The sequence below is a fragment of the Triturus cristatus genome, chromosome 9 (genome assembly GCF_964204655.1).
Source record: "Triturus cristatus chromosome 9, aTriCri1.1, whole genome shotgun sequence".
Lineage (NCBI taxonomy): Eukaryota > Metazoa > Chordata > Amphibia > Caudata > Salamandridae > Triturus > Triturus cristatus.
In genome coordinates, this window is record NC_140592.1 from 3378864 (window position 1) to 3523042 (window position 144179).

The 144179-nt window shown below is 46.4% G+C and overlaps 1 protein-coding gene and 1 long non-coding RNA gene across 5 annotated transcripts; one reads left to right on the forward strand and one right to left on the reverse strand.

Annotated features, from left to right (window-relative positions):
* Positions 1–876: 876 nt before the first annotated feature.
* LOC146797225 (zinc finger protein 783-like) lies at positions 877–120916 on the reverse strand. 4 transcript variants are annotated; one of them, XM_085624178.1, is made up of 7 exons: positions 120737–120916; positions 93438–93564; positions 62769–62879; positions 46291–46404; positions 21298–21408; positions 16956–17051; positions 877–3907 (listed from the first exon to the last, which is right to left on the reverse strand). In XM_085624178.1, the coding sequence occupies exons 1-7, from the start codon at positions 120758–120760 to the stop codon at positions 3189–3191; spliced, it is 1302 nt and encodes a 433-aa protein (XP_085480304.1). In that variant the 5' UTR covers positions 120761–120916; the 3' UTR covers positions 877–3188. The 4 variants fall into 4 exon arrangements, with proteins under 4 accessions (XP_085480304.1, XP_085480303.1, XP_085480306.1 ...); XM_085624177.1 differs by having other exon boundaries at positions 1847–3907; positions 21298–21426; XM_085624180.1 differs by lacking the exon at positions 16956–17051 and having other exon boundaries at positions 1847–3907.
* On the forward strand, positions 51850–96626 carry LOC146797226 (uncharacterized). Its single transcript, XR_014968450.1, has 4 exons — positions 51850–52091; positions 84229–84294; positions 95294–95412; positions 95824–96626. It is a non-coding gene; the product is annotated as an uncharacterized LOC146797226 (long non-coding RNA).
* Positions 120917–144179: the final 23263 nt, after the last annotated feature.

Consider the following 144179-nt stretch of genomic DNA (forward strand, 5'->3'; position numbering starts at 1 on the left):
GATACCTTACAGAAGCTTAGGGCGACTTGGGAAAGAGATGTGCGACCACTGGAAGTCGCTGATTATGAAGTTGCATTTATCCACCCTAGGTATGTAGTGGTAAAGTCCCTACTAAAAGTGATACAGCTAAAAACCTTACACATAAACTATAACAGAAGCAGACTCAACAGAATGGGAACAGGCTCCCGCATTTGTTAAAAGGAACTCACCTGATGGCACCTTCCTCCAAACAGTCTGAGAATGTCCAAACATAAGTACACACTGTGGAGAAATAATTAAGGAACTGGTGGGAGTCCTGGGGAGAGACATACGTAGCAAGCCTCACTTTGTCATACTGGGTATACCGAGCGCCATTCGCCTCCCCAGGCCTAAGCTGTTGTTCTGTGTGATGAGGTTCATAATAGCCAAGAGAGACATCACACAAGCGTGGAGAAAACAGCAAGACCCAACCGAACAAGTGTGGCAAGCAGACATGAATGTTTGTATGGAAGCAGAGTGAGTGGTTTATCAATCAATCAATCAATCAATCAATCAGGGTCAGTAAAGCGCAGCTACTCATCTGTGAGGGTCTCAAGGGGCTGAGGGGAAAGGTTGCCCAAGACAATTCAGGAGGGTGTCGGGCAGATGGAGAATGGATCATGGACTGGCATGGGAGAAAACAATGTCAGCAGGAGCTATCCACTGAATAAACAGAACAAGGAGAGCTCTGTGCGAGCAGGGCTGGGAGATTTCAAATCACTGCGGGAGGGGGTTTAAGGCAGAAGGAGCTCTTCAGGTTGTACTTTGTGGAGGGCCAGGTTATTTAAAAATTGTGCTAAATGTGTGCACCTCATTACAATTAACAGTGCATATTGTTCGAAGTTGAATAGATACAGGTATAAATAAATAATTTATTGTTAATATGAAACATTTTTTGATGTATTCACTATAGTCTCTTTTATTCAGGAATCTTCCAAGTGTACTAGGATTGTCCATGGTCGAGAGCTTTGTTTGGGAGTTAAAATGGAACTCTGAGGGCCCGAGCTATACTTAAATCTCCTTTAATATCAAGCAAAACAAAATTTCTATTAACTGATGCTACCAGTTCTTTCGCAGAAGGGCCATCTTCTTTATGCTCAGGTATGATTCGTAGGCAAAGGTTGGATCTGCGTGACCTGTTTTCCAGGTCTCCCTGTTTATGCCTAATACCTCCCAATTGTTTCATTAGTAATGAGACTTGTTTTTGCGAGTCGTAGAGGGAATTTTCAAGATCGGACACTATAAAAAAAAATTAAATCGATGATTATGGCTACGGTCACTTACTTGGTAGTTTTCATCTCCTTTATCTCATAGAATCCCTTATTCTGATTTGCTGGCTTTAGCTTGAGAATTGTTAACTTTATAGGATGCTTGTTACCATGACATGCTCACTGCATCCCTTATGTCTCTAAGGTTTCCCATCTCTGTGCCAAACGCTCTAGTGTAGTTTGCTGTGATTTATTCACATTTTGTTAGGTTTGATGAAGGCCGGCTAATTTCTACTATCGAAGAATTTAGGGGACTTGTTTTCTGTGCAGTTTCTTTTTCTCTTGCTGGCGTTTAGGAGGCCTTGTTGGATACGTTTGCGACTGTAGGTTCTCTGCTTGGATATCGTTTGAGTCTAGCCTCTCTCTATTGTGGGTTCTGTGCATGTATTTTGCTTCACATTCTTTTTAAAATGCGTATGTGTTTGCCTAAGATTCCCATCAGCTTCCTCTGCATAACTTGGCTTTAAGCTTAGCTCCTGCAGGTAGATGATGTTGGAATGCAAAACAGAGGGTATTGGCTGGTGGCATTTTCCTGAGGTTTTTGTACCGAAGTATTGATCTTTTTGTCATAGCGATTTCCTGTGCATTTAATTTTGCATCTTCTGCGTCAGTTGCTTCTTCTACTCAAGTGTTAGGTTTCTTTCATTTTTTTCTTTCATGGCTTCTCTCTTAGCCATAGTCTCAGCCATGCGTCACTTCGATACGCCACCCCTTTACCCATTTTTCTGCTTTTCAAATGATATCACTCTCCTATCTTTTCCGTTCTGATTTGTTTTTTAAGTTTTGAGAGTTATTTTGCAAGATAGTGACTTGCAGAGAAGGGCGTCCCAGAAGGGCGTCCAGGGTTTTTGTTTTCTCCTGGCCACTCCTCTCAGGATTTTGCGCCCCCTCGCCCCCTTGAGGATGTGCTATAAGGATCTCATTCAAGAACGTTTGGTGGTGGCTAAGTCTTTACATTTGTTTATGCTCTAAAGCAGAAGAGAGATTTCTCTTCCTCCCCATATCCTTCAATGCCAAGCAGTGGAGTCCACAGAATCAGAGACACTTCAGGATCTGTCTGGATGTGTCCACGTCATCACTTAACAAGTCAGAGAATGTTTTCTTCATATGATCCGGCAGGCTGAACCAGTTCCCACAAGGCACACATAAAAAGAATGTATATTGGAGAGCCAAGGTGCTGACGGCAAAAACAGTGCGACCCAAGGCATCAATCTTCTTGGATTCCCTGCTCGGAGAAGGCGTGAGGAAGGCATTGGGATCTCATATGAGGATGCACTTTGACGGGTAGGAGGACATGAAGTGGGGATCGCCTAGAGTGGGACTGTGGCGTGTTGGGCCCGGAAAGGGTTTCTCCCAGGCAGCTATTATATGGTTCACTGAACGGAAGTAAGGGCGCTGCAGAATCTGTGCGGGATTACGAAATCTCAGTCAGAAAGTTGAACTTCCGCCAAAGGCAAAGTCAATTCTAAAGCCTGCGCCACCTTCCAAACTGCTGTAGTAAAGGATGAAACCTCCTCGGAAGAAGGGCTAGAGAGATAAAAAAAAAAGTCTCCTTCTCCTAGCAATAGTACAGCTCATCTGACAAAGTGACTTTTAAAGGTGCTTCATTAATGAATCCCACAGAACCATTGTTCTAATAATTCTTGCAAATGAACTGAAAAAAGAAACAAGCAACTGATGAAGAAAAGCCTTACTTCTTTATAAAATATATAGCATTGATTTGACCATGTATGCAAAGTGTAGAACTAATAAAAAATTCTACACCACACCAATGTTCAAGAGTAAGTTATTCTTTTTGTACCCTTCTACTCCTGACGGTAAGAGCCAAAAAAGGACCTTGCAGTTCAGGTTGCTGGCAGTGGTATTGGGTTCCCTTAGACCCAGAGACAACAGCAATACTTGTCACAAGGATTGGCCAGATTCCCTTGATTCCAATAGGCCTCGAAGAACGGGCCTTACATGCAGTCTCTGGTGTCCAATAAGGTTGTATTTCCGACTGAAACTTTTTCCACACTGACTGCACTGATGTGGTTTTTCTCCAACATGAACTTTCTGGTGTCTAGCGAGATTGTGCACCTGGCTGAAACTCTTCCCACATTCGGTACACTGATAGGGTCTCTCTCCAGTGTGTGTTCGGAGGTGCACAATGAAATGCTGCTTTCGAGTGAAGCTTTTGTAGCATTCAGTACATTGGTAGGGTCTGTCCACTGAGCTGGGTTTCTGATTATTTAAATAGCCTTCATTGTAAACAGGATTTTGTTCCGATTCAGTACTTAAGAATTCCCTCCAATTCTGTGGCGTGATCTGTGAATACATATTGAGTGTAGCTTCACTCGCATTCACCCGGCAACTCTCTGCATCCTGTCCCTCTGCTACTTGGCTCCCATCATGTAAATCAGAATGCATAATATTTATAAACCCTTGTTCGCATGATATGGTTTCCTCTCCTCTGTCTTCTTGGCCGTTTTCTGCCCACAGCCGGCTTCTAGAGTTTGTTTCCATTTCAAAGCCGTGAAGCACATTTCCTTGAACTGCTCCCACAGCATTGCTGTCTGTTGGCATTTTTTCGGCAGACTGTATCGCACGCTCCACTTTCCATTGTCTTCTTGGAGATCTACCATCTGTGTAATGAAGATTAGGAACATGACATTAGGATTTCACATAGAACAGCATGTTCAGAGGGAGAAAATGACATTCAAAGCTAGAAAGAGGCAATGAAAGAACTGCCGTGCTAGGACTTCATCACATGAAAAAGGAAGAGACATGTGCATAAATCATTTGAGGAATCGGGCCGTTTTCCAACCGCAAAAATACTTTTATGTAAGTACAAATCACAAATTGCAATAAAGTAACACGTTACAGAAACACAATTTGTGTTTACGATTCGGTATTTGGAACGGGGGCGACTCCTCTGTTAGGGCGGAGGAGCGTCACAACCCCCCCCCTGCCCTCCCCCCTCCCCCGCCAGCACCCTCCAAATAATGAAAAATAAAACTGGTTTGAAATCATTTTATTTTCCTTTATCAAGTCTTGGGGGTAGGGCCACCGTGTCAACAGGCACCGAGGGGAGTGGTGTGTGCACTCCCTTCACTGCACATGACGGTCTGGCTGGCCGGGCAAACCATCATATGCAGTGAAAGTTCTCTCCAACCCAGCAATGCTGCTGGCTTGGAGAGAACAGGCACAGACTCAGTCTGCCCTGGAGCGCAAATTGAGGGCTCTCAGGCCAACCCTGAAGCTGCTCTCATGCGAGAACAGCTTCAGGATTGGCCACAGGGCAGGCTGGGAGCCTGTGCCTTCAGACGGAAGAAGAGAGAAGTTGAGCACACGCAATGGAGGGCAGCAGGTAAGTTTATTTTTTACATTGATCCCCCTCGTCCCCTTTTCTACTGCGCTGCCCGCCTCCCTCTTTTCCGTAACACAAGCCGCTCCTGATGTGGAAGGGGCGGGTTTAAGGGCGCCCCTTCCAAATACAGAATCGCAGTGGCACATATGAATGTTTTGCAACCAAATAAAGGTTGCAAAACATTTATTTTTTTACCAACTACTCAAAGGAGATGGCAACCATTTGCAAATGGGAAGGGGTCCCAAGGTGGCCCCTTCTCCTTTGTGAATGTTCAAACAAATATTTTTTAAGAGCAGGCTGTGATTTCATAAACCACTGCCTACTCTTTAAAACAAGCATTGGCAAAGCCAATAATGCCTCACCTTCGAGACTATTGCCTCTGGCTTTTCCTTTTGTTCCTGTGAAGTGAAATTATTTGGTATGGAGTGAAATCATGTGGTTTGGGACTATGTGGTGTGGGGTGCAGTTAAGTGGTGTGGAGTGGAATTGTGTTGCGACAAATTGTGTGGAGTGGAATTGTTGAGTAGGGTGGAATTATGTGGAGTGTAATTATATGGCATAGTGCGGAGTTGAAATCTGTGGGGTGTAATGTGTTTGGGAGCTGAGTGGATATATGTGGAGTGTAATTATGTGACATGGACGGTATTATGTAGAGTGGAGTGTAATTATGTCTAGTGAAATTATCTGGAGTTGGATTGTGTTGTGTGGAGTGTAATTATGTGGATTGGAGTGGAATTATGTTGTATGGAGTGGTATTATGTGAAGTGGAACTGTTTGTCATGGAGCAGAGTGGAAATATGTGACGTTGAGTTTTTTGGACTGTATAATGTGGCATGGAGAGAATGACGTGGAGTGGAATTGTGTGGAGTTAAATTGTGTGGCATGGAATTGTGAGATGTTAAAATGTGTTGTGTGTAGTGGAATTATGCGGTGTAGATTTGTGTGTTGTGGAATTGCCAGGCACTTAATTGTATGGCGTTGAATTATGTGGAATGTAATTATGTGGCATGGAGTGGGGTTGAATTATGTGTAATGGCATTGTGTGGCATGGAGTGGAATTATGTGGAGTGGACATGGAAGGGGTGCTGGGAGGGAGAAGAAGAAAGAGGGATGGGGCAGGAGGGGATGGATTCATATTCAAGCTTCCGAGTGTCAAAATAATTTTTGTCAGCAATGTAAACATGTATATCTGCCATCTGATGTCTGCAACAAAGCAAGCCAAGGGACAGGATGTGGCGTAACAGCCTAAGCTGCCTACTTTGGAGCTAGAAAACCTGGTTCGAGTCTCGGCGCTGGCTCAACATTATCTGACACTGGGCAATTCACTCAATCTTACCTTGTCCACACAAAAGGAAGATCTCAAACAATGTATTCTTTCTTCTTCTCCCAGGCAGCAGCGCCTCTAGGCCCAATGTCAAAGCACTGAAACAGGCATTTGTGACTTATGTGTCGCAAGAGCTTGCATGTGGCTTGTGTTATATTTATCATCTGGCTCCACAGAAAAACTTTAATATTATACAACTAAATTGAACATGCATGCATTTATTTGTTGACATATTTCTCCATAAAACTTTCAGGCATGTGTCAAATGTCAATTATTTTACATAAAAGTTAGTCATCTTGCCTCCCTGTTTGAAGTCCCATAAGACAGCGCTTCCCAGGGCAAACATAAGTGACCAGCGTTTGCACTGGGAGGCTCTGCCTTCAGGGACTTCAAATACGGAAGCTAGATCTGCAATCTGATATCTGCAAGCAGGCCTGCGGGGAGAGGGTATGGCATAACGGCCAAAGCTAACAACTTTGGAGCTGGGGAACGAGGTTTGAGTCTTAGCGCTGGCTCAACATCCTGTGACTCTGGGCAAATCACTTAATTTTTTTGCGCCTACACAAAATAAATGTTCCTGTGTAAAGCTCTTCACCACCTTCGGGTGGAATTTGCTCTATATAAAAGCTGCAACAAAAACATGTAAAAAGACTGTACAAAGGTATCTGACCACCCGGCTCATCTATTGTGCAGGGTGAGGGCATGGCAATGGAAGAAAGGGAATGGGAACAAGCAAACCCAGACAACGGGAAGGAGCAGACAGAGCCAGTTACGAAAGATGCACTCTGTAAGACGCTCACCAAAAAGAAAAGAATAGCTCCCAAAAGCGTGAGCAGCATCAGGACTCAAGTACTAGGGCCATGCTCCAGGGGAGGGCCACACGCAAGAAGCGTCAACCGCAGAGCTGACCAGGAGGAAGCAAGTAATGTGAGGGGCTTTGTACCCAACAAATGTTATGTAATGGGAGGGCTCCAAGCCCACTAACAGTAAACTACAGGTCTCAAAGCAAACTGTAAACAGCATGCGCTCTGTACGCAAGACATAAAGAAACTTACAAGTTTCATTCTCTATTTTTTTAAACGCATCCCATTTCCCTCTAAGGAAAATAGGCTGCATAAAAAAAGATCGCTTTATTAAAATGTTTCCAACACTTTCCAACATTCTGGATTCAGTGGTGACACTGTAATGTAAAAAATCTTTCCAGGAAGACAAGAAGTGACAACCTTACTACGAAGGCCAGCCCTCGACACATGTAGCACTTCTGTAGACCACCAGAATCTGTCCATCTTCTTATTTCTATCAGATCTAGAAATGCAATGAGAGCCCTCTTCAAACCCAAACTATGGACCCTACCCTTCACGTTCAATCGAGCAAAAACAAAGTAGGCAACTGTATAGATGGTTCAACATGAAATTCAGCACCCACCTTAGGAAGGAAAGATGGCTTTGCTCTCAATGTCATTTAGAACTAGGAATATGACTTAGAGAGAGGATTGCATGTCTGAAAGTACACTGACATTCTGAAAGACATTCAACACAGGCTTTCCATGTCTGCAGCCCATTTCTTCCCCAGGTGTGCAGTTCATGCCTTCGCCTGGAGGGCATCCCTTGTTTTTTGAGGTGAGAAGCCCATGTTTTCCCCAGCTGTGTAGCCCAGGTGTTAAACAGCTTTGCTCCCTTTGTTTTGCCCAGATATGATGCCCATGTTTTGCTCATATGTGTGGCCCATGTTTCCTCCCTGCGTGTGCAGCCCGTGTATTCAAAAGGCAGTTGCGGCTGCTACTTAACATATCATGGTGGATGGCGTGTGGGGTGGGGCCAGGGTAGGGAATGAAAATAAAAAATTTAAAACACGTACCTGTGTGCCACTGCAGTCTCCTCCCGGTCATCTTTGACCGCTTTCAGGACTCCAGGACAGGAACAGGAAGCACCCAGCCTTACAGACTCCCCTAGCCAATCACAACGCTTCTGATAGCAGCATCATGACTGGTCAGAGCGCTGTGGTTCGGTGCTCAGAGAGGGATTCGCAGTGGGAGCCTGAGCATGTTCTCCACCCAGGCTGTAATGCAGCCTGAGTGGAGAACATGCAAAGTGTGCATGACTGTTTGGCCAGCACAAGACAGTCGGCCAAACATTCATGCACACTTAGGAGAGTGCGACCACTGCTCGCACTGTTCCTCCGACACATGCCAGCCCCACATCAGCTGAGCAAGGACAGGAAAATAAAATTATAATAACAATGTCTTATCAGTTTATTTTTCCTTTTTCCCCTGCTAACAGAGCAGTGGGGAGACGCTCCTCTGCCTCAGCGGAGGAGTCGTCCCTATCGAAAGGCGTGCAGCCCCTGTCAAAAGGTGTGCAGCCCATGTCTTCCCCAGGTGTGCAGCCCATGTCTTCCCCTGGTGTGCAGCCCATGTCTTCCCCAGGTGTGCAGCCCATGTCTTCCCCAGGTGTGCAGCCCATGTCTTCCCCAGGTGTGCAGCCCATGTCTTCCCCTGGTGTGCAGCCCATATCTTCCCCTGGTGTGCAGCCCATGTCTTCCCCTGGTGTGCAGCCCATGTCTTCCCTTGGTGTGCAGCCCATGTCTTCCCCTGGTGTGCAGCCCATGTCTTCCCCTGGTGTGCAGCCCATGTCTTTCCCAGGTGTGCAGCCCATGTCTTTCCCAGGTGTGCAGCCCATGTCTTTCCCAGGTGTGCAGCCCATGTCTTTCCCAGGTGTGCAGCCCATATCTTCCCCTGGTGTGCAGCCCATGTCTTCCCCTGGTGTGCAGCCCCTGTCAAAAGGTGTGCAGCCCCTGTCAAAAGGTGTGCAGCCCCTGTCAAAAGGTGTGCAGCCCCTGTCAAAAGGTGTGCAGCCCCTGTCAAAAGGTGTGCAGCCCATGTCTTCCCCTGGTGTGCAGCCCATGTCATTTCCAGGTGTGCAGCCCCTGTCAAAAGGTGTGCGCCCCTGTCAAAAGGTGTGCAGTCCATGGTAAAAGGTGTACCGCCCATGTCAAAAGGTGTACAGCCCATGTCTTCCCCAGGTGTGCAGCCCATGTCTTCCCCAGGTGTGCAGCCCATGTCTTCCCCAGGTGTGCAGCCCATGTCTTCCCCAGGTGTGCAGCCCATGTCTTCCCCTGGTGTGCAGCCCATGTCTTCCCCTGGTGTGCAGCCCATGTCTTCCCCTGGTGTGCAGCCCATGTCTTCCCCTGGTGTGCAGCCCATGTCTTCCCCTGGTGTGCAGCCCATGTCTTCCCCTGGTGTGCAGCCCATGTCTTCCCCTGGTGTGCAGCCCATGTCTTCCCCTGGTGTGCAGCTCATGTCTTCCCCTGGTGTGCAGCTCATGTCTTCCCAGGTGTGCAGCCCATGTCTTCCCCTGGTGTGCAGCCCATGTCATTCCCAGGTGTGCAGCCCATGTCTTCCCCTGGTGTGCAGCCCATGTCGTCCCCTGGTGTGCAGCCCATGTCTTCCCCTGGTGTGCAGCCCATGTCATTCCCAGGTGTGCAGCCCATGTTTTCCCCTGGTGTGCAGCCCATGTCTTTCCCAGGTGTGCAGCCCATGTCTTTCCCAGGTGTGCAGCCCATGTCTTCCCATGGTGTGCAGCCCATGTCTTCCCCAGGTGGGCAGCCCATGTCTTCCCCAGGTGGGCAGCCCATGTCTTCCCCTGGTGTGCAGCCCATTTCTTTCCCAGGTGTGCAGCCCATTTCTTTTCCAGGTGTGCAGCCCATGTCTTTCCCAGGTGTGCAGCCCATGTCTTTCCCAGGTGTGCAGCCCATGTCTTTCCCAGGTGTGCAGCCCATGTCTTTCCCAGGTGTGCAGCCCATGTCTTCCCCTGGTGTGCAGCCCATGTCATTCCCAGGTGTGCAGCCCATGTCTTCCCCTGGTGTGCAGCCCATTTCTTTCCCTGGTGTGCAGCCCATGTCTTCCCCTGGTGTGCAGCCCATGTCATTCCCAGGTGGGCAGCCCATGTCTTCCCCTGGTGTGCAGCCCATGTCTTCCCCAGGTGTGCAGCCCATGTCTTCCCCAGGTGTGCAGCCCATTTCTTTCCCAGGTGTGCAGCCCATGTCTTTCCCAGGTGTGCAGCCCATGTCTTTCCCAGGTGTGCAGCCCATCTCTTCCCCTGGTGTGCAGCCCATGTCTTCCCCTGGTGTGCAGCCCATGTCTTCCCCTGGTGTGCAGCCCATGTCTTCCCCTGGTGTGCAGCCCATGTCTTCCCCAGGTGTGCAGCCCATGTCTTCCCCTGGTGTGCAGCCCATGTCTTCCCCTGGTGTGCAGCCCATGTCTTCCCCTGGTGTGCAGCCCATGTCTTCCCCTGGTGTGCAGCCCCTGTCAAAAGGTGTGCAGCCCCTGTCAAAAGGTGTGCAGCCCCTGTCTTTCCCAGGTGTGCAGCCCATGTCTTTCCCAGGTGTGCAGCCCATGTCTTCCCCTGGTGTGCAGCCCATGTCTTCCCCTGGTGTGCAGCCCCTGTCAAAAGGTGTGCAGCCCCTGTCAAAAGGTGTGCAGCCCATGTCTTCCCCTGGTGTGCAGCCCATGTCATTTCCAGGTGTGCAGCCCCTGTCAAAAGGTGTGCAGCCCCTGTCAAAAGGTGTGCAGCCCCTGTCAAAAGGTGTGCAGCCCATGTTAAAAGGTGTGCAGCCCATGTCAAAAGGTGTGCAGCCCATGTCTTCCCCAGGTGTGCAGCCCATGTCTTCCCCAGGTGTGCAGCCCATGTCTTCCCCAGGTGTGCAGCCCATGTCTTCCCCAGGTGTGCAGCCCATGTCTTCCCCAGGTGTGCAGCCCATGTCTTCCCCAGGTGTGCAGCCCATGTCTTCCCCAGGTGTGCAGCCCATGTCTTCCCCTGGTGTGCAGCCCATGTCTTCCCCTGGTGTGCAGCCCATGTCTTCCCCTGGTGTGCAGCTCATGTCTTCCCAGGTGTGCAGCCTATGTCTTCCCCTGGTGTGCAGCCCATGTCATTCCCAGGTGTGCAGCCCATGTCTTCCCCTGGTGTGCAGCCCATGTCGTCCCCTGGTGTGCAGCCCATGTCTTCCCCTGGTGTGCAGCCCATGTCGTCCCCTGGTGTGCAGCCCATGTCTTCCCCTGGTGTGCAGACCATGTCATTCCCAGGTGTGCAGCCCATGTCTTCCCCTGGTGTGCAGCCCATTTCTTCCCCTGGTGTGCAGCCCATGTCTTCCCCTGGTGTGCAGCCCATGTCATTCCCAGGTGGGCAGCCCATGTCTTCCCCTGGTGTGCAGCCCATGTCATTCCCAGGTGTGCAGCCCATCTCTTCCCCTGGTGTGCAGCCCATGTCTTCCCCAGGTGTGCAGCCCATGTCTTCCCCAGGTGTGCAGCCCATGTCTTCCCCAGGTGTGCAGCCCATGTCTTCCCCAGGTGTGCAGCCCATGTCTTCCCCTGGTGTGCAGCCCATGTCTTCCCCTGGTGTGCAGCCCATGTCTTCCCCTGGTGTGCAGCTCATGTCTTCCCAGGTGTGCAGCCTATGTCTTCCCCTGGTGTGCAGCCCATGTCATTCCCAGGTGTGCAGCCCATGTCTTCCCCTGGTGTGCAGCCCATGTCGTCCCCTGGTGTGCAGCCCATGTCTTCCCCTGGTGTGCAGCCCATGTCGTCCCCTGGTGTGCAGCCCATGTCTTCCCCTGGTGTGCAGACCATGTCATTCCCAGGTGTGCAGCCCATGTCTTCCCCTGGTGTGCAGCCCATGTCAAAAGGTGTGCAGCCCATGTCAAAAGGTGTGCAGCCCATGTCTTTCCCAGGTGTGCAGCCCATGTCTTCCCCTGGTGTGCAGCCCCTGTCAAAAGGTGTGCAGCCCCTGTCAAAAGGTGTGCAGCCCATGTCTTCCCCAGGTGTGCAGCCCATGTCTTCCCCTGGTGTGCAGCCCATGTCATTCCCCTGGTGTGCAGCCCATGTCATTCCCCTGGTGTGCAGCCCATGTCATTCCCAGGTGTGCAGCCCATCTCTTCCCCTGGTGTGCAGCCCATGTCTTCCCCTGGTGGGCAGCCCATGTCTTCCCCTGGTGTGCAGCCCATGTCTTCCCCTGGTGTGCAGCCCATGTCTTCCCCTGGTGTGCAGCCCATGTCTTCCCCTGGTGTGCAGCCCCTGTCAAAAGGTGTGCAGCCCCTGTCAAAAGGTGTGCAGCCCCTGTCAAAAGGTGTGCAGCCCCTGTCTTTCCCAGGTGTGCAGCCCATGTCTTCCCCTGGTGTGCAGCCCATGTCATTTCCAGGAGTGCAGCCCCTGTCAAAAGGTGTGCAGCCCCTGTCAAAAGGTGTGCAGCCCATGTCTTCCCCTGGTGTGCAGCCCATGTCATTTCCAGGTGTGCAGCCCCTGTCAAAAGGTGTGCAGCCCATGTCAAAAGGTGTGCAGCCCATGTCTTCCCCAGGTGTGCAGCCCATGTCTTCCCCAGGTGTGCAGCCCATGTCTTCCCCAGGTGTGCAGCCCATGTCTTCCCCAGGTGTGCAGCCCATGTCTTCCCCAGGTGTGCAGCCCATGTCTTCCCCTGGTGTGCAGCCCATGTCTTCCCCTGGTGTGCAGCCCATGTCTTCCCCTGGTGTGCAGCCCATGTCATTCCCAGGTGTGCAGCCCATGTCTTCCCCTGGTGTGCAGCCCATGTCGTCCCCTGGTGTGCAGCCCATGTCTTCCCCTGGTGTGCAGCCCATGTCTTCCCCTGGTGTGCAGCCCATGTCGTCCCCTGGTGTGCAGCCCATGTCGTCCCCTGGTGTGCAGACCATGTCATTCCCAGGTGTGCAGCCCATGTCTTCCCCTGGTGTGCAGCCCATGTCAAAAGGTGTGCAGCCCATGTCAAAAGGTGTGCAGCCCATGTCTTTCCCAGGTGTGCAGCCCATGTCTTCCCCTGGTGTGCAGCCCCTGTCAAAAGGTGTGCAGCCCCTGTCAAAAGGTGTGCAGTCCATGTCTTCCCCAGGTGTGCAGCCCATGTCTTCCCCTGGTGTGCAGCCCATGTCATTCCCCTGGTGTGCAGCCCATGTCATTCCCCTGGTGTGCAGCCCATGTCATTTCCCAGGTGTGCAGCCCATCTCTTCCCCTGGTGTGCAGCCCATGTCTTCCCCTGGTGTGCAGCCCATGTCTTCCCCTGGTGTGCAGCCCATGTCTTCCCCTGGTGTGCAGCCCATGTCTTCCCCTGGTGTGCAGCCCATGTCTTCCCCTGGTGTGCAGCCCATGTCTTCCCCTGGTGTGCAGCCCATGTCTTTCCCTGGTGTGCAGCCCATGTCTTTCCCTGGTGTGCAGCCCATGTCTTCCCCTGGTGTGCAGTCCATGTCATTCCCAGGTGTGCAGCCCCTGTCAAAAGGTGTGCAGCCCCTGACAAAAGGTGTGCAGCCCATGTCAAAAGGTGTGCAGCCCATGTCTTTCCCTGGTGTGCAGCCCATGTCATTCGCAGGTGTGCAGCCCCTGTCAAAAGGTGTGCAGCCCCTGTCAAAAGGTGTGCAGCCCATGTCTTCCCCTGGTGTGCAGCCCATGTCATTTCCAGGTGTGCAGCCCCTGTCATTTCCAGGTGTGCAGCCCCTGTCAAAAGGTGTGCAGCCCATGTCAAAAGGTGTGCAGCCCATGTCAAAAGGTGTGCAGCCCATGTCAAAAGGTGTGCAGCCCATGTCAAAAGGTGTGCAGCCCATGTCTTCCCCAGGTGTGCAGCCCATGTCGTCCCCAGGTCTACAGCCCATGTCTTTCCCAGGTGTGCAGCCCATGTCTTCCCCAGGTGTGCAGCCCATTTCTTCCCCTGGTGTGCAGCCCATGTCTTCCCCTGGTGTGCAGCCCATGTCATTCCCAGGTGGGCAGCCCATGTCTTCCCCTGGTGTGCAGCCCATGTCATTCCCAGGTGTGCAGCCCATGTCTTCCCCTGGTGTGCAGTCCATGTCATTCCCAGGTGTGCAGCCCCTGTCAAAAGGTGTGCAGCCCCTGACAAAAGGTGTGCAGCCCATGTCAAAAGGTGTGCAGCCCATGTCTTTCCCTGGTGTGCAGCCCATGTCATTCGCAGGTGTGCAGCCCCTGTCAAAAGGTGTGCAGCCCCTGTCAAAAGGTGTGCAGCCCATGTCTTCCCCTGGTGTGCAGCCCATGTCATTTCCAGGTGTGCAGCCCCTGTCATTTCCAGGTGTGCAGCCCCTGTCAAAAGGTGTGCAGCCCATGTCAAAAGGTGTGCAGCCCATGTCAAAAGGTGTGCAGCCCATGTCAAAAGGTGTGCAGCCCATGTCAAAAGGTGTGCAGCCCATGTCTTCCCCTGGTGTGCAGCCCATGTCTTCCCCTGGTGTGCAGCCCATGTCTTCCCCTGGTGTGCAGCCCATGTCTTCCCCTGGTGTGCAGCCCATGTCTTCCCCTGGTGTGCAGCCCATGTCTTCCCCTGGTGTGCAGCCCATGTCATTCCCTGGTGTGCAGCCCATGTCTTCCCCTGGTGTGCAGCCCATGTCTTCCCCTGGTGTGCAGTCCATGTCATTCCCAGGTGTGCAGCCCCTGTCAAAAGGTGTGCAGCCCCTGTCAAAAGGTGTGCAGCCCATGTCAAAAGGTGTGCAGCCCATGTCTTTCCCTGGTGTGCAGCCCATGTCATTCGCAGGTGTGCAGCCCCTGTCAAAAGGTGTGCAGCCCCGGTCAAAAGGTGTGCAGCCCATGTCTTCCCCTGGTGTGCAGCCCATGTCATTTCCAGGTGTGCAGCCCCTGTCATTTCCAGGTGTGCAGCCCCTGTCAAAAGGTGTGCAGCCCATGTCAAAAGGTGTGCATCCCATGTCAAAAGGTGTGCATCCCATGTCAAAAGGTGTGCAGCCCATGTCAAAAGGTGTGCAGCCCATGTCTTCCCCAGGTGTGCAGCCCATGTCGTCCCCAGGTCTGCAGCCCATGTCTTTCCCAGGTGTGCAGCCCATGTCTTCCCCAGGTGTGCAGCCCATGTCTTCCCCTGGTGTGCAGCCCATGTCTTCCCCTGGTGTGCAGCCCATGTCTTCCCCTGGTGGGCAGCCCATGTCATTCCCAGGTGGGCAGCCCATGTCTTCCCCTGGTGTGCAGCCCATTTCTTTCCCAGGTGTGCAGCCCATGTCTTTCCCAGGTGTGCAGCCCATGTCTTCCCAGGTGTGCAGCCCATGTCTTCCCCTGGTGTGCAGCCCATGTCTTCCCCTGATGTGCAGCCCATGGATTCACCTGGTGTGCAGCCCCTGTCAAAAGGTGTGCAGCCCCTGTCAAAAGGTGTGCAGCCCATGTCAAAAGGTGTGCAGCCCATGTCAAAAGGTGTGCAGCCCATGTCAAAAGGTGTGCAGCCCATGTCTTCCCCAGGTGTGCAGCCCATGTCTTCCCCAGGTGTGCAGCCCATGTCTTTCCCAAGTGTGCAGCCCATGTCTTTCCCAGGTGTGCAGCCCATGTCTTCCCCAGGTGTGCAGCCCATGTCTTCCCCTGGTGTGCAGCCCATGTCATTCCCCTGGTGTGCAGCCCATGTCATTCCCAGGTGTGCAGCCCATCTCTTCCCCTGGTGTGCAGCCCATGTCTTCCCCTGGTGTGCAGCCCATGTCTTCCCCTGGTGTGCAGCCCATGTCTTCCCCTGGTGTGCAGCCCATGTCTTCCCCTGGTGTGCAGCCCATGTCATTCCCAGGTGGGCAGCCCATGTCTTCCCCTGGTGTGCAGCCCATTTCTTTCCCAGGTGTGCAGCCCATGTCTTTCCCAGGTGTGCAGCCCATGTCTTCCCAGGTGTGCAGCCCATGTCTTCCCCTGGTGTGCAGCCCATGTCTTCCCGTGGTGTGCAGCCCCTGTCAAAAGGTGTGCAGCCCATGTCTTCCCCTGGTGTGCAGCCCATGTCTTCCCCTGGTGTGCAGCCCATGTCTTCCCCTGGTGTGCAGCCATGTCTTCCCCTGGTGTGCAGCCCATGTCTTTCCCAGGTGTGCAGCCCATGTCTTTCCCAGGTGTGCAGCCCATGTCTTTCCCAGGTGTGCAGCCCATGTCTTCCCCAGGTGTGCAGCCCCTGTCAAAAGGTGTGCAGCCCATGTCTTTCCCAGGTGTGCAGCCCATGTCTTCCCCTGGTGTGCAGCCCCTGTCAAAAGGTGTGCAGCCCATGTCTACCCCAGGTGTGCAGCCCATGTCTTCCCCAGGTGTGCAGCCCATGTCTTCCCCTGGTGTGCAGCCCATGTCATTCCCCTGGTGTGCAGCCCATGTCATTCCCCTGGTGTGCAGCCCATGTCATTCCCCAGGTGTGCAGCCCATTTCATTCCCCAGGTGTGCAGCCCATGTCTTCCCCTGGTGTGCAGCCCATGTCTTCCTCAGGTGTGCAGCCCATGTCTTCCCCAGGTGTGCAGCCCATGTCTTCCCCAGGTGTGCAGCCCATGTCTTCCCCTGGTGTGCAGCCCATGTCTTCCCCTGGTGTGCAGCCCATGTCTTCCCCTGGTGTGCAGCCCATGGCATCCCCTAGTGTGCAGCCCATGGCATTCCCAGGTGTGCAGCCCATGTCATTCCCAGGTGTGCAGCCCATGTCTTCCCCTGGTGTGCAGCTCATGTCTTCCCCTGTGCAGCCCATGTCTTCCCTTGGTGTGCAGCCCATGTCTTCCCCTGGTGTGCAGCCCATGTCTTCCCCTGGTGTGCAGCCCATGTCTTCCCCTGGTGTGCAGCCCAGGTCTTTCCCAGGTGTGCAGCCCATGTCTTCCCCTGGTGTGCAGCCCATGTCTTCCCCTGGTGTGCAGCCCATGTCTTCCCCTGGTGTGCAGCCCATGTCTTCCTGAGACTTGCAGCCCATGTCTTCCCCTGGTGTGCAGCCCATGTCTTCCCCTGGTGTGCAGCTCATGTCTTCCTGAGACTTGCAGCCCATGTTTCCCCCAGATGGTTAGTCCATGTTTCCCACAGGTGTGCAGCCCATGTTTCCACCAGTTGTGCATCCCATGACTTCACAAGGTGTGCTGCCAATGTTTTCCCAAAGCGTGCAGCCCCTGTCTTGCTGAGACTTGCAGCCCATGACTTCCTAAGGCGCGCTGCCTATGTTTTCCCTATACATACAGCCTGTGCTTCCAAGTTGCATTAAGATGGTCATTGCAATGAGAATGTGCCAAAGCACAATGTACTCACCCTTGGGGCTGCAGGTGCCTTTTCTGTTCGTGGCTCTACAGTCCACGGAGAAACGCTCATCCTCTTCCTTTATGCGTAATGAAATAACCTCATCTCCTGTCACACAGAGAAGTGGTTCGGATTAGAAACATACACCGTTGAAGGGGAATCTGGAGAAATTTATAAGTCTAATAAATAATTTAAGGACCAGCAGATATGAAGCATCCACTACCGAACATTAGCAAACTAAAACAAGAAACATCGAGGCCAGAAGAATAGGCTTAGAGTAACACGAGGGGTCTGTAGGAACCGTCATTAACTGTTACCTGGGGATATAAACTCTATATTTCGGACTCTTACAGAGCTGGGTGCCTGGCACCCACCTGAAGCTTAACACTACCAAAACATCATTCCTAGAGCTTGCCAGAAACCGTAAGGAACAACTGGTACAAGCCCGACTCAACATGAATCTGAACAGATTCAAACCCCAACCTGAGCCAAGTCCCTCTGATTCACCAAACATCAACCTCACCCTCAAGGACGATGGGCCTGGTTAGAGTTCTGCGGATGGGTTACGCCATCACAACTGTGACGGATATCCCGTCCGTGGTATTACCAGTGCATGAGATCCATTGGCACTTTAAATATGGCGGAAAGGCTATCAGTCGCGTCTCTGAAGGATAACCCTTCCACAAAACTCTAAATCAGGCCCGACATCACCAACACACCTTGGTACCATAGTACAGCCTGATGGCAGCACCAGCTCTCGCTGCTACAGAAAGTACAACCATTCCTACCAGAAGGTGACTTCAGATCAGCTGTTCATGCACTATTGCTCTCGGACGTGGGGCTGGCGTCACTCACAGATAACGGCATCAAGGTTTACCGATATGCCGGTGATTCACAAGTCTACTTGAAACACGACTCCTCTGCTCCAGACATCCAATGCCTTAGGAACAGCCTGCGGCAGATACTGAGCTGTATGACAGCGGCAGCTGCTCCGCAATGGCGGTGGAGAGTCGCCCAACTGGCTCAGAGCCAGCAGCTGAAAAATGAAATAATATATTAGTATCCTTTTATTTTTCAGTTGCTTGCCGAGCCAGCATATGTACGGTGGGGCAAGGGTCACAGGGAGGAGTGGTTACGCACTTCTAAGTGTGCATGTCTGTTTGGCCGGCAGTCTTAGGCTGGCCAAACAGACATGCACAGTTAGGTTTCTCTAATCCGGCTGCATTCCAAAGCCAGGTGGAGAAATGGCAGAGACTCCCTGTACCTGAGCGGAGCGTCAAAGTGGCCCACTCAGGCCAATCCCGGCGCTGCTCTCATAGTATGAGAGCGACGCCTGGATTGGTTGGGGAGTCTGTCCCAGGGACTGTCAGGAGCAGCAGTCAAGAAGGAGAGAAGGAGCACCAAATAGTGAGGCGGCCGCAGGATCAAGTAAGGTTTTTTTCTTAATTCAGCCCCCCTCCTTGCTGTTGCCCTGCTGCCTATCACCCTCCCCTCCCCACCCCATACTGGACATTGGCACCAGCTGCGACTGCTGTATGCCCAACATCCACCAACATAATCATGCTTTTTTGGCAAGAACAAACAAAGTAAGAAATGATACACGTGTGGCTCACTGACAATTCTTGTCAGGGTGAAACACAAGCAGGCACCAAATTAACCTGTGCTTAACCCTCTGGTACCTTGGCACACAGAAGTCAGGCTTAACTTAGAGGCAATATGTAAAGTGTTTATGCAGCACTTCAAGCAGTAATAACGGGAAAACACAACACAAGAACAATTCCACACAAAATTAGAGAAACAGAGTAAAATGTAATAAATATTTAAGGCCAAAACAACAAAAATCCAATTAGTAGAACCAGAGATATGCAATTTTAAAGATTTTGAAGAAAATTACTATTTAGAAGAAAGAAGCAGCAACTGTGGCCATCTGGTGGAGGTGGACCGGGTCTAAGTTCTAACATCAGGCTAACAACAATGGAATGTGGGCCATTACAGGACTGGGTTCAGCCCGCTGTTAAAGTACCTTGCGTCCTGGGCATCCAAATGTGAAGTCCTTGCGTCGGTCTGCGCAGTGCAGGTGTTAAGGAGCCATCAACGGGAGCTTGAGATGCTAGGTCCTGGGTCAAGATGCATCACGATGCATCGGTTCCAATGAAGCCACTGAACAAGAGCTCACAGTGCTGGCTTCGTGATACGTCGCTCTGCCTTGAAGTCGATGAAGCCATTGGGGCTGTGATGTCTAGCTCAAAGAAAAGTTGAGCTGGATCGGTGTTTGCAAAGCTGACAAACAGAGCTGCAATGCACGGTCCTGCATCGAGAGGAGTTGGATGTTGCTTAGAGATGCATTGCGGTGGGTTGGAGCTTGCGAAGCCGTCAAACAGAAGCTGTGATGCGCAGTCCTGCATCCATATGCATTGAGTTGCATTGGCGCAGAGAGGCTTATTTTTTTATGCAGCTCAGGAGGTGAGCTGACTGACCCTTGGAGAAACTCTGGGAATTCTGTGCCCAAACAGGCAGGCTGGTCTCAGCATGGCAGACCACAGCAGCATAAGAGTTCTTGTACAGCATAGCAGGCCTTGCTTGGGCAGTAGAGCAGTCACTGCTCAGCAGGGCAGACTTCACACAGTTGGGCAATCATTAGTCTGTAAAATCCACAGGTCCAGTAGTGATCTGAAGAGTTTGGTCTAAGGGTCCAATATTTATTCCTGAAGGCCACTTTCAAGTGGGAGAAGCTTCTCGAGTCCTGCCCTTACAGATGAGACTAGAATTTTCTTTCTCCCTGCCCTAGCCCCAGATTGTGAGTGTGCTGAAACAGAGTTTTTGAAGTGCAAGTGTAGTAGGTGATAGCTCCTCCCCCCTCATCCTGACCGAGATGGCCTATCCTGCCAATACCTATCCACCTTTTGTGTCACTATCTGGGAGGAATACACAAAGAACAACTGCCAGCTACACCTAGCCATGTGACCCAGGATACAGGCTGCAGGCACCAAATGGTTAGGACAAGAAAATGCCAACTTTCCAAATATAGGATTTTGACTTAAAATCCAACTTTACCATAAAAGAGGGTTTAAAATTATAATTCCTTACAAACCAAACTCGACATTCCTACAATCTCCCAACCAAACGTTATCACTTTTAAGGCAACTTAATATTATCTTACGGGAGAGGTATGCCTTGCAGTGGTGAAAAACAAATGTAAGAATTCACTACCAGAACCTGTAAACCTTTATTCTTTTTCGATAAACAATTTTATTGGGTTTTAACAGCCTCAATATGGCCAACGGGAAACATGGCACAAACTTATCATATAGTATCACATGTACAGGTAGCAAGCAAGCGAGTCAGGGCAAATGCATGAGTAAAACTTAAAAGTACATGTCCAACTTTTAAAATACACTGCACCTGCCCTCTGGGATGTTCAGGGTATACCCTAGGGGTGACCTACATGTATTAAAAATAAAGGCTTGGGCCTAGCAAAAGGTGTATTTTGCCAGGTCGAAAGGACGCAATGGCAGACCTGAGACATGTTTACAGGCTACTTAAGCGAGTAGCACAACCTGTCCTGCAGGCACACTAATAGCATTTAATTTACAGGCCCTGGGATCATGTAGTTCTAATTTACTAGGAACATACAAGCAAATTAAATGGGCCAATTGTGAATAAGCCAATTTCACTGTGTTTAAAGGAGAGAGCACACTGGTTAGCAGTGGTAAAGTGCACAGAGGTCTAAGGCTAAGAAAACAAGATCAGCAAAAGTAGAGGGAGCAAGGCAAAACGTTTGGGGGAAGACCACCATAAGGCTGACAGGTCCAACAGAAACTCACCACTAACTGATACTGACTAGGTAATTTGTAACAGGTTACTAGTAGTAGCTGCCAAACAGACACTCTCAGGAATAGGTGTGTACTTCACAAGAAGGATACCACAGTGACAGCATTTATACTCAGCAGGGATGAGCAAATGTTCTTTCCTACGTAAACTTTTTGTGCATTTCAAAAGCTTAGTAAAGTCCACAAAGTTTGTGAAGTTACAGAAAAACTATAGGGAAAACAATCCTCAAAAATAGGTTTGGCATGAAAAAACATCCCAGCAAAAACATTGTACAGGAAAATTCATTTGCAAAAAATGGTTTTAATAGAAAGTTATTTTGCTGCAAAAGTCGCCCACAGCAAAAGTTTGCAAAGTTAAATTTGCACTTAAGGAAGTGCAAAATGTGTCACTTCCACAAATCTTTGCAGGGAAATTCGAATTTTTTGCAACCTTAATGCTAATGAGTACATTTCACCAGGCGAGAAAAGATCACTCCCTGACCAATGCCCCAAAGTACAATTTGAGATTTATTTTTTTAACTCACCTAACTTGTGGTGGGCGCTGCTTTCTCCAATTTCTTCACTAAAATGGTCCGTGAGAAATGATAGAGGCTCTTCTTTCTTCAAGCAAATGTCAGCACTGAGAATCGAAATACCTGCACGAGAAGATAGGACTGGCAGGAGTTTCAGGAATTAAATCTTTGTAATTTGTAACCATTCAAGATATCACATTATACCAACAGAATTACTCACAAGCCTTCAGCTTTAGCATTTTTGAAGGTCAGTATTTGAGATGCTGCGTCTGGTTTGACCACTATTTCCTCAGCACCACACTCAATAGATTAACCGCTTGAGATGGTCATTTGTACAGTCAAGAAGGTAGGAACACAGGGCTACAAATCTCCTTGCTGTTGTTCGCAACACATGATGTTAGCTTTTTTATTGTTCTAGATGAGCCAACAGCTCCCATCCAGGCATGCACCCCACCAGACATTGCAGAAAATGTTCTTCCACAACTCTGCAAATTCAGTCCACAGGAGAGTCTGGGGATGGAACCAACCGGCATCTGATGCGGCAGCTCAGCCTTTGGGCTCCACGTCAGGCTCCAAAGGCCCCGCGGTGACCTGATCCGGCTGCAAGAAACAGCCCAGTAGACCATGCAGTGGTGTGTGGAATAAGAGATGCACCGACTAGAAACACAGCAGTGTTGCGGTTTCCGGGGAAAACTCTGAGCACTCTTCTTCTCATGTGACTGTCAACATGGAGGTCACAGGCCTCTGAGGCAGGTGTGGGCAATCCTGGCCATGTTCACTCCTACAGTGAGGGGACACGACTGCAATGCTGGGATGACGAGAGGTCGATTGGGTCACTGGATGACCTCCAGAGCGCCCTGGGGCACGGAGAGACTGGCAGGGTGGGGAACTCAGCAGTTTCTTATACCGGCCCGTCATAGAAATCTCCACACGACATGAATGATGGCCATGGGGGTTTCTGACTATGGGGAGGAGGCTTAACACCAATTGTAATTAGAGTTGCCACCTGACCGGTTTTATACCGGCCCCACCGTAATTTTGATGTCCCAGCGGGAACAGAAAGAAGCAAAATCTCCTAAAGCCGGTATTTTTAACCCCTATCTGTAGAAATTTTCAACAGCAAATATAAGTATAAAGTTCTTTTAAATGTGTTCTAGAGCTGCATTAACGATTCCTGACTAATAATTAAAGTAAATAAAGGCAGAAAAGTCATGTTTCAAAGTAATACATGTAACTCTGTTTAAAGTCCTATTTAGTATAAAGTCCTGTCCTTTGCAGACTCTTAAAAAAGACAACAAACTCTTGGTATTTTTCTCTTGGAAAGGTGGCAACTCTAATTGTAATCTCCATCTGAGGTGAAGATCAGGGTGGAAACTATTGACCGAGGCCAGTATTGCAGAGTGACAGTGTTGTCAAAGGAGCATCCATCTTGGAGTAGCGGACGGATTAGAAAGAATCCATAAAGGAAATCTTGAAGCTCGGTCACCCCTGCTTCATAGCAAACAAACACTGGAGCCTCCAATGTGGCTTTGGATGATGTGCAGTTTAGTAGCCCCGCTTAAATCCAAAGTGACATCAATTGAAAATTGAGATGCAACTGGAGAATTGGTCAGAAAAGGTGACTCGTAAACAACAGTCAGTGGGGGGTGCAGAGGTGAAGCTTAGAACCTTGGAACACCACAATATCGATCCGTCCTTGGAGGAATTGAATGACTCAAAGCAATGTGCAGTCAAGACTATGCTGAGATGGAAAGCCAAGGTGGTGGCGATGGACGGCTTGTGGACGGGGACCCAGATGCGAGTTCTGAGTAGCCCAGCTGTGAAGCTCTTCCACAGGCAATACAAGGAGATAAAGTCCATTCTACACTCTTTGGTGAGGCGGGATTTTAGGCTCCCTGCCAGAAACTGAGGCTCAGAAGCCTACCTGTAGGCAGAGGCACAGCAGTGTGGATTCTGGGCTCAATGCAGTTGATGGACAGAGTTTGAGTCTGATAATTTAGAGGCAGAAAGAGTTGTGGGAAAAACCTTTGCCTCGTTTTCCCCACAATTTAGGCCCTGAAATGTTAGCCACAGTGACAGATCTGCAGGCAGTAAACAAGAGCCTAATCCCTCTGGGTGCAGTGGTGACATTAGGCAAACTGGCTAAGCCAAATTCTGAGCATCAAGAGAAAAGGTTTCTCATGGGCCAGGCTCACTCTGGAGGTTGTCAATAGGCAGTGGACCCAGGCCCATCTGTGGAAGGTTGATTTAATTCCGTCCTGGACATGATGTAGTCCAGCAGTTGTGGGGGGGATTTCTTTTTTTGACAGGTTGTTAGTGGTGGGGTGAGGGGGTTACTGAAAGAATTACATCAAGTTAATGTAAGCAGTATATTTATTATACAAACACATTCGGGCATGTACTGTGCTGTAAATGTCTATTATAATATATAACACAGTGGACCATGAGTATGTAGTATAGACACATCAAAAAGCATATTGTAGCAGAGAGCAACAGTGACCAATGCGATCTACATCTGTTCAAGTTAGTAGTTCAGCCAGCGGGTTAGAAAGAAGAGTAATGGCCTCGTGGGTTGAAGGATTCATGTTATGACAAGTGAACCATGGTGATCTCGTTGGCCTGTCCCTCATGAATAGATGAATCTTTTTAGATATGTTGAAAGTATCCGTGGGCCTGGACTTAGGGGGCACAATTCCCCGTACGCATCTAGTTGTTCACTACAGTAGATAAAGTCTTGCAGCCACCCTTTGGTGCTGGGAGGCGGCCCGCCCCCAATGAACAGGCGCAGCCTCCCTTTGGTGCTGGGAGGCGGCCCGCCCGCAATGAACAGGCGCAGCCTCCCTTTGGTGCTGGGAGGCGGCCCGCCCCCAATGAACAGGCGCAGCCTCCCTTTGGTGCTGGGAGGCGGCCCGCCCGCAATGAACAGGCGCAGCCTCCCTTTGGTGCTGGGAGGCGGCCCGCCCCCAATGAACAGGCGCAGCCTCCCTTTGGTGCTGGGAGGCGGCCCGCCCCCAATGAACAGGCGCAGCCTCCCTTTGGTGCTGGGAGGCGGCCCGCCCCCAATGAACAGGCGCAGCCTCCCTTTGGTGCTGGGAGGCGGCCCGCCCCCAATGAACAGGCACAGCCTCCCTTTGGTGCTGGGAGGCGGCCCGCCCCCAATGAACAGGCACAGCCTCCCTTTGGTGCTGGGAGGCGGCCCGCCCCCAATGAACAGGCGCAGCCTCCCTTTGGTGCTGGGAGGCGGCCCGCCCCCAATGAACAGGCACAGCCTCCCTTTGGTGCTGGGAGGCGGCCCGCCCCCAATGAACAGGCGCAGCCGCCCTTTGGTGCTGGGAGGCGGCCCGCCCCCAATGAACAGGCGCAGCCTCCCTTTGGTGCTGGGAGGCGGCCCGCCCCCAATGAACAGGCGCAGCCGCCCTTTGGTGCTGGGAGGCGGCCCGCCCCCAATGAACAGGCGCAGCCTCCCTTTGGTGCTGGGAGGCGGCCCGCCCCCAATGAACAGGCGCAGCCTCCCTTTGGTGCTGGGAGGCGGCCCGCCCCCAATGAACAGGCGCAGCCTCCCTTTGGTGCTGGGAGGCGGCCCGCCCCCAATGAACAGGCGCAGCCTCCCTTTGGTGCTGGGAGGCGGCCCGCCCGCAATGAACAGGCGCAGCCTCCCTTTGGTGCTGGGAGGCGGCCCGCCCGCAATGAACAGGCGCAGCCTCCCTTTGGTGCTGGGAGGCGGCCCGCCCCCAATGAACAGGCACAGCCTCCCTTTGGTGCTGGGAGGCGGCCCGCCCCCAATGAACAGGCGCATGCTTTTAGGCCAGTGAGCCTTCCGCATTCCGCCAGCACATCCTTGATATAACCTCATAGTGCTAGCAGCGGGCGGTGGGGATTTGCTGCCCGGAAATGGCAATGATCACTGAAATTACTATTTGCCAAAAGTCTGATATATCTGGGCATGAGCATGCAAGATGGAGGAACCCGACATTCTGAGCAAGACAGTTCATACTCGACCTGCACTCGTCGCGGACCCTATAGTGTAGAATATGTCTAATGGGGTGCAGTTAGGTATGTTCCGCAAGGGTTCCATTGGAAATAATTTGTCACCCAGAACATGCCCTTTGCCGTAGGCTGGTGGTAGATGTGGATTGTATGCAAGTGGGATCCAAAGCACCGTCACCGTTTCTAGTCTGGCGCGCTTGCGGAGTCTATTCCAAGCCCATACGGTACATTGTGCGGTGTCAAACTCTATTTCGCAGGGGGCGGAGGCCCGGGCCTAGTGTGCAGTGTACTCACTTTACTGAGAACATGCAGAAGAATGTGAAATGGTCAAAGATGTTTTTCAGCTTCAATACCACCTAAACTACCATTCAGAAGTGTAGATTGGTCATATGCGAGTGGGCCTCAGGTGTCTTGTTTTTTGCTTTGATAATATCTAACAATTGCTCTATAGGTAAGAGTTTCTCACTGTGTCTTCTGGCATCATCCTCTGCATATGATACTCTCAGTTTGAGATCCTTGTTCTGATCCCGGTATTTGTCATTGAATCTAGTCTGTCTGAGATAGTATCAATATATAATCTATGGCGGTAGATTGTTTGTCATTACTATCAGAAGCAATTTCAGATCTTGTTCCAGCGTTGCCTCTGAGCTAACTTGCGGATTTGCGAGCCTTGGCAGTTTATTGTAAATGCTTGGTTATCATATAGCAGTTTCGACCGCTTTTGGTCTTCAGCTGTTGGCCCCTGGAGTCAATCACATGGGTGTCCACAATAGTGCACTGAAGTGCAGTGCTAAACTTTGAGGGCCTCTTTTACAGTTTGGTGGACAAGGTACTCTGTCGCAAACGAGACCGAGTACCCTGTCCTCCAAGCCCTCAGTCTGCTTATTTAAAGATGGGGGACGTTAGATATTCAGTCAATGGAGCCTGTTGGCGCCGCCAACGGAAAACTTCCTCTGACAGGCCGATGGTGGAAGGGCCGTTGCAGGTCGGACATTACACCACACACCTATTTAGGGTGGATGGTGTGGTGACTTTCATTCTGCATGCCACCGTGAGGGATAGAAAAAAAATATTGACCCCCCCCACACGCTGGGAGAAAACTCAAAGGGTGCGGACACTCAGTAGTTTTTTGTTTTTTCCGAAACAAACTCATACTTTGGGATTTTTTTCGGGAAAACAAAATAAAATAAGTTTAGTAAATGGCTGTCAAAACTGATGGTGGCCCTCACCAAACGTTTAGTACATTGAAAGGAACTGCCATGATGGACGTTCCTTTCAATGTGTAGAGATGACCGCTGGTCATCTCTAAATTTGACGGATGGTAATCTGCCAAGTTGTGTGGGTCATGTTCTCGGCCACACGGAAGGACAGAGTACCATCTGTCAAATTCTCAAGTACGCCCTGAGTGTCTGGCAGTGTATAAGAACAGGTGTACCGAACACTAGCTTGAGATCAGCCTGTATCACCAATGCAGTTCCTGATGGCACTCTCCACATTTCTACCAACAGTATCTCCCTCTAGTTCCAGAAGTTCCTCATACGAGCAAGTTGCTTTAAGCTGTAGTTGGCATTCACAATTAGAGCTATTGGGCAGTATTTCACCGCCTTTGTGCAGCATCTGGTAGGTAAGTTCTAGCCTGCTTGAGCAGAGTAATGGACACACACCACCAGCACCACAGAGACCGGGTCTGGCCCTGGCGAGTAGCATGCATCAAGTTGCATGCCCCATCTCTCCCCGGTGTCTGGCTACAAAGGAGGGTTGTGGGGAGCACGAGCAGACTGCCTCAGTGCTCCAGATAATGGCAAGGAAGCTTTCAGATTAATTGTGATCTGGGTGTGCTACCCTGAGGGGGCCCTCTGCAGAGCCTGGCATGAGTATCACCCCAGAATCCACTCCTACGCCGACTCGAGAAGAGTAGCAGTGCGGCTGGGCATCCAGAGGTCCCCTGAGGCATCTCATTCTCTCACACCTCGGTCGAGGTGGCACATGGCCCTCATCACTCTGGTCGCTCCTCTCACAAGTAAAGTGCTGGGAGCGGGACTCCTTCCGGACTGTACTTGGCCCCGACCAATGGTGCAGGACAGAGCGATGACAACAGGCAGCAGCCCTTCAGGGTCCAAGCAGGAGACTAGGATGATATATAAGCCGCAACTAAATATCGATGGAAAACTGTACGGGAGATCGATCACGGATCAGGAGCTCAGCAGGGGAGCATCACATAGTTGCGGCCACTTTTATTTTATTATTTTTAGAAACTTTAAGAAATATTATGTAACGTTTAATGCACCTCAAAATCAATTCTGAATTATGCATACATCAGTGCAAAGTATCCCTTTAGTAGTTTAATACTTTATTAATACAAAAAATCGTTCCCGAGCAATAACAAACCAATATTCAGACCGAAGATATCAGTAAATCAAAAAGAAAATCTTCTTTATTGTCTTAGTTGTCAGAGAATCTATTCAAAAATTGTTTGGATAGATTCTTTATTATTATTTTTGTAGCCCTGAGGAAGTCGTTTGGGCCATTTACCCTATGACGAATCACGTGCTGGCTGCAAATAGTTCTTTCTTCATGTCATCATGATCTATCATGTCATATCTACAAGGGGAGATCCTGACAACTAAGACAATAAAGAAGATTTTCTTTTTGATTTACATGGACTGGAATTTGTCTTTGATATACTGATATCTTCGGTCTGAATATTGGTTTGTTATTGCTCGGGAACGATTTTTTGTATTTGCATTTATCTTCTGTGTACCTTCTGTAATGGAGAATTATTGGGACATTGGTGGCTGTTTCCCTTTCTGTTCCCTGGAGCATCCTGCTGTTTTTTCTATGCACTAAAAATTGATTTTGCGCAAGTATAACCTAGCCACGCATCGAAGTTCAATTAATACTTTATTAATCCATATATTTGCAGAGCAACACACTAGCCTAGTACCTTTTTGTTTATTCTCAATAGTAATGCATTATATAACCACCATTCAAAGAGGTCTACATTGTGCAGGGGTTCACAGCTTTCCCCAACATGCTGGCCCAGTCTACCAGATACTCGGTGTACTTCTTGTCTTTGCTTGAGGTCTTCTGCTGGAGCCCTGCCCAGTAACCAAAGCTTACACTGGTGAAGGTTCTGGGTGGTGAGGCTAACCCAAAGTATTCTCATCATTTTTCTTCGCCAAGACTGTGCCAAAAGATGGCTATCTTATTTTCATTGTATAATTTTCCTTTGCAGGGAATCTCTCTAGAAGACATTGTTTGAAACATTGTAAGGGCAGGTATCTGTTCTACATAAAAGCACTACCACTCATTTCAAGGCTTAACCCCAGTCAGAGTCGATCAGTCCTTCCGGGCACACACGTGGCATTATTTTCTCGTGCAATCTATGTATCTCGTTCCCTATGCTGCATCAATGCAGAGTAGGGATTGGAAAGGGATCTTCTGCTACTTGTCCGATTCAGTATCCACAACATTATCTTCATTTCGGGGGCACCACTGGAAATGAGGTGAGGATTTCTCTCGAAGTGGGAGCCAGTCTTGCATAGAGAATATAATGTCCAGGGCCATTTGGAATCTATTGTTTGGGAATTAGTCCCACAGTCTGACAGCCTCCCTCCCTCCATCTAGACATGGAGAGATCTCTGGCTAAGTCCAGCTGCGGCCATCTTGCAGCCCTGCACCCTGGCGCACCCCTTGCAGGGGTGAGGGCATCTCCTGATGTTGGGGATGGTGTCTATCTTGGGAGGAGGGGATTGAGGCACTACGGAACAGGCTTTCAATGGTTAGTTGAGAACTTGGAACGCGCTTGTCGGGCACTTTGTACCGTGCAGACCACTTCATTAGCCGTGAGGGGAACGGCGTTTCAAGTTGGAATTGTGCCTGGGTAGCTGCAGTGCCGTGAGGGGAACGACGGAAGACGCAAAGAACTAAAGCCCCCAGCACTCCCTCTCCCGGGCGCCTGCCTACCACGTCATCAGGCAGCGCCGGGGAGGGCTAAAGCCGCCGAGGAAGACCCGCAGCGCGGGACGCGCGCGGGCCGTGCCCGGGCGAAGCCCGGGCCAAGGGCGGGCCCGTCCTTGCCCGTCAAGGACCGTTCAAGGCCGGGCAGGGCCACCCCTCTGACATCTGCTACAGAACTGTAAGTGTCCCAGCTCCTGTCTGTGTTTCACTTACCCTGCTGGAGATAACGGACGTATCTTGCCTGATTGAGTGTTCGGCATAATCTGATAGGACATATCCTCTGACCCCTTGCCGTCTGTCCCCCTTGGAAGTTGGGTTTACTGCGGTGAATGGTCGTAGAACAATTAAACTATGGTTGGGAGCCAAGAGCATATATTTTCTGGGAAAAATGGGGGTCTGGCTAAGGGCACTCTGGACCATTATTTTAGCAAGTCTAGCACAGATCGAGAAAGGGAGGACTTACTAGCGGAGCGCAGGGTTGAGCGCCGCAAGTCGATTGAGTACCTAAAAAATAGGCTACCAATTGATTTGTCACAACAAGCTACCCTGCCAGCCGAAAATCTTTCTGGTGATGAACTGACCTCCCTAGATGGTGTCCCTGCACTGCTTCGGGAGCTATCCCCTGAACCTTTTGTACCCAATTCGCTGGACTCTATACACTCAATCACAATCTCTAGCTCGTCTGATTTCTTGCCTGACCCAAAAGTGATACCAATTCCTCCCCTGATAAACAAAGAGATCTCCAAAAGAAGGGCTAGAAACCTACTGTTGCACAAGATTCCTGGTCCACCACCTAAAAAAAGGAGAAAGAAGGGGGGTGAGGTACGCAGACCTAGGATTAATCACACTGCTTCGGGGAAAAGTAATAAGACTACTAACCAAAATGCTTCTATCTATAAATCGCCAGTGGTAATTCCTAAGGCTGTTTCTAATATTGTATTAAATCCACTGGAAGCTGGCACTCCCCATCCTAGCCCACCTAAGAAAGTTCACTTAACTGATCCCCTGGAAAGTATTGAACATCTTATAAGGTCTTTCATACTACCTATAATTGAGAGGCTAAAAAGGGTTGAAGAAAGGTTGGAGAATATGGAGTTGGATGTTAGTAATAAACTTGGTCAAATTAGAGATAAAGTGTTGATGGACGGTCCTCCCGCTAAAACCCAACAACCTTCTTGTTATCTTGTCAAGGATGGCCCAGTCATAACGAGTAAGACGACTGCTGCCATTGCAGAGACGACCACTGGCTCTAAAGATTCGGATATACCAACCCCTAGACCTGTAAGATCTGCAAGATTGGTTCCAAATGGAACCCGGAGGAGTGGGGACAAACAAGATATAAAAAACAAAGGCAACAATGAGTGTAAGAGCCCCATTACTGCTAGGGCTTCTAGCGGTGGGGAACCACGGGTCGCATTGCCTCCGGAAGCAGTTCCCTACGTGGTAGTGCTGGCAAGAGGACCTAGATTGCCAGACGGTAAGAGAGAGGGTTTGTTTCAGCTTAAAAATAAGATCGTCCATTGGCGGAGCCAAAACCGTCCACTTCCCCATTACATCAATGGCGAAATACTCCATGTCCGCCGACTTGATTGGCTGGGTAGCAGAGAGAAGGAGATCAATGGGGACTTAGTTGTTGTTAACTTCAGGGATCCAATAGCAGTAAGGTACATCCTTAACTATCCTGCGGAGACCCCAGGTACTGTTATTACTCCCCTGGAACTAACCTTTTTTTACCCTAGAACCCACGTGAGTAGAGACCGACATTTCGGGGCTCCCTTTTTTCCCCTGTCCTTGACTAACTTCCGTGCATCCCGCACATATGAGTATAATATGCCCAAAACTAACCCTCAACAAATGAATGCTGATAAATTCCAAAGGCTGGATACAGTACTCCCACAGAAATATGGAAATTGTAGTAGGAGGCTGGAAGACTCTGTCACTTTTACACCATTGGATGTCTCAAATAGATACCAGGCTCTCTCTAACCTTGATGGCTGTGATTGACAGATGAGGCAAAAGACCCTATTGCCCCCTGACAAAATACAGCCTGGCCCATTAGCGATCCTTGAGCTACCCCATAATGACACATTCAACTTAATGAAAGGACTAAGTCCAATGAAGGGGACCTCGCGCCCAGATTCAATTATCCCCGTCTCTACTTTACGCACTCTCCTTAATTGTGTACCCAACCAAGAGGTGGTAGCTGGACCTTCCGAACTGAGTAGCTGTGCTGGCTTACCAGACTACCGAATCCTTAACCAATCACCTAATGTTAGTGGTATTAAAATTATCTCATGGAATGGGGCCGGCCTTAAAAATAAATCCTCTAACCCGGAGTGGAGCTCATTCATTACCTCATTTGATATCTGCATGCTCCAAGAGACCTGGATGCTTAAAAAGATTGTGGCTCCGGGCTTTGCAATATTTGACATTTTGGCATGCAAGAGTAGTAGGGGAAGGCCCTCGGGAGGGTTGTCCATATGGGTTGGCTCCCACCTGGGTGTAAAAGCAAAGGCTATTTCAATCCACTCACGGGATGTACAATTTGTTCTCCTGGAAGTGGAAAAAGGCCTGGATATTGCCCTGATAAATGTATATTCAAGACCGACTAAGAGGGGCCTTGAATCAGAGGCCATTACTGTATTGTCTAACCTACTGCAGTCGCTTGACACTTCTACTGTGATAATTCTGGGCGGGGATTTCAACTGCCATTTTGAGCCTTTACTGGACCTAAGTTTGGGAGACCGCGATGATGTGGATATATTATGGAATATCCCTGATCCACTTACTCCACCGGTAAAAGCATGGACTCCCCTTGTCTTGCAAATGCAGTCTTTCTCTTTAGCTGCATCATTGCGAGCATGTAATGGTAGGGTAATGCCAGATAGACCTGGGAAAAAGACCTTTAACAAAGCTAGCTACGCCTCAATAATTGACTATATCTTTATTGAAGCTAAGTATTGGGATAGACTCTATGATTTTATGGTCATGGAGAGGTTGGACAGTGATCACAACGCTCTAGTCCTGACACTTAAACCAGGAAGCTTCGGGCTTAAAAACTCAACCCCGGTTGAAAATCCTTTACCCGAACCACTAATAATTAGAAACTGTAGAAGAAGAGTAAAGTGGCCAGTATTCCAAATCTCTAGCAGTAAATTAGCGGAACTGTATGGTATAATAATTCCATTTATTGAAAAGATGGGGGCCGTCGGACCCTTGGTCAGCCCTACCGACATCCATGGGAAATTGGTCATCGCGTTACGGGATATTTTGTACCCAGTAAAAAGGGCCATATATCCTAGGACTGAAACAGCTAGATGGTTTAATAAAACGTGCTGCCTAGCTAAAAAGGACCTGCTGTCTGTAATAAAAACAAAAGATAGAGAAGCAATTAGAATTAATCGTTCTCTATATAAAAAGGCTATTGGTGAAGCAAAGAAAGCAGGGGAAGTTGCACTGTGGGAACAGTTGGGCCATGCGCTCGGTTGTAAGGACATTAAATTATTTTGGTCCATTGTTGCAACTGGAGTAAATGGGTATTCTTCTGCACCTGCCCCAAATATAGCTGCCTCAATTTGGGAAAAACACTTTGGTGACTTGTAAGGCACACATGACCTTGATAGAATTTTTGCAGATACCTTTGATTTTTCTCTTGTCCAAGTGGATCTTGCCTCTATTGAATCCTTTACTTTGGCTGAGGTGGAATCCGCAATTGGGAAAATGCTTTTAAATAAAGCACCAGGTCTTGACAAACTGCCCGGAGATTTATTTAAGTCCCAACCAAAGATTTGGGCACCCTACCTGGTTGTCCTATTTAATAGCATTCTACAGGGGGGTGAAGTGCCCTACACTTGGCTTGGGGCTGAAATTGTACCTGTTTTTAAAAAGGGTTGCCCATTGACTCCCTCCAACTATAGACCTATTAGTTTAATAGACACCTCACAAAAACTAATGGGGAGAGTCCTTTTGGACAGGGTGTGGAAATATGGATTTTTCTGGTCAGTTATGTCCCCTATCTTGGACCCCAACGGTTCTATGTGCATGTCACAAGTACATGTATGTTCCCTCCAGTTCCAGTTATGAAGACGCAAATACATGTGCGTCCACCGTCAACATGTCCTCTGTCAGATCCGCCATGAATAGGCCGGATATTCCATTCCTAAATATGAAAGGCCACCGGCTTTATATGGTTCACTTATGCCATTTTTACAGTCCAGGCAAGTAGGCCCTGATTCTGTCATCAAACTCCTCTTGCCTTCTGCCTCTGAAAGCTCCAGTCTGAGCCTGCATCTGTGACCATGAACTTTGTCTCATTCTCTGCGCGGCTCACGAAGCCTGACATCAGCCTATTCTCTGCCAGGAACTGTATTTCACCTTCGAATTATCTGCTTCACTCCTTAGCCGATGCATTCCTGTCTAGCAGCTTAAGTAAACATTCTTCCAGCTACTGAGCAAAGGCTCGGCCTCTCTGTCCTCATGCAAGTAATTCATAGCCCTGTTACCATGGAATATTCCTACCCCCTCGCATTTAGTGTAGACACTTAGACGCTTGTACACGCACGCACGGTCAGTATAGAATAGATCTTGTCCGAGAGTCCTTCTTTTGTGGATAACATAGTTCTTTAAACATAGGATGTTAGATATGATTTGGGACTAGGTTGACTTGACCCCCCAGACTTTTTGTCTCCACATGTAGAGCTAAATGTCAAGTCCCCTTCACCCCCTAGTTACACGTCAATTACACGTCATGCTGCTGCGCGCGCATCTATGCCAAGTATTATCTTATAGATCCACCTATGTGTGACATCATAACCAATTATGTTCCTTTTTACTCCTTATTACACCCATTTTCGGTTACGCAGGTAAAACGTCAATTTCCTTATCAATTGTTACGCCTACTGCATTCGCTTCATTGTAATGTATGTACTATAAAAGTTACTTCTTGTCAATAAAGTATGTACTTCACTTCCTGAACCCCCGTGGTGATGGAACTTGGAGCATCCGATTATAATCGATCATTGGAATAAAGCCCATTCCGAACCTCTAATATCACGGATTCTGCCTCTCATTTTACTGAGCTATTTTATTATGATTCTGTATCAAATTCAGTCCAGGTAAAGGAATTTTATTTACCACATGATGGCGCCCGAATAGGGACACTTTCTCATCTCACGCGCCGGCGGTGAGTTGCAGGCCCGGTCTCCTGCCACAGCTGGACGGACAATAACGCGTACCAGCAGGATTTCCTGTATCTCCCTCCGGTCAAGCGGGGGCGACTGAGACTGCGATCAACACCCAGACGAGGCGGTGAGAAGTGCGAAGTATCCCGACCAGAGCCTAGCTGAGAGAGCAAGATCCGAGGTATACAGAGACCCACCAGTTTGAAGTCAAGCCCAGTTTCCGACGAGTCGAGTCGAGTCCAGTCCGGTTCAAGTTCAAGTTACCGAGGCCTTCCGTTTCCGAAGCTACCCGGTAAGTACCATTACTGGGGAGGCATTTCTGACGTGCACATAGGTTGTGCCGGTCAAGACGGGTTTGGGTACACAAATCCGGTCTGCACTGTTTTAGCAGTGTATCTGTACTGTTTAGCAGTATATCAAGTATTCCGAAGTATCTAGTTATTGTCAAAGAATTATACTTGGTGATTAGTTATGCAGACGATCATCATTGTTGTTTATTTTAAAGGTTAAAAATGTTTAATGTTCAATGTTTAATGTGTTAAACGTCCTGCATATTGTGGTATGAATGGTTGTTCATTAGTGTGCTTTTGTATTAAGTGTGTTCAAGATTAAGTATCGGATCAGTTGTCAATATGCCGCTCTTTTCGAAATTAAGACAGATCACTACTAGAAAAGGGGTACTCGAAGAAGCCGTCCCTATTCCTCCGAGAGATACTCCAGGGCACTTCATGTATCACAAACATGGCTTAGACGCTATATTATTTCTTGATTTATGGGTAGACTACACCAAGGGATTACCAGAAAGTCAGAGGTGGCCCGCAGCGGGGACCTGGGATGCGGAGTGCATCATGAAAGTCGAGGAAGAGTTATGGAAAAGGAAAGTCAGACAGTCACAGAAAGACGCCGTTGAGTTATGGCGTAAAGAATCTCATAGACGTACGGAAAAAGCACGTAGACAGGAAGAGAAGAGTAAAGAAAGTTCAAACAAAGTTCGAGAAAATCTATTAATTAAGGAAGGTATCCGAGTGAAATCAGAACAAGTAGATAGACAAAGAAATGCCCTTATGAATGGTATGTATCCCCTTCTAGCCGAAGGATTACCTAAGGCTACTCCAGAGATACCGAAAGACTTGCCACCCCCATTATTCCCAATTAAGGTACATCCTAAGGGGCATCCTAGAACCGCAGAAGATGTTTTTCTTTCCTCATATTTAGATGACGTAGCTCCCGAGTATGCTAATTCCGCCCCACATAGACCGCATACCAGGGAGGTCCAACGCCAAGATCCAGCATCCGTATCCCTACAGCAACAAATCGAGTCACAAGTTCCGGCAAGCACATCTGTTTCTGCATCTGTTCCTACAGCTACTTCTATAGCTGTGTCCACACCTATAGTTGCTGTGTCACGTTCGACGAATCCTTTCACACCCGACGCCCCAGATGGGGCCACGGGAGGTGCTACCAATATTTTTTCTACGCCACCCAGAATAAATAAACTTACTTTTCAAGAGTCAGCGCATTCACGTACACCCAAACTCGTAAGTGCCCGTGCGCTTAAGGAACTTCTTATAGATTGTAGATATGACCCGGTGCCCGGTAAAGAGGACGAAATGACCCTGGCATCATTGCGTATCAGACGAGCCGCAGTGTATTTAGGGAAGTTACCAGGAATGACTGCGCATCTAGATAAAATATATCATTTTGTCCAAACAGGGCGAGATCCAGAATGTATTAACAGAGCTATGGAATACCAGAAAGTAGAGATACAGGGGGAACTGTTACGTTTCCTCATAAACTGTGTGATCAGAAATCAAGACCGACCGGGGGTAGACCCGGATGCAATGCAAATTCTTACAAGATGGAGCCAGAATATATCAGAAGGGAGACACGATAAGCAAAATTGTATAATAGCCATGTGCCGAAAGATCCGTAAAGAAATAGAACGCCTACACGAAGAGAGATTAGAGGCAGACGAGTTCGAACAAAGCGAGGAAGAAGGGTCAGGACCGCCCGCGGGACAGTCGGACACCATAGCCTATGTAGGTAGAGGAAGATCTTGTAATAGAAATCAGACTAGATGTCATACTGACTCGATACGTCCGATATGTCCAGATAATAACAGGAATTTCCAAATACCTATAATTAATATAAGGTCTAACGAGCATTCGTTCCAAACCGCCGACATACTACTCCGAGAACGAAGGGGTTATCATTTTCTCGATTCTATGGATGAACAAGATTTAGCCAGGGCGGCTGTCCATTGGGTGGACAGTCCCGGAAAATATAGTGATGATACAGTAGTACGCACATTTTTGAATCTCACCCCAGATGAACAGAGGTTAGCTGGGATTTATATGATTCAACAACTCATTATACTATATCGGAGTCAGCATTCGGACCCTGGTCCCTTACCTGACATATTGACTGAATTGCTTATGAATAAATGGAGAGGTGCAGGTACTAAATTAATTAAAGAAATTCTAGAATCAAGAAAGCAGTATATTCTTTTTGTAAGCTCAGAGCATGTCTCATTGCCCGGCAAGGAAAGAACCACGTATCACATGGATAGACAGAATCCCTTACGAGAAGTGCACCCAATAAAAGGCGAGGACAACGAGTTTAGGCGCGTATTTGTATATACGCCCATATCAAAAATAGAACTGTTACAAATGAAGAAAGTGGTACCCAGTCATGACAAAGATCCAGCGGGTTTTCACCGAGAAATTAAAGACATGTTACTCATGGGAGAGTATACCTATCCCGACATTATGACAATATTAAAGGTGTTGATGCCTGCTGGCATTTATGAAAAACTCAAGGAAAAAGAGTGGGAGGTAGGAGATCAAAAGATAGAATGGTCTGTGTTAGAAGCGGAAGAAAAGGCCCGAACTGCAGGAGCAGGACTTGGGGATAAAACTAAAGCATTACCAGGTTTATTAGTACAGGTACTGCCACGTTTATTAACTACGAAAAAGGAAGATTGGGGTACAATTTCAGCCTGTAAACAGAAGCAAGATGAAGACACTAGTGATTACTATGCCCGATTCGAAAAATGTTTTGGTATAAATAGTGGCATAAAAGCAAGTAGCGAATCATACCCGCATCTGTTTGTAACAAAATTAGTAGAAAATGCCCTGCCCCCAGTAAAGAATAGAGTATTAAAATTCGAGAGTACCTGGCAAGGTAACACCCCATCACAAATGTTACAAATGTTACAGTATCATCACAATAGAATTAGAGAGGAACAAGAACATGAACACAGACGCATGAAAGACACGAAAATGAAAATGCTAGTTTCCCAGACAGTTCCAGCTGAAGGACATAAAAAGGGTATGACACATTCCGATTCAGCGGGACCTGTAAAAGGGACATGCAATTATTGTAAAAAGCCAGGTCATTACGTACACGATTGTCCAGTTTTAAAACATAATATCGCCATAGGTAAAACACAAGAAAGATCACGGCCACTCAGACAAGATCAGAATGAACAAGGAGCTATGCAGCATGCACAGGCCATGCCAGCCGCACAACAGCCAATACAGTTTGTGCCAGCTGCACCACCGTTGCCTGTTGCTGCCACGCAGACAACAACACGACAAATGTACCAGACTGCACAGTATGAATATCCTGAGTATCAGCGTTACGCATGAACCAGCCTAGAGAGGGAAGTTGACTTACCCCTTATCGAGGTCCCTGTAGATCAAGAAGGACCTTATGTACATAGTGAATTATTAGGCCAAGATAGAAAATTTTTACTCGATACAGGGGCAAGTCGAACAACTATAAAACGTAGTGAAGTTCCAGGGGCACCCCTCTCAGGCTCTCAGAATATTTCCCTTGGTTTTTCAGGAAAACCTATTGTTAATGAAGTATCACAGCCTCTTCCACTTACGATAGGACCTCTGACCCGAACTACAGATTTATTGCTTACTAAATCATGTCCAGAAAACTTGTTAGGAATAAAAACTCTGAAAGCCCTAGGAGCCATAATATGTTGTTCTCCGGAAGGAGTAAGGTTGTTTTTACGTGATTTTAAAGGTCACTATGTGTCTAGAGACATGGATCCCCGACTGCAGACTTTACCTACACATCTATGGGCACAAGGCCCTACTGATGTTGGTTGCATGAATATTACACCATATCGAGTCACATTAAAGGCAGGAGTGGTGCTACCACGAATGCGACAATACAAATTACCACCAGATGCTGTAGTGGCTTTACTACAAATCATTGACGAGCTTATTGCCCAAGGAGTAGTTGTAGAAACAGACTCCAATGTATGTAATTCACCGATAATTCCGATTCTTAAACGAACAGATCCTACGGCCCCGCCAGTATATCGATTGGTTATTGATCTGCGCGAGTTAAACAAATGCATTGTGCCACAATTTCCTGTGGTCCCAGATATCTCGTCATTACTGACAGCTATTGATTCCGAAGCAACATTCTTTACTGTAATTGATCTCAAGAATGCCTTTTTCAGCGTCCCAATAGATCCGGAAAGCCAATATTTGTTCGGATTTAGTTTAAATGGGCGTAGCTTTAAATTCTCACGCGCACCTCAAGGATTTACAGAAAGCCCCAGCATCTATAGCCAAGCACTGAAACGAGAACTCGACAGTATCCACATGCCAGTTAACACTGCCTTGCTTCAATACGTCGATGATCTACTGATCACCGCGAGAAGCGAACCGGAATGTGAAAAAGCATCACTGACAGTTTTACAATTTCTAGCCGAAAAGGGGCACAAGGTGTCCCCTTCTAAGCTGCAATTCTGTGTCCAGCGAGTTGTTTATCTTGGACACTCGCTGTCCAAGGAGGGAAGGCAGCTTACACCCGACCGCATTCAGTTAATAGCTAACATGTCAATACCCAAGACACAAAAGGAAGTACGAGCTTTCATAGGCCTCACGTCATATTGCAGGCAGTGGATCCCTCAATACGCATTTCTAGCAAAACCACTCATTCAGTTAACCACACAGGAGGCAGCCACACCGACTGTTCTCCCTTGGACTCAGGAACACACACAAGCTTTTGAAAGCCTAAAGAAAGCTTTATGTCAAGCACCCGTTTTAGCAACGCCATGTTACAGAAAACAGTTTACACTCTTTGTTACAGAACGCGAAGGTACTGCCTTGTCAGTACTCACACAGGAACAAGCAGGAGCACACAAACCATGTGCTTATTTTTCTAGTACATTAGATCCCGTAGCTCAGGCTTTGCCTGCGTGCCTGAAATCAGTAGCAGCGACAGCTTTAGCAATCAGACAAAGCGATGCCATAGTGTTAGGACATCCATTGACAGTTCAAGTACCACATGCAGTAGAGGTTCTTGTGAATAGAACGCAAACACAACACTTGACTATAGCGCGACTTACAGGATACGAACTTACATTGTTTCAGCCACATATAGAAATCAGACGCTGTAACACATTGAATCCTGCCACACTTTTACCTGTAATCGGAACAGATCCACTAGCTCATGACTGTATTGAAGTTATTACGATAACGACGAAACCCAGACAAGACTTAACCGATGTCCCATTGTCAGATCCAGACCTGACCTTGTATGTAGATGGTTCATGTATGAGAACAAGTACAGGAGAGTTAGTAGCCGCTTACGCAGTCACAACAGATACTGAAGTCATTGAAACTAATCGTATAAATACCTTGTCAGCTCAAGCCGCAGAACTCATCGCTCTGACACAAGCCTGTATTCAAGCCACGAATAAAAAAGTCAACATATACACTGACTCACGTTATGCATTCGGAGTTGTACATGACTTCGGCGTGCTGTGGCGAGAGAGAGGTTATTTAACTTCCCACGGTGCCCACATTCAGCACGGACCCCTCATTCATGCCTTATTAGATGCAATACATCTACCCACTGCAATATCAATTATGAAATGTAAGGCTCATACGAAGGTTACTGATATCATTTCCCAAGGCAATGATCTAGCCGACAGAACAGCTAAACAGACTGCTCAAACTCAAACCCCCGACATGACAAAGACAATAGTCCCGACACCGACACATTGTATGACGATTAAAGATCCTACTCTTGACGTAATTGACATACAGTCACATGCCACACCAGACGAAATAAAGAAATGGACTGAATTAGGAGGGATCCAAACGGACCAAGGATGGATGATGAAGGAAAAGTCTGTATGGTTCCTTCCTGATTCAATGGTCCAAGTTATAATTAACACTATACATAGTCCAGCACATCTAGGAGAAAAAGCTATGCTAGACAGCATTCAACACATTTGGTTCAATAAACATTTACGAGCAGCAGCCAAACAAAAGGTCCGTACCTGTATGATCTGTTGTCAGTTTAACCCAGGAAAAAGCGTTCCCGTAGAACAGGGTGGATTTCATCCTCCTAATCACCCTTTTGAAGTACTCCAGATGGACTATATCCAGATGGAACGATGTCGAGGATTCAAATATGTTCTTGTAGTTGTCTGCGCTCTGTCCCGTTGGACAGAGGCATACCCGGTTTCAGATTACACTGCCCCGACTACTGCCAAACAGTTGGTTCGAGAATTCTTCCCACGATACGGTTTACCACGTGTTGTTCACTCAGATAACGGCCAGCCGTTCTCATCCGAATTAATGAAACACGTTTCACTTTTGTTAGGCTATCAGTGGAAATTCCACTGCGTCCGACACCCCGAGGCAGCAGGTCTCGTAGAAAGACATAACCAGATACTGAAAATCAGAATGTCCAAAATATGCAGAGAGAAAGGTGTCGACTGGGTAGTAGCGTTACCCGTTGCACTCTTTTACATGAGAATGGTAGCACACTCTCGAACAGGGCTATCCCCGTATGAGGTGATCTTCGGCAGACCACCAAATATGTGGGGGACGCCCATACCACGCAAAATAACTGATATTGACTGTAATATGCTGACAGATTACTTGGCTTCCTTGATGTCTGCACTACAATCTTGTCGTTCACAGGTAGCTGCAGCCTTTCCCGACAACACTGAGGTGAAACCCCATGACGTTGTTCCGGGTGATTTTGTATTTGTGAGAAATTTCGACCGGAAGACTCAGCTGGAGCCCAGGTGGAAGACACCCAAGTTGGTTCTGCTCACCACAAGGACAGCCGTGAAGATCGAGGGCCGCAAGGGCTGGATTCATTCAAGTCATATCAAGAAATTTCATGGACTATCCTCGGATATAGACATTGTGCCCTGCACTCCCTCACAGACTGATTCAAAACTTCCTTTTGTTGAACAGAATAACTCTGAAAACTACAAACTAAAGCTTAGGCCCAACAAGTCGAGCAATTTGATTGTTTAAGTCCTCTCCAAGGTGAAGCGGTTGAATTGTCTCTGACATGTATCCCTTGGACCTGAGTAGAGAAAATACCCGGAAAATGTTGAAACGACAGGCGTATTGTAAATCACTGCGTAGCCACTGTATAGTGACATTATTAATTTTGTTTTTCTTGAGTCTTTTAATAATTACTGCAAGTATATTGTTGCACATATATTACCCTATTTCTAGACATGTTTATAATGTTACTGCTGAACATTCTTTTAGTGACTTACCTCCGCATGAATTGTCTTATAGACTTGCGCTGCGCAATAACACTTTCATTAGTATGTTACATCATTCCCATCAGACTAGTAATGCTACTAATTGTTGGGTGTGTGGCCGACTCCCTCCCTATCAAAATTATGAAGGAGTCCTGCCTTTCTTTCCACATCCATTTACACATAATGGCTCCTGTGGAGCATGGTTTAGTTTAATTAATTCCATAGACTCAGACACAGCAGTTTACCAAGATCATTGGGTATGGGGAAACCTGAACCTAGTTTTACTCAAGGTCTGTTACCCTGACAAGGAGGGTCGCCCCAAAAGAACAGGAACTGATCTAGAAAATGAAGTATATGGATTAGGTAATTTTACACCTAATCTCATGATTCTAAATGTCGTATCCGAAGTTGAACTAGTCTTACCCACCATGTCAGTATTCCCAGCGAAGGGTGAATTGTGTGTAAGAAAGGTTGGTTCCATACATATGGGCCATAGTAAATGCACTACTATAGTAGAATTCAGTGATCAAGGCAAATCTTCATTTAGAGCTTCTCGCCACTCCTACTTTATATGTGGTCAGACTGCGTATATGCGTCTACCTCTAGATTGGGATGGTACCTGCTACATTGCATTCCTTTTGCCACCTGTTTTCCTAGCTCCTCCTGATTATTACAGAAATATTCATTTAGTACACAACAGAGAGCGGAGAGATCTCCCCATTGTCGATTACACTGAGACGGCATGGGACAAGTATGTAGATTTTAATAAAGGCATCTTTCCCTATATAGGTACTGTCACTAATAGTAAGCTGATACGTAGATTAACTAGAACCCTTGAAGCAGTAGTGAATGAGACTATTTCCGCCTTAGGCAATTTAACGGAAGAGCAGTCTGCTATGCGGATTGTTGTGCTTCAAAATCGTCTTGTCCTTGACGTCTTCTGGCTGATAGGGGCGGAGCTTGTAGGGTCATCGGATCAAGCTGCTGCGTATTCATACCAGAAAATTCGCCATCTGTATATAAAGCCATCACTCGCCTTCATAAGATTGTGAACCAGATACACCAGAACCCAGGCACTTGGACTTGGTCCAGTTGGTTTTGGAGTGTGATATCAGCCTGGGGATGGAGAGTTTTATCCTTCCTAGGTATTGGCCTTCTCATACTATTCAGTTGCTGTCTATGTCTACAATGTGGACCAGCGATCTGTGGTCTGTGTACCACATCGTGTATTCCACCATCAAGATTTCATTCGTCACGGAAGAAGAACAAATGATGCTATCTGAACAGATCAATGGATTGATGAAGATTGATATCTCTTAACGGGCAAGTAGGGGACAAGGAGGGAATGTGGAAATATGGATTTTTCTGGTCAGTTATGTCCCCTATCTTGGACCCCAACGGTTCTATGTGCATGTCACAAGTACATGTATGTTCCCTCCAGTTCCAGTTATGAAGACGCAAATACATGTGCGTCCACCGTCAACATGTCCTCTGTCAGATCCGCCATGAATAGGCCGGATATTCCATTCCTAAATATGAAAGGCCACCGGCTTTATATGGTTCACTTATGCCATTTTTACAGTCCAGGCAAGTAGGCCCTGATTCTGTCATCAAACTCCTCTTGCCTTCTGCCTCTGAAAGCTCCAGTCTGAGCCTGCATCTGTGACCATGAACTTTGTCTCATTCTCTGCGCGGCTCACGAAGCCTGACATCAGCCTATTCTCTGCCAGGAACTGTATTTCACCTTCGAATTATCTGCTTCACTCCTTAGCCGATGCATTCCTGTCTAGCAGCTTAAGTAAACATTCTTCCAGCTACTGAGCAAAGGCTCGGCCTCTCTGTCCTCATGCAAGTAATTCATAGCCCTGTTACCATGGAATATTCCTACCCCCTCGCATTTAGTGTAGACACTTAGACGCTTGTACACGCACGCACGGTCAGTATAGAATAGATCTTGTCCGAGAGTCCTTCTTTTGTGGATAACATAGTTCTTTAAACATAGGATGTTAGATATGATTTGGGACTAGGTTGACTTGACCCCCCAGACTTTTTGTCTCCACATGTAGAGCTAAATGTCAAGTCCCCTTCACCCCCTAGTTACACGTCAATTACACGTCATGCTGCTGCGCGCGCATCTATGCCAAGTATTATCTTATAGATCCACCTATGTGTGACATCATAACCAATTATGTTCCTTTTTACTCCTTATTACACCCATTTTCGGTTACGCAGGTAAAACGTCAATTTCCTTATCAATTGTTACGCCTACTGCATTCGCTTCATTGTAATGTATGTACTATAAAAGTTACTTCTTGTCAATAAAGTATGTACTTCACTTCCTGAACCCCCGTGGTGATGGAACTTGGAGCATCCGATTATAATCGATCATTGGAATAAAGCCCATTCCGAACCTCTAATATCACGGATTCTGCCTCTCATTTTACTGAGCTATTTTATTATGATTCTGTATCAAATTCAGTCCAGGTAAAGGAATTTTATTTACCACAAGGGTCCTTGGCTGGACTGAGGAGAATGAAATCCTGACCACCTTCCAGGGAGGCTTCAGGGCTGGTACTTCCACCTTAGACCAGATCTTTCGTCTGCAGGTCCTGTACTGGAAAACTGCCTTGGTTGAGGGTGGCAGCCTCTACCTGGTGTTTGTGGACCTGCGGGCTGCTTTTGATCTGGTCCCTCGTGCCAAATTATGGCAAGTCTTGGCAGACCTGGGCCTTCCATCTTATCTATTGGCTGTCTTAGTTAGGCTTCATGCCAATAATTATGCCCAAGTAAGATGTGGTAAAAATGGCGAACTCACTGATCGCTTTCCTGTTTCAAAAGGAGTTCGCCAAGGGTGTGTCCTGGCCCCCACACTGTTCAGACTTTACATTAACGGCCTCATTGACCATTTAAACTCTATAAAAAATACTGACACTCCCAGACTAGCTTCAGGACGTGTGCCCGCATTGATGTTCGCGGACGATACTTTGTTATTATCTAGAACGTCGACGGGCATACAAAACACGTTGAATGGTTTCGCCAAATTCTGTGAATTAAGAGGACTCGAAATAAATTTGGAAAAAACCAAATATATGATCTTTAACCCCCCTCGGCGGGTGCGTCCCAATCCAGTCTTATTTGGTATTCCCCTCGAGAGAGTTAAAACCTTTGTATATTTGGGTGTGACTTTAACTGAGAAATTTTCTTGGAACTCCCAGATTGCAAAGTCAACGCTCAAGCTCGCTCAATTGACAGGGGGCTTGAATAAAGTTTTTAAAAGATCGAGTTTTAAGCCAGTCTCTCCCGCACATTGAAATTTACTGTAGACAGGCTAGAGTGGCTGCAACATACGGGGCCGAACTCTGGGGACACAAGCAGTCAGTGTCTCTTTCAAGGGCTGAGCAATCCTTTTTAAGATCTCTCTTGGGGCTTCCTTCCAGCACACTGTTGATCCCCCTTAGGCTTGATCTTGGGTTGGTCCCCATAGAGGAGATCATCAGTGCAAAACCCATCCTGTACTGGAAAAGGCTTTGGTCTGTGCCCGAACTGACCTCATTCAAATTAGAGTTTGCTGAGATCTGGCCTGCACTTAAACCAAAAAAGATCTCTTGGCTTGGGTATATTAATAAAGCTTGTACTTCATTAGGACTTCCGGAAATGTGGGCGAATCCAGAGGAAAGTTGCCCTGCGATATCAAGGAAGGAAATTCTTTCTTTGGTGTCCTTGGAAAACTCTTCTTCACACCAGAGTTCTTTAATTACGGGTAGGTTGACCTTGGAATTCCTCCTGGTTAAACAAGACCCTAAACTCGAGGAATTCATGGACCAAATAGAACCCCCACTTGCCCGCAAATTGTACATCCAGCTAAGGTATGGTACCTTACCGGTTAGGTCTCTTACTTCCAAGTGCTTGTAACTATAAATCTGAGTCTGTTTTACACACTTTGTTCTTTTGCCCCGCGTATCACTTAATCAGGAAAAGTTGGCTGATCCCCATTTGTAGGAATCTGGGTCTTCGCCATTTTAAGCAGGCCTACAGGATTCTAGTTTATGATACCGACCCAAAAATTGTTTTCGCTGTATCCCGCTATCTCTACAGCACGTGGCGAAGGAGACTAACGTTCTTAACTTAACTACCTTCATATTGATGACTTCAGTTTAATCTCTTTTTAAAAAACAGGATTTTTAACTCTGAAATGTTATTTATTGTCTTATTGTGTATATGTAATTGAGGATGTATGTTTGTACGCTTTTATGGTCTTCTGACCGAAATAAAGTTATCAAATGAATGAAATGAAATGAATGTATTAGAACTCAAGCCTTTACTGCTCACCTGTGTCAAGACATATATTGTCGGCGCTGATCTCTGTGTCAGGAGGAGTCTCCAGGTATTCGTCTTCCTCGCCATTAATTCTGAATAAATCTTCAGGATTGGCAATCTCATGACCTGTAGGATAAACACAATAATACATATTGTACAATGGCTCTTATGATGACCCCCTTTTAATCTGATTCCAGGGGCCCTTGTTCCACTATTCACACTCCGCTGGCATCGCTCATCACCTTGATACCCCTGAATAGACTGTGGGTGATAAATAAAGAAGCAGTGATCCTGCTGCGCCCTCAGGGAAATGTAGGCATTAAGGGCCTCATCACGAGGGGGCTGTTAAATCGGAAAGTAAAACCTCACTCTGTAAATATGATTGGAGGAGGTGCTTACTGGGTGCTTTATCATGTACGCATTCTGAGTCCAGCACCTCAAAACAGGCGATAAAGGCTGCAATAACAGAGTTACTTTCCTGGCACTATTTTCGCCGGATTCTATCTGGCCAAATGTTGCGTACAAAAGTGTTGCATTACCAAAATCATTTTAAACATGATCCGTGTGCGAGCCAGTCTCGGAAGGAGCAGTTTAGACGTTTGTAAAGATGATCGTCCTCCTGGGTTTTGTTAACTCACCCCAGCAGATCCCTGTGGTCTACATCAGAGCTGCCCTTTAATACAGTCCCATCTGTCAGCACGCAGGAGCCAATGGGAAGGAACTTCAAGCTCCGTCTACGTGTGCATACAGTGTCTGGGGGTATTGGAATGTTACATCACACACCGCTCAATATTTTACATAAAGCACGTGCACATCCGAGTCACACATATTGGTCTTCCTCTCCTCGGTCAGTTACTTTCTGTTTTCTCTCAATTAATGCTTCTGTGTATGCTTTTCTCACCCCACCCCGCGCCTCCCTCACACTTTCAGGTGACGTTCATTCTTAAGTGAGAGTTTGATGTTGTTAATAACTGTTTGTGACTTCCACGGCCGTTCTTATAGGTGTTGACTATAGCCATTTGTTTGCAACAACAGGCCCTATGAATTCTATTTGCGGCTTCTTGAATCATCGTCTTTGCTGCATTTGGACAACAATCCTGTCCTGTCAAGCTGTCTCATGGTGCATGTCTCATCTTATCTCTAGTTACCTCCAGGCGATGGTGAAGTCATTAGGCTCCCAAATCTGGTTGGGTTTGAATTCTTTAACTCTCTCCTCTCTCCCAACTCTACCACCCTAAGAACTTCACCTGTGGTGTCCTTCAGCCCAACCTTCGTCAACACATACATGACCCCCTGGTGAACATTCTCAAAAGCAACGGACTCAAAATCATATACTGCGCCGACGACACCCAACTCATCCTCTCTATGACTAACAATCCAGGAACCATCAAACACATGTTCCAAAGATGCATGAAGGATGTTGCCGACTGGATGAACAACAACTGTCTCAAACTCAACACAGACAAGACAGAAGTACTCATCTTCAGGAAAGGCAAATACACACACGGGAACGAGAAAATGCTCATCCGGCGGTAGACGCAAATTGGGGCAACACAAGTGTCCTTTTAACGAAACAGGGCTCACAAAGGAATTGAGTTCCTGTGAGACGAGGTGGATAGCTGGTACGAGGGGCCGTGGCTACTACCTGTCACTGTGAGTACGGAACAAGGGTCCAGAAAGGTGGATTAAGACCCCATGCCCTGAAGAAATTGCCTTTAAATCCTTTGGTTACAGATCTATACTTGGTCAGTTGTCAACAAACAAGACTTTTGGAATTCTAGTATAGAATGACCCTAAATTCACCACCGACATAACTTCTTTGTCATTGTTTTTAAGTTGATTTGCCACTATAGGTTTTATTGAAGTTGGAGGCATCGTTTTTTCCCCCAAGCACATTCCCATCCACTGCCTTTTCATCAATCTCCACCACCTCCATGGTATTCCTAATTTCCAATCTTTGCAATTCTCTCATGCACTTTTTGATTCCTCCACAACCTTATCAATCGTGATTGCTTCTTTCAAAGACGGATTACTGGTAGCCCAGAGTCGCTCTTGCCTTTTCTTACTTGAGCATTCTCTCTCCTCAGTTGGTCCTTCATTAGCTCCTCTGTCATAGTTCTAAATTGACATTTTGCAGCAAGCTCACATAATCTGGCCCCTAATTCATTCACGGATTCTTCTGATTTTTGGGTCAGAGCATACACTTAGCTAAGTTTACTGACTTGGCAAATCTTGTTTCCAATTGTAACTTTGCTACTTTGTGCACATCTAAGAACTCATTGCTTTTTTATCATGAGAGCAAGTAGTTGGAGATACGGCGCCCTTCGTTACCAACAGCACTTGACAGCAAGGCCCATTTCCTTACAGAAGGGAAATCTATACGATCCACAGCTTGCTGATCATTTTACCAAATTTCTGTCAATTCTTCCCATTCTATAGGAGGATTTCCAGGAAGCAGGAGGAAACCTGGAGGAGGGACAATTGTTTGTGAAACGTTCATTTTGTTTTAATTTGTGTGGAATATTTGAATTGTTTATTTTCACCAGCGAGGGGGCTGTCTTGTTGAAGACCTAAGTGATGAAGAGGATGTCTTCTAAGGTTTGGCCACCAGAGGCTTCAGGAAAAGAGCGGAGTGTACGCCAGCAAGAGCGGAGTATATGCCAGTAAGAGCGGTGTATATGCCAGTAAGAGCGGAGTATATGCCAGCAGGGGCGGTTTGTAAGCAAATGTTCCTTTTTATCCAGTTTTAAACATTTAACATTTTTAAAAATATTATTTTTTAAGTCTATACATGATGATTTCTGCAAAGAAATAGCAGGTACAGGTCTGAGGAGGATGGTTATTTTGTTTTTAAGTTGTTTAATATATCTCAAAGAAATTGTGGAATGATTACACATCAAACACACACGTGGGTTTTCAGCTTTGCGCTCAAGCTTGCCCCAGCGGGGGTGGCCTTGGTCAAAATCATCACCAAAGATTTTGTATTGATTAAGCCGTCCGAAGTAAACTACGGTGTAACTGGATGACGTATGACTTTGGAAACATTGGATGGCAGAAATACTACTGGATTAAAGTCACAAGTCCCCATAATCCAGTCAGGACTGAATGAAACAATTGGCCATCACAGCTCTGAGGATAATCGAAGAAAGGGTAAACTCGCTGTGTTGTTTCAGATGAAGGAGGCAGGGGTGCACAGCAGCTGAAACCTAGGTGCCAAAGAAAGATCAGTGTCCTGTATGTTGTCCAGGTTACGGGCGATCCTCACTGGTGAAGGGCACTGACCCACAGTATATGGCCAGAGAGTTGGCTCCCATCTATTTATCCTGTTAAAGATCAATAAAATCTCAGTTTTACTATTGTTGAGTTTTCAAAAGTTAATTTCACCCTGCTTTGAGAGAGGTCAAGTGCACGCGAGACATCAGGAATGTTCCCACTTGGATCAGCAATCATGCAACAGATAAACTGCACGTCATCTGTGTAAAAATAAAGTTTTATCTGGTATTCGTGCACCAAGGGTGCATGGGGACTGAGATACAAGTTAAAAGCAGAGAACAACAGTGGCCCCTTGTGGCGTCCCCAAATTAATGTTGGATTGACTGGATCTATCAGGCTGCCTAAAGAGTCTGCATGCAGTGGGCTGATCCTGCCAAAGGTGATAAACAATCATGTTCCTGTTCTGTATGCCAATGAAGTAGTTACAGTGGATCGTACTCCAGTCAGACCGCAGCATCAGTTTAATATCCTATGTCAATATTGAGAACTGAATAAACTTACTCAGACAAAACTCAAACAATGACCTTCAGCAGGCAGAAATTGAATTATAACTAGCGTTTAAAGCATATTAAATTGACGATGGTAAAGATTTGCAATTATTTAGGGGTTGGGTTTTGAGAGGACGCTGTCCTGGTACACCCGCATAGAGAACGCGTCTGCATAGGCTCTAGCAGCAGCGCTGGCTTGGCTAAACTTAATAATATGTTTGGAGGGAAGTCCTCCGGAGCCTTAATATAAGCGTTTGTTCAAATGTTATTATATGGAAATCCAGCCCCTTCCTTCGAAAAGCAGACAGCGCTTAGAAGTATGTATGGCAAGATTCGAAGAAACGAAAGAAAAGGCTTATCAAGACCCCGGCTGTGGGCACAGAAGCCCTTCACATGGAAATGCTGTTATGTTAAACAGATTTATTAAGCGCATGGTCGCCCCAAGGAGCTTCTGAGTGCTTACATTAAAGCTGGGGCATAAGGGCAAATATTTGAATATCCGGGTTTTCAGGAGCTTACGGAACCTCACAAAAGATGTGAAAAGTCTTAGAGAAAGAGGAAGAGAATTCCAAAGTTTGGGACCCAAAGACGCAGAGGGTCGCCCTCCTTCTCTGGCCAGATTAACTTGTGGGACAACTGCTCAATTCTGACTGCCAGAACGTAGATTGCTGCTGGGAGTGTAGGAGTAAAGCATCATCCTCACAACCGGAGGTCCTGCGCGAGACATGGCTTTAAACATGTAGCGCAAAGCTTTCAAATAAACGTGCTGGTCTCTAGCCAGCCAGTGAAGATCACGAAGCCCGGAGGAAACAGAACAATCTGAAGCCTGTAAAGAGGGGAGCGCATTACCACAAATAAGGCGAGAGAGGACTACGGGCTGAACAATCGTCCTCAGGGAAGGGATGGGCAGGAGCCATAAGATGTTTTAAGGCATCTAAGCAGACCACAGCTGGCAGAGGCCTTATTTATTTGATGATCTATAGCAAGTTTGGTGTCCAGCAGAATCCAAGACCCTCAACCACCTGATGGAAACAGGACCATCCATGTCCTTTGGCATAGAAGCTGAAGTCTTAAAAGTTACATTCAATTTAACTTAATTTGTAGCATGAATAAGCATGAAAAACAGCACTCCATAGCAGCTTTGTGGTCGAAAGAGATAATTTTCTCATGTAGTTTCCGAATGCATTAATAAAAATTAAGCGATTTTTAACGGCAGTTTTAAAACAAATAATTAAAAGATTAATTAATAAAGCCGTCTAATTATTTTTTATGTTGGAAACTGATTCTGTAGCTTGGGCTGCTAGACACCTTTTCAAATTGTTATTAAAATGATTAAGTGGATTTTAACGTTTTGTGATGAATGATTTGTTTTTATTATCTAAGTATTCGTTTTATTTTTTGTAAAATAAGTTAATACTTTGATAATGAGATTTTAAAAAGAAAATCACTCAGTAAAGTTATTGAATTGTATTTAATACAGGGACCTATGAAACCACTGCAAGGAAAGGGGCAGGGACTGCGGGCGGAGCAGAGCCCGGCACCCTGCCCAACACTGACAACACCACGGGGCGGAGAGCACCCTGCCTGGCTCGACGATCCCGCACCGCGCACCCCCTGAACCCACCAGCGGAAGAGGGCCAGGCTGTTATTCCCCGTTCCAAGGGCAAAGCGTGTAATTGTTGGATCAGGATGATCAGCGCCCCCTGTGGCTGCACTGAGAGAAGTTGTAAGCAGGGCAGCATGAGGCTAAATACTGCCTTAAGACGCTGCCCTCTAGGGGGCGACAAAGAGCGCAGGCGAGGAGCAGCTTGCTGAGCCCGTGAGCTCCGGCGCAAGAAGTGCCAGGCAGCGCAGCGCGCGGGGCTTCGCTCGCTGCTCCCAACATATAGGAGCAGATTCCGCCGCCCGCTGTCGCCGCATCCAGGAGACCGCCCGACAAGCAGGCGCTGGTCCGACCACCGCCCGCACCACGAGGCGCAGCGCTCCGCGGCGGCCCAGGGAACGGAGCGCTTCCTGCACATCTACGGGCCGTGCGGTGCATGGCACACGGAGGCGAGTGGCGGCCCTACATGTGGCCCACGTGGGATGGGACCCTGGCCCCCAATATTGGTTTCCAGCAGCCAGGACATGGCAGCCATGAGCAGGCTGCCGGAAAGGGAATCCAGACCCCGGCGGCGTTGCCCGGCTGGACGCCGCTTCCACGGAGGGCCGCGACTGACCGCCGCTCCATCGGGTCTGAGATCCCGGCAGAGGCGGCAGCGTGGACCGTACAGGGTCCGACCGCCAGCGTCAGAATGCAGCGGTCGCCCCCAAGGGCTTCCGGTCTGACTGCACGAGCTCTTCAGGAGGCCGGCAGGGGATTTCTTACCAGATTCCTCTGCATGAATGATGTAAGAGAGGAGGGGGTGCAAGCTGTACTCTCACACCTTACTGGCAGCGTCTATGAGGTAACATGGCTCCTCTAACAGGCTGTCAGATTGTTCATAATTTTATCACAAAAAGAGGAGCAGACAATAGCGATGGGTGAGTCAAAAAACAGACAGGGAGAGCCGATGTGAGTCTTAAAAGTATTTGACATGCAAATCGTGAAACAAAGATTATATGAACATTAAAGTGAGTTAAAAAGCAGCAAAGTGATTTTTTTAGCATGTAGAAACGTTTCTCCTTAGCATATCATTGAAAAGTATTTATTAAAATTAGAATTTTTAAACATGAACTGAGAAACATTTCTGGCCCTGCCCGAATGATCATTAGTTATCAGTGAACTAAGAGACGAGCCAGAGGCAATGTGAGCCCTATATTCGAACTCGATGCCTATTATGCACGGAGAAAATGTATAGTCTGTTAAAACGAACAAAAGACAGGTCTTGTACAGCACACATCCCAAACTCATGTATTTGAAGCTACTCTGATGTATGATAATTACCAAAAGGAGGCTCTGTGAAATAAAATATTTGCCTAGGATCATACAATTTGGTCAAGAAAGGAAGCCGAGATTGATCCCAGATTTTACAGTTTTACACTGTGCAATTTAGTTCCTAGCTGGGTGCCTCTTTCATGCTTTGTCCTCAATTCTTGGTGGGTGAGATTATTTTCGGCAGTTTTACGTGGAGCAAACCTTGCACAAGGACATAAGGGCGCTTTAGAAAAGACACGCGCTACATTACATCTTGCATCACAGGGAGGTTTGTTGGGATTCAAAGCTGCTTCCCATGTTGCATGACTGACAGCTGTAGCCACCAGCCCAACACGCCTCCCATGGTTTTAAATATGAACTTAGAAATATTCACCCCTAAGACAATGCAATTAGTGAACGAAAAGGGAAGGTTATTGTAACACGCAGCTCAAACGGCCACATGTGGCCTAGATTCTTATTGCACAGGAAGCAACAGTAAAGGCTGTTATGAGATGTTTGCACAGCACACACCTTGAAGGAGCTTTCATTTGTGATAACGGAAGTAAAGGAGGCGCACTGAAATAAATATTTTTTTAGGGTTTAACAATTTGGTCACGCAGGAAAGCCGAGATTGATGACAGGTTTTCTAGTTTGACATTGTGCAATTCTGCCACTAGATAGTTCTGTCTTACTCCTGTTTTACATCATAGGTTAACACCACGCTTCTTTCATTCTTGGTGCATGAGGTACGAGTGGTTTGGGCGCCACAGTTCAAGAAGACCTCAAGCTGAGCCAGGCATCTGGCCCAAGCCTGCAGTAGCTCACCTACATCTAGATTTTTAAGTCCATGTATGAAATATTTGTGATGTAAAATTCTATATTTAATTCAGATTTTTTTTCCCAAACATTTTTGGGGTAGAGAACGCCCAGATCCCCAAACTCACCAGTGGCGGCTGCTGTGGCATTTAACTGGTGAGGCATCAGGGGAGAGAGTAGCACGGGCGGGGGCAGCGTAGGTGGGGCAGCACGGAAGAAAAGAATCCCAAAACGAATGCTTTACCTGCATTCTGCGGGGTCAGTGCTCTTATGGCCTCTGCTCCTCAACTTCCACTCACGGCGTGCCACCGGATCTCCAACCGCAATCCAGACGCTGAACTCAAGCAGATATTACCCAGCATGACCGCAGCGCCGTGATTGGTGTGAGCGCCATAGTTCGGCGCTCACTAAAGCCCTACGACTCTCTGCTTGTTCTCAACCTGACTGTACAGCAGAGCTCGGGTGGAGAGATCTAAGTGGGCATGGGTGTTTGGCCGGCCAAACCATCATGGGCACTTGAAGCAGTGCCACCACTCCTCATCCATGTGGGAATACATCGCCCCACCCTCGGCTCACCTGCAGGAAGTAAGTTAGGAAAAATACAATCATAATAACCTTTGTTATTATAATTTCATTTTTCATTTTCACTGCTTAAAAGCAGAGGGGTGACGCTCCTCCGCCGTAGTGGAGGTGACGCCGCTGAACCTCACCTGAAGAAGGAATATGCTACTTACCAGTATGCATCTGTTCTTGGCATGTAGAGCTGCAGAGCCACACACTTAGGATAGTAGATCGCCATCTGGTGCTGGGCTCGGATGCTTGCAGGTTGTTGTCGTCTTCGGAAGAAGTCTTTGGTCACGAGATAGGTGACTCCTCCCTTGGACGATAGTGCACCTGGGCATCCACTCCATCCACAGATTGTTTTTCGCCATGATGGGAAATGATGGAGTTTGTAAAAATAAGGAAAGGATGTCCATGTGTAATATCTAAGTAAGACAATGCTGGAACAGATACAGGTCCCGGGGAGGTGGGTGGGCATGTGTGGCTCTGCAGCTCTACATGCCAAGAACAGATGCATACTGGTAAGTAGCATATTCCGTTCGAGGCATATGAGCTGCAGATCACACACTTAGGATAGACTATATAGCAGTGTCTCCCCTAGCGGTGGTCACCTGTATCAGTTGCAGCCGTTTGAAATAGAGTTTTAAGGACAGCCTGACCCACAGAAGCTTGTTGTTTCGCTTGCACGTCAACACAGCAGTGTTTAGTGAAGGTGTGTGTTGTAGACCATGTGGCTGCCTTACAAATATCTTCTAAGGGAATGTTTCCTAAGAATGCCATGGAAGCCCCTATTTTGCATGTGGAATGCGCTCTAGGGGGAACTGTTAGAGTGCGTTTAGCCTTGTGGTAGCATATTTGGATACATTTAACTATCCACCTGGCTATCCCGGATTTGGAAAGGGGGTTGCCTTTATGTGGTGGAGAGAAAGCAACAAACAATTGTTTGGTTTTGCAAAAATATTTGGTTCTATCAATGTAATAAAGCAGGGCTCTTTTAACATCTAAGGTATGAAGAGCTCTTTCAGCTACCGAGTCTGGATTTGGGAAGAACACTGGTAGCTCGACTGATTGGTTAAGATGGAACGGAGAAATGACTTTTGGTAGGAATTTAGGATTTGTTCTAAGAACCACTTTGTTACGGTGTAGCTGTAGGAATGGTTCTTGTATGGTTAAAGCCTGGATCTCACTTACCCTTCTAAGAGATGTGATAGCAATAAGGAACGCTACTTTCCATGTGAGGAACTGTAGTTCGCATTTATGTAGAGGTTCAAATGGGGGACCCATGAGCCTTCTGAGAACAATATTTAGATTCCACACTGGAGAGGGTGGTAATCTGGGAGGAATAATCCTTTTAAGACCTTCCATGAAGGCTTTGATCGCTGGTACTCTAAATAATGACAAGTGTTGTCGATTTTGTAAATAGGCTGCTAATGCTGCTAGGTGGAGACGTATGGATGAATACGCTAAATTACATCTTTGCATGTGTAGTAAGTAGCAAATGATTAAACCAGATTGGTCGCACACTGCTACACCTACCAGGCGTGTTCCCCCAATGAAAATGGTCCCTGAAGGTCAGCGTCGGCGGATACACCTATGCTCGAGTGTGAATGCAAGTATGCGTGGCGTGTGCCATCCCTGGACACGTGTTTCGAGGTAGTTGCCTCTCGTCAGCAGGGAGTAGGAAAATGTGTGGGGTTGCTGTGTAAGCTGCTAAAATCGTAATCAGGTCTAGTACCTCTCGTAGCGCGCAGGTGCGTAACCATGAGTCCGTCGACTCCACCGGCTCAAGGGAGCCTGAATATAAAGTTAAACCAGATTGGTCGCACACTGCTACACCTACCAGGCGTGTTCCCCCAATGAAAATGGTCCCTGAAGGTCAGCGTCGGCGGATACACCTATGCTCGAGTGTGAATGCAAGTATGCGTGGCGTGTGCCATCCCTGGACACGTGTTTCGAGGTAGTTGCCTCTCGTCAGCAGGGAGTAGGAAAATGTGTGGGGTTGCTGTGTAAGCTGCTAAAATCGTAATCAGGTCTAGTACCTCTCGTAGCGCGCAGGTGCGTAACCATGAGTCCGTCGACTCCACCGGCTCAAGGGAGCCTGAATATAAAGTTAAACCAGATTGGTCGCACACTGCTACACCTACCAGGCGTGTTCCCCCAATGAAAATGGTCCCTGAAGGTCAGCGTCGGCGGATACACCTATGCTCGAGTGTGAATGCAAGTATGCGTGGCGTGTGCCATCCCTGGACACGTGTTTCGAGGTAGTTGCCTCTCGTCAGCAGGGAGTAGGAAAATGTGTGGGGTTGCTGTGTAAGCTGCTAAAATCGTAATCAGGTCTAGTACCTCTCGTAGCGCGCAGGTGCGTAACCATGAGTCCGTCGACTCCACCGGCTCAAGGGAGCCTGAATATAAAGTTAAACCAGATTGGTCGCACACTGCTACACCTACCAGGCGTGTTCCCCCAATGAAAATGGTCCCTGAAGGTCAGCGTCGGCGGATACACCTATGCTCGAGTGTGAATGCAAGTATGCGTGGCGTGTGCCATCCCTGGACACGTGTTTCGAGGTAGTTGCCTCTCGTCAGCAGGGAGTAGGAAAATGTGTGGGGTTGCTGTGTAAGCTGCTAAAATCGTAATCAGGTCTAGTACCTCTCGTAGCGCGCGGGTGCGTAACCATGAGTCCGTCGACTCCACCGGCTCAAGGGAGCCTGAATATAAAGTTAAACCAGATTGGTCGCACACTGCTACACCTACCAGGCGTGTTCCCCCAATGAAAATGGTCCCTGAAGGTCAGCGTCGGCGGATACACCTATGCTCGAGTGTGAATGCAAGTATGCGTGGCGTGTGCCATCCCTGGACACGTGTTTCGAGGTAGTTGCCTCTCGTCAGCAGGGAGTAGGAAAATGTGTGGGGTTGCTGTGTAAGCTGCTAAAATCGTAATCAGGTCTAGTACCTCTCGTAGCGCGCAGGTGCGTAACCATGAGTCCGTCGACTCCACCGGCTCAAGGGAGCCTGAATATAAAGTTAAACCAGATTGGTCGCACACTGCTACACCTACCAGGCGTGTTCCCCCAATGAAAATGGTCCCTGAAGGTCAGCGTCGGCGGATACACCTATGCTCGAGTGTGAATGCAAGTATGCGTGGCGTGTGCCATCCCTGGACACGTGTTTCGAGGTAGTTGCCTCTCGTCAGCAGGGAGTAGGAAAATGTGTGGGGTTGCTGTGTAAGCTGCTAAAATCGTAATCAGGTCTAGTACCTCTCGTAGCGCGCAGGTGCGTAACCATGAGTCCGTCGACTCCACCGGCTCAAGGGTTCAAATGGGGGACCCATGAGCCTTCTGAGAACAATATTTAGATTCCACACTGGAGAGGGTGGTAATCTGGGAGGAATAATCCTTTTAAGACCTTCCATGAAGGCTTTGATCGCTGGTACTCTAAATAATGACAAGTGTTGTCGATTTTGTAAATAGGCTGCTAATGCTGCTAGGTGGAGACGTATGGATGAATACGCTAAATTACATCTTTGCATGTGTAGTAAGTAGCAAATGATGTTCTGGATGGATGCATCCAGTGGGCGTATATCATTGTTAGTGCAGTAAATGGCAAATCTTTTTGCAGCGTAGCAGGCTCTAGTAGTAGGCCGCCTGGCCTCTTTTATAATATTCATGCAGTCTGGTGGTAGGTTGAGGTAACCGAACTCTAGGACTTCAGAAGCCAGATCGCTAGGTACAGTTGATGTGGATCTGGGTGTCTGATTTCTCCATGGTTCTGGGTTAATAAGGACAGGGAGAGGCGCAGTTTTTGGTGTGGGACTAGAGAGAGTTCCAGCAGTGTTGTGAACCAGGGTTGACGTGCCCATGTGGGAGCTATTAGTATTAGCTTGAGAGACTGTAGCCTGAGTTTGCGTACCACAAATGGAATGAGTGGGAGAGGCGGAAAAGCGTATGCAAATCTGCCTGACCAGTTCATCCATATTGCATTGCCCTTCGACTGTGGGTGGGGAAACCTGGCGGCGAAGGTTGGGCATTTTGTGTTTTCGTGTGTGGCGAGCAGGTCTATGTCTGGTTGGCCCCATTTTTGGAAGAATGGGAGTAGGACTTGTGGGTGTAATTCCCATTCGTGGATCTGTTGAGTTTGTCGACTCAACAGGTCGGCAATCTTATTGTGAACTCCTGGAAGGTCTTCTGCTAGCAGGTATATGTTCTGGGGAATGGCCCATCTCCAAATGTTCCTTGCGAGCTGGGACAGCTGGAGAGAATGTGTGCCTTCTTGTTTTTGTATGTAATACACGGGTGTCATGTTGTCTGTCCGGATGAGGACAGTTTTGTTCTGGAGATGTAATTGGAATGATTTTAGTGCTAGGAATACTGCCAGTAGTTCCAGGTAATTGATATGGAGCCCTTTCTGTTGAGTGGTCCATGTGCCCTGAGTGGTGTGTGTTAGGAGATGGGCTTCCCATCCTGTGAGAGATGCGTCGGTTGTCAGCACTATTTGTGGAAGAGGCTCTAAGAACGGCCGCCCTTTGGACAGGTTTATGGTGTTCCATCATTTTAGAGAGCGATGTGAGCGGCTGTCCACCAACACCAGATCTGCCAGTTGTCCTTGAGCCTGATTCCACTGACGTGCTAGACATTCTTGCAAGAGACGCATTTGAAGTCTTGCATAAGGCACAATGAAGATGCATGACGCCATCATGCCTATGAGTTGCATGAACACTCTTGCTGGAAGAGAGTGTTGGGTTTGAATTTTTGCGATCAAAGCTTGTATTTTGGCTATCCTGGCTGGGCTGGGATATGCTAGGGCTTTGGAGGTATTTATGGTGGCTCCCAGATATTGATGTATGTGGTTGAGTTGGAGATGATATTTGGGATAGTTTATTGTGAATCCCAAGTTGTGTAAGATTTGAATAGTTTGGTGAGTGTGTAGGATGCATTTGTTGAATGAATTGGCTTTTATGAGCCAATCGTCTAGATATGGGAAGACATGAATTTGTTGTCTCCTGAGATGCGCTGCTACTACTGCTAGGCATTTGGTGAATACTCTGGGCGCAGTTGTTACCCCGAATGGAAGGACTGTAAACTGATAGTGTTGTCCGTCCACCACAAATCTTAGATACTTCCTGTGAGAAGGATGCATGGGGATGTAAAATAGGCGTCCTTGAGGTCCAATGTGGCAAGGAAATCGCCTTGTTGCAGTAGTGGGAGCACTTGTTGAAGAGTGATCATATGGAAATGATCTGAGTTTATGTACTGATTTAGGAGTCTGAGGTCCAGTATTGGTCTTAGCGTCTCGTCCTTTTTGGGGATTAGGAAGTACAGTGAGTATACCCCTGTACCCTGATGTTGTAAGGGAACTGGTTCTATTGCGTGTTTTTGAAGCAATGAGAAAACGTCTTGTTTGAGGAGCATAAGATTGTCTGGTGACATGTAGCGTTGCTTGTTTGGAATGTGTGGGGGGTAGTGGTGAGTTCCAGGCAGTAACCATACTGGATAATTTGTCTTACCCACTTGTCTGTTGTGATGGAGTTCCAGACAGGTAGGAACTGTTTGAGTCTTCCCGCGACTGGAGTGGAATGGTCTGGGGGAAGTGGAGGAAAGTCACTGTTTTGTGGCGGGGAGGTACGAGTGTTGGTATTGCCTCGACCTCGTCCCTTGGTGTTTCCTCTATATCCTCCTCTAAAATATCCTCTACTGGGGGATGTTTGTGTAGAGGGTTTGAATGTGGAGGAGGTGTCTGCTCCAGTGTTTTTGGAGGCTCCCCTGTAGAAGGAGCGTCGAAAGGAGCCACGTGGTTGTGGAGACTGCAATGCTCCCATGGATTTAGCGGTCTCGGTGTCTTTTTTCAAGTGCAGTGTCTACTGCTGGTCCAAGTTGTTCTTGATTAAACGGTTGGCTAAGTATAGTACTTTGTACTTCTGGCTTAAGCCTGAAATGCGTAGCCATGCATGGCGTCTAAGGAGTACACTTGTGTTTATTGCCCTAGAGGCAGTGTCTGCGGCGTCAAGTGCACATTTAATTGAGGCATTTGAGATAAGTTTTCCCTCTTGTATTAGGTAATTTGCCTGGGCTTTGTATTGGTCTGGTAGGTGTTGTATGAGGTCTTCTAACTGATCCCTATCGTAGTGTGCTAATAGGGCTTGGGTGTTGGCGATACGCCAATGATTAGCGGCTTGTGCTGCTACTCTTTTGCCCGAGGCCTCTAATAGTTTGGATTCCTTGTCGGGGGGCGGTGTATCTCCCGTAGTTTGAGAGTTGGCGCGTTTCCTTGCGTTGGAAACGACCAAAGAATCCAGAGGGAGCTGTCCTTTGATGTAACAAGGATCTTCTGGGGCAGGTCTATATTTTTTCTCAATTCTTGGGTTGAGTACCCTGGCCCGTACAGGGTCTTTAAATACTTCTGTGGCGTGTTTTATGACCCCTTTAATGATGGGTAAAATTTGAACCGACTTCTGAGACTGTTCAAAAGTGTCTAAGAGGAAGTCTTCCTCGGGTGCATGGTGACGCCATGATAAAGTGCTGCTCTGTGTACTAGTTGTCCAAACCCCAGGTGGTCATCTGGAGGTGATGGTTTGGAGGGATATGGTGTAGGGTCAGGCATATCTGGTAGAGGGTATGCCCAGTCGTCCAATGGTACGGTATCTGGATTTGTGAACGGATCATTAAGATCATTAGGATCCCCCGGATCATCCCTCCCCCTAGGTCATCATCACCATCCTGTGGGGGTGGTGTATGTGATGGAGATGGTAGAGGTAATGGTGGTGTAGGCAGAGGGGGTGGGGTAGGAGGTGGTACAGGAGAGGAAGGAGGAATTGGTGATGTTGCAGAGTCCTTCTTCTTTATAGGAACTGGGGTAGGTGTTGTGTCCAGTTTCCGTTTCCTACAAGGTACAGCAGTGACATATCCAGTTTTTGGATTAATATAGATCTTTTTTTGTGTTGGATCTGGGTGGAAAAGTTCTTGGTCTTCAGGAACAGACTTTGGCGCCGATTTTTTCGGTTCCGATCGAGGTTTTGGGTGATTGGTAGAGTCTTTGGCTTTAGGAGGTGTATTATAGTCCTTAGCCGGTGGTTTCGGTGCCGATGAAGGTTTCGGTGCCGATGAAGGTTTCGGTGCCGAAGTTGAGTCTTTGAGCTTGGGAGTTTTCGGTGCCGGTTTGTCTAAGGGCCTCGATGTTTTCGGTGCCGAAGGTGCCGGAGCCGGTTTCGGTGCCGAGAGGTCTTGTGTCTTCGGTGCCGATGGCACAATGATATGTGGTTTGCTCGGGCCCGAGCCACCGGAAGGCTTGTGTTTCTTCGGAGCCGAGCCCGAAGGCAGGGCTTCTGAAGGGTGTTTTCGGTCTCGACTGGGGCCAGCTGGCGAAGTCTTGACCAATGCCTTTGGTTTTGGAGGGGTTGGGGTAGGGGCAGTGGTACTCACGCGTTGCCCCGGAGTAATGGGGTCGTCTGAGTCGTCTGCTTCTGAGATAATTTGAAGTTCCTCGGAATCTTCTTCCGGGACATCGGGACCCTCATCGAAGATGTTTTCTGGTTCCGGGGCTGGTCTGTGGGCCATGATATGGCGTCGAGCTCTTCAATCCCGAATGGTCTTTTTGGATCGAAATGCGGTGCAGGCTGGACAGCTGGACTCGTGTTCCGGCGACAGGCACAGGTTGCAGACCTTATGATGGTCACTGTGTGGGAATTTTGCTCCACATTGGGGGCATTTTTTAAACGGCGTCCTTTCCATGTGCCGTAGGCCTCACGGCGCGGATAGGTCCAATCGCCCGCGTCGACGTCCGGAACCGGTCCGATGAATTCGATGTCGAGTGAAGGTGCCTCGATGTAGTTTTGTAAATGTTTTTCGCTTCGAAAGCTTGTTTTTGAAGTTTTCTACCGGAGTGGAAAAGTTACATCCGAACCCAATGGCGGAAAAAAACAATCTGAGGATGGAGTGGATGCCCATGCGCACTGTAGTCAAAGGGAGGAGTCACCTATCTCGTGACCAAAGACTTCTTCCGAAGACAACCTGCAAGCATCCAAGCCCAACACCAGATGGCGATCTATCCTAAGTGTGTGATCTGCAGCTCATATGCCTCGAACATTTAGTTTATTCTGTTCACTGTCTTGCTAAGTCAAAAGCAAATATTATTTTATGCCCCCACCACTTTCTAAATTCACCAGCTGCCACCATTAGGCGTGGCAGGGGTCTGATGGGGCCCGAGTGGATGGACGTCATGGTGGAGGCGGTTTCTTCTGGGGTGATGATGAGCCTCTAGTTTGAGCCTATGTGTGCCTCTTTGTACATCTTGTGTGTGCTTGTCTGGGCCTGTGGGTCATCTGCTGTGTACCAGTCTGTGGCTGGTGGGCATGTGTACTTGCACATTTGTGCATGTGTATGCTTATGCACACGTGTGTGCTTGTGTGCATTAAACATGCATGAATTCGCCTTGCAGCCAGAACACAGTTGCATGTTTCACTCACTTCTGCACACATTCATGCTTCCTCTTCTCTCAGAGTCCTGATTGGTCATCGAAATGAGAGCCTCCTTCTCTTTCGACAGCAAAGTAAAGACAGTTGTGGCAATAAGAGGACCTGTTGAGGACAGTAAATAGAAAGGAAGGTTTATTATTAGCTAACAAGCAGTCTAACACATTACAACATATAGATTCCCCCTATACATTGAACTATAACCATATAAACCACTGAGAACTTTAAAAGTTTCCCTTTTTTAAAATAAAAAATGCACATTAAGTTCATTGTTCAGCTAAAACAACCTTTGTGAGTCTTAATCTATGGTAAAATTATGGATGCCAGAAATTAACTTCACATAATATTACAACAATGTTCCATAGAAGAAAACCTTTCACAAATTAGACGCATTTTTGGAACATTTAATCAATCAGGCAATAAATGCAATTCATTTGAAGTAATAAAATGAAGTATATAAAAGCCATACAGATAAATATGGAATGTATTACATTTAATTTCGCAGGAATATTTCCATTTCGAGAATGACAGGTGCTTAGTGTGACTAGTGACCACACGGGGAGAAAAGAACTACTAGTGACCACATGGTGAGAAAATAACTCAAGAAGAAAGAAAATTCATTCAATTTTTGTGTTTATCTCAAATCAGAACAGGTAAGCAGCTACATAGGTGCAAGGTGGCAAAGTCCCTCAATTACAGGTATACTAAAAAATAAATTATATACATTAGGTTGCCGGAATCATCACAGGTTTTAGCCCGTTTAGGGTCCTAATCAGCACATAAAAAGGAGTACCTCAATATGACATAAGACAAAATCCTAGATACTCGGGGTACCCGAACTATATAAATACATAAGCCTCGGTGGAACAGCATGTCAGTCACCTACACACACAAAACAAGCATTGAAAATGCAATAGGTTGCGCCTTTGATTAAGTTAAAGCCATTTGCTTTGCTAATGGTATTGTATAGCAAAGCAAATGGCTTTAACTTAATAAAAGGTGAGACCTATTGCATTTTTAATGCTTGTTATCTTTTGGTGGCTTGACATGAGCTTCACCAGACCCTGTTTGTACACTCCCTAAGGTAAATGTGCCCCACCCAGTGTCATCTTGAGAATTTTGGAGGCCTCAAGCAAGTCATACTTTTGGGTCCCCGCTTGTAAAACCTTTACATTTTATTGCCAATTACCTGCTAATTCAAACCCACATGATGCCACGAACACTAAATGTTATGTTAAACTTTGTTGAAATGTCTTGCCGGAACCCCAAAAATACTTAAGATGACAGAGTAAAGAGACAAACAGAAGTAAATGTAGGCCAGAAGTTAACATAATGAAACAGAGTAGACGGGTGTAAAATAGAGAGTTACGTTTCTTTGGGGGAGGAGCCGGGGACTAGGTAATTTCCCACTTTGCCCACGCCTTAAAATGTTGAAACCCCTTTCTTTTCCTCACTGCTTTTATTTTTTCAATACCCTGATAGACAAACTCGTAGCAACTTTGCATGTCTAAAAACCAAGGCATCAGCATAATTCGGGTCCACCTCCTTCCGCGATTGTTTTTAATTAACACAACAATGGACTTCACCAAAACAGTCATACAAAGCTAGTAATTTCGGAAGTATCTGCTGCAAAAAGGTCCTCTCTGTGTCACAAGAATGTATTGTTCATGCCGCAGTTGAAATCTGTACTCCGTCTGAGACCGTAAATCTCTAAGATATCTTTGTGGGTTAGTGCTCACATGTACTAGTGAAATATGTTCACTCCTAGGCTGTATCCCCGAAACTTGGCGTAGCGTACTTATCGCTTGTGGACACTTATAAAGGCTAACAGGAGTGCCCTGCTGAAATAATGGTAACATGAGTTAGTAGCGCTTTGAAGCTTTGTCAATTTACAGCACAAGAAATGCCTCTTTATCACTGTAATATCTGGGATGAGTATGGTTAATACGCTACTAAGACATGGGTAGGATTAATGATTGGGGGGGCAGGGAGGGAGGAGTTAAAGAGCTGCCTCCACCACTCAGTCCACAGTCTCGCAGCCTCCAGTCTCTCCGTATCCATTTCTGAATAGGGGAGCAACGCTGGGGAACGACGCTGTGGTAAAACCATTTTGCCAACTGTGTGCACGGAAGCATAGCGCTTTTAAAGTTTACCACGAGAAAGAGCCAGAAGCCTGTGGTGCAGCGCACAGTGTGGGCGACGAACAGAGGAGCTACACGGGGGTGAGGGGAGGATGCAAACACATATCAATCCTCTGACAGCAACTATACATAAAATAGGGACTAGGGGGGTGGTAAACAAGGACAACGGGAGGGGGCGGGAGTGACGGCAACATGACAAGGGTAGCGCTTAAAATAAATATGTGCAAAGGGAAGGAGAGAGTGGCGGGCAAGCGAGAAATGGCGCGGAAGCATTGAATGGCACAAAAAACAAGTAAAGCGACATGAGCCTACACTTGGAGCAGAACATAAATATGTGTAAGGGAAGGAGAGAGCGGAGGGCAAGCGAGAAACGGCGCGGGAGCATTAAATGGCAAAAAAAATAGCAACGCGACATGAGGTCCAATGAAACTTACGGCGCGCCGCCTCATGAAGCCCATTAGGAATGAACAGCGCAACTCTGAGGAGTTTGCTTTTGGATGGGGGGAAGGGGAGGGAGGAGCTGGTAGGATTGCCAATGAGGAGCCAGCGTTTCCCGTAAACTGAGCTAGCAGCACCCTCCCCACGTTACGCCAAACAAAGATAGCTTCATACGCGAAGCAGCAGCTTAGTTGCCATGACAACATAAAGCTTGGCACAAGATGGTGTCGGACTGTCCACTGTCCGAACGTATGCGTGCATGTTGTTAGGTTTGGATGAATGGTGAGAGCAGCCATCTTTGTCCATCCGTACGAGCTTTGGAAGAATCGATTGCAAAAGGCAGTCACATGGCGCGAGCAATGAAAAAAATTGGATTAGAGAGATTTTTCTGTAAACTGAGAAATGTGTCCATTATAAACGCACACCTGTACTATACTTACATGGTATGAATCTGACTATGGGGCGGATTTTAATGTTGGCGGGTGGACTTTTGTTCTGCAAGGGGGACGGGTACATTTTTACGTCCCCCTGGTGGGTGAACTGCCTGCCAGATTTATAAATGACCGCTAAGCTGGATCGCGCCCAAGCACAGTGGGTCCTGTCAATGTATATTTCTGTTTGGTGCGAGGCTCCGACAGCCGGATGGAGATCTGCACCAAACAGTTTTCTGTTTTAAAGAAAAAATATCCCAAAACAAGATTTTCCTATTGAAAGAAAAAAAAAAAAAAGATATGCCCTCCTCGCCATGGGAGGCATTTTCTATAGCAAGGGAGGCATTATTTCTTTTTTAGTTTCCCTTACTGCCAGGGTTTGCCCGACGGTGACGGACAGTAAAAAACATGGCCGTTGAGACAGAGTATCTATCCCGCCAAGATATAAATTGGGCCCAATGTCTGGAAGAGAATCAATTTAGACTCCGTAATTATATACTTAAGCGCAGGTGAAGCTTGTTAAGGCCTCACGATTTTAATTCTGGAACTTACATGGTTCCTTGGACAATATAAATCCAAAATAGCCTGGAATAAAGAAATGACAGGATTTATGAAGCAAACCGAGATTTGAGTTGTCCAGTAGGAAGAAGAATCGAGGATGCAATCAATTTATTTATCTAATAAAAAGAAGATATAAGATGGATTTCATAGAGTAAAAAAACATGAGGCCGCATGTGCAAAGACAAACTTAGAGACTTATAATCTATTAGTATAATTAAAATACTGGAAGACTTAACAAAGAAATAAATATGAGCATTAAAAAAATACATACATTATGCTTCCAGGAGAATCCGGTCCAAACAGAACCAATGAATTACATATCCAAGGGCATGAGATCAGTTCACATTGTCGGGGAGGCAATAAATGCTGAGCAGTGTGCGCCAGGACACTTCAAGCCAAGACATAATGCAGAGAGGGTTCACAGACAACAGCATTAGCCATTTCAGGAGGCGGACGCAGCAGGCGCAGCGCCAGTTGGTGCATGTGGGGCTCAAACAAAGGAAAAACAGATGGGTGAAATGTTGAAATATTCTTGGGCCAGCATTATTTTAATGGGAGGGACATTATTGGAAAGCAGGATTGATGTCTGTAAAAAAAATGAACATTTTTAACAAAATTATGATCTGTATTTTTTAGTTCACTCTTATTAAGAAAACAAGTTAAGGAGCATATAGACAAATGACTAGCCTATGTACAAAAATATACAGAAAAGCAGGTCCTGGTAAAATTAGGAAAAGTTATGAGTGCAACAAAATATAATAATATCGATTGATATTATACACAACAAAGAGCCCAACTGGTGGGCAGGGACTGTCCATACTAGCCTTACAACACTAATAGTTAAGAAATGGTTTTTGGATGTACTTTGTGGGGTCCCCGGGGCCAATAATGGCCTCAGGAGGGGGGCCGCACAGTGTCCCTCCTTAAAAATAATGTAAAATATATATTAAATATGTGGCCATGCCCCGGGGGATGGGGTCCCTGGGGCCGAAATTGGCCTCGGGAGGGGGGCTACGCAGCCCCCTTCCCGTGTTTTTTTATTAATGTGGTAGGCCCTGGGGATGGGGTCCCCAGGGCCCAAAAAAAGGGGGATAGAAGGGGGGCCACACAGCCACCCTTATAACGTTTTTTTTTTTTTAAAGCTGGCATCTCGCCAGAGGCCCCGCCCCCTCCCTGCACCACTCTGCAAACGCACCCCCTGGCGCGTTCAAAGTTGGAGAATTAAGTCCCCTTGAATACTGAGGGTCCCTGGGGGCCAACTAGTGCACCAGGCACCTCCAGTAAGCGCAACACAGCTGAATTGCAGAGAGGTGGGCAAAGGCCACGCCCCTTTTTACACCACTCTTCAAACGCGCCTCTTGGCGCACTGCTGGTGGGGTGCTGAGGTCCTCTTGTGTCCTGAGGACCTCAGAACACAATTGGACTTCATCTCCCATCCTGGTTGAAGTGCTGATAGCTATTCAAATTTTGGTAGGATTCGCAATTCCACTGCAAGGACTTGCATCCCCAGATATGTAGCTTTTTTATGTTAGATATTTCAAAAACTACTGAGTGGATTTACACCAAATCACAGAAAGCACGCTTTCTAGACCAACATCTAGCTGTCCGCAAAATTTGGTGCAATTCCGTTAAGCAATTCAGATTGTAGTCATGTTCAAAAAATTAAAAATCCCCATAACATAACATGGGGAAAACGTGTTATGGGACCCCCCTTTTTTCTCGGCCCCCGCTTGACAGATCACCCTGAAACTTTCAACATAACAGCTGAACCAAAAAGGGGAGGTTTTGTGAACATTTCGTGGAGATTTGATAAGTGGCGCTAAAGTTATTTGGAAAACAAAAAAACCCTTTTTCGAAACTTTGGTCCTAACTATAACTACCTACTGCAAACGCCATGAATGATGTAATATGTGACATCATCAGCAGTGGATTGCGGGCGCGCAAGTTATAGTTAGCAGAACTAACTATAACAGAGGAATTTCAATGGTTTTGTACGAGTGAAATGTCCAGCTAACTATAACAGCCCTGAAACCTATGGTTTTTTTCAGTGAATTTCTAAGGATTTTTAAATGCTAATTCCTAACTATACCATGTCTGAAACCTATGGTTTTTTCAGTGAATTTCAAAGTTTTTTTAAATGAAATTTTTTAAATGTAATAATAGTTATATGTATTTTTTTATACTGATTTTCTACAGTTTAACTGTTTATTTTTACATATTTTATTTTTTAAATTACATTATATATTTTTAATATAAATGGAAATAAAAATGCTTTTTCAAATATTGAAACTGAAATATTGTTTTTGTTTGTTTTATATTAATATATTTATATTATTTTCTTTATAGTTTTTGTTTTCAATTTTTTTTTGGGAGTCACGCACCCAAAGCGTACCTTTCTCGATCACTACGCGGAACCTAGCCGCCATTTTAGAAATGCTGTGAAGGATCCGAGTAGGGTGTGCGACGGGTGCGTATTTTCTGAGATGTGCGCGATCGCTATGCGACCGGTACGCAACTCCAGCTCCCGCGCATTCGCGACACATGCGCATTACTGTACGCGACGCTCGCGCGTGACGTCATATACCTGTTCGACGCGGTGGGTGCGCGACTCCCGCGAATTTTTTTATGTCTAAAATGATATATATTTATGTCTTTAATATACATATTAGGGCAAGACATTATCTAAGTTATTAATAAAAATAATATTTTTTTACTTGTAATGAACTTATATTACTTTTAAATGCAATTTCGCGAAGTCGCGTTGGGTGCGTGCTGCCTGTGCGCAGGGTGCACGGACCCCCTGTGACCTAAAAAAACAGATTTGATTGGTTCATAACATTTCCCATTCTAACTATTGAAGGACCCCACCCATTTCCATCATTCTTCTTTGAGCTTCTTTGGAGAGTGATCTCTGAGCTTTGAATAACCTATTCCCATTACTTTTTTTTGTGTGTTTTTGAGAATAAAACCAATATCATGGCTTCAGGACAACAGCAACAGGACCAGGAGGAACAATCTTCAGAGGAAGAATTTTTACCAGAAGCTCCACGCCCACAAAGGCCAGTATCGGTGGTGTGGAAGTTTTTTACCTTTCCGGAGGGGCAGAAGAAAGTGAACGCCACCAAAGTAACCTGCAAGATCTGTGTGCGTGTCTTGTCCCGAGGTAGTGCTGATAAAAAATACTCTTGCGGTACTGCCTCGATGTATAAGCACCTGAAGACTCTGCATCCAGTGAATCTGGCTCGGGAGGAGTGCAGGAGAGCACAACAGAACCCTCCACCTGCCGTGCCTGGTACCTCTGGCAGTTCTACATCACCCTCACCACCGGACATACGTCCTGAATTTGCTCTACTGAAGCAGCACTGCATAAAGTGCAACAAACTAATATCCTATGGAGAGCAGTCTGTGGAAGCAGTGTGTGCGGCGCATCGAAATCATCGTTGTTAGACTTTTGTTTACTTTTTTTGTTGGGAATGGCTGTGAATTCCTGAAGTTTCCTGTTTTTTTCGTTCTTTTTTCATTTTTTTTTTACAACACCAAAAAAATAACAAAATGGTTAAAAAATATATATATATATATAAAAGAAAAATTAAGGACAAAAAGATCTTCTCAGAACTAACTTCTCTGGTTAAAGAAAGAACTATATTTGTATGTTAATGTGTGAAAGCTTGTTTGAATGTATGTGTATACCTTAATTGACTGAAAGAATGCATTGGTAGTGTATGGTGAATGTATAAGTTCAGAACTATAAGTGTGTTGGTTAGTTAGGGGACTGCATGCATAGTGGATAGGCGTTTGAAGCAGTCCATGTGCCAAGGCCTGGCTCACTGCATGAGTACTTGGGTACTGACTGAATGATTAGAGTACTGCAATGAGAGTGCCTGGGTGAATTTATAAGTGGTTGGGTTTTGGCGCAGTGAATGGATTAGTACATGGTGCTGAATGGGTCACTGGAGGAGAGAAAGGGGAGTGACAGGGTGTTTGCTGGAGTGTATCGATACTGACTGGGGAATTGAAGGTATGAAAGACAAGTGTGTAGGTGGTTAGAGGACTGCATGCATAGTGGATAGGCATTTGAAACAGTCCATGTGCTAAGGCCTGGCTCAGTGCATGAGTACTTGGGTACTGACTGAATGATTAGAGTACTGCAAGGAGAGGGCCTGGGTGAATTTATAAGTGGTTGGGTTTTGGCGCAGTGAATGGATTAGTACATGGTGCTGAATGGGTCACTGGAGGAGTGCAAGGGGATTGACAGGGTGTTTGCTGGCGTGTATGGATACTGACTAGGGAATTGAAGGTGTGAAAGACAAGTGTGTAGGTGGTTAGAGGACTGCATGCATAGCTGATAGGCGTTTGAAGCAGTCCATGTGCCAAGGCCTCGTTCAGTGCATGAGTACTTGGGTACTGACTGAATAATTAGAGTACTGCAAGGAGAGGGCCTGGGTGAATTTATAAGTGGTTGGGTTTTGGCGCAGTGAATGGATTAGTACATGGTGCTGAATGGGTCACTAGAGGAGTGCAAGGGGAGTGAGTCCTAGAGCCAGTCCTATGCTAAAAAACACTTAGAATACAGTTAAAACACCTAAATACACTAGGGAACACTATGCGTTGGGGTACCCCTGTGATTAGAATGACCTCCTCTGTAAGCCCCTAGTACATAATAGGGCAGGGGGATTAAAACTCCCTCTTAAAACATGCCACAGGGCGCGTTTGCACACTGGTGAAGGGGGGGGGGGCTAAGCTGACATGTGCAAACACGCCCTGTGGCCGTTTTAATTTGGTGGATTAAGTCCCCTTGAATCCTGAGGGTCCCTAGGGTCCAAGTAGCCCACTAGGTACCTCCAGTAAGCGCCACAGAGCTGCGTTGCAGAGAGGTGTAAAAAGGGACACGGCCTGGGCCACCACTCTGAAACACAGCGCAGTGGCGCTTACTGGAAGCACCTGGTGGGCTAGATGGCCCCCTGGGGCTCTCAGGATTGAAGGGGAATTATTTCCCCAACTTAAAACGCGCCATAGGGCGTGTTTGCACACGTCACCTCAGGCCCCATCCCCTCCCTTCCTCACTGTGTAAACACGCCCTGTGGCCGTTTTAAATTGGGAGATTAAGTCCCCTTGAATCCTGAGGGTCCCTAGGGGCAAATTAGCCCACTAGGTACGTCCAGTAAGCACCATTGCAGAGAGGTGTAATAAGGGGCACGGCCTGCACCTCCTCTCTGCAACGCAGCGCAGTGGCGCTTACTGGAAGCACCTGGTGGGCTAGTTGGCCCTCAGGATTGAAGTGGGATTATTTCCCCAACTCAAAACGCGCCATTATTTTGGAGGGGGGCTGTGTTGCTCCCCTTCTCAGGCCACTTATGGCCCCGGGGACCCCATCCTTCAGGGCCTCTTTGTTTTTTTATTTTATTTTTTTATTTAAATTTTGAGGAGGGGGGCCGCGCGGCCACCCCTCCTGGACCACTTATAGTCCCGGGGACCCCATCACCAGGGGCTGGCCCTCTCCGTTTGGGACCGTGGGGAGGTCCCCAATCCCCCTATGGTCCCGTCGGCTCCTAAGATGCAGCTCCCCGTGTGGAAAAGCAATCGTCTTTGGTTTTTGGTTTCCTGCTCTCTCTTCTAACAAGCATTAAAAATGCAATAGGTCTCGCCTTTCATTAAGTTAAATCCATTTGCTTTGCTATACAATACCATTAGCAAAGCAAATTGCTTTAATTTAATCAAAGGCGAGACCTATTGCATTTTCAATGCTTGTTTCTGTAAGGGACAGAGAGCCTGTTTCAAGACTGGAGCGATGGTTTCGCACTGTGTTGAAGGAGTGAAAGAGGCAAAATGGAGGTAGCATGCTACTCAGGTCTGCAGTTATTAGTGCAGCAGGTGCAGTTGCATTGGGTTCCAGGAGTGTGAGAGGCTTAAAACACCCCAATTACAGGACGCAGTATTTTTGGGTCAATAACTGTTTTTGTTTGATGCATTGCTGTATTATAAGTCTTTAATTTAGTGTGGTTTATGAGCTATAGAGATAGCACCCCTGTAATGATCTCATAAGCTCACCCCCTGCGCTCAAACCTGTTCCTCCTGCTCCCCCAATCCTTTCCATAAAAGTCTGAAGGGGGGCCCAACTTAAAAACATTTTGCTTAGCGGGATTCAGAGCAACAACGTTTGAAGACCTTTCTCTGTCTTACAGCTAGATGAAGATTTAACAGAATGTCACTTCGCAGAGGCCTACAGCTGAACTATCACCCCTCTGATGCCCACACGTGCACTAAACAAATTCATTAATTATTCCAAAAAGTGTAAAGTTATATCAATTTCACCCATATTTAATGTTTGTTTCAAGGGTTTGTCATTTAAACATTGGGAAACAATTTCTCGGTGATAAAAGACACTCATGAACAATGCTGGGAGATCGAAAGTGTCACTTTGAGAGGTACGATGGCAACCATTCAACTGGCCCTGTGATGCTGGGGATGGCAGGCGTTAAGAGTGTACAACTCTGCGCCTACTCTCTGGAGAACGAGGGTGAAGGATGGGCACAGTGATGCACTGAAGTGTGGCTTTCATTGAATGACAAGCTTGGAAGGCAGATTTAGAGAGCTTGAGAAGCTTGTGGATAAACAGATAATGAATGAAAATATTGGTTAAGTGGGTGCCACCAGTGTTTTGGAAAGGAAGGGAAGTTCGGAGAAAGACTGACAGAGGGCGAGGGTGGGCAGTGCGATGTTTTTTAAGCAATGAATGACAGGACATATTTGACATGGGCATGTGACCCCGTGCTAACCTAGTGGAAGGAAGTGGGGACAAATTTGAGACCGGCACCCTCCATTAAAATCAAGACCACAATGAGACAACGCCTGTTGGGTCTCGTACCACAACCAAAGATGGAGAGAATCCAGGATAAATTTGCTTCCCTGGGTCTCCTGTTTGGTAAACGCAAACTGGCAATACAGTGGATGGCGTCCAGGAACCCCACTTATGCTGCTTGGCTGAGGAGCATGAGAGAGTGGGCTCTAGCATGGGAAAGATGCATGAGAGAGATGAATTACTGTTATTTATACTCATGTTCTCAGACTTGGAGAATACAGACGGGGATGAGGACGGTGCACAGAAGAGGGATCCAGTGAGGAGAAGACCGACCAGGGGTCGGGGTGAATAGTGTGACCGGGGAATAAAGGAGAGACTCGGAGGCGATAGCTTGTGTGGAGGATTGACAGACGCTACACTTTAAGGATTCACTGGTGTAGCTTTAGAAGTGGCCTGTTAACAGTGTTACAGATCTGTGCAATCGTTGGGCCGGAAGACTCCAACCATAAGTTAATTCTGCTGATCATGTGTTCTCTTTTGCCTCGGGGAAAGGGAGGAGGGGGGAATTATTGTTTTCAATTTTTGCTGATATTGAGCTTTATATACCAAGAACTGAGTTACATGCAACAAAAATAAATAAATACAAAATAAAGAGATATTATTTTTTTTAAAAGCAATGACAAGATATCGGATTTGGAAACCGGGTACTGTTCTGGGGGAGTGGGGCAGGGTCACTTACCAATCACTCAGGTGGGACAGTTAGGGCTCCGTACTCATGGGAAGCAGGTGACAATCTGTCAAAGGGCACCTAACGATCTCTACTCTTGTGCAATGCAAAGGTCTGGCAAGCAAACACCAGCAGTCGCCAATGCCAGAGTGCAAAAAAAAAAAAAAAAACACCCACAATAGCAAAGATCATTTCATGCCACCATGCACTGTTCAGCTCTGAGCAAGCACTTTGCAATCCTCCGGACTTGTGCAAAAGTAGCCTAAGGGACAGAAGTCCCGCTGGAATGTCTTCCGGCAGTAGGAGGGGATGGTGTCTAACTCTCATGAACTGGCGGATGCTGCAGCATTATGTTTCTCTCTCTGCTTTGGAAGTATCCAGAGTAGTCATCTTCATAGACTGAGGGATAACTAAACACAGAACTGGCAGATGATCTACTATGGTTGGTGATCTGGACAAGTAATTGAAAAAACTTTATGTGGAAGCACTGCCCCCTCTCAGCTGTGTCACTGGTTATGTTTGCAGACTCTCCTTACTCCTCGGTCGCCTAAATAATGTATGCTATTATGATTAACTACTACGAATCTTCATTCTGTGACCTCTGCATGGCGTATCAATATATATATATATATAACTTCACAACGAACATGACGGATGCTCTCATTGGCTAATAAAAAGCAGACACCACTGTTCCATTTATTTGCTTTGAGAGTGTTGCATCAATGTTCACCCGGTTGGGAGGAAAGCCAATGGGTTACTGATGAATTATCTTGGGCCAAACCAAGGAAGGTATAAACTCTTTTGAAGTTACAAGTATCTGTGTCCAGCCAGGAAACGAGATTTTGCAGAGAAACCCCGTCCAGCGCATAACTACATATGGGTGTATAAGGATGGATTCAACTGTGGAACTGGTGATAGTAGATTATATTGGAAGGGGATATAATTATGTGCCGTAAAGAAGAATGGGAGACACAAAGTAAAAATAATTGTAGCACAGAGAGTCTTTATATAATGTTAACTCTTATGCAGCAAATAACAAAGAATTAAAATATATACATGAGGTGCTCAGCGTATTATGTGAGCACACAGTGGCGCTGCAAGAAACTCATCACACACAGAATGACCGGCGAAAAGAACAAAAAGTAGGTTCTATGTAGAGAACAGAATAATATTTCCAAATATCAAAGTTCATAAGCGTTTAGAACCGATTACTGGAAGAAAACAGTCAAAGTTTGCTGTTCGGGGTATAAGCAAGAAAAGAACAAATGATTAGGATTATGCTCCGGTTAGAATGAGTGCCAGAGGCCAATCACCAGAGATACCCGACAGCAAGCTAGGGTTACATTGGATCTAGAGTGGATGGAAGAGCACAGCTACATTTACACCCCTCTAGAGGCAGATGTAGAGTTGAAGGAAGGTCTAACCAGACAGCTATTGAAAATGTAGTCAGCTCTTACAGAAATTGTTTACATTATTAAACTTGCAAAAACCATGAGCTAAAGCAAATTTAGCACCAGAGAAAAACTGTATGAAACATAAAACTTTTGCACAGAAAAAAACACCAAGTTAAATAGACAACTGGGGAAGAACATGCTTGGCACCCAGATGCTCAAGTTTTCCAGAGCTGTGTAGAGTGCGTCACTTTCCTCTCTTCCTTCTACCAGCAGAGCTGCGTTTTCTCCATTGAAGCGATGGTTAAATCAGTCAATTAAGGAGGCACCAGCATACTGCATGCCCTGGGTTGAAGAACAGCTTGCAGGGACAAAATTACAAGACACCTGCAGTCCCCTGGGAGGTACAAGAAAGGAGCCAAGGCTGTGACAGTGAATCTATCAACATGGTGATGCCCAAGCCTTCACACCTAGTTGGTCGGTCAGTACTGATGAGTTAACATTGTGGCAATCTGAAAAGTATGACAGTAGGAAAAAAGAATAGTGATAAACCTATCATCTACCAGTGGCCAGCAGACAGAAGAGAATTAGTGGTGACAGCCATCTTTGAGAAGCAAAGCTTGTACTTGTGTGGGGTATTACAGGAGCAAAAGAGATAACTGTGTGCCTGCGCCTCCAAAAGAGACACCCCTCTCAGCTGTCAGCTAAATCAATTGCCTTCACAGATTTCCAGGGAAATTAGATGAAATGAAAGATGTAACTAGAGGACGAGATCAACCTGCTGGTGTATATGGTGTCCACCCGTAGAGATAGTGGTGTTGGACCCCACGGAATAAGCCAATAAAGACATGGGAGGTGACAAAAGGAATCACTAGACTCTCTTGTGATCCCCAAGGCCATGCTTGCGGGTCCCCTGGAACCTTAGAAAACATGAAGAACTTTATTTTTTCCATTGGAAATGTTTCCATAAAATCTCTGAAGATTTCACCATGTCTCTCCTGGGGTTTCCAAGAGAATGCTGCTCAGATGGTATGTAAACCAGAGATCTGTTCTGATAGAAATGTTTAGAACATTGTTTTTTCTCTCCATTTTACCAGAGTGTGAACAGTTTACTGTTTGGACTGAAATAAAGATTTGAGGAGTAATTATAACTAAGGTTATGTTGTCCAATGGAGAAACAGACACATTTCCCTTCCCACTCTCCCTATGCCCTCCTATCCTACAGTGGAGGTTAGTTTGTTACTGTCCTAGTTAGATTTTGACTTTGGAGATTAGATAAATCCTGATTGGTTAGGTGCAACTCTTGTCAAGGACTTCTTTCTTAAAACTCAGGCTACCGCCAAAATTAGTTTATGTGCACTAGAAATACTATCCTTATAATAAGGTTAACAAAATCATTTGAATGTTTAAAAAAACATTCAACTCTCTACCAAGAAATAAAAACATCTCTTCCCAGAAGTCTGACATTTCACCGTTAGCCACGGGACCGCCTGCAGTATGTGATAATAACAATCTACATTCATAAAGCATTTACAATATACATGCTCTTCACACAACTTGACGACAGTCTCTACAACACAAAACATGCCATCTATTGTGATTACAACAAACACAGTTGTGTCAATTGAGTCATAGGGGTATTCATGAACTTTATCACAAGGGGCTGGGAGCAAAAATGCAAATCTATTTTTACGAGAGAGAGAGAGAGAGAGAGAGAGAGAGAGAGAGAGAGAGACAGAGAGACAGAGACAGAGAGAGAGAGAGAGAGAGAGAGAGAGAGAGAGAGAAGAATGATAACAACAACACAACAACCAGGTAGGCCAAACATCTGAATTCAAAAGATTACAATAAGTCATAAAGAATTGTAATAATACCCCAAAAAGACGTAACTATGATGGACTCAAATAACAAAAATATATTTTAATACAAAGTTTCAGCTTCTGTCTTCCCCGGGTAGTATAAGAATTTACTGACCATACAATCACATACTACCTGAAGAAGTCGGACCCTGAAATGCTGTGGTAGAAATACGTATTGTTTTTTTTGGGGTGGTTTTTACCCCCCTTTCTTTTTTCACACTCCTGCACCACCCCTTTGGAGGGATCTGCATGATACTTGCCAAACGTAAACCTGATTTTTTTGGGAAAGTTATGAGCAGATTTGTTAAATGCAGTCAAGTTATAAACAAAACAAGAAACAACTTTTCAATGGAACTTCTAATCTACCTGTATCTATAGCCACAATTGCTGACTGCTAAATAGGTGTATATCTTTATGACTGTATCCCACTGACGCTGAAGTCCTGGTCATTCTATCAGGCAGGGTATCACCTAGGTGGTCTTCTTGCTAAAGCAGCCTGCCAATTCCCAAATGAGATTGGTCTACCTCATCCGGGCTGGTGATTTCTGCTGTGATGGTCTTCCAGGGGAGAAACAGGGATGCTGGCTACGGGGTCTCATCATATACGGGAAAATGGGCTTCCAATACTCTCCAAAACATTTGGTGGCAATAAGCTCCTGCTCTGGCCCCAGGGCCTGAAAAGCACTAGTGGATACAAGCCCGCAGTGGCTGCTAGAAATTAAACCTACTGGTACTTAAATGAAAAAGTTTGAGGATTCATCTACTTTTCTAGGTGGTCCACTGCAAGTAGACAGCGAGAGCTGAAAGCAAGCTACGCACACCATTTGAGAAGATCCCCTACATAATGTTCTCCTTTATGCCAGTACTTCAGTTAATTGTTGGGTTCCAAGAACGAGTGAGACAACTAAGATAATGTCCACCATGCTGTCAGACTTCACCCAATTGCTAAGTTACTGACAAGGTATACATTATTTATTGCCCAACCTACTTTAGGAAACCACTATTCATTCACACTGCATGTCAGTTGTATTTGCTGTTAATATATAAGGTTGCCGTATATCGGACAGTAGTCGCCCTGCATGGTTCCTGTACTGCTGTACGGAAGAAACTGGGGGCGACGGCTGCAGTGTTGTTCGAAGGCACCCCTGAAAGCTGGAGTACCTAGTCAGCTGAAGTACGAAGGTGAGAGAGAGAGAAAGGCTGAACTCACGCCAGTTCCGTGGTTGCTGGAGACAGTCGGTTAAACAGGAGGGGGGCTGGGGGGGGGGGGGGCAGTGTTAGTACCTTAATATCCATCCAAAGCTGAAGGACAGCCTTAAGTTGCCTAGGCAAAACTGTGAACAGTATCGGTGCGCCGGAAACCAGTACAACAACCGCTCGCCATGACGTTTTTGTTTGCCTTTTTCTGCCGTCCCACTTGGACGGCCTCGCCTGCTAAAAGGTTTCTTATCTTTATGGGGCCATGTGTTTGGCCCCATAAAGATAAGAAACCTTTTACTTCAGAAGGAAAGCAGGCGAGGCCGTCCAAGTGGGACGGCAGAAAAAGCCAAGCGAAAAAGTCACCAACAGCTCTTTCCCAATGGCTGGCCGCCGTTTAGCATAAACGGTGACGCCGGCCAATAGGAAAGAGGGGCGGGGCTTAAAGCCCCATACGGAAAAAACCCCAAAACGTTAAATCTCGCCAGCGAGACTGCGCATGTGCGCAGCCTACACTAGCGAGATCTAAAAACCAAAGCAGTTTGCTATGGCAGGGCGGAAGCCGCAAGGCTCCTGCCCTGCCATAGCAAACAGCAGTGTCCCGGGTGTGGGTACCCCGGGACACTGCAGGAGCCGGCCCTGGGGGGTGGCGGTCCCCAGGGCCATGACAAGCCTCCAGGAGGGGGGCCACGCGGCCCCCTCCCAACATTTACAAAGCCCCGGGGGTGGTGGTCCCCGGGGCTGGGGGGGGTCCTTAACGGACCCCCAAATTTAAATAGTTAGTGCCCCGGGGAGGTAGTGGTCCCCGGGGCTGAGCACCCCCCCCCACACAGGAATATATATATATATTTTTTTAAAGCCCCGGGGGATGGCGGTCCCCGGGGCAGAGGGGGGCCGTGTGCCCCCGCTACTTAATTAATTAAAGCCCCGGGGGTGGAGCTCCCCGGGGTTTGGGGGTCTTGGATGCCCCCCACACTAAAAATTAAAGCCCCGGGGGTGGCGGTCCCCGGGGCTGCGGGGGGGGCTGTGTGCCCCTCCACAAATAATTGAGCAAAGCCTCGGGGAGGTGGAGGTCCCCGGGGCAGTGTGGGGGCTTTTTTTTTCTCTGCCCCCGGGACCTGGCCCACCCGGGGGCTAAAGAATAACAAAGCGCGGGAGTCCACACTTTTTTTTTTTTAAATTTCGGCTGAAATTCGCGCTGGGTGCGCAAATCTCGCCGATTTTTTTTTTTTTTTTAATGCTTTTTTTGGGCCCTGAGCAGGCCTTGTGGGACCCCCTGAGCAGGCCTAGGGGGTTAGGGTGTTTCTACCCTGCCCCCTTTTCTTGTTTTTCGCTTTTTTTTCGCTTTTCTTGTGCCTCGGATCTATCTATCTTTCAGGATAGGAGCGGACCGGAACGCCCCACGCGTTTTGTAAATTTCGCCAAGATTCGTCAACCGGCGCCAAAGATATTGGGAATAGAATGTTGCGAATTTCCTATGGAAAATAGGTCCTAACTAGAACTATCTACTGGCGACCGCCATATATATAACCCAATTCAGTGCTCCACACTGACATCGCCATGACCTCGCCACTTACGACGGCGGTTCGTGGTGAGGGTGCGAGCCTCGGAAAACCACAACAATTGCTGTAATCTTTCCTTTGTGAAAAACAGAAACCACGGACACAGATGGCTTCTTAAGCAGTGGAATTTATTCAAGCAAGATTTTTGGCAACTCTAGCCGAAAATCTTGCTTGAATAAATTCCACTGCTTAAGAAGCCATCTGTGTCCGTGGTTGCTGTTTTTCACGAATGAAGATTACAGCAATTGTTGCGATATATATATATATATTATCTACTGGCGGTCGCCAGTAGATAGTTATAGTTAGGACCGTGTTTCCATAGGAAATCTGAAAATTCTATTTTGAATAACTTTGGCGCCGGTTGACGAATCCTCGCGAAATTTTCACAACTAATGGGGCTCTCCGCTCAGCTCCTACCCTGAAAGTCTCTGGGTGATTCGTCAAGGGGGGGCCGAGAAAAAAGGGGGTCCCAAAACGCGTTTTCCCCATGCATTTTCCATAGGACCTTTAGTCGAAGGTACAGCCCGAACGGCTGAACATAATTACTTGAAATTTGGTAGAGAGGTAGTCCTCAGGTCAGGGAAGTGCCTTTTGCAGGTCTGGTGTCAATCTGTTCAGTATTTCCTGAGAAAATAGCATTTAAAAGCATATACGCACGGTGCCATGCGCGAGCGAAATTCTGATTGGTTGATAGATGTCAGTAAACTTTCGAATCGGTAGAAATCAGGAAGTGTTGGCCGCCCTTTTGTCTGTCGCACTGAAAAGGAAAGGTGGAAAAAAGGTGGAAAACGTGAAAAGGGGGCAGGGAAGAGAGTTCCTGACCTCCTAGCGTTTGTCAGGGGGTCACAGAAGGAACCCCAAGGGTGAAAAAAACATTTTATTATTTTTGAAAAAAATTGCGGGGTGCGCGCAGCGCACCGTGCCCCCAAAGCGCGCGCACGGTGCGCGCACGGTGAATAACCTTGGAAATTTTTTTTTTTATAAATACATAACTTAGCATTTAAAAAACCGTACAAATTCACTTAAAAAACCATAGGTTTCACACACGTTATAGTTGGGAATTAGCATTTAAAAAACCTTGCAAATTCACTTAAAAAACCATAGGTTTCACACAGGTTATAGTTAGGTGGACATTTCACTCGTAAAACACAGATGAAATTCCTCCGTTATAGTTAGTTCAGATAACTATAACTCGCGCGACCGCCACTCTATCACAAGGATGATGTCATCAGTGATGTCATGAGTGATGCCATTGACCATGTCATGAGTGATGTAATGTGTGACGTCATGAGCAGTGGATTGCGGGCGTGCGAGTTATAGTTATCTGAACTAGCTATAACGGGGGAATTTCATTGTTTTTTTACGAGTGAAATGTCCACCTAACTATAACCTGTGTGAAACCTATGGTTTTTTAAGTGAATATAAATATACACACACACACACACACACACACACACACAAAGGTTACAGGGACATATGGTCAGGAAATTGAATTTTTTTTTAACCCCTTCCATGCCCATGACGGAACGGTTCCGTCATGAGCATCGGTTGCGCTGTGCTCATGACGGAACCGTTCCGTCATGGCCCCGCCCGCGCTCGAACCCTTCAGCACCGCGGGGGAATTCCCGCCGCGCTGAAGGGGTTAAAATATAGAAATTCACGCAAAAAAAATCCACAGGTTACAGAGACATTATAGTCAGGTTCAGATTTTACATATACAAAACCATAGAAATTCAGCAGTTATAGTTTCAATTATAGTAATCTCAGTAAACAATGACTCAAGCCCTAAGGTAACTATAACTCGCGCCTCCGCCATGCACAGTTTCCTGAGATTGGTTTGGTGTTCATGACCTCAGCTTCTTTGAAATAATCAGCTTTCTTACTGCAGTTTCTCCTAATACGGGGGAACTGGCCAAATGAAGTCCACCTCCTAATGTTGTCGGATGATGACTGCTGAGTTGCACAAGTATGTTACGTTCTGTGGTTGTTTATATAATAATGTGCCTAGTTTACCATCCTTATGAATTTTAAAGAGCGGGATGGATTCTGAGCCATGGTTACATGTAAACTTCAAATGTATGTGTGTGGCATTCAATCAGATCACAAACTGATTCAGGGTTTCAGCGTATCATGAAAACATTGTTAATGCACATATGACACAGGTGGATGTTACCATAATATGTACTGTCAGAAGTTAAATTATGTGGGTTTTCAAGTCAGCAAAAAGAGTACAGTGAAGTTAGGGGCAAAGATTACATTGCCGGATACTAATTTTATCTGTAAGAAAAATGTGTTCACAAACTGAACATACTTTTTTGTCAGGATAATACTTAACAATTTGATAATAAAGCCAGTGGAGACTTTCAATAGGTTCTTCTCTGTAATCTAGCCATTTCACAATGATCTATAGTTCCCTCCTCCTTTGGTATAGTAGTATATAATGATTCAATGTCTAGTCTTAAGAATAAGTCGTGCTCCACATCAAAACACATATTTCCTATTTGTGCAATTAGGCCACTACCATCACTCCCATTGCACTCAATTTCTATTACAATGTTTTGTTGAAGTAATATATGTATTTTCCTATGGGTTCCAAAACTGAGCCACCACCTGAAACGATCAGTCTGACTGGAGGGTGTGAGGTTCTTCAATGTATTGTGGGAAGCATGTAAATGACAAGAGTGCATGGGTTTTAGCGTTAACAAAAAGGAATCCATTTTTAATTTGAAAATCTTCATCTTTACACTTCAAAAACTCTATTTTTGAACTTCATGTAGAGGGTTATAATTCAGTATGATTTAATGTTCATAACTGGGCAGGGGTCGTAAAACTTAACTTTTAGGTTGAGCCTACAAGACAACGCAATCTGTCTGATTAAAAAAGACCTATTGTGGGTTTACCAAGAACTTACCGGGGCTTACAGCCCTTCCATTACTTACCATCGGTTTGCTTTATTATCACTCTCAATTGCTTGCTTCTTATTCAATAGCTTTCCTTGTCCATCTTGTGTTTGTTCTTGCCCTGGAGCACATCGTCTTTACCATCTCCCTGATTGGCTAGGTTCAATCATTCGACAACAAGGTGAGGCATGGAGGACCGTTTCGATCTTAAATGGCAGCGGTTCTACAATTGAGGGTGCTGCAATATGTAGTCAACGCTTTTGGAAAAAAATATTTTTACGAGCTAAGTTCTAGCATAACCCTTTAACACCCAGTTGTATATTTTATGTCTTAGGGAAGGTAGGAGATAGGGAACTCCCGAGAAAGGAACACAGCTGTTTTTTAACTTAGGTTGTTTCGCTTTGGAAATATACTATTGGCTTATAGTTAGAAATCCTTGTTCTACGATTTTGATGTTAGCACGACCTTTAATAGTCGAGGCGTGTATTTTAGAGTTTAGGGAGTTGATACCGCCCACACAAAACAATAGTGGATCGAGCAAGGTAGCCCCAATGTTAAGGGAGATTAATTTGATTTGAATAATGAGATTAGATTTGACGGTACGTAATCTCACGTGTAATAACGAGACCCCTAGGAGTAATTTAACAAGGAGGTTTTGAATTACATGGAATACCAAGCAAAAAGAAGAACCCCTCTGTTTGGCACCGGGGAGGAGATCTAAAAATAAGGCCCCCAAACCAGATTATAAATGGGATTGATAGACAAGTATGCGGTCTAGGACGAGGACCCCCAGTTTTGAAAATGATTCGGTATGTTATAGGATTTAAGTATTGAATCTGATTTTCGAGTATGAACTTCATAAAAATAGCCTCATTGTGAATTTTGAGAACTTGTGTGGACTCGTGCTTAACACAATTTGTAAACAAATGATATCTCCTTTTAAAATCTTAGGAACTGGCCTCTGCTTGAATTTAATAATAGCAAGAGAACCATCGATATCGTGAGGAATAATTAAAACAAACCGAACTACATTGAAAACAATTGGAAAGGCCAAACATGAAATAAATACATACTACTGTCTTTACCGTGAGCGAAATTCATATATTTTTTTCAAAAAACTTTTTCATGAAATGCTAAAAAATCTAGGGATCTATTGACATATGGATATTAATACTAGTCTATATACACTCTGTCCTAATAGGGTTTACAAATTATGAAACACTTTGTACGATTAAATATGTACAAGAATTGAGGATTAATCATAAGAAGATACAAGTGCGACATTAGGGTGAGTGGTGCCTCAAAATATCTTTTTCTTTAAAAAAAAAAAAAATCTTTAAAATATTTAAAAATTAAAAAGTGAAGAACAAGGAAATTATGACACAAATAGAAAAAATTAAAAAATCACAAATGTGTTCATATACTTTGTATTTGTTTTGACAAACTAGGACGAAGTGAATTGACACACTCCCCCCTGGATATTTAGGATAACGATCATGAAGTCCCATTTCTGTGTAAGTATAATTACTAAACATGGATTGAATCTAGGCTAATTTCACTAATACGTCCCTGGTGACAAACAAGATGTGATGTGATCACTAGACGATTTTGTATGTCCCATGTGTCTCTTTCACAAATAATTAAGTAATGTTCTTCAAGAGACCTTTTGCTATTAATAATGATATTCTACCTCGACCGTCATATTTGAGGTGTGGCAACAGCAGACAATCCTGCATTAAGCATCAACAATTCTGTGATTTAGTTAAGTACGAAGTACAGTTTTTCCTGTACTTCTATACCAAGCAATGGATTAGATAAGATACAATGTATTGCTTGGTGTAGTCATCCATAATCAAGTATTCTGAACCGAAGAAAAGAAATAGAACTATAAGCACATGAATGTAATCTAATTGTATGGATCCCTTTTTTATAGATTGATTGTACTTGCTAGTGAGAGCCGTTTTTAAAGTGTTGGTCCTGAAGAAGGTGTTACATAATATATACTGCACCGAAACGCGTCGACAAGAGGACACAATTGTATTTGTTGCTTTTATATCTCAATCTTTATTGTACTTTCTATCTTTATTTTAAGTGTTTTATGTGTTTTATTTTATGTTAGATTTATTATGTATAACTATTGATTAGAATCGTCAAACATGAATTATTGTGAATGAATAATTATGGTTGTGTTTTTATATGAATGCTGTTTTCTGATGTTTACTGCAATACATTAAGCAGTTTTGGATACAATATTGGTATACAGTTTGTGATATAGGAATTTTTAATAAAAATAATACATCCTATTCTTGCGGTGCTATAGTCTTTAGATTTCTTTTCTTCAGGTTCATTATATATTGTATATGATTTTACCGTTGGAGTATTTCGAATAAACCCAAAAGGGAAGTCTTTTAGTTTTGAATACTTTACATACCCGGTCCCTTTTGGTTAAAACTGGGAAACTCTCTCTTTTTGTACTTTCAATCATTCGACTGCTCACTTTGAGGGAATTGCTTGTTTATTTTTTGCTTAAGCACTACATGAGAATGCATGCGTTTTCCAGACCTCTCCTTTGTGTGCTTCTCGCCTGTCAAATATCTATCCCTCCTTGCTCCATATTGCCGTCTTCTTCGCAGGGCCGGCTTGAATGCTGGGGGCGCACTTTGTTTGCGCCCCCCAAGACTTCCTTCTACACTAATTCCTTCACTATCACGCTCCAATAGTGCTATTCATGTCTCCACAGCCCCTCTCTCACATACATTTAATTTCTTTTATAGCGCTATACCAGTGTAGGGCGTCAGAGCACTTTAAATCACAGAAACATTATACGGAGTCAATGAACCCCAAAATCACAAGGGGTTGGGGCTTCACAGGAAATGGGAAGAAGCTGAAGAGCCTGTGACTCCCGTAGCGGCCTGGAAGGCTGAAAGAGTAACTTTTAAACATTTCAAAAAACGAGCGGAAAGCTAGGTAGATTCCCCTTTTAGGCAACATTGCATATGAACAATTGTTACTTACCTGCAAACAGGTGGTTCTCCAGTATTGGTGTCTTTCATAGATTCACATGCTTGAATATTCCCCGTCGTCGGAGTGGGAGTCCCACGGTAAATAAAATAGCAATATATATATATAGCAAAATATATACATAAGTAATCACATAATTAGCGTCATATAGGTGTAAAAACACCCATAGTGTACCTATAAGAGAAAACTCCATAGGAATACAATGGAGAGAGACAAAAGACCTTTGTAGTCTATCTCTGTCATTATGTAAGTCCGAACTCCAGCCAATCAGGCGTCAGCCCCTCTCTAGAACCTTCTCCTCAGAGCTTCTCACCTCAGATTTTCGTAGCACAAGAGTGACTGTAGAGTGTATGAGGAGAAGAGAGCCTCTGAAGGGAGGAGGGAGGGTCGCATGTGAATCTATGAAAGACACCAATACTGGAGAACCACCTGTTTACAGGTAAGTAACAATTGTTCTTCTCCAGTATTAGGGTGTCTTTCATAGATTCACATGCTTGAATATAGAATAGCTAGCAGTAACAATCACCATTGTTTCCATGCCAAAATAGATTCAAAATATAAAGATAATCAATCTTCTTATGCATAAAAACAGTATCAAACAACTGTAACATTGTAAATGCATAATATAAATGGAAACAATATGGAGGTGGGAGGAAGAGGCTCACCTTACTTAAAAAGATTGCGCAGCACTGCCTGTCCCACTGCAGCATCCTCCTTGCTTAAAGTTGCCAAGCAGTAGTGCTTAGTAAACGTGTGTCTGGTCGACCACGTAGCTGCTCTGCAGATGTGTTGCAAAGATACTCCAGCAAATAAGGCAGTAGATGATGAGACTGCCCTAGTGGAGTGTGCCCTCACTGGAGACTGCAGAGGTTTATTTGCCCTTTGGTGGCAGAAGACAATAGCTGCCGAGATCCAGCGTGCAATCGTTGGTTTAGTAACCTGACGTCCTTTATGACAGCGTCCATATGCTATAAAAAGTTGATCGGATTTCCGGAACGAAGCTGTCTTACTGATGTAGAACTTTAGACACCGCTTCACGTCCAAAGAATGTAATCTTTGTTCTGCAGGTGTCTGAGGATTGGCAAAAAAGGTCTTTAATATTACTGGCTCATTAATATGAAAGTCAGTAGGCACCTTGGGTAGAAATGATGGATTGGTGCGTAACACTACAGCATCCGGTTTGAACTGCAGGAACGGAGGTTTGATGGTAAAAGCATGGATGTCACTGACACGACGTGAAGACGTTAGTGCCAGAAGTAGGGCTACTTTCCAAGTTAGATATTTTAGGTCGGCCTTGTGAATGGGCTCGAACGGAGGTCTCATCAATTGCGCTAACACAACGTTGAGGTGCCACAACGGAGGAGGACGCCGAACTGGCGGAAATTTTCGGAATAAGCCTTTAAAGAATTGGCAGATTATTCTTGAGGAACAAAGGGAACTTGATCCATCTTGCCGGAAACGGGAAATAGCTGCTAGAAAAACCCGTAGGGTTGCATGAGACAGTCCAGAACTGGCTAGGAGCAAGAAGAATGGTAGCAATTGCTCTGCCGTGGAATGTATCGGATGGACTCCGTTAGCAGCACACCAGTGGCAGAATCTTTTCCATTTGAACTTGTACGTCCTGACTGTAGAGGGTGCTCTTGCCTGGGCCAAAATATCCCTACAATCCTGCGGGATGTCTAGGTGGGCGAACTCATGGTGTTCAGGTTCCAGGCCGATAAGCTCAGTGAGGAGGGATTTGGATGACAAATTCTCCCTTCGCTCATTGTGAGCAGATCCGTCCGATGTTGCAGGAGGATTGGTTGGCATTGGGACAGCAGGAGCAGTTCTGAGAACCACGCTTGTCGTGGCCAGCGCGGGGCTATTAAGATCAGGTGGCAAGGTTGTCTCCTCATCTTCCAAAGAACCCGAGGTATGAGGGGTATTGGAGGAAAGGCGTACGCAAATAGATTGCACCAGTTTATCAAAAGGGCATTCCCTTGTGATTCCTTGTGGGGATGCCAGCTTGCGTAATTTCGGCATTTCCGGTTCTCCGGCGTAGCAAAGAGATCCAGTTGCGGACGACCCCATAGTTGGAATATCCTCTCTAGAGTGGGTTGGTGTAACTCCCACTCGTGGGTCGACGAGGAGGACCTGCTCAGGGAATCCGCTAGGACATTGGATACTCCTGGCAGGTGTACTGCCGTAATCATGATCTGATGACTGAGAGACCAGTCCCAAATTCTTTGAGCTAACCTGGAGAGACTTGGGGATTTTGTTCCGCCCTGTTTGTTCACATAGTGCATACAGGTTGTGTTGTCTGTCTGTATTAGCACTGACTCTCCTTGGAGCAAAGGTAGAAATGATTTTAGAGCCAGAAAAATCGCCATCAGCTCCAACTTGTTGATGTGCCAAGATCTTTGATGTGTTGACCATCTTCCCTTCACAGAGAGATCCTCCAAATGTGCGCCCCATCCCTCCAATGAGGCGTCTGTCGTGAGTGTCCTGTCCGGTGGCAGCGACAGAAATGACATGCCTTCCGTCAAGTTGTCTGGAATTGTCCACCATGCGAGTGCTGACTTCATTTGATCTGTGACACATATCATGTCGTGGAAAGATCCCGTTACCTGACGCCACTGAGCATCCAGAGCTTCCTGGATAGGACGTGTCCTCAGCCGGCAATGAGGGATCAAGGCAATGGATGATGACGCCATTCCCAGAAACGATTTTAACAGTCTCACAGAAACTGACTCTTTTGATCTGATCAGAGACACCAGTCGCAGCATCTTTTGTAGACGCTCCTGGGAGAGAAACGCCTTTGCTGACACAGTTTCCAGAGTTGCTCCCAGAAAATCTCTTTGTTGGTACGGATGAAGTTGGGATTTTTCTGCATTTACGGACAGGCCTAAAGAGCGAAACACGTCCTGGCACAGAAGAGTGTGTTGTCGCAGGTGAATGCTTGACTGAGATTTCAGGAGAAAATCGCCCAGGTATGGAAATATTTGCACTCCCTGGAGTCGCAAAAACGCTATTACTGGAGCTAGTACCTTCGTGAACACTCGAGGGGCCGAGCGCAGGCCAAATGGTAACACTTTGAATTGGTAATCGTGTTGACCCACTCGAAAACGCAGGAACTTCCGATGCCGCTGTAATATAGGGATATGAAAATAGGCATCCTGGAGATCTATCGTTGCCAGAAAATCTTCCTCCAAGAGTAAGCGCAAGATGTCTACTAGCGTCATCATACGGAAGGATTGGCTCTTTATATATTTGTTTAGTGCCCTTAGATCGAGGATGGGCCTCCACTCTCCGTTTTTCTTTGTGATCAGAAAGAACCGGGAATAAAAACCTTTTCCCTTCTGAGACACTGGCACCAATTCTATAGCTCCTTTTTGCCTTAAAAGTCGAACTTGATGCAACAGTTCTTTCATGTGAGCTGGTGGCGGTCCGGAGGGTGGTGTGGGAGGAGGGAATTTGGTGAATTCTAAGGCGTGTCCCTTTTTTACAATGTCCAAAACCCAACGGTCCCTTGAGATGGAGGACCATTGGGAAAAGAACAGAGAGATTCGACCTCCAACCTTGTCCGTCTGGTAAGAGTCACTGTCTCTTTGACGCGGTTCCTCTGTATGAGGATTTTCCTCTATATGACTTGGAGGTTTGCTGTCGTGATGCTTGCTGTTGCTGGCCATAAGAGTAACGGTTGGATCCTTGATTGTGAGGTTTGTATTGTTTATTGTCCCTTCGAAAACTTGAGGAGGTGCCGCGTCCGCGTGCACCACGAAAATTGCTCCTTTGAAATTGAAGGTTTCCTAACGATCTAGCTGTCTCAGTATCCTTCTTTATGGACTGTAGAGCTTCATCGACGTGGCTTCCAAATAACGCCTCGCCGTCATATGCCATGTTAAGGATCATGGACTGTACCTCCTGACGAAAGGATGTCGATCTTAACCATCCTTGCCTACGCAGAACAGCCGCTCCGGCAAGCTGACGGAATCCCCTGCAGGCGATGTCTACTGCACAATCGATTATTTCCGCCAATGCCGCTTCTCCCTCTTGGAGCAACTTCATTGCCTCCACCTTAGATGGCTCTGGCAACTCCTGAACCACATCAGAAATATCAGCCCATACTTGTCTGTCATGTCGTCCCAAGATGGCCAAGGCATTAGCTGCTCTAACCACAGTAGAGGCCATAGAAGAGAATTTACGCCCTATGGCATCCATCCGACGTCCGTCACGATCCGGAGGTGTGGTGATAGTAGATGCAGGATTTTTCGCCTTACGTTGCGCTGCCTGCGTAACGACAGACTCAGGTTTAGCCTGACCTGTGAGGCATGCTGGGGTTCCTATTGGTGCCTTATATTTCTTTTCTAATCGAGGCACCTGTGCTGGCAAGGTATTCGGTGTCTGCATTAATTTCTTGCCTTCTTCCCAAATAAACTCAACAATGGGAATAGCATGCGTCTGTTTGTAAGGTTGATTCTTGAAATCATAAAGGAAGCAATCTTCCTCTCTGCACTCCGTTGTTAGTTTAAAACGGTGTGCTGCCCTTTCCATCAGTTGGTGAAAATTGGCTATGTCCACTGGAGGTGAATCCCCTGTTACTATCTGTGAGGGGGATGGTGTTTGTGCCTGGTAATTGTCCCACTCCGCCATATCATCGTCATTGTCATCCACATCCCCATCATCATCTGGGATTTCACCCTCTTCTGTGTCCTGAGGGCCTTCCTCTACAGGCTCATAGTGAGGCAACAACCTTTCCGGAACCTGTCTTGGAGGTGCAGGCGGCATCTGAGGAGCAGGATTTACAATAGGTACCGGTGGAATATTTGCCGGAATCACCGGGGCTGACGGAACCTCTGAACGTTGAGGGGATAGAGGGAACCGTTGGTTGTAGTCGTCCAACATGCGTTGGAGATTAGTTATAAGCGACAAAGGAAGAGTCGCCGTTTTATGCTTCGGAGGGACCTGCTGTATGTAAACTGGATCTTCATCCTCACTGCTGACATCCTGGCATTTAATAACTAAGTCGGACGGACTTTGTGCCGTTCCAAAAGACTCCGGTAACCCCTCGGACTCCTGATCAGAATCCGTAGCGAATAATGGTGAGGGAGGCTGTGCATCTCCCACAGGAATATTGTCTTCCTGGCTATCCGGGCCCACAGTAGGAGGTAATGGTGTCCAAGAAACTCCAGTTAAAGATGAAACCGACGCTGAAGTTAGCTGAGGTAGTTGTTCCCTCTTTGTCTTCTGGGCAGACGAAACGCTGCTTACTCGTACCCTTACAAATGTCCCTGCCGTCGACTGCTGCATGGTATGTTCTGCAGACGCCTTTGGAGAGGCCCTCGTCGACGGAGCCGTCGTCGACGGAATGATGGTCGACGGAATTATCGTCGACAGAGTCTGTGGCAACAAAATCGATGTTGACGGATCCGCCGTCGACGAAGCCACCGTCGACGGAGCCACCGTCGACGGAGCCACCGTCGACGGGGCCGCTGCCGACGGAGCCGTCGTCGAGGCTTTCGTCGACAAGGCTTTCGTCGACGGAACCACCGTCGACAGTGTCGTCGACGGGATCTTCTTTTTCTTCGTCGACGGAGTGGGCGTTGACGAGCTCGACGACGTCTTCGTCGACGATACAATCTTCGTCGACGGAACCTTTACCTTTTTCGTCGACGTTGAAGTAATGGGCAAAATAGAAGTCACCGCCCTCGAGGAACTGATGGTAATCGTCGACGAGGATAACGTCGACAGAACGCTCGTCGACGACGAAGCAGCTGACGTCGTCGTCAGAGTCACCGTCGACGAGTTAGAAACAGCAGATCTCGTCGTCGGGAGTATCGTCGACGAGGCGGACAATCTTTTCCCTGAGGAATGGGAAGTAGACGCCTCAGCAGCCTGAGAACAGTGTCCCTTAGGCGACAAAGCAGTAGGTGAGACAGCAGAAGTGGCAGCTGTCAGAGACAAAGATAGTTTCTTTTTCTTCAGGAAAGGAGATGGTAACTCCTGCACACTACTGCGCTTAGAGGCTGGTTGAGAACGGCCAGAAAAGAGACTTTCAACATCAGAGAGTGGGTTATCCTTATCCTTCAGTCTCTGTAGCCATAATAACAGGCGGCCTTCTCTGTCCTTTAGAGTTTTTGTAGAAAAGGTTCTACAAAATTTACATTTTGCCACTTCATGGTCTGGGTATAAACAGTAAATACACTTACTGTGTGGGTCCTCAGAAAATAAACGCAGCTTTCCACATGAAGAACATGGTCTAAACAAAGATTTCTTACTAGAAGACATCCTGACTGACAAAAACTGAGCAGAGCTCAGGGAGACTCCCTGTCACACGACGTGCGGTAGAAAAATCTGAGGTGAGAAGCTCTGAGGAGAAGGTTCTAGAGAGGGGCTGACGCCTGATTGGCTGGAGTTCGGACTTACATAATGACAGAGATAGACTACAAAAGTCTTTTGTCTCTCTCCCTTGTATTCCTATGGAGTTTTCTCTTATAGGTACACTATGGGTGTTTTTACACCTATATGACGCTAATTATGTAATTACTTATGTATATATTTTGCTATATATATATATTGCTATTTTATTTACCGTGGGACTCCCACTCCGACGACGGGGAATATTCAAGCATGTGAATCTATGAAAGACACCCTAATACTGGAGAACCACATTACAAGTGCGAATATTTAAATGTTTAAAGATTGTAGACCGACATGGTGTAGGTTGAAAATAACATATATGGTTATTTGGCTCTATAATTTGTTTAGAGAAACAGCGACAGCTGATTTAGACTATTTAAAATGAAAGGTTGAAGCTTTAATTAAAAATTAGTCCCCTTTATAATTAATCATCGTAGGTGATTTGTTTGGACTCTATAAATATGATGATTACGCCTATTATTCCCTATTCTCTTTCTAGGTAGCATTTCATTTTCCAAACGCTTTCTTAAGGACTGCAGAAGAGCATTTATCTGAATTATTGTGGAACTTTAAAAGAGCAAAGATACCCTTGTCTAGACTGAAGTGGGAGATGATCAATTTCTAAATTTTCATTATATCTTTCAGCCTTTTGGGTTGGGTTTGGCAGAGGCAAAATAAGGATGACCATTTTGAGATTCCAGTGGGTCAAACCTGAGGAGGCCCCTAAAAACTCTTAATCTTTGAGGAAATTCATTATGTATCACAAACCACCCCTCTACTTCAAGCAACCTACATGGCTGCACTCAGGCACCCCTCCTACAAGTGACAGGCGTCACGAAAAGTGCGCTAGCTGAACGCATCGAAGGGTATGCCAACAGCTGCAAGGAGATCTTGCAGCTGTAAGAGTAAATTACACATGTAAACGTTACCTTTGTATAGAGCCCCAAACATTCAGAATCAATAATTAACTTGTAAAATATTAACAATAAAACAGAACCTTCAAATGATAATTAAATTAACAATTAAATAATAAGAAAGTGACCACATAGCCATCAAATTCAAACTACAAATGAAATATTTGTAGATAGTAGAAAAAGCCAGTCGGATTACAAAACAGTAGCTGCTATGTAACAACCTTATAATCAGTGTTCATATCTTCTGAGAATCCTGGATGAACAAACCAAACATTCCAAACATAGTAAACATTGTGGATAAGACGGATGAGATGAGGCCATACCCAGTGAGGTCAAGGCTTGGTGTATCTCTTTCATCACGTTCCTATACAGCCCTTTCTGCCAATCATGCAAAAGCTTCCACTCCTCGTCCGAGAAATAGGCGGATGCTTCATAGAACGCAGCCTGGACCTGGACCAGAAAATATAACATGAAGTACTCAGCAAATTCAGTCATGGAGTTATGACAAACACACAATAGATCCGGCCAAATACACGTCTTGATCTAAACGGATCTAGGTTTGTCAAACAGAATGTTTTTAACAAATCCCTTTTGTTGTCATATCTGGGAGTGATCCTCATCCTCGCCTTTGTTTTCTTTCTTGAATACTTTAAGTAACTCTCTGCTTCCCACTTACCCCATTTTTGTTTGCATTTTCCGTTTACGTTCCTCCTCTCTTGTCAGTCAGTCTCTTGGTATCTATTACGAGTAAACACAAATTGTACTCACGCCTGCATTTGCACAAGCACTTTCCACTAGCTGCATCTTGGTGTTAAGTTACTGAGTACTGTCATTAATCTGCTGCAAACATATATCCAGTACCAGGAGCAAATGTAATTCACATCCAAATGCTTTGCACTTTCTTAATACTTCACTGAAGTAAATTACATTGATACACCACTGCTTTTTTCACACTTGGGTATCTATGCCTTGTGTATGTACTTACTTTGTTTCCTTGTGGAGGGAGAGGGGGGCCAATGGGGATGCTAATTTGGGTGGGTAACCTGGATATCACTGTATTCCCATATGTCTCTGCAAAGCTGCTAAACTTTCTTCAGGATAGCTCAGTGGGTTGAGTGTTCACATAGACCTGTAAACCACTGGTTTGGAACCTGGGAGGCCTGACTCGCTTGTTCATTCTTTCAAGGTCGACAGTCATGCAATTTAGTTGGATAATAAGCTACAGAACAACAGTACACTGCAGAAGAGGAGTTTGCCGTGTAGAAAGAGACAAGGTTTGCAGAAGAGACAGGACAAGGGGGCAGGAGTGCAGGATGAAGGAGGTGGGCGGTCTCTGTGCCAGCCTGCTGGGTTGTCTCCCATCTAACCTGCTCTGCTATCTGACAGTGCAATCCTGCTAAGCTACATCTCTTGTCACCTGCTCTTCTATCCCTGTGCAACCTGCTGAGCTGTTTCTCTGCCACTCAACTCGTCTACCTCAGTGTCAACCTGCTGGGCTGTCTCTCTTTTAACCTTCTCGGCTATCCCTGTGCCAACCTGCTGGGCTGTCTCTCTTGTAACCTTCTCGGCTATCCCTGTGCCAACCTGTGGGGCTGTCTCTCTTTTAACCTTCTCGGCTATCCCTGTGCCAACCTGCTGGGCTGTCTCTCTTTTAACCTTCTCGGCTATCCCTGTGCCAACCTGTGGGGCTGTCTCTCTTCACTTTCTCTGCTGTCCATGTGCCATTCTGCTGGGCTGTAATTCTGGTCACATTCTCTGCCTATCCCTGTGCCAACGTGCTGGTCTGTCTCTCTGTTCACCTGTACGGCTATCTCTGTGCCAGCCTGTTGAGATGCATCTATGTTAACCTCCTTCTCTGCTTTCACTGTGGCAACCTTCTGAGATGCATCGCTGTTATCCCCCTTTCCTATCCCTGTGACTGCCTACTAAGTGATGTATGTGCATAAACACAGCTAAGCATCTACAATGTACCGTGCTGCCTCTGTGCAAACTATGCCGTGACTAAAAAAAAAGCAAACTGTCTACTGCCTACTTAACCAGTCCTTTCCCAACCAACTGTGCTGTATCTGTGGTCTACGTGACTGTGCAAACCAGGAAAATCCATCTATAGCCTATTGTGCCACACCTGTGACAACTTATTCTGCTAAACTGGTGCCTTTATATATTTACTTACATCTAGATTTCATAAAGTGCTACAAACAATCTAAGGGCCGGCCAGAGTGCATTGCAGTGGGTGGGACAGCAAGGATGTTCGGTTTCTAGTAGTCGGCATCATTGCAGTCACTAGTGGTGGAGCAGGTAAAGCAATATTTTGTATACCTTCTCTATTTTGCATGAAAATGCTAATTACGTAATTATTCTAAATATTTACCTGCATTAATCGTTTGGAGTGTTATGACTAACCAACTTTTGCACCTTGATAAACACAAGATGCACGTGGGACTAAAATGCTAAGTGCATGGCTAATAAATTTAATGATTAACTCTGGTACGCAAACTAACCGTAGTATGCGTTGAAATAGAGAATTGCATGATTTATGTTGCTTTTGTGATGGTTTGTGCTTCCAGTGTTGCGGAATGGTGAGTATTATTGCTTTAAATGTTGCTATAAGCTAGACGAATACTAATATATATTGGGATTAGTGTGGGTTTAAACATTGGAATTTTCATTTCCATATATTAATTACCTTTATGTTTGTTTTTGCTTAAGCTGGCATTCGGGCCTACTAGGCCGCTGTACTTAAAATGGAATTCGGAAGTGGCCACCATCATTTGAGCGCGATGCCTACTGCACAGACTCGGATGGCTCTGAAGATCTCCAGGTGACCTCCGAAACAAGACGATGTGTTCCTTGTCAAGGATAGGAACGTGGAGGATTGCCAGGACCCAGCTAGTGTAAATGATCGAAAAGACAATAGCGACCTGTACCCGGAGGTCTACATGTTGTTACTTCGGAACTTTTCGCCTGTGAACTGTACAAAAGAATACAATTTGGGAGATGACACGTTCAATGTCAAGGGAACCAAGAAAACCTGGGAATGTAAGACATTATTTCAAAATTCAGGGGATTTAGCCAATCAGAACACTTCTACTTCAAAATTTGTTGTACATAGTCCTAAAAGTAAGGGGAAAAAAGAGTATATAAAGGGGAAATTTAGAAGAGGAAAAATGTTTGTTCTAAATTTCCGTTGGGGACTATTGGTGTTGAGGGTCGATTAGTTAATGAGATAGCCTGGCCTCTTGGCTACGTGGGGACTGAGTCGTGCTGAGAGAGAGAACTTTCCTGGACTTATTTGGGTCTTAATCTGAATTTAACCCGACGATTTCATCTGAAGGGATTTGTATTAAGCTGTGGGTTGACGGGCTCTTCTGGAAATGGTCGCCAATATTCAAATTTAGGTAAATATAATTGTTATGTCAATTTGTGTCCAAGATATTCATTAAAATTCTGATTTGATTGAATTTTGACTATGTTATTGAAAGCAAATTAATTAGATAAACCAAGCATTGATTAACAAAATGAGTTCGTGATTCTTTAATAAAGTATTGATTAACCGAAAGGTTCCAAAATTTTTAATGTGTTTTAGCTGGTTCTAAATCACCATCAACCAGTCTAACTAATTGGTTCATCGAAAAAGTGGTGGAGTGCCTTTATGTTAAAGTTAGAAGTCTATAGGTATTGATGTATATAATGTAAAGAATTTTCCTCCGATATGTAACAAGGTACCCCACATGTCCAGCGCCCTTTTCCTCCTGTGTGCAGATTCAAGTGAGACGTATGAGATGAGTGTTGGTGTTATGGGCCCCACCAATGAATGCATGCGTAAATGAGTAAGGGTGATGACGGGTCTGTGACGCAGGGAGGATATGTAAATTTGCCTTTTTCCGCTGGACGAGTTTTTCTGGTAGCAGAGTTATGGTTTTATTGCATTGGTTTGGTGATTATTGATTATTGATGATTGATTTATGTATTAACATTCTATGTTGAGTCGTGTTACGTTTTATGTTGTTTTGAAGACTTCCGGGACGTAGGAAGTTGGATGCCCTGTATGTACATGGGGAAAACGTGTGGCAAGTTAAGTCGCACGGTGTATTGTCTGGTTGCCCTGCAGGTACACGGGGAAATGTGTGGCAAGTGAAGTCGCACAACGCATTGTCTGGTTTCGAGTTGGTAACATCGTCGTGTGTTATCGTTGGGGACATTTCTGTGTGAATGTGCGTGAGTGCAATAGCAACGGGTTCTCTCGTGAATCTCTGGCCTTAATTCTCAGGAGCAGTGTAGTCTCCACATGTGTTTTATCCCCAGAGAAACGGTTAGCCTTTTTGCTTGTTATACGGTTAAGGTAGAGGGAAGTGCTACTTTATCGGCGAAACGGAATAATTCTGTGGTAGGGTAGAGGTAAGCGCTGCCTGCTGGAAATACAGAATTCTTGTGTAAATGAACAAAACTATCTCTTTGGTTTAGCGAAACAGGCAATGGTGGTGTTTTTATGTCGTTACTAACAGATTTTGATTAAAGCAAAAACGTAAGAAAAGTTTGCCAATAGATTTTGTAAAGGAGGGGTCAGCAGAAGCAGGAGTAGTGAGAAACGCTGAAGTCAGAAAGACCGCGCTGGGATTGGCCAGCCGTAAAGAAACAAAGCTTTCACGGATTGGTGCGTTGGTGTGAGACGCGGTAGAAGTGGAGAATTGCCAGTGTGACGTAGACGCACAGGATTGGTGCGTTAGTGTGAGTCGCGCTGGGATTGGAGAGCATACGGGAAAATCGCAAAAGAAGTGATTTGAGAAGTCTAATGATTCAGAACTAGGGAAAATAGAAATGCTGTATTACGATCCACCTGTGAAGGAGAAAAAGTCATGGTTTGGGAGAATTAAAAGCCTATTTAAAAAGGATAAGCCAATTGTGACTAGGGAAGGACAGATACTTCCTCCACAGAAATCGCCTGCATCCTTTATGGTAGCGAAATATAGGTACCATAAATGTATTTGGCTAGATAATTGGGCAAAGTATACAAAAGAAGATGGAGTTCTAGCGTTTCCAGAAAGTAGGTCGTTTAGTTTAGCTGTATTAAGGAACTTAAGAGAAAGAATGAGGAGGTTAGAACCAAGACCTAGACCTACTCAGTTCGAGGCTTTGACGGAGTGGGAAGAAGAGATGTATGAAAGGGAATGGCATCGGAAGTGGAAGAAGGTATAATTACATGTTTGGTAGACCGTGTGGGCAGGAAAGTCATGATGACAGAATGAGGAGATGGCGGAGTGCAAACATGACTGATGGGATGTTTCCATTGAGAAATACTGAAGAGACAAGTGGCAGAAAGTGTACCGAGAAGAGAAACAATACAGGGTCAGAAGGTTATAAGTATGGTGTGAATGAGTCGGAGGATGATGTGCTAAAAGACATGTTTTATAAAAGTCCTCCCCATATCAACCAAATTCTACGTTGCTGACGCCGAGTGCACCAGTAAAAGAAACACTGCAAAATAAAAATTTTGAGCAAACGCCACTTGATTTAGGGAAAAATAATGCATTTAGAGACTCTGAAATAGCACAGCCTGTCAGGATTGAAAAGGAAAATTCAGCCGAACTAGCTAGAACTACTCTGGAATTAACTGAGAAAATTAGGGAATTAACCAAAAATATGGAAGCCGTAACCGTACCTTTAACTATAGGGCCAGTGATGCCTGTTTTTGATAAACAGAAAGAGAGTGACCATTGTTTAACAGTTCCTTACAATAGTAGTAAGCAAATCGAGATAGAAAAAAGTGGTTCAGGAGGAAATGCATGGGGAAAAATGGTAGGAACATCAGGGTTAAGTACTCCTAAAAATCTGACGATAAAACAAAGTCCAGCAAGTAAGACACTGATGACAACAGAATCAGCACCAGAAACCCCAGAAAGAAATACGGCGCGAATAAGAAATGAAATAATCCCTGTAGGTCCCACTTCTGATGAGTTAAGTGATTGGTTAAGAAGTTTACAGCAAAAAGATACAGAAACTCAACCTTTAAAATGTGGCAAAATTAAAGGTAACATTGGAGGAATTAATAGTAGGGACTGAAAAATTAAAAGCATATCAGGACGAAGGGCTTATGTTTCTCTGCAAAAGTATAACTTGGAGAGCGAGGAGTTTGCATGAGAAACTTGAAGAAACAGCGAGTGAAATGGGCATTGACTTTGAGAAAATAAGATCATTACAGAAGCCATATAGAGTAGATTTCTATGAAAAGGATATTGAAAATCGGAATACTGCAGGAAGATTGACTCAAATTAAAGAACTAATTGCCTTGTTAAGGAAATGGGGTGATGTAGATTGATGGAAAAGTAGGTCGTTTCGAAAGAGAGATGATGCAACAGATAAGACCTTTTCGGCGTTCCCGGTAAGAGAAAAGGAGACGTGGTAACAGAATGTCCCATGAGGGAGATTCCCGGAGGTGGTTATGTTCCCTGGACTAGACAGGACATTTTGTCAATTACCAATGATTTCCCAAGGCTAAGAGAATGGAGTGGTATCGACAAGTGGAAAGGTTTGTTAAATTATCAAAGGTGTTGTGGATAGATTTGAATGGTCTTTTCAATATAATTGTACCGGCAGATCTATGGGCATAATGTAAAATTACAGTAGGTTGGCCCACTCAAGAGTATCCTAGGGATCCTAAGACGGGTGCCCCTGATCCAGAGGTAATGAGAAAGTATGAACAGGTAATTACGTTTTTGAAAAATAAAGTGCCACCAAAAGAAACTGATTGGGTAAAAGTTGATAGAACTCACCAAGAAGTTAAGGAATCTGTTCATGCCTATTATGAAAGGTTGTTGTTAGCTTTTAAGCAATACAGTGGTGATGAGAAATTGAGTGAGAAGGATTCAAGTCATTTTGGATATCCATTTGTTTATGGTTTAAGACCTGAAGTAAGCGAAATGATCAGACAGCTTACAGTGGATTGGCAAAATAAAAAGATAGATGAGGCGTTGAGACATGCAAAATATTTTAGTGACGAAATCTAAGCAAAACAACACAAGCTGTAAGAGAAGGTGATGTGGGCACAAGTTAAGTTAGCAGAAAGACAAGAAGCCCAGCTGATTGAACAAGCAAATAGCATGGGCCAAGTTAGACAAAAGCCTAGTATTGGAAAAGGAAAGGGACAAATCAGCTTAGAGGAAGCAAACAAGAAATGGCCATGTCATAATTGAGGAAAATTAGGGCATTGGAAATCCGAGTGTAAATTTTCCCCGAGTGCTAATGGTGATAATGCATCATTGAATCCACAGGTGCAGAATGGGGTGAGTTGTCAACCACCGCAACAGCAGCAGGTTGTTGCCCAACAGTGTCAGGTGCCAAAGCCACCTTTTTCACAGAGCGTAAATCCTCAGAGATACAGTAATGAGACAGGATTCTACACCAAGGAACAGATAACAAAGCTACCGCGCGCTAGTGCTGTTTCGCAGTATTGCCTGCAGCGCAATGAGAGTGAGTCAGAAGAGAGTTATTGACGGTGCCTAGGAGAGGAAGAGAAGTGCGTAGTTTCAGCAACTCTAGAGGTAGACCAGACAGGACCCTTTGTGCATGCAAAGGTAAATGATGAAAATATTACTTTCCTAATAGATACTGGTGCTACTAATTCAACTGTTAGATCGGCTGACGTTAAAAATCTTCCTCTCTCGGGTGACACAATCCAAGTAGTCGGAGTCTCAAATAGACAGATAAAAACTTACCTTACTGATCCGGTAAAGGTTAAAATAGGGAAATTCACTGATATGCATCGATTTGTTGTGTGCGATACTAGCCCTGTGAATTTGTTAGGGAGAGACTTGTTGTGTAAGATGAATTGTACGATTTTCTGTACTCCGAATGGCATAACGTTTGAAACTCCTGATGAGGATGTACTGTATAGAATGACAATGGCAAATCTGGAACCTGAAATTACTGAGGCATTTGTTGTATTTGACCCAGAGGTATTGCCTCAGGAATTGAAGAAAAAAGTGAAACCCGAGGTGTGGGATTTCACGGGAGAAGAGATGGGATTGATGAAAAGAGTAGACCCTGTGAAGATAACCGTAAAAGAAGGAGTAAGCTACCCGAATATTCCCCAGTATAAATTGACCACAGAAATAATTGCAGGAGTAACCCCTGTAATAGACAAAATGATTGAATAGGGAATATTGAGAGAGATAATGAGTGGTCCATGTAATTCACCAATCATGGGTTTGAAGAAGCCTAACAGAACTTTCAGGATCATGCAAGATTTGAAAAAAGTGAATAAAATTGTTGTACCTTGCTGTCCTATTGTACCAAATCCTTCGGTAATCCTATATCAGATTCCCCATGATGCGGAATGGTACACAGTCATCGACCTGTGTCATGCTTTCTTTTCTATCCCATTGCACCCCGACAGCCAACAGATTTTTGCGTTCCGGTTCGGCGAATGTACCTTGGCATGGTGCCGTATCCCACAGGGGTATACGAAAAGTCCATCGATATTTAATCAGATTCTCAAGAAGTCTTTAGAAGATCTGAAAATGCCCGAAAGTTCAGTACTTGTGCAATACATCGATGACCTATTGATGGCATCGAGGACGCGAGAGGCATGTGTGGTGGACACAGTGGTGTTATCATTTGGCGGATGGAGGATTTAAAGTATCCCCATCGAAATTACAATTTTGTAAAAAAGAAGTACAATATTTAGGTCATAAGATTGAGAAAGGTCTGAGAAAGGTGACTGCAGACAGGATCAGAATAATAAAGAGAATGAGAGCACCAATGACCCAAAGAGAGGTAAGAATGTTTCTTGGAATGGTGGGATATTGTCGTCAGTGGATCAGCAACTTTTTGCTGATTGCAAAACCTCTGGTACGCTTGACAAAGAGTGATGTGAAAGATCTCATTGAACTGAACAAAGAGGAGATGAAGGCATTTAGACAATTGGGAGATAGCTTGTGTGAAGCCCCGGCTCTTGGAATGCCGGACTACGAAAAGGAGTTTGAGCTCTATTGTAGTGAGAGAGATGGGTGTGCACTTTCTGTGTAAGTACAGAAGCATGGAAAACTGAGACGACCAATTGCATACTTTTCAGCTGTACTAGATCCTGTAGCGGTAGCTTTGCCTGGTTGCTTGAAAGCAGTAGCTGCTACCTGTAAGAGTTTGGAGCAGAGTGAAGGAATTGTGATGGGATATCCTGTGAGAGTGTTTGTACCCGATGATGTTGCAATCCTTTTGACAAGAAGCCACACACAGTTTATGGCGCATAGTCGTATAACTAAATATGAGAAAGCTATTCTGGGTGCTACGAATGTGAGCCTTGTGAGGTGTTTTAATTTAAATCCCTCAACATTGCTGCCAGATGCTGTGAATGTGGAAGTGAAGGATGACGTGGATCATGATTGTTTGGAAGTGCTTGATTTTTGCACTAAGCCACGTCCGGACATAAAAGATGTGTGTTAGACCTGTCAGCCCTAGGGTGGTGTCCCCCTCTATTTTTGATCGTGCCTCATTTTTTTCACCCTCATTTTTATGTTGGACTTAGGTCTCCGGGCGCCTTTTCATTGCCAATCAGTGTTAAGGTGCAGGTGCTCCCTTCTCCCAAGATGGCTGCCACAGGCCCCTGCTACTGCGGAGTGGTCTTTATTAGTAGCACCCTAGCTGCCAGGAGCTGGCTGGAACCCCACAACAATGTTGCAACACCAGCCCGCCTTTTTTGTCCCATAGGTAGAATGGGGAAGCTCCTGGAATGTGCTGGAACCTTCTAGAAGGGAGGAGTGGTTTTTACTTTTGCCGCCTTGGATAGAGGTCACCTGACCTAGGGCTACTTAACAGAGGGAGGGAACTTTTTCTAGTCAGTTGGCCAGTGGGAGTGAAGCAGACCTGGGGAACATCCACGCAGGAGTTTTAGGCGGTAGGGCCTAGCCAGGGACTTATGCCTCTGAAAGTGACAGGACTTAGGTAATGCCTTTTAAGTGAGTGAGGGATCCTGTACAGCCCACTGATCTAGCCCAGTGATAGGAGAACCCAGGGGCCATCTGCTAAGCTTGACAAGGAAGGAACTAGTCACCAACTCAATCCCTAACCCCCAAGGAACAGAACCCCCCAAGGGCGCCAGTGACATCTGCGCCACAAAGAACTGAATGCTGAAACTTCATGCCAGAACTGAATGCTGAAACTTCATGCCAGAACTGAATGCTGAAACTTCAGGCCAGAACTGAATGCTGAAACCGATTACTGAAACTTCAAGTTACAACTGATTGCTGGACTGCTGGGGATCAACCAGGTACTAGCGCTGTGACCCCTGCGCTCCCTGACCTGGCCTGGGATCCCCTGTGTCAGTCCCACGCTGAGCGCTTAATCATCACGCTTAATATGTCAACCCCCCCCGGCGCGGGGACCAGAAGCGCGCTCACCGCCGCGGCCCAGAGGCCAGAGGTTGCCTTCAGCGAGTCGGGGCCCGCGGAGAAGCCCGGGGCCCCGTTGCTGCCATCGCCGCCGCTGCCGGGGTCGTAAGAGGCTGTGGACCGTCCCCAGTCGCCGAGCGCATCACCTGTGGGGCCCGAGGCGGCAAAGAACGCCTGCCGCATTGAAGACTCCGAGGTCGCCGAGATCAAGGTAACCCCGGGGGCTGGGAGGTAGCGTGGCCATGCGGAGGCCTGGGACTCACCCCCCTGCTCCCCGGGAGGCTTGGGAAGGACCCGGTGCGCCCCCTGTCGACCGGGAGCGGCACCGCACTCGGAGACTCGGGATCCCCTCCGCGGGATTCCCTCCTTGCATCGGAGACCCGGATTTCCCTCCGAGGGATTGCCCCCCCCTTCCTTGAGACTGCCGTGTATCAAGAGACCGCCTGCTTGAGGCCTGTTAAGTACGGGTAGCGCTGAAGGTTCACGAACTGCTCAGAAGGGTGCAATGTTTAACGCCTGATTATTACGAGTAGTGCTATGTTCTTAGATTCTGCTCACAAGTGTTTAATGCTTACTTATCACGAGTAGCACTGTGTTCTTAAGGTCTGCCCAGAAACGTTTAATGCTTGATTATTACGAGTAGTGCTATGTTCTTAGATCCTGCTCAACAGTGTTTAATGCTTGATTATTACGAGTAGTGCTATGTTCTTAGATCCTGCTCAAAAGTGTCTAATGCTTGCTTATTACGAGTAGCGCTATGTTCCCAGTTCTGCTCCAACGCGCTTAACGCCTGATTAGTTCGAGTAGCGCTGCGACCTCCAGTCGAAGCGCTAGTGGTATCACGAGTAGCGGTAAGCCCGCGAAGTGTGCCCGGAGTCGCTACTAGTTCCCAGGTGTGGCGCTACGGTTCCCAGTCATGTTTCATCGCGCTGATCATTACCAGACGCTGCGCAAGGTGCCACAGCAGAGCTAAACGCTAGAGGTGGGAGGGGCGCTGTCAAGATCCACAAGAAGGATCGGATGGGGGGACTTGAGAAACAACGCTCAGCCTCCATTAGATTACCTGATCTTAAGTACCCACGTTGGAAGAGGCTGAATCAGTGTTGGAGATCGTCCCTCCGCTTTGTGTTGCATAAATTACGTCGTTCCGCCATTTTCCAAGAAAGACCGGTTCGCTACCACTGCTAGAGCGGTGCGCGGTCTAGTTGTTCCTTTTTGAAGCAGTGTTGACAGTTAACGCGCGTGCGTGACTACCGCACAGCGCACTTCAACTGAGGAGAAATTCTGACAGGAGCTAGTTTTCCGCGCTCTGTGCCTTCTCTTCAGTTTCTCTTCGAAGAATCAGAATACGAGCCGTTTCCTGACACTTAATGGGAAGTAGCTTGTGATATGAAGTTAAAGGTTAATTATGAGTGTTTAACAAAACATAATCTTTCTTCACCAGTTCAGAAATACAATATCCTGGAGGAATAGAAGCTGGTGGCAATTCAGAGTTTGGAATCAGTAGGAGTAATGCAGTGAAATGTAACTTCTGTCAAGAGAAGTTCTTTCAACTTTCAAGTAAGAGTGTTTAATTGTGTAATGATCATCCACTCGCAACTTTAACCAAGACCATCAGACTTTGAGTGAACCAAAGACAACTTCAGATTATTCTAAGTTTGTAGATATAAATGGAGAAATATTATTTGCAACAGTGAGAGTTTTATCTGAGGAAAAAACTTAAAAGACTTTTGAGCCAAGAACCTGCAAGTTTATGGAAAGACTTAAATCAGCATTTGGCAGGGTTCTTTCAGTTAACCAGAGGTGCATAATAAAATACATTACAGACAAGACAGTCAGAGAGGAGCTAGCCTTATATGAGATACGGGTAAGGAACACTATAGTGGGGAGGAGTAAGGGTGAGAGTCTTAGAGAGGTTTAGCAGTAACAAGTGAAGAATTGTGTGCTTATATATTGCAGAACTTCTACAGAATTCCAGAAGTAGGAGCCAGTATCCTGAAGGCGTGTCTCTCTTGTTTTGTCTTCCACTTCCCCTTTCCCCCTCGAGCAAGGTCTAGTGGCAGAGGTTGTTGCCTGCTACTGGTTTTGGTCGTGGTGGATTTGGGGTAAGGTCATCTGTTCCTGAGGGGACCGCACTTGATTTCAGCAGTTCTGACAGGCGCAGCGCCAAGACTAACCGCTGTGTTTACCGCTCCCCCCAGGTTTGCCAGGTATCCCTAGTGAAACTATGAAGAAGGGCTCACGAGTCTGATGCTAAGGTTTACAGGTGTGGCCTAGTGCCTCTTAGGGAATCGCTGGTGAATAGAATGCTGATGTATTCAGGTACTGCCTATGGCACCATCATGAAATGCTGGAGAATCATATGCTAATGTGTTCAAGTAATGCCATTGCCATCTAATGAACTGCTTTTACATCTGACTGCTTAGATAAACTTAAGTCATTTGCATGAATCCTACTGTGTGGCGTCCCTTATTGTGTGCATCTCCTGCTTCAGAGGATGTGTGTGTTGTATGGTCGCTTTACACATAAGCCGTTGGGTGCCCAGCCGCTCGAGTCACGTTACCCCCTTAGGGCTTGGTGACCCCAGGTCTTACATTGTTGGCGAGTGGTGGGATTAGGACCTGTGACCATACAGCACCCTTCCGTGAAGCGGAGGGCGCCACAATTAAACACCTATTGTATTTAAGCTCTACAACTGTTTATTGCTGCATTACATTCCACTGTCCAGACTGAGGGTGTAGAAATCCTGGTTACCTTGCTACTGTCACCCATATCCTAGAGTTTTTTTTCCTTAGTATCTAGGTCCCCACCTGTCACGATGGAGTTCCAGTTAGCCGACCTCGAGGGGCACAATGTAAGGCAACTGAGGGAATTCGGGCAGGGGATGGGGGTGCCTGGGGTGCGGATGGCCAAAGGACCGGAACTCCGTACCGCCTTAAGGGCATGGGTAGAGGCCCACCCAGCAGGGAGAGAGGATGAGGGACAGGAGGAGCCAGATGCACCTCAGGAGGAGAGCGCCCAGGAAGTACTAGACATACTCAATGTGGATATGTCCGAAAATGTGCCCCCAGGGAGACGTTCTGGGGCCAGTAGTAGGACAGGGTCTAGGAGGAGCGCGTCTCCAGAGGAGTACGAGGACAGGAGGGAGGAGAGGCAGTTAAAGTGGGAGCTGGCCAAATTGGAACATGAGAGAGAAAACAAGAGATGGGCAATGGAAGAAAAGAAGCTGGCGCACGAGCTTCAGCTGAAGGAATTGAAGCTGCGCACCCTCCAGATAAATGCGTCCCATAAGGACAATGGTGGCAGCGTACCAAGAGAGTCCCATGAGTCAAAATATTATTTACCCAAAGAAGTCATTGCCAGCTACACAATGGGGGACGATATTGCCAAGTGGTTGGAGGCATACGAGGGGCCCTTGACAGCCCATGGGGTTCCCGAGAGCAATTGGGGAGGGGGCCTGTATCGCTATATACCTCCCAATGTCAGGGACACCCTGTTATACTTAGCCAAGGCGGATCAGGTCAGGTATGCCCCCATGAAAGAGGCCTTACTAAAGAAATTTGGTCTCAACCCCGAGAGGTACAGGCAGAAGTTCCGTGGCAGCCATAAGCTGTCCACACAGACTTGGGTGGATTTTTTTGACTATGCCCGTAAGGCACTAGATGGTTGGGTGCGTGGCAGCGAGGTGCAGGATTACCATGGGGTGTACAATCTTTTTTTACGGGAGCACCTCTTGGATAAGTGCTTTCCGGAGCTGCGCCAACATCTGGTGGACCGCAAGTTAATGGATTCCCGCGAGCTGGCGGAGGAGGCAGATATTTGGGTGAGCACCCGGGTGTCTCACAAGGGCCCCGGGGGAGATGGCTCGAAAGGCGGACAGGGTTTCCCCCAGAAGAAAGAGGGGGGAGATAAAAAAGTGGAGTTCTCAAAAGGCCCCCGAAATAAGTTTGGGAAAGGAGTAGGAACCCCACCCCGTCCAATTCCACAAAACCCACTTACCCTGACAGGAGTCAGCAGCCAAGGATTGTGAGATGCTACGGATGTGGGGAAATTGGACACTACAAAGGAGATCCCAAGTTTCGCAAGCGACCCCCAGCCCCAACGGGCGGGAAGAGCCCTGGGGTAAGTAGTGTAGCGCTTGGGGTGGAGATGCCCTTAGATAGGGAAGGGGAGTGGACAGGCCTGACCCTGGTTTCACTTGGGGATATAGAGGTGGTCCCCGTAGTGTCCCTGCCCCCGAACACTGCTAAATATCAGCAGAGGGTGAGAGTTAACGGGGAGGAGGTGGAGGCTCTGAGGGACACAGGTGCCAGCATGACCACCGTAGTGAGGCGGCTGGTGTCCCCAGACCAAGTAGTCCCCGAGGAGTTCCATCCGGCCGTATTGGCTGACGGCAGTGTGAGTCACTATCCAGTGGCTTGTGTTCCATTTGAGTGGGGAGGAGTTAAAGGCCTACTGAGAGTTGCGGTGAGCCCTGCCTTGCCTGTGGGGTGCTTGCTAGGGAACGACCTGGAGCACACCAAATGGAGAGATGTAGAGTTTCGCGCTCATACCGAGATGCTGGGGTTACCAGGGTGGAAATGCGTAGTCACGCGGTCCATGGCTGCCCGGCATGGAACTCACCCCGGGTTGGAGCCTGGAATTATGGCCCAACCCAACGCCAAGTGTGGAGAGAAGAAGGTGGTAGAGGACACGCCCCGTGAGTTGGATGGGGAGGCCGCAGAGGTGCCCCCGGAGTCCGCAGAGGTGGATGTCGTTCCCGTGGGGGCTTGCCGACCCTTGCCGACTGGCATGTGGAAGGAGGGCCTCCCCGGGAGGAATTTTGTCAGGCACAAAGGGCGTGCCCCACGCTTGAAGGCATGCGGCGACAGGCCAAGTGGCCAGTCAGGAGGCGGGCGGATATCATGTGTATTGGGAGGATGGTCTCCTGTACAGTGAGCCTAAGGTGCCGGTACATGGATCTTCGAGGGCCATAGTGGTCCCCCAATGTTACCGGGCCTTCCTGCTGGAGTTAGTGCACGAGATACCCTTAGCCGGACAACTGGGCCAGGACAAAACCTTTGCGCGGTTAGTCCCACATTTTTATTGGCCCAGGATGAGAATTGCCTCAGACACCTTTTGTAAGACCTGTAAGTCTTGCCAGGCCAGTGGCAAGACTGGGACTAAATTGAAGGTCCCTTTGGAACCGCTCCCGGTGGTCGGGACCCCTTTTGAGAGGGTCGGAATAGACATTGTTGGGCCGTTGGACCCTCCGACCTCAGAGGGACACCGGTTCATTCTGGTATTGGTGGACCACACCACTCGGTACCCAGAGGCTATTCCTCTGAGGACCATCACTGCACCGGTGGTGGCGCGGGCACTGTTGGGGATTTTTACCCGAGTGGGATTCCCCAAGGTCGTGGTGTCGGACAGGGGCACGAATGTCATGTCGGCCTATATGCAGGCCATGTGGAAGGAGTGTGGAGTGACCTACCGGTTCTCCACTCCTTACCACCCCCAGACTAACGGGCTCGTAGAGCGCTTCAACAAAACCTTGAAGGGAATGATCCGGAGCCTGCCAGAGGGCTTGAGGCGTAAATGGGACGTCCTCCTCCCCTGCTTGTTGTTCTCCTACCGGGAGGTACCGCAGAAGGGAGGCGGGTTCAGCCCATTCGAGTTGCTCTATTGCCATCCCGTTAGGGGTCCCCTCAGTTTAGTAAAGGAGGGGTGGGAGAAGACTTCGCAGAAGCTTCCCCGCGACATTGTCCGCTACATGCTGGCGTTCCGCAGCCAGATGGCCAAGCTGTGGAAGGCGGCCTCAGAGAACCTAGAGACTAGCCAGACCATTATGAAGGAGTGGTTAGACCGAAACGCTCGGACGGTCGAGTTGGACGTTGGACAGAAGGTGTGGGTCATGGAACCTGGGGAGCTTTGTGCCCTCCAGGACCGGTGGACTGGCCCGTATGACATTGTGGAGCGACGAGGCCAGACCACATACGTAGTGGATCTAAAGACCCCCCGACAGCCCCTGAGGGTGTTCCACGTCAACCGCCTGAAGCCGCACCATGAGCGATCAGAGCTTGCTCTCCTTATGGTGACGGATGGAAGCGAAGAGGAAGAGAGTGAAGCTCTTCCTGACCTTCTAGCGGTACAGGAGAAGGATGGCTCGGTAGAAGGTGTAGTCCTTTCCCCATCCTTGACTGCAGAGCAACAGAGGGACTGCCGCCATGTCCTGGGACGGTTTGCCTCGTTGTTCTCCCTCACGCCTGGAATCACTCATCTGTGTACCCATGATGTGGACACAGGGGACAGCCCCCCGGTGAAGAACAAGTCTTACCGGCTCTCTGACCGAGTGAAGGATAGCATCCAGCGTGAGGTAGCCAAGATGTTGGAGCTGGGGGTGATAGAACCTTCCAGCAGCCCGTGGGCTAGTCCGGTGGTGTTGGTGCCGAAAGCGGCCCCACCGGGTACGACGCCGGAGCTTCGGTTCTGTGTGGACTACCGGGGGTTGAACTCTGGCACGAAGACAGATGCTCACCCCATCCCACGAGCGGACGAGCTGGTGGACCGGCTGGGAGCAGCCCGGTACATCAGCACCATTGACCTGACATCCGGATATTGGCAGATTGCCATGGCCGATGGAGCAAGGGAGAAGACAGCATTCTCCACCCCCGAGGGCCACTTCCAGTTCCGAGTGATGCCCCTTGGGCTCAAAAATGCCCCGGCCACATTCCAGCGGTTAGTGAATCAGGTACTATCTGGTCTGGAGTCCTTCTCAGCTGCATACCTGGATGACATAGCTGTCTTCAGCAGCACCTGGGAGGACCATCTGCAGCACCTCCAGGAGGTATTGCAGGGGCTGCAACGCGCTGGCCTAACCATTAAAGCCAGCAAGTGCCAGATTGGACAGGGATCTGTCGTGTACCTGGGACACCTGGTGGGCGGAGGTAAGGTGCAACCCCTCCAGGCCAAAATAGAGACCATCTTGGCTTGGGAGCCCCCCAAGACCCAAACAGAGGTCCGAGCTTTCCTCGGCCTCACTGGGTATTACCGCCGGTTTGTCAAGGGATATGGTACCATCGTAACCCCCTTAACAGAATTGACATCTAAGAAGCAACCTCGCAAGGTCATATGGACAGCTGCTTGCCAGGAGGCATTTGACACGCTGAAACATGCGATGTGTACCGCTCCAGTACTCGCAACTCCAGATTTTAGTAAGGAGTTCATTGTACAGACAGACGCCTCAGAGCACGGCATAGGTGCGGTGCTCTCGCAACTCAACACCGAGGGCCAAGATCAACCAGTGGCCTTCATCTCCATAAGACTCCTCCCTCGGGAACGGCGATGGAGCACCATTGAGAGAGAAGCCTTCGCGGTGGTCTGGGCGCTGAAGAAGTTGAGGCCATACCTCTTTGGAACTCACTTCCTAATTCAGACTGACCACCGCCCCCTTCGCTGGCTCATGCAACCCCAAGTTGTTGAGGTGGTCCATTTCCCTACAGGGGATGGACTTTCGGGTGGAACATCAGCCCGGAGTTGACCACGCCAATGCTGACGGTCTCTCCAGGTTTTTCCGCCTTAGCGATGAGAACTCCCTAGAGGTTGGGTAGCTCTCCCCTCTTTCGGCTGGGGGGGGACGCGTGTTAGACCTGTCAGCCCTAGGGTGGTGTCCCCCTCTATTTTTGATCGTGCCTCATTTTTTTCACCCTCATTTTTATGTTGGACTTAGGTCTCCGGGCGCCTTTTCATTGCCAATCAGTGTTAAGGTGCAGGTGCTCCCTTCTCCCAAGATGGCTGCCACAGGCCCCTGCTACTGCGGAGTGGTCTTTATCAGTAGCACCCTAGCTGCCAGGAGCTGGCTGGAACCCCACAACAATGTTGCGACACCAGCCCGCCTTTTTTGTCCCATAGGTAGAATGGGGAAGCTCCTGGAATGTGCTGGAACCTTCTAGAAGGGAGGTGTGGTTTTTACTTTTGCCGCCTTGGATAGAGGTCACCTGACCTAGGGCTACTTAACAGAGGGAGGGAACTTTTTCTAGTCAGTTGGCCAGTGGGAGTGAAGCAGACCTGGGGAACATCCACGCAGGAGTTTTAGGCGGTAGGGCCTAGCCATGGACTTATGCCTCTGAAAGTGACAGGACTTAGGTAATGCCTTTTAAGTGAGTGAGGGATCCTGTACAGCCCACTGATCTAGCCCAGTGATAGGAGAACCCAGGGGCCATCTGCTAAGCTTGACAAGGAAGGAACTAGTCACCAACTCAATCCCTAACCCCCAAGGAACAGAACCCCCCAAGGGCGCCAGTGACATCTGCGCCACAAAGAACTGAATGCTGAAACTTCATGCCAGAACTGAATGCTGAAACTTCATGCCAGAACTGAATGCTGAAACTTCAGGCCAGAACTGAATGCTGAAACCGATTACTGAAACTTCAAGTTACAACTGATTGCTGGACTGCTGGGGATCAACCAGGTACTAGCGCTGTGACCCCTGCGCTCCCTGACCTGGCCTGGGATCCCCTGTGTCAGTCCCACGCTGAGCGCTTAATCATCGCGCTTAATTTGTCAACCGCCCCCCCTGGCGCGGGGACCAGAAGCGCGCTCACCGCCGCGGCCCAGAGGCCGGAGGTTGCCTTCAGCGAGTCGGGGCCCGCGGAGAAGCCCGGGGCCCCGTTGCTGCCGTCGCTGCCGGGGTCGTAAGAGGCTGTGGACCATCCCCCGTCGCCGAGCGCATCACCTGTGGGGCCCGAGGCGGCGAAGAACGCCTGCCGCAGTGAAGACTCTGAGGACGCCGAGATCAAGGTAACCCCCGGGGGCTGGGAGGTAGCGTGGCCGTTCGGAGGCCTGGGACTCACCCCCCTGCTCCCCGGGAGGCTTGGGAAGGACCCGGTGCGCCCCCTGTCGACCGGGAGCAGCACCGCACTCGGAGACTCGGGATCCATTCCGCGGGATTCCCTCCTTGCATCGGAGACCCGGATTCCCCTCCGAGGGATTGCCCCCCCCCCCCCCTTCCTTGAGACTGCCACGTATCAAGAGACCGCCTGCTTGAGGCCTGTTAAGTACGAGTAGCGCTGAAGGTTCACGAACTGCTCAGAAGGGTGCAATGCTTAACGCCTGATTATTACGAGTAGTGCTATGTTCTTAGATCCTGCTCACAAGTGTTTAATGCTTGCTTATCACGAGTAGCACTGTGTTCTTAAGGTCTGCCCAGAAACGTGTAATGCTTGATTATTACGAGTAGTGCTATGTTCTTAGATCCTGCTCAACAGTGTTTAATGCTTGATTATTACGAGTAGTGCTATGTTCTTAGATCCTGCTCAAAAGTGTCTAATGATTGCTTATTACGAGTAGCGCTATGTTCCCAGTTCTGCTCCAACGCGCTTAACGCCTGATTAGTTCGAGTAGCGCTGCGACCTCCAGTCGAAGCGCTAGTGGTATCACGCGTAGCGGTAAGCCCGCGAAGTGTGCCCGGAGTCGCTACTAGTTCCCAGGTGTGGCGCTACGGTTCCCAGTCATATTTCATCGCGCTGATCATTACCAGACGCTGCGCGAGGTGCCACGGCAGAGCGAAACGCTAGAGGTGGGAGGGGCGCAGCGCCAAGACTAACCGCTGATGCTAAGGTTTACAGGTGTGGCCTAGTGCCTCTTAGGGAATCGCTGGTTAATAGAATGCTGGTGTATTCAGGTACTGCCTATGGCACCATCATGAAATGCTGGAGAATCATATGCTAATGTGTTCAAGTAATGCGATTGCCATCTAATGAACTGCTTTTACATCTGACTGCTTAGATAAACTTGAGTCATTTGCATAAATCCTACTGTGTGGCGTCCCTTATTGTGTGCATCTCCTGCTTCAGAGGATGTGTGTGTTGTATGGTCGCTTTACACATAAGCCTTTGGGTGCCCAGCCGCTCGAGTCACGTTACCCCCTTAGGGCTTGGTGACCCCAGGTCTTACAATGTGCCTCTGAAAGAAAGTGACTATGTGATGTTTGTGGATGGGTCATGTCTGAGAACCGAAGAAGGAATTCTGAGTGCTGCATATGCGGTATGCACTGTAGCAGCTGTGTTGGAAGCATCCTGCCTGAAAGGAGTAAGATCAGCTCAGGTTGCTGAATTGATTGCATTGACTAGAGCGTGCAAGTTGGGAAAGAATCTGCAAGTCACTGTGATTACCGATAGTCATAATGGATTTGGAGTGGTGCATGACTTTGGGCAGATTTGGTCCCAAAGAGGGTTCTTGACGTTGAGTGGAACTCCCATAAGGAATGCTCAAGTGGTTGGCAAGTTGCTTGAGGCGATACAGCTGCCTAAGCAAATAGCGGTTGTAAAATGTGCCACTGCAAGGGTAGTGACTATGTGTCTGCGGGCAACGAATTTGCGAATGACATAGCGCAATATTGTGCGCGCAACCAGAACTCAGTAAATCGGAATCGGGAAAAGGAAATTAACTCATGTCCCTTACTTTTTACTAACACTGTGAGTACTTGGGAGGAAGTGAGGCAGTTACAGGAAGAGGCAGGAGAAGAGGAAAAGAAACAGTGGATAAAATCAGGATGTGCACCATGCGAGATAGACAAGGTTTGGGTTTATCGTGATGAAAGACCAGTAATGCCTGATAGCATGGTCTCTACCATGGCACGGATGTACCATGGACAAGCACATGTAGGTAGGGATGCCATGATCAGACTTTTCAAACAGAAATGGTATAATGCCAAGTTCCAGCTTGTAGCTGAGAGCCTTAGTCAAAGATGCCTTATATGTCAGCAATACAATCCAAGAAGGAAGACAGTGGTGAGCCTGGGAACCATAGGACGGGAGGGAGGTCCTTTCACCAGAATGCAGATTGATTTCATTGAAATGCCCCCATGTAAATCGGCTAAGATATGTTCTAGTAGTTGTTTGTCTGTTTTCACGCTGGGTGGAAGCGTACCCGACCAGAAGGAGTGATGGATTTACAGTAGCAAAACTCCTATTGAAAGAATTCATTCCTAGGTTTGGTTTTCCAGTGACGATTGAATCAGATAGAGGAAAGCATTTTCAGAATGAAATCATAAAATTGATTTGTGAAGCATTGAATGTACAACAGAAACTATATTGTGCCTATCGTCCAGAGGCTTCTGGAGTAGTGGAACAAGTGAATGGCACCATTAAAAACCGAGTGGGAAAAATGTGTTTAGCCACAGGGTTAAAATGGCCTGATGTCTTGCCTCTAGTGCTCATGACTATTAGATTGTTTCCTGATAGAAATACTGGCCTGAGCCCCCATTAAATTGTTATGGGTTAGAGCGATGAGAAATGTTTTCATTCCTGTCAACAAACTACTGTCTATATCTGATGACTTCGTTTTGGATTATTGCAAGGGGTTGGCTGATTCCATTCATTCTGTGTTTCTTCAGGTTGGATCGGATGCAACCACCCTTGAATAGAAGCCAGCTCATGATTTGAGTCCTGGAGACTGGGTGAGGATCAAAGTGCATAGAAGGAGAAATTGTCTGGTCCCACGTTGGGGGAAACCACTTCAGGTGATTCTGACCACGACGACTGCTGTGAAGTGTGCCAGAGTGAAGAATTGGATTCATGATAGTCATACTCTTCGAATCCCTTGTCCCATAAATAAACCTGAGGAAGAGTATTTGGGAGAGTCTGATACCAGTCAGTTCTGAGTCAGAATCAGAAGAAACAAGAACAAGACAAACTCCAAGAAGGGAAGAATTGGAGCCGAGTCAAGTTGCGGAGCCAGAGAATTTACCATTAAGGAGACGACTGGAAATTTCCGATACTAGCTCTGAATCAGACACTGAACAGGTGGAAATACAAGAAAAGGTAAAAGAAAATATTGGGGAAACTGACAAAGAAATTCTTGATCAAGAAGCCCCACATGCAAGCACAAGAGAAATTCCACCTGAAGTCATAGAACTAGAAGGGGAGGAATTAGATACAGAGAGTGATGGTAAGATTGTTGCGGAAGAGCCCCGAAGAGGTATAGGGACAGCACACATCCAGGTAGAAGGGACAGTTAGTCAGCAGGAAGATTGCATGGAAGAAACACGAGGAGGGAAAACTGCAGACAGGGAACCTGAGGTCTTGAGGGCAAAATCCAAAGAAGGTAAAAGTTACGCCAATACAGAATCTGAAGAAAGTGAAGGAGAAGACAAAGGAGGCTGAGTCTTGAGGAAGAGAGCTTGAAAAACCGAGCGAGGTGAGAAGGGAAATAGGTTGAAAAGACCATCGAAAGAGGAAATTTGGCCAAATAAAATAAAAAGATTGAGATACCGACTGACGAGAGTAAGATCATCTCACGCTGAACAAGTGAATGAAGTGTCTAGCCAAGAGAAATCAGAAGACACTGATCAGGCACACTTAAAGAGAATAAAGAAACCCAACCAGAAGTATAAGTCACCGGAATGGACATATGTGGCACATCCTGATATACAAGAGGAAGCAGGCAGCCAAGGAAGTATAAGAGGGACTGTACTGGAAGTGGTTGAAGAAGATTCGGAAATCCTGAGAGTTATCTTGTCTGATATCAGAGAAAAGACGGATGGTCAGGAAGTTCTGAACCAAGATTGTGAAAACAAAGACAAAGACGATCAAATGCCGGATTGAAGTCACAAAGAAAAGATGCAGAGAGATTGAAATACTGGACGAGACACATAACCGAAAGAACCAAGTAGGCGCTTAGAGCCTTGGGTTTAGACAAAATTTTAGTTGTGAATAAAAGAGGCTAAGTCAAAAGACACTGATCATTTCAGAAATAGCAAACACTGAAAGTAGAAAACCTACATGTGGGTTTCTTCGAAGATGGTGCAAGGTGTGCTGTTGTTGTACAGGATTACTAATGCTTCTATGAATCATATTAGCAATAATAATTTCGTTTAAAGTAACATTCGAAAGGGTAGAGAATCACCCTGAGAATAAGACTAATAGAGAAGAAGTTTATGATACTCATGCGACTAAACTGGCAGATAGAACTGAGTTACAGAAGGACAAGTCTATAACTGATTTTTCTTATAATGTTTTTTCTAAGTTACTGTACGAATATGTAAAGACTATGGACGTTAGAGATTGCTATGTTTGTATGCAGTTACCTGCATCGGTGTCGGAGGGTGTTACCTATCACCAGCTTCCTGTGACATATGGAATAACATGTAGTATATTTGCAAGTTTGTTCTATAAAACAGAGAAATTAGAATATTATTATTCTGATGTAGATAATGTTTTCTCACAGGTACCTGTAGTTCCCGAATTAAATAAGGTGACTCCTGGTAAAACTTTAGGGTGATTTTTTCTTAGAAACTAGAGAATTAACTTTAGAAGAAGTATTTAAGAACAATCTTACTTGTAGTCTGAGAAAAGAAGAGAAGACTTTCCTGGATATGGTAGAAGAGAGGAGAATTAAGATGCAAAGAAAGGTACCTGGGGAAAAGAGGGAAACAACAGTTTGGTATGCTGAGAAGGAAAACCATTTAAAGGGAGAAATACATCCTGCTATGGCTTTGGATTGGCCTCGGAGAGGAAAATTGTGCATCAGAAGAAATAAAACTGTTTATGATCATTATTTTGTAGGTGCAAGTGAATGCCATGATGTATATAGAATCATGGGAGGATGGGGATTTAAAGGAGGAAAAGATCCGGTATTCCCTGGAATATAGTTCATCTATGGGAACAGGGCTTATTATAGGTTACCGGACCATTGGTATGGAACATGCTACCTAGGCCTGGCCTTCCCAAAAATATTTGATGTGGGAAAGGGAGAGGACGGTTTGCACGAAATAGGTAGACAACTAACACGTAGAAGAAGGGAAAGTTGGTCAGAAATTGTAGGGGATATTTTTGAAGCACTGATACCAGCCGTTGGAATATCTCTGAATGCACATAAAATTAGAAAATTGTCGACAGTAGTGGATCGCTTATCGACAAGCACTGCTGGAGGGTTCTTACTGGTAAATACCGAAATGGTTGCCATGAGAGCCATGATTATGCAAAATCGACTTGCCCTTGATATTATTCTAGCAAAAGAGGGAGGAGTCTGTGGAATGCTGAAGGTACAACACTGTTGTACTTACATTCCTGACGAGAGCCAAAATTTAAAGAAATATATTAAGAATATAACTGATTTGCACGAGAAAATTGTTCCATTGGAGGTTGAAAGTGTTTAAGAAAGGAGTGGCAAAGAATTTTCTACTATAAAAAAGTTTATTAACCAAATTAGGTAGTTCATTTGTAGGTAAGATTCTAATGCCAGTAACTTGTGTGGTAATACTCATACTGATTTTGAGATTAGGATGTGTATGCATAAAAAGAAGAAAATTACAAAATAGAATAAAAAGAGAAGTTGCAAAAAGAAAAGAGAAAGAGATGAGAGAAAGAGAAGTAGGAGATATAGAATTGGAAGAATGGAAAGAGAGTATGTACAAGAAGACAAGAGAGGATGAGATGGGAGAAACCATGATGTAACGTAACTAAGTAAGAGAACTGAGAAATCATTTCCACAAAAATTGTATGAAATTTAGTAGGATTAGTGGTGATGTTAAAAATCACCAAAGGGGGGATTGGTGGAGCAGGTAAAGCAATATTTTGTATACCTTCTCTATTTTGCATGAAAATGCTAACTACGTAATCATTCTAAATATTTACCTGTATTAATCGTTTGGAGGGTTATGACTAACCAACTTTTGCACCTTGATAAATACAAGAAACACGTGGGACTAAAATGCTAAGTGCATGGCTAATAAATGTAATGATTAACTATGGTACGCAAACTAACCGTAGGATGTGTTGAAATAGAGAATTGCATGATTTATGTTGCTTTTGTGATGGTTTGTGCTTCCAGTGTGGCGGAATGGCGAGTATTATTGCTTTAAATGTTGCTATAAGCTAGGCAAATACTAATATATATTGGGATTAGTGTGGGTTTAAACTTGGAATTTTCATTTCCATATATTAATTACCTTTATGTTTGTTTTTGCTTAAGTTGGCATTCGGCCTACTAGGCCGAAGTACTTAAAATGGAGTTCGGTAGTGGCCACCGTCATTTGAGCGCGATGCCTACTGCACAGACTCGGATGGCTCTGAAGATCTCCAGGTGACCTCCGAAACAAGACGATGTGTTCCTTGTCAAGGATAGGAACGTGGAGGATTGCCAGGACCCAGCTAGTGTAAATGATCGAAAAGACAAAAGCGACCTGTACCCGGAGGTCTACATGTTGTTACTTCGGAACTTTTGGCCTGTGAACTGTACAAAAGAATACAATTTGGGAGATGACACATTCAATGTCAAGGGAACCAAGAAAACCTGGGAATGTAAGACATTATTTCAAAATTCAGGGGATTTAGCCATTCAAAATTTGTTGTACATTGTCCTAAAAGTAAGGGGAAAAAGAGTATATAAAGGGGAAATTTAGAAGAGGAAAAATGTTTGTTCTAAATTTCCGTTGGTGACTGTTGGTGTGGAGGATCGATTAGTTAGCGCGATAGCCTGGCCTCTTGGCTACGTGGGGACTGAGTCGTGCTGAGAGAGAGAACTTTCCTGGACTTATTTGGGTCTTAATCTGAATTTAACCCGACGATTTCATCTGAAGGGATTTGTATTAAGCTGTGGGTTGACAGGTTCTTCTGGAAATGGTCGCCAATATCCAAATTTAGGTAAATATAATTGTTATGTCAATTTGTGTCCAAGATATTCATTAAAATTCTGATTTGATTGAATTTTGACTATGCTAATGAAAGCGAATTAATTAGATAAACCAAGCATTGATTAACAAAATGAGTTTGTGATTCTTTGATAAGGTATTGATTAACCGAAAGGTTCCGAAATTTTAAATGTGTTTTAGCTGGTTCTAAATCACCATCAACCAGTCCAACTAATTGGTTCATCGAAAGGTTCTGAAATTTTAAATGTGTTTTAGCTGGTTCTAAATCACCATCAACCAGTCCAACTAATTGGTTCATCGACCAAGTGGTGGAGTGCCTTGATGTTAAAGTTAGGAGTCTATAGGTACTGATGTATATAATGTAAAGAATTTTCCTCCGATAGGTAACAAGGTACCCCACATGTCCAGCGCCTCTTTCCTCTTGTGTGCAGATTCGAGTGAGACGTATGAGTGTCGGTGTTATGGGCCCCACCAATGAATGCGTGCGTGAATGAGTAAGGGTGATGACGGGTCTGTGACGCAGGTAGAATATGTAAATGTGCCCTTTTCCGCTGGTATAACAACAAAACTGCTAATACTGCAACTATACTTCAATCTCAACTTTTTTATGAGAAGACATTTTAAGATGAAACAAAAAATGTAGAAGATCTTTGTTTTCTTTGAATTAATCAAAATGTTTTTTATTTTTCAATTATTTTAAACTTCCATCTAAAAGAATGATTTGAAACTTCAGTCGTCTATTAATGACTAGTTTTTGAAGAATTTTTTCCACACCATTCAGTGAAACATATCAATCATACTTATCAAACATCCCATTCATTCATGAAGTGTTATTGTGCGCGTACATTCCTGACACGTTCTGAACAAACAAACATATACTACGACAATTGAATGAACAAATGATCAAATCTTTCTAATTGGACCACAGAAAAAATTGTTTGACAAATTAATCTCAAAGTTGTTTCATTTTAAGGTTATTCAAAATTTCATGTGGTCTCTTGGCGAGGTCACTAGCAGTCTGCACAAAGTGGAGTTCAGGGCCAGTCAGTGAGGCTGGGTCCAGATCCTCACTGGGACTCTCACATGTTTCAATCTTTGCGGTGTGCCATTCATGTTTCACTGCCTACGGTTCAGAAGTTTCAATGCATGGCATTCTCGTTTCAATATATGGTGCATTTGCGCTTCAGTACATGTCTTTCGTAGGTTTAGTTGCATGCCATTCAGGTTTCAATGCGTGGCATTCATGTGTTTCTATCATTCTTTGTCATTCACGCTTCACTGTATATCAACCACGTGTTTAGTGCAGGTCATGTTCTTAGAATATCTCGTTGCTCAAATGGGTGTAATTTCTGATATTTATGTTTCCCTCGTCTTCATTGCTTGTTTTTTGCTCGCAAGACAGTGTCACTCATAATCATTGAATGTCACTGATAATTACACTGAATTTATGAAAATGTCACACATGGCAATCTGAAACCTTGGCAGCCATGAACATGGCATGATATGGAGTTAGCATCAAGGTGTCTAAGAATATGCCGACCCCAGTCGAGAACAAAGAGGGCCTCAGGGAGTGATGAAATGTGCTAAGAATGATGAAATGAGGACCCACCTGACGCACATCCGCCTCTGACATCTTCCTGCTGGTGCAGCTGAGGGTCTCCCTTCTCAAGGCCCTCAGTGAAGGGCGAGGACAGGTCAATGATAATCAGTGAAAAGAGACTGAATGTCCACTGATGGAGGAGGAGACCGCTTCCTGCTGGAGCTTGTTGCTGTAGGCAAGATTAGACCCTGCGATGCGCATGCGCGAAACAACCGAGACGCATGCGCGAAACAACCTAGACGCATGAGCAGTAAGAAGACACTTCATGGTGTAGGCGCCGCCTCAATCGTACGCATGCGCGTGGAGACATATTACTACGCACGCGTAGAAGGAAGACTCCACTGCGCAGATGGACGCGTTAACTAAACGCATGCGCGTGCACTGCACACGCGCAGACGAAAGATACACTTTAGAGTAAGTTAGTTCGCTGCGCACGCGCGGAAAGTAGACGCTACACATCCCGGAAGTGAGACACTCACAGGGGCGGCCCAGGCTAGGCCTCTGTGCTGACCGGCAGAGGACGGAGGGGAGGCCGGGTCAGTCTGCACAAGCGAGCACTGAGCTCTGGCCTTCAGTGCGCGTCAGGGGGAGGGGAGGCATCTGAGTCTGGGCAAATCAGGACAGATGTGTGTCACAAAAGAGTGACTCGGGTCATCCCAATCAAGAGAAAACATTGACCCCACCACAAGATGAAGAGGCGCATCCATCGCCATGAACCCGCTCCTCTCCAAATAGAGCAGCTTCAGGAAGTGACGCAGCTCCTGCTAATGAGCTCGTGGTCCTCATTAACCTCCTGGCCCTGGGGATGCAAACAGCTGCCTGGAGCTCCAAGTGTTACGTTCCTGCCCTCGTGGCCCCTCCCTGCAATAACCACGCATACACGGTGTCTTGGAACGGTGTATTTATTCTCCTCACAGGAGCGCCGGCACGGAGCTCCGCACCCGTTGAAATCGGTGCTCTAACTCCCACAAAATGGCCGCCGCCGGACGTCCTGTGGCGTCACGGGGCGGGCGTGCCAACCACTAGACCGCTACACCACATCTCCCCCTTTTTCAACACAAACCCAACTTACTCCCCTTAGAACATATACAGTCTTACTTGTTGCCCATGCAGAATTCTCCGAACTTCCAGGGCAGTGTGATTCTCCTTCCCCGTCTTGTCCACTTACTGGGTTCGCCAGCCTTCGGAGTGGTTGTCATGCTCCGTCGGTCTGATGCCCCATCTTCGCCTTCCCTTCCTGCATGTCCCCTCTCACTGGTCTCCTTGTCCTCTCGGGCCTCGCCTTCCTGCCCTCTCTTCTCCTCGCAGGTACTGTGTCCCATTTTCTCTTGAGGACTCCCTTCTGTTCCTTCCGGGGGGCTCTCCCGCCCTCCTGCTGGACTCTTCGTTCCGCGCGGTGTCTCCGCAGGCGTCGCCTCTCCCGGTGTCTTCTCTTCCAAGGGTAAGCACCTCGCCATGCGGTCCTGTGACCACACCTTCCCATCACTGAGAAGCGCTGATCTGGAGTACGGTTCCAGCACTTGGAACGGCGGTGTGAACTTACTGTCCCCCTTCTTCTTCGGGGTGGGTAGCCTGACTCTCACCCACTCTCCCTTTTCCAGTGCAACCTCTTTTGTGTTGTGTTTCCTGTCATAATGTTCAGTGTATACTGCCTGTGCCTTTTCCCAGTTTTTCCGCACTACTGCCGGGGACCAATGACTCTGAACGGTGAGGCGCTTCCAGGCAACGTTGTCTTTTGTGAAAGGCTCTCGTCCCCTTAGCACCCGGAACGGACTGTACCCCGCTGCAGTGGGGGTGATCCGATAGGCCCACATCAGCCTTTTCTACTCCTTTTCCCAGTCCTTCCCTTGGCTGATCGCTGCTTGAACGGATCCCATGATTACTCTGTTGAACCTTTCCGCCGCGCCGTTCCCGGCCGGATGGTTGATGGGGGTGTGCCTGATGGTGATTCCGTTTCTGTCCATGAAGGTTTCCCATTTGCCGGAGGTGAATTGCGGGCCGTTGTCGCTCAGGATCCCTTTGGGTATACCTTCCCTTATGAAGACGTCTGTCAGGAATTCCAGAATCGTCTCCGTCTCTGCATTGTCTGCCACATGGACTTCTGGCCATTTGGAATATCGATCTACCACTACAGTAATGTATTTCTGGATGTTGTCGGCATCTGTGATGGGTCCCTCCTCCCATGGATTATCCGAACATGCATACTTGCCCAGGGGTGGTCTCAACATCTTTTGAGTCTTGTCCGCATTGCTGCAGTGCTCACATCCTCGTACATGTCGTTCTACTGCCCGTTCTATTCCCGGCCACCAGTAATCCTCCTTGGCTCTCCCCTTGGTCTTTACGATGCCCAGATGGCCCTCATGGGTGATGGCTAATATGCGTTGTCTCAGTGAGTGTGGGGGAACCACTTTGCTACCGCGCAGCAAGAACCATGGCTTCTCTCCTAGGGACAGTTCTTCCTTGACTTCCCAAAACTGTTTGAGCTCCTCACCCAACAATCTCTTCTCTGGCCATCCGTTTGTTACGTACGCCTTGACTGCGCTCAACTGCTCGTCATTCCCGGACTCCTCTTCCCAGTCTTGAGCACTTATTGCTCTTTCGTGGTCACCTGTAAATGCTACTGCATAATCTTCCCAACCACCTTCCTCGTGGACTTCTGCGGTTTCCTTTGCTGCTGCCCTGCTCAGGAAGTCCGCCACTTTGTTCCGGTGTCCTGGTAGATATTCCACGTCGTAGACGTAATCTAATAATCTGAGTGTCATCTTCGCGATTCGTGGTGTGGCGTGCTCATGTCCACCTGATGTGAGGACCTTCACTAGCGGCTTGTGGTCTGTGCGTAGCAGGAAACGTCCGCCCCATAGGAATTGTCGGAACCTCTCCCATCGCCCACACAGCCGCCAACATTTCCTTTTCAATGACGCTGAGCTTGCTTTCATTCGGGGCTAGCGCTCGTGATGCAAAGCTAATCATGGCTATCTCTCCGCCCGCTGTCCTTTGAGTCAGGACTGCCCCCAGCCCTCGATCACTGGCATCCGTCGTCAGCATGGTGGGGGCTTCCGGGTCATACCCGTGAATCGGCACTGCCTTGCTGATGTTCTCTTTCACTTCCTCGAATTCCCGTTGATGCTCTCCCGTCCATATGAAGGTGGACTTGTTTTTGAGGAGTGACCTCATTAGGTGGGTTTTGGAGGCGAAATGGGGCACGAACTTGCTATAAAACTCCGCCATCCCCAGAAAGGTCCTTACATCCTCTTTGCTCGATGGTGTGGGCGCTTCCTTGATTGCTGCGACATTAGATGATTTGGGTTCTATACCGTGCCTGCTTATTTCATGGCCCAGGTATGTGACTGTGTTCAAGCCGAACTTGCATTTGTCCCATTGGGCCGTGAGCCCGTTCTGCTTCAGCACCGTCAAGACTTCTGCCAGTCTCCTGTCATGTTCGTCTCGGGAGGCTCCCATTACCAAGATGTCGTCTTGAAAGTATTGGATGCCTGTCTTCCTGTGGAATAGCTTGTGCATCAACTTCTGGAAGACTGCAGCCGCGGACGCGAGTCCAAACGGCATCCTTAGGAATTTGTAGCACCCGAACGGCGTGATGAACGAAGTCAGGTGGTTGCATGACTTATGCAGTGCGATCTGGTGGTAGGCAGACGTAAGGTCTACCGTGGAGAACCACTGCGCCCCTTGGGTTTTTGCTAGCATCTCATTAATCCTGGGAAGCGGGAACTTGTCGACTACAATGTTCTTATTCAGCTCTCTAAGGTCGACGCACAACCTCACCTTCCCGTTGGGCTTCTGCGCCACAACTAAGGGAGCCAACCATTCAGCGTTATCGATCGCCTCGATCACGCCATTGTCCTCCAACCTTTGTAGCTCTTCTTGCACCGCAACCCGTGCGCGGAACGGTATATTGCGCACCTTGTGGGATACTGGCTGTGCTCCCGCTCTAAGTTGGATCTTGTGTGTAAACTTCGTCATACGGCCAATGGTGTCTTTAAATACCTCTGGGAATTCTTCTTTCCATCGCCGTCCTTCGGTGTCTTGGCTCTCATCGGTCATGAGGACTTGCGTGTGTCCTCCTGGGTTCAATTTTATGCCTAATTCCCCTTGGTCTCTCCAGCCCAACACCGATGGTCCTTTCTCCGCCACATACAGTTTCCCTTCGCATGTGCGGCCTCGGAATTCGAAGGTTAGCGGACAGTACCCTACCATGGGTATCGGTTCCCCTGTGAAGGTTACGGGATGGATGTCAGTGGGCCTCAAGTAGTATGTTGTGCTCGGCGCAAAGTCTTCCTCCCATATCCTTCTTTGTACTATTGTGTATGGCGACCCTGAGTCGGCCACCATGGTGGTTCGTATTCCTCCTATCCTCATTTCTCACCTGGGTTTTCTGTCCGCCACGCTCTCTATGCCCAATACTTGGTCTTCTACAATCAGGATTTCATCGTCCTCTTCTCTGTCCCCGTCTTCTTCTTCTTCTCGTGTTCCCTGGGCTACGAACTTCACTTCTTGCCTTTGGGACTTCCTCCTGCACACCTTTTCATAGTGTCCTATGAGTCCGCAATACAAGCATTTGGCGCCAAATGCCGGACAACCCTTGTCGCTGGCTGCATGGGTGCCGCTGCCGCACCTGTAACAGGCCGTCTTGTTCCCTTGTCTTTGCCCTTGCGTTCTTGGCATACTAGTGTTGAATCTTCTGTGTGTCCGTGAACCTTGTTGCCACGCTGGCTGTTTACTGTCTGTCGTCCTCCGGTCTTCTATCTTGCATACCGTCTGTTCTGGGAGGCTCTCGCGCTTGGCTGCCTCCGTGCACCTTCTGGAAAGTTCTGCTTTCTTTACAAGGGCCACCACTGTTTTCAGTGGCGCGTCACCATTGGTCCACAGTTTTTCCTGGATGCTCGTGTTCACGGTGTGCATTATGATTTGGTCCCTTATTAGCTCTTCCTGGAGGGTACCAAACTTGCATGTTAGAGCCAGTTTCTGTAGGGCTGCCACGTATTTGTCGACTGATTCACTTTTACTCTGTTTCCGATGGTAAAAGTTGTACCTGTCTATCGCCGTGCACACCACTGGCCGATAGTGGGCATCCAGATCCTCTAACGCGTGTTGGAACATGTTGTCGCCTGCCGCCGTCCTGTCTTCTTTCACCAAGTCTTGGTACACTCGTTGCCCTGCCGGGCCCAGATGATGTAGGAGGATCTTCTTCCGCCGTGAGCTCGTGTATGGAGTGTCGCCCTCCTCTTCCAGGTCTGCAAGGTAGTTTAAGAAGTACCTTTTCCAGTCGTCCCACGACATCTCCGGCTCCCCTGGTTTGGTCAGGAACGGTACTGGGTTCGTTAAGGAGCACATCTGGGAGGACATATTCTTCTTACTGCCAGCGCGTCCTCCTCCTGTTGTGGGCGTGTTTGCTGTCTCGTCCTCTCCCACGTCGCTGCTCCTTTCGTTGTCCTCCTGACTGGACTCTCCCCCTTCCGCGGGACTGCTGCCCGCCTCCTCCAGGGTGCTGCTCTCTCTCCCCTTGGTCGTGGCCTGTACCTTCGCTGCTCTGCACCGGGGCGCTCCGTTCCTCTTTGTGGCCTCCCCTGCTGGTGCGCGAAGCGTGGTGCGCTCTGTGCGCCTCCCTGCGCCTGTGCTGCCGGGCGCTTCCTCCGCTGCTCTGCCGCGCCCCTGTGGTTTGCACGTGGTGTGCTTTTGCTGGTTCTTATGTTGCTGAGGGCTCGGGTTCAGGGTGCAGTGTCATCCCCCCGATCACCACCTCGTCACCATTGTAACGTTCCTGCCCTCATGGCCCCTCGCTGCAATAACCACGCATACACGGTGTCTTGGAACGGTGTATTTATTCTCCTCACAGGAGCGCCGGCACGGAGCTCCGCACCCGTTGAAATCGGCGCTCTAACTCCCACAAAATGGCCGCCGCCGGACGTCCTGTGACGTCACGGGGCGGGCGTGCCAACCACTAGACCGCTACACCACACCAAGTAACACCTGTGATAATTATCTATTTATTTATTTAATGCATTTTCATAAAGCGCGGACTTTACCCGAAGGTGTCAGAGCACTGTACAACAGAACCAGTCACTTTACACGAGAGAAATGTTACAAAATAGAACGTTACAAAAATAGCAGGACACAGTATCAAACACAGCAATTTACAATGACTAACGAACTTCCTGGCGGGGTCGGAGAATGAAGGAATTAGTTCTGAAAGTGTCTTTGGAAGAGAAGAGATTTGAGGTCAGCTTTGAAGATCCGGATGGAGGTGGCACGGAGCAATGGAGGAAGCGAGTTCCAGATTCTCACCGCATTACCTGAGAATGATTGAGCCATTGATTTTTCCCTTTTGAAGGAGAGGGGCTCAAGCAGAAATTTTTCCGCACTCCGAGAAGGTCTCAAGCCTCCAGAAAATTTCAGTTTGTTCGCCAGATAGCGAGGGGAGGAAGTGTGCAAGGCTTTGTGGGTGATGCAGGCCGTTTTGTAAATGTCTCTTGCCTCGATGGGAAGGCATCGGAGAGAAGACAGGATAGGAGTGATATGGTCACTTTGTTTGGACCCTGAAATGAAGCAAGCTGCTGAATGGAGGACAGATTTGAGGGGGGAGAGATGAGATTTGGGTAGGCCAGTCAGAAGAGAGTTACAATAATCCCATCTAGAGAGAACTAGCGATTGGACCAAGGTTTTTAGCAATGAAGTTGATGTGTGAGATTAGGTTGAGCCTTTTGTCAAGTATGACAACTAGGGATTTAGCGCAGCCGACAATGATGGGTTTACTGTTGAGTAAATTCAGCTGATCCATCCAGGATTGACCAGGAGGAGGGGAGAGAGAGGTAGTTTGGAGGAGGAATTCAGTTTTGGAGGGATTGAGAATGAGTTGGTGAACTAACATCCAGTTGTGAATAGAGTTGAGAGTAGAGTTGAGTAGTGAGAGATCTTGTGAGGAAGACACCTTGAGGTAGGTGTCATCCACATAGAGATGGTAAAGGATTCCAGATTTGCTTAGGAGGTTCCCTATTTGTTCCAGATAGAGATTAAACAGAGTGGGTGCAAGGATAGAACCTTGAGGGACACCTTGACCAACCACCAGTGGAGACAAGAGACTGTTCGAAATCTTGATAATTTGGGATCTGTCGGAGAGGAATGAGGCAAATCATTTAAGCACTGTGCCTTCCACGCCCATTCTCTGTTGAAGAGTGTTAAGGAGGATGTTGTGATTAACAGTGTCAAAAGCTGCAGAGAGGTCAAGAAGAATCAGAAGGCACGATTCCCCCGAATCGAGTATATGCAGCGCATCATTGATCACTTGCAGCAGGGCTATTTCAGTGCTGCAATTTTGAATGAAGCCAGACTGGAACACGTCAAGGAGATTATTGTCCATAATGTGTTGTGAAAGTTGTTTTTCAACACATTTTTCTGTGATCTTTGAAAGAAAATGGAGATTGGTGATGGGGCTGAAGTTGTTGAGGTCGTTCACATCTGCAGAGGTTTTTTTTTTTAGAAGAGGGATAACCTGTCCTGTTTTGAGGACAGCTGGGAGGGATCCTTGACTGAGGAAAAGATTAACTAGCCTGGTCCAATAAGAGAGAGTATTGGTATAGAAATCGATGGCGATGACACTAGGTATGGGGTCAGAAGAATGGTTGGAGGGGTTGGTTTCGATAGTGTAGAAATGTGGATTCTCCTGGTCAGTTATGTCCCCTATCTTGGACCCCAACGGTTCTATGTGCATGTCACAAGTACATGTATGTTCCCTCCAGTTCCAGTTATGAAGACGCAAATACATGTGTGTCCACCGTCAACATGTTCTCTGTCAGATCCGCCATCAATGGGCTGGATATTCGATTCCTAAGTATGAAAGGCCACCGACTTTATATGGCTAAGTTACTCCATTTTTACAGTTCAGGCAGAATAGGCCCGATTCTGTCTTCAAAGCCTTTCCCTGCTCTCTGTCTCTGACAGCTTCAGCTTGAGCTCGCATCTGTATCCATGAACTTTGTCCTACTCCCTGTGCAGCTAACGATGCCTGCCTCGGCCAGTTTCGCCTGCCTGCCAAGAAGCTGTATTTCACCTTCGAATTATCTACTTTGCTTTTCAGCCGATGCATTCCTGTCTAGTGATTTAGGTAAACATTTCCTTTAGCTCCCAAGCAAAGGACTCGGCCCTTCCGTCCTCATGCAAGTAATTCATAGCCCTGTTGCCATGGAAAGTTCTCTGCCCCTCGCATCTCATATAGGCACTTAGACGTTTGAACACGCACTCACCGTCAGTATAGAATAGATTCTGCCCGAGAGTCCTTCCTTGTGGATAACATAGTTCTCTAAACATAGGATGTTAGATATGATTTGGGATTAGGTTGACTTGACCCCCCAGACTTTTCGTCTCCACATGTAGAGCTAAATGTCAAGTCCCCTTCACCCCCTAGTTGCACGTCAATTACACGTCATGCTGCTGCGCGCGCATCTATGTTAAGTATTATCTTATAGATCCACCTATGTATGATAATCAGAGCCAATCATGTTTCTTTTTGCTCCTTATTACGCCTAGTTTCGATTACGTATTTACTATGTCATTTCTCTTATCAATTGTTACGCCTTCTACATTCGTTTCATTGTAATGTATGACCTATAAAAGTTACTTCTTGTCAATAAAGTATTGTACTTCACTTCCTGAACCCTCGTGGTGACGGAACCTGAAGGCCGCCACTCGAGTCGGCCATTTTGGAATAAAGCCCATTCAGACAATCTCTTATACCACGGATTCTGCCTCTTATTATTCTGAGCTATTTTACTTTATTTTAGATTCCGTATGAAATTCAGTTTAGGTAAAAGAATATTTACCACATAATGGCGCCCGAATAGGGACACTTTCTCATCTCACGCGCCGGCGGTGCGTTGCAGGCCCGGTCTCCTGCCACAGCTGGACGGACCATAACGCGTACCAGCAGGATTTCCTGTAGCTCCCTCCGGTCAAGCGGGGGCGACTGAGGCTGCGATCAACCCAGACGAGGCGGTGAGAAGTGCGAAGTATCCCGACCAGAGCCTAGCTGAGAGAGCAAGATCCGAGGTATACAGAGGCCCACCAGGTTTTCGAAGTCCCGATGTCCAGAGGGTCCACTGTCCGCAGTCATCAAGTCCCGTCCATTCTCTGAGGCCTTCCGTTTCAAGGAGCTACTCGGTGAGTACCATCGCCGGGGAGGCGTGTTGACGCGCACATAGGTTGTGCCGGTCAAGACGGATTTGGGTACACAAATCCGGTCTGCACTGTTTAGCAGTGTATATGTACTGTTTAGCAGTATATCAAGTATTCCGAAGTATTCAGTTATTGTCAAGAATTCAGCTTGGTGATTAGTTATGCAGACTGTCATCATTGTCGGTCATTTTTTAAAATGTTTAATGTTTAATGTTTAAAGTGTTCAAATGTCTTGCATATTGTGGTATGAATGATTGTTCATTGTTCACTGTTCATTATTGTGTTTTTTTCGTATTAAGTGAGTTCAAGAGTAAGTATCAGATCAGTTGTCAATATGCCGCTCTTTTCGAAGTTAAGACAGATTACTACCAGAAAAGGGGTGCTTGAAGAAGCAGTTCCTATTCCTCCTAGGGACACTCCAGGGCATTTTATGTATCACAAGCATGGCTTAGATGCCATATTATTTCTTGATTTATGGGTAGATTATACCAAGGGATTGCCAGAAAGTCAAAGGTGGCCCGCAGCGGGAACCTGGGATGCAGAGTGCATCATGAAAGTGGAGGAAGAGTTATGGAAAAGAAAAGTCAGACAGTCACAGAAAGACGCTGTTGAGTTATGGCGTAAAGAATCTCATAGACGTACAGAAAAAGCACGTAGACAAGAAGAGAGGAGTAAAGAAAGTTCAAAGAAAGTTCAAGAAAATCTATTAATTGAGGAAGGTATCCGAGTGAAATCAGAACAAGTAGATAGACAAAGAAATGCTCTTATGAATGGTATGTATCCCCTTCTAGCCGAAGGACTACCTAAGGCTGTTCCAGAGATGCCAAAAGACTTGCCACCCCCATTATTTCCAATTAAGGTACATCCTAAAGGGCATCCCAGAACCGCAGAAGATGTTTTTCTTTCCTCATATCTAGATGACGCAGCTCCCGAGTATGCTAACCCCGCACCACATAGACCGTCTGGCGGAGGGGTTCAACGTCAGGATCAGGTATCTGTCCCCGTGCAACAGCAAGTCCCGACACAAGCTCCGGCAAGCACATCTGTTTCCGCATCTGTCTCCGCAATCGATTCTACAGTGGTATCGACACCTATAGTTGCTGTGTCACGTTCGACGAATCCATTCACACCCGACGCCCCAGATGGGGCCACGGGAGGTGCTAGCAATACTTTTACGCCACCTAGAATAAATAAACTTGTTTTTCAAGAATCAGCGCATTCACGTACACCCAAATTCGTAAGTGAACGTGCGCTTAAGGAACTTCTTATAGATTGTAGATATGACCCTGTGGTCGGTCAAGAGGACGAAATGGTCCTGGCATCATTACGCATCAGACGAGCCGCAGGGTATTTAGCGAAGTTACCAGGAATGACTACGCATCTAGATAAGATATATCATTTTGTTCAAACAGGGCGAGATCCAGAATGTATTAATAGAGCTATGGAATTCCAGAAAGTAGAGATACAGGGGGAACTGTTACGTTTCCTCATAAACTGTATGATCAGAAATCAAGACCGACCGGGGGTAGACCCGAATGCAATGCTCATTCTTACAAGATGGAGCCAGAATATATCAGAAGGGAGACACGATAAGCAAAACTGTATAATAGCCATGTGCCGAAAAATCCGTAAAGAAATAGAACGTATTCATGAAGAAAGATTGGAAACAGACGAGTTCGAGCAAGATGAAGTGTCCGAATCAGGGAATTCCGCAAGACAGTCAGAGACCATAGCCTACGTAGGCAGAGGAAGATCCTGTAATAATACTAGATGCTTTTCTGATCCCATACACTCTGTATGTCCAAATAATAGCAGAACGTATCCGACGCCTGTAATAAATCTGAAGTCTCCTGAACATTTGTTTCAAGCCGCAGATAAAATACTACGAGAACGAAGGGGTTACCACCTCCTCGATTCCATGGATGAGCAAGAATTAGCCAGATCAGCCGTTCACTGGATTGACAGTCCTGAAAAATACGGTGATGAGACCGTAGCACACACGTTTTTTAACCTCAGTGCAGATGAACAACGTTTAGCTGGAATCTATATGATTCAGCAACTCCTTATATTATATAAGAGCCAACATGCTGACCCTGGTCCTTTACCTGATATATTAACGGAACTACTCGCGAACAGATGGAGAGGTTCTAGTAACAAGTTAATTAAAGAAATATTAGTGTCACGTAAACAGTATGTCCTTTTTGTAAGTCCGGATTCTTTCTCGCTGCCCCGCAAAGAAAGAACGCCGTATCATATGGATAGACAAAATCCCTTACGAGAAGTGCACCCAATAAAAGGCGAAGACAATCAGTTTCACCGTGTATTTGTATACACACCCATAACAAAAATTGAATTGTTAGAAATGAAGAAAGTAGTACCCAGTCATGACAAAGACCCAGCGGGTTTCCACCGAGAAATTAAGGACATGTTACTGATGGGAGAGTATACCTATCCTGATATTATGACGATATTAAAGGTGCTCTTGCCTGCTGGCATTTATGAAAAACTGAAAGAAAAAGAGTGGGAAGTGGGAGACCAAAAGATAGATTGGACAGCATTAGAAATGGAAGAAAAGGCCCGAACTGCAGGTTCAGGGCTCGGGGATAAAGTTAAAACATTACCAGGTTTACTAGTACAAGTACTGCCACGTTTATTAACTACGAAAAAGGAAGATTGGGGTGCAATCTCAGCCTGTAAACAAAAGCATGATGAAGACACAAGTGATTATTATGCCCGATTTGAAAAATGTTTTGGAATAAATAGTGGTATAAAAACAAGTAGTGAGTCGTATCCACATTTATTTGTGACAAAATTAGTAGAAAATGCATTACCTCCAGTAAAGAATAGAATATTGAAATTCGAGAGTACCTGGCAAAGTAACACTCCGTCACAAATGCTACAAATGTTACAGTATCATCACAATAGAATTAGAGATGAACAAGAGCACGAACAAAGACGTATGAAAGATACAAAAATGAAAATGCTAGTGTCTCAGACAGTACCAGCTGAAGGACATAAAAAGGGTATGACACATTCCGATTCAGCAGGACCGGTAAAAGGGACATGCAATTATTGCAAAAAGCCAGGTCATTACGTACACGATTGTCCAGTTTTAAAACATAATATCGCCATAGGTAAAACACAAGAAAGACTACGGCCACTCAGACAAGATCAGAATGAACAAGGAGCTATGCAGCATGCTCAGGCCATGCCAGCCTCACAACAACCCATACAGTTTGTGCCAGCTGCACCACCGTTGCCTGCTACTGCCACACAAACCACAACACGACAAATGTATCAGACCGCACAGTATGAATACCCTGAGTATCAGCGTTACGCATGAACCAGCCTAGAGAGGGAAGTTGACTTACCCCTTATTGAGATTCCTGTAGATCAAGAAGGACCTTATGTACATAGTGAATTATTAGGTCAAGACAGGAAATTTTTACTAGATACAGGGGCAAGTCGAACAACTATAAAACGAAGTGAAGTTCCAGGGGCACCCCTCTCAGGCTCTCAGAATATCTCCCTTGGTTTTTCAGGAAAACCTATTGTTAATGAAGTATCACAGCCTCTTCCACTTACGATAGGACCTTTGACACGAACTACAGATTTATTGCTTACTAAATCATGCCCAGAAAATCTGCTAGGAATTAAAACTCTGAAAGCTCTAGGAGCCATAATATGTTGTTCTCCGGAAGGAGTAAGATTGTTTCTACGTGATTTTAAAGGTCACTATGTGTCTAGAGACATGGATCCCCGACTACAGACTTTACCTGCACATCTATGGGCACAAGGCCCTACTGATGTTGGTTGCATGAATATTACACCATATCGAGTCACACTCAAGACAGGAGTGGTGCTACCACGAATGCGACAATACAAGTTACCACCAGATGCTGTAGTGGCTTTACTACAAATCATTGACGAGCTAATTGCCCAAGGAGTAGTTGTAGAAACAGACTCCAATGTATGTAATTCACCGATAATTCCGATTCTTAAACGAACAGATCCTACAGCCCCGCCAGTATATCGATTGGTTATTGATCTGCGCGAGTTAAACAAATGCATTGTGCCACAATTCCCTGTGGTCCCAGATATCTCGTCATTATTGACAGCTATTGATTCCGAAGCAACATTCTTCACTGTAATTGATCTCAAAAATGCCTTTTTCAGCGTCCCAATAGATCCGGAAAGTCAATATTTGTTCGGATTCAGTTTAAATGGGCGTAGCTTTAAATTCTCACGCGCACCTCAAGGATTTACAGAAAGCCCCAGCATCTATAGCCAAGCACTGAAACGAGAACTTGACAGTATCCACATGCCAGTCAATACTGCACTGCTTCAATATGTCGATGATCTGCTGATCACCGCGAGAAGCGAACCCGAATGTGAAAAGGCTTCTCTGACAGTTTTACATTTTCTAGCCGACAAGGGGCACAAGGTGTCTCCTTCTAAGCTGCAATTCTGTGTCCAGCGAGTTATTTATCTTGGTCACTCGCTGTCCAAGGAGGGAAGGCAGCTTACACCAGATCGCATCCAGTTAATTGCTAACATGTCAATACCCCAGACACAAAAGGAGGTGCGGGCTTTCATAGGCCTCACTTCATATTGTAGGCAGTGGATCCCTCAATATGCATTCCTAGCAAAACCACTCATTCAGTTAACCACACAGGAGGCAGCCACATCGACTGTTCTCCCTTGGACTCAGGAACATACACAAGCTTTTGAAAGCTTAAAGAAAGCTTTATGTCAAGCACCTGTTTTAGCAACACCATGTTATAGCAAACATTTTACACTCTTTGTTACAGAACGCGAAGGTACTGCCTTGTCAGTACTCACTCAGGAACAAGCAGGATCACGCAAGCCATGTGCTTATTTTTCCAGTACATTAGATCCCGTAGCTCAGGCTTTGCCTGCGTGCCTGAAATCAGTGGCAGCAACAGCTTTAGCAATCAGACAAAGCGATGCCATAGTGTTAGGACATCCATTGACAGTACAAGTACCACATGCAGTAGAAGTTCTTGTGAACCGAACGCAAACACAACACTTGACCATAGCAAGACTTACCGGTTATGAACTAACATTGTTTCAGCCACACATAGAGATCCGACGTTGTAATACATTGAATCCTGCTACACTGTTACCTGTAATTGGAACAGACCCACTAGCTCATGATTGTGTTGAAATTATTGAAATAAAGACGAAACCTAGACAAGACTTGACAGACGTTCCATTGTTAGATCCAGACCTGACGTTGTATGTAGACGGATCGTGCATGAGAACAAGTACAGGAGATTTAGTGGCCGCGTATGCAGTCACAACAGACACTGAAGTTATTGAGACAAACTGTATAGATACTTTGTCAGCCCAAGCAGCAGAACTTATTGCTCTAACACAAGCCTGTATTCAAGCCACAAATAAGAAAGTTAATGTATACACTGACTCACGTTATGCATTCGGAGTTGTACACGACTTCGGCGTGCTGTGGCGAGAGAGAGGTTATTTAACTTCCCATGGTGCCCACATTCAGCACGGACCCCTCATTCATGCCTTATTAGATGCAATACATCTACCCACTGCTATATCGATTATGAAATGTAAAGCACACACGAAGGTTACTGATATCATTTCTCAAGGCAATGATTTAGCTGACAGAACAGCTAAACAGACTGCTCAGACTCGTACATTCGACATGACAAAGCCAATAGTTCAGACACCAACACAGTGTATGACAATTAAGGATCCCGCACTTGACGTAATTGACATACAGACACATGCTACTGCAGAAGAATTAAAGAAATGGACTGAACTAGGAGGGATCCAGACAGATCAGGGATGGATGACGAAGGAGAAATCTGTATGGTTTCTTCCTGACTCTATGGTCCAAGCCGTTATAGCTACAATTCACAGTCCGGCGCATTTAGGAGAGAAAGCTATGCTAGATAGCATTCAACACATTTGGTTCAATAAACATTTACGAGCAGCAGCTAAACAAAAAGTCCGTACCTGTATGATATGTTGCCAGTTCAACCCAGGAAAAAGTGTTCCCGTAGAACAGGGTGGATTTCAGACTCCTGATCATCCTTTTGAAGTGCTCCAAATGGATTATATCCAGATGGAACGATGTCGAGGATTCAAATATGTTCTTGTAGTTGTCTGCGCTCTCTCCCGATGGACTGAGGCGTACCCAGTATCAGATTACACGGCCCCGACTACTGCCAAACAGTTAGTTCGAGAATTCTTCCCACGGTACGGTTTACCACGTGTTGTATATTCAGATAACGGCCAGCCTTTCTCATCCGAATTAATGAAACATGTCTCACTTTTGTTGGGATATCAGTGGAAATTCCACTGTGTCCGACACCCCGAGGCAGCAGGTCTCGTGGAACGACATAATCAAATTTTGAAAATCAGATTGTCTAAAATATGTAAGGAGAAAGGTGTTGACTGGATAGTAGCCTTACCAGTTGCACTATTTTACATAAGAATGGTAGCACACTCTCGAACAGGGCTATCCCCGTATGAGGTGATCTTCGGAAGACCACCAAATATGTGGGGGACGCCTATACCACGTAAAATAACTGATGTTAATTGTAATATGCTGACAGATTACTTGGCTTCCTTGATGTCTGCACTACAATCTTGTCGTTCACAGGTAGCTGCAGCCTTTCCTGACAACACTGAGGTGAAACCCCATGACGTTGTTCCGGGTGATCTGGTGTTTGTGAGGAATTTCGACCGAAAGACCCAGTTGGAGCCCAGGTGGAAAGCACCCAAGCTAGTCCTGTTGACCACAAGAACAGCCGTGAAAGTTGAGGGCCGCAAGGGCTGGATACATTCCAGCCACATCAAGAAATTTCATGGACTATCCTCGGATATAGACACTGTGCCCTGCACTCCCTCACAGACTGATTCAAAACTTCCCTTTGTTGAACAGAATGACTCTCAGAACTATAAATTAAAGCTTAGGCCCAAACAGTCGAGCAATTTGATTGTTTAAGTCCTCTCCAAGGTGAAGCGGTTGAATTGTCTCTGACATGTATCCCTTGGACCTGAGTAGAGAAAATACCCGAGAAATGTTGAAACGACAGGCGTATTGTAAATCACTGCGTAGCTACTGTATGAGGACATTATTAATTCTGTTTTTATTGAGTCTTTTAATAATTATTACGAGTGTGATTTTGCACATATATCATCCTATTTCTAGACATGTTTATAATGTTGCTGCTGAACATTCTTTTAGTGACCTACCGCCACATGAATTATCTTATAGACTTGCGCTGCGCAATAACACTTTCATTAGTATGTTACATCATTCCCATCAGACTAGTAATGCCACCAATTGTTGGGTGTGTGGCCGACTCCCTCCCTATCAGAATAACAAAGGAGTTCTGCCTTTCTTTCCACATCCGTTCTCACATAATGGCTCCTGTGGAGCATGGTTTAGTTTACTAAATTCCATAGACCCAGACACAGCAGTTTATCAACAACATTGGATATGGGGAAATCTGAATCTAGTTTTATTCAAAGTCTGTCACCCTAATAAGGAGGGTCACCCCAGTAGAACAGGAACTGATCTAGAAAATGAAGTGTATAAATTAGGTAATTTTACACCTAATCTTATGATTCTGAATGTCAAATCCGAAGTTGAACTAATTCTGCCCACTATGTCAGTATTTCCAGTTAAGGGTGAATTATGTGTAAGAAAAGTTGGTTCCATACATATGGGTCATAGCAAATGCATTACTACAGTAGAATATAGTGATCAAGGTAAATCTTCATTTAGAGCTTCTCGCCATTCTTACTTTATATGTGGTCAGACGGCATATATGCGTCTGCCTCTAGATTGGGATGGTACCTGTTACATAGCATTCCTTTTGCCACCTGTTTTCCTAGCTCCTCCTGATTATTATCGAAATGTTCATTTAGTACACAATAGAGAGCGAAGAGATCTCCCAGTTGTCGATTATACTGAGACGGCATGGGACAAGTATGTAGATTTCAATAAAGGTATCTTTCCCTATATAGGTACAATATCAAATAGTAAGCTGATACGTAGACTAACCAAGACTCTTGAAGCTGTAGTAAACGAGACTATAGCCGCCCTAGGCAATCTGACAGAGGAACAATCAGTGATGAGAATTGTTGTTCTTCAGAATCGTCTTGTCCTTGACGTCATCCTGGCCGATAGGGGCGGAGCTTGCAGGGTCATCGGATCCAGCTGCTGCATATTCATACCAGAAAATTCGCCATCTGTATATAAAGCTATAACACGCCTTCATAAGATTGTGAGCCAGATACACGAGAATCCAGGCACTTGGACGTGGTCCGGGTGGTTTTGGAGTGTGATATCAGCCTGGGGATGGAGAGTTCTATCCTTCCTAGGTATTGGCCTTCTTATGCTCTTCAGTTGCTGTTTATGCCTGCAATGTGGACCAGCGATTTGTGGTCTGTGTGCCACATCGTGCATTCCATATCAAGGTTTTCGTTCAAAATGCCGGAAGAAGAAGGAAGAAGAAATGATGCTCCATGAGCAAATCGATGGAATAATGAAGATCGATATCTCTTGAAGGGCAAGTAGGGGGACAAGGAGGGAATGTGGAAATGTGGATTCTCCTGGTCAGTTATGTCCCCTATCTTGGACCCCAACGGTTCTATGTGCATGTCACAAGTACATGTATGTTCCCTCCAGTTCCAGTTATGAAGACGCAAATACATGTGTGTCCACCGTCAACATGTTCTCTGTCAGATCCGCCATCAATGGGCTGGATATTCGATTCCTAAGTATGAAAGGCCACCGACTTTATATGGCTAAGTTACTCCATTTTTACAGTTCAGGCAGAATAGGCCCGATTCTGTCTTCAAAGCCTTTCCCTGCTCTCTGTCTCTGACAGCTTCAGCTTGAGCTCGCATCTGTATCCATGAACTTTGTCCTACTCCCTGTGCAGCTAACGATGCCTGCCTCGGCCAGTTTCGCCTGCCTGCCAAGAAGCTGTATTTCACCTTCGAATTATCTACTTTGCTTTTCAGCCGATGCATTCCTGTCTAGTGATTTAGGTAAACATTTCCTTTAGCTCCCAAGCAAAGGACTCGGCCCTTCCGTCCTCATGCAAGTAATTCATAGCCCTGTTGCCATGGAAAGTTCTCTGCCCCTCGCATCTCATATAGGCACTTAGACGTTTGAACACGCACTCACCGTCAGTATAGAATAGATTCTGCCCGAGAGTCCTTCCTTGTGGATAACATAGTTCTCTAAACATAGGATGTTAGATATGATTTGGGATTAGGTTGACTTGACCCCCCAGACTTTTCGTCTCCACATGTAGAGCTAAATGTCAAGTCCCCTTCACCCCCTAGTTGCACGTCAATTACACGTCATGCTGCTGCGCGCGCATCTATGTTAAGTATTATCTTATAGATCCACCTATGTATGATAATCAGAGCCAATCATGTTTCTTTTTGCTCCTTATTACGCCTAGTTTCGATTACGTATTTACTATGTCATTTCTCTTATCAATTGTTACGCCTTCTACATTCGTTTCATTGTAATGTATGACCTATAAAAGTTACTTCTTGTCAATAAAGTATTGTACTTCACTTCCTGAACCCTCGTGGTGACGGAACCTGAAGGCCGCCACTCGAGTCGGCCATTTTGGAATAAAGCCCATTCAGACAATCTCTTATACCACGGATTCTGCCTCTTATTATTCTGAGCTATTTTACTTTATTTTAGATTCCGTATGAAATTCAGTTTAGGTAAAAGAATATTTACCACGCCCATTCTCTGTTGAAGAGTGTTAAGGAGGATGTTGTGATTAACAGTGTCAAAAGCTGCAGAGAGGTCAAGAAGAATCAGAAGGCACGATTCCCCCGAATCGAGTATATGCAGCGCATCATTGATCACTTGCAGCAGGGCTATTTCAGTGCTGCAATTTTGAATGAAGCCAGACTGGAACACGTCAAGGAGATTATTGTCCATAATGTGTTGTGAAAGTTGTTTTTCAACACATTTTTCTGTGATCTTTGAAAGAAAATGGAGATTGGTGATGGGGCTGAAGTTGTTGAGGTCGTTCACATCTGCAGAGGTTTTTTTTTTTAGAAGAGGGATAACCTGTCCTGTTTTGAGGACAGCTGGGAGGGATCCTTGACTGAGGAAAAGATTAACTAGCCTGGTCCAATAAGAGAGAGTATTGGTATAGAAATCGATGGCGATGACACTAGGTATGGGGTCAGAAGAATGGTTGGAGGGGTTGGTTTCGATAGGATTGGTTATAGAGGAGGCAGAACTCAGGGCAGAGCAGGAGGTGTGATTTCTGAGTCGGGTCCAGTTTATAGAGCCAAAGGTAGAAGCATTCAAGGGTTCCAGCCGAACCTCTCTGCCAGGATCTTCTTCCACAATGTCTTGGCCAAGCGCCTCCATGGGAGTCACTGGAGCTTCTCTTCGTAAAAAGCCCTAAGCTAGAATTATAATTTCACCCATGTTCCTCTCCATGCCCTCGGATCAAAGCTCTCTTGATGCTCTTCTCCTAAGTGAAGTGGAGCATTGTAATGAAGCGAGGGGGTCAAAAGTATAAAACTAAAGGTTTTATTTTTAGTGCCATAAAATGACCCACTGGTGCATGAAAGAAAGACATCCAGCAGCAGCAGACCTCAACTGCTTCTGCCCAAGTTAAACAATAACCATTACATCAATAAATTCCAAATGACATACAAGAATTCTACATTACCTCACAGCTGTCATGCAAGGGAGAGCTGTTCATGGATTACAATACATAAGATAGCACAAAGCTAACAATTTACCACAATAATAGGGAACGATTCTCACCTTAAACGTTCCCCCACTTAATGCTTCCAATTGATCTTCCGCAATATCCAAGTTGCCGGGAGGCACCCTGTCCGTGAAAAACTTGCTGCATTATAATAATCAAGACACTAAACACCATGGTGTTGCAGAACACTTTGCCTCCCTGGTTTGGTCTCTTTGGTTATGTGGGCTCTGGGGTACTTCTTTCCTAACTAATGCTCAGTTGTCTTGGTTCATTCTTATGTCTTTTCTCTCTTTCAGACTTTGATTCCTGCTTTGCGTCTTGCATCGTTTTCCAGTCTGGTGCACTTCCTTATATGGACACTCCTTGTTTTCTTCTGCTCTCTCTTATCTTGCCAGTCTTTTTCCGATAACTCCTTTTCTTCTCTCCTTGTCCCACTGCTGGACACCCTTCAACACTGATTATCCATAAATGGCGGTGCTTACAGGAAATGCCCTTTGGGTCGTTTGACTATCTGTGTTTTTCTGATGATAGAGGCACAACTTTTGCTGGTAGACCATCGAAAAGTAAGTAATATCACATTTTCTAACTAGCATGTCTAGACTTTCTAATTCTATTAAGGACACGGAGGTGAAAAGTATGCTTCTACATCTCTACTTCAACAGCACAGCAGCCAATAAAAACAAGCATTGGCATAGCCAATAGGTCTCGCTTTTGGAACTTTATAAGTGTTTAGCCGTGCAACAGTTTATGTTGTTGCACCAAGGATATTGTGCTGCATAACTAAATACTTATAAGGTCCCAAAAGCGAGACCTATTGGCTATGCCAATGTTTGTTGAATTTTGTTTTAGCCACAATACATTGCATCCACACTGCTGTCCAGCATGGCTAATAAAAACATTGCCAAAAGCAGTAGCTTTCATAGGAGAGAGCTATTGGCTTCGCCAATGCTTGTGTTTTTTTTTTTAGGTTAGCCACAGGGAGATGTGCCTAATTCGTCTAATTGGCCAGAATCACAGGATGTTGAGAAGAGGCCGGGAACTGCACCTGGCTCTCCTGCTCCAAAGTTTGCAAGTCGGGCCTTTAGGCCACATCCCCTACCCTTCTTAAGAACTGCTGCCTGTTAAAGAAAGAATGTGGCCTAAGGGGCAGGGCGGTGGGTCTTGGAGCTGGGGAACCAGGTTCGAGTTTTGGCAGGGACGCTCAACGTTATGTCGTTCTGGGCAAATCAGTTAATGTCCCCGTACCTAACAAAAATGAATGTGTCAGCCTGTAACGTAACTGGTGCTCATGTAAAGCGCTCTGATACCTTCGGGTCTAGTTCGCGCTATTTTAAAACTCCACAAGATAAAAATCAGTTTCTAGGAATAAAATGCCCAGATGTCGAGTTTACTGGATTTGTAGTACGTCACATCCTTGCCAGAAAAGGTTGGTAAATGTGTTTCTCTATATCACTTTAAAATATGTGTTTACTTACCAACTCTGTTTTTTACAACAATCACGTTTAATGGATAATAATGGCAAACCTACCCGACAGTAAAGGCAGAGAACAGGATCCCTCTGGAGATAGTAATCAGATACTCGCCCGCCCCATTTGAGTAAACAACAGGCCCCATTTACAATTCATTAATTGTGCGCTGCATTTTCAGAAAGCATGAAGGGATGTTGCTCAAACAACGATATTTTCTTTACAGCCCCAGAGAGGCAGATGCGTTTGTAAATTGAGCATCGTTTTGTAATTCTTCTTTTTTACAATTTCCATCCTTAAGAAATTCTTACATTTTTTAAGACAGGAAAGACTCACGGGGGGTGTTTTTGTTTGCCTCCCTGAAGCAACCATCATCAAATACAAATGGAACTTCTTGTTTACAGACATTTACTGGAAAGGTTTTTTTTTTTTTTTTTAACAATTCTTGTCCTCAAGTGCTGCTTTGTGTGTGCATGCGTGCTTCATTGGAATGCAGCTTTGTGTGGCTGTGTGTGTTTCATTTCAATCTGGAATTTAGCACCAGTGTGGAAAGGGCAACAGATTTGATTAGGAAGATGTCTGCCACATGTTGATAGGAAAAATAACAAGCCCGGCGGAGCGTGGCGCTCGCGCGCTTGACGGGGACGGGGGAGCGCATTCGAGGAGGGTGAGCAGACCCTTTGAAGTACGAGTACGATGCCAAAAGCGGATTGCATGGCGGCACTGGGAAAAATAACAAGCCCGGCGGAGCGTGGCGCGCGCTTGGCGGGGGAGCGCATTCGAGGAGGGTGAGCGGACTGTAGGAAGGTGGATATCTGACTATGGTTACCCCCAAATTTTTGCCTAGTGTCTAGCTGGTTTTTCGACTTAGTTGGCCTGAGACCCTGCCATTCAGGACCTCAGCCCATCTGCTCTCTCTTTAAAATGGACTCCATGTACCCTAGGTACATAACCAATTGGAAGTGGATCACCCTGTCAGCCCCTGTACCAGTGTACACTAGGTACCCAGGGCATTGGTGTACCCAAGGCCTGCCAAGGGCTGCAGCATGTATTATGCCACCCCAGGCTTGGCCTAACAATTTGACACAACTGGCTGATCACTCAGCTGGGGTAAGTTGGTGTAATCACCTCTTACTTAGGTGTAGTATACCTATACCTAACCTTAAATGGGACACCTGGTAACCTATAAGTCACTCCTATGGCAGGCCTTAACAATCCTGAAGGCAGAGTGCTTAGTTCCATGTGAGATGGTGCTCTGGCATGAGCTGAGCCTGTCTGCAGTGGTCGGAACAACTTCCTTCTACTGTTTCCAGATATCGTCATACCATATACTCTTAAGTGCATTATGAACCTCGCGGTTAAATGCTATCTTTGGTTTGGCTTTATCAAAACATGTCGAGTAAGGTGTCATACGAATTGGAATACTAACCCCTCGCCAATTCTGGCGACGGGGTTAGCATTCCACCCTTCTAGAGGGACACGACATGTACAGTACCTGAAACCCGGGTAAAATCAGACATAGCCTCAGCTCCACAAAATGGATGCTGCCACCACAGACACAAGTCTGCCCTCCTGCTGCTGGGAGTCCTTCCAGCTTGGGAGGTGTGGACAAAGGGTTTCCTGCCAGGGGAGGTGCGTGCACCACCCCAGACAGGATTTTGTGTATTGGTCAGGTAGAGCTTGAAAGAAACCAGACATGCCTGTGGCTCACAAGGAGCCTCGGTGCATATGCCAGTTCAAACCGGTCCTGGGGCACACCAGTCCCGGGCCTGGGGCGAGCTGGACAAAGGATTGGGGGTGTAACCACCCCCCTTCCTGGTCCCACCCATAGGGAGGGACCTAGCAGGTAGTCCGGCCCCTAGAATCCGCTTAAAGGTAGGAGCTGTGTCCTAAGACTTCAGACATCCTGGAATCAACTTAAAACTAAGAAGAAGACGGGAACTTCGACGCTCTGCCGCACAGAGGACTGAAGCCAATCTCCCCTGTGGTCAGGGAGTGACCACCTTGCTAACGCAAGCACCATCCAGCGAA

Bases quoted from the DNA above. Each gene is read 5' to 3' on its own strand.
- LOC146797225 (XM_085624177.1), bottom strand. From the start codon at position 120,760: ATGTCAGAGGCGGATGTGCGTCAG. The intron at 93,565-120,736 runs GTGGGTCCTCAT...TTTCTGGTCCAG, and splicing joins CAGAGGCGGATGTGCGTCAG to GTCCAGGCTGCGTTCTATGA. The intron at 62,880-93,437 runs GTATGGCCTCAT...TGTCCTCAACAG, and splicing joins CCAAGCCTTGACCTCACTGG to GTCCTCTTATTGCCACAACT.